General features: G+C 52.9%; 4 protein-coding genes across 7 annotated transcripts in view; 2 read left to right on the top strand and 2 right to left on the bottom strand.

The window, feature by feature from the left end:
- Positions 1 to 10,703, top strand: part of NBL1 (NBL1, DAN family BMP antagonist) — a 23,257-nt gene extending 12,554 nt beyond the window's left edge. For both annotated transcript variants that reach the window (XM_081306005.1, XM_081306006.1), the window contains exons 2-4: positions 7,630 to 7,818; positions 7,910 to 8,021; positions 9,204 to 10,703. In XM_081306005.1, coding sequence (XP_081162131.1) covers positions 7,652 to 7,818; positions 7,910 to 8,021; positions 9,204 to 9,467 — 543 coding nt within the window. In that variant the 5' untranslated portion in view covers positions 7,630 to 7,651 and the 3' untranslated portion in view covers positions 9,468 to 10,703. The remainder of the gene's footprint in view (positions 1 to 7,629; positions 7,819 to 7,909; positions 8,022 to 9,203) is intronic.
- A 5,519-nt stretch (positions 10,704 to 16,222) lies between these two features.
- On the top strand, positions 16,223 to 27,126 carry HTR6 (5-hydroxytryptamine receptor 6; the record flags this gene model as incomplete). The annotated part of the gene is made up of 3 exons (XM_081308502.1): positions 16,223 to 16,936; positions 25,126 to 25,284; positions 25,411 to 27,126. The coding sequence occupies 3 exons, from the start codon at positions 16,223 to 16,225 to the stop codon at positions 25,852 to 25,854; spliced, it is 1,317 nt and encodes a 438-aa protein (XP_081164628.1). The 3' UTR covers positions 25,855 to 27,126.
- Positions 27,127 to 27,957: 831 nt separating this feature from the next.
- On the bottom strand, positions 27,958 to 105,159 carry TMCO4 (transmembrane and coiled-coil domains 4). Of its 3 annotated transcripts, none has more exons than XM_081305435.1 (15): positions 104,919 to 105,158; positions 93,217 to 93,377; positions 89,557 to 89,731; positions 84,418 to 84,592; positions 83,507 to 83,534; positions 70,598 to 70,730; positions 62,888 to 62,985; positions 62,623 to 62,766; positions 62,030 to 62,149; positions 58,410 to 58,574; positions 57,993 to 58,129; positions 55,057 to 55,141; positions 37,905 to 38,022; positions 33,322 to 33,439; positions 27,958 to 28,986 (listed from the first exon to the last, which is right to left on the bottom strand). In XM_081305435.1, exons 3-15 carry the CDS (start codon positions 89,721 to 89,723, stop codon positions 28,597 to 28,599), a joined length of 1,878 nt encoding a protein of 625 aa, XP_081161561.1. In that variant the 5' UTR covers positions 89,724 to 89,731; positions 93,217 to 93,377; positions 104,919 to 105,158; the 3' UTR covers positions 27,958 to 28,596. The 3 variants fall into 3 exon arrangements, with proteins under 3 accessions (XP_081161561.1, XP_081161562.1, XP_081161563.1); XM_081305436.1 differs by having other exon boundaries at positions 93,217 to 93,314; XM_081305437.1 differs by lacking the exon at positions 27,958 to 28,986 and adding an exon at positions 31,736 to 31,884 and having other exon boundaries at positions 104,919 to 105,159.
- Positions 105,160 to 115,926: 10,767 nt separating this feature from the next.
- Positions 115,927 to 116,616, bottom strand: RNF186 (ring finger protein 186; the record flags this gene model as incomplete). Its single annotated transcript, XM_081305482.1, has 1 exon — positions 115,927 to 116,616. One exon carries the CDS (start codon positions 116,614 to 116,616, stop codon positions 115,927 to 115,929), a length of 690 nt encoding a protein of 229 aa, XP_081161608.1.
- Between the last annotated feature and the right edge of the window lie 24,133 nt (positions 116,617 to 140,749).

Raw genomic sequence — 140,749 nt, 5'->3', positions numbered from 1 at the left:
GCTGCATTTCCGCCCCTACGCGCCGGTTCTGCCCCTCGGTCTGCTTCCCCTCCGCCTTCGTTTTCAGTTTCCCTGGGTTTCTGTCTCTGCCTTCATGTCCTCTCCTTTTCTCTGTCCGCGCAGCCCTCTGTGGGAGTCTGCTCAGAATACGCGCCTCCCTGACCCCCACCCTCCGGTTCCTGGTCTCCCAGCATCGGAGGCTCGGTGGGTCCCCCCAGGTGGGTTCGTGGATAGTTTCTTAGACCTGGTAAAAGACGCCAAACCCTCCCGCCTTCCTTCCCCAGGGCCTGGCCTGGGTCATCCCCTCGGAATTGAGACTGGGGCAGGGAGAGCCAGCCTTCCCGGGGGCTCAGTTCTCCTAAGAATTCCACCCCTGAGAGGCCGTGTGCGCTACAGGATCCTGCTGCCGGCCACCTGCCCCCTGGCCCGCTCCCAGGCCCGGCGATTCTGATCTTTTACAAGCCTCGGTAAAGGGGACAAGCTGCTGGCCTTGGTGTGGCCAGAGCCTTTGCGGGCATCAGGGGAGAAGGACACACTTCCAGACTTTCTGAGGTCCTTACCCAGCGGGAGGCCACCAGTCTGTACCGGGGAGCACTCCCGGAAAACAACCCGCTGGCAGAGAATGGGGGTGGGGAAGTAACTTGTCAACAAGGATCCCCTTGCCCTTTGTTACCATCTAAACCGCCAGCCTGCTGAGACTCCCCCAGATGCTGGGGCTGCTTGGGCGTGGTTTGCCTTGAGTTGGGGCCAAAGAAGAGGCCAGGCTGGAGCGTTTCCTTGGTGACCCCCACCCCTCTCCACCCACCCCTGCATGCCAGACCTCTCTCCTGGGCCTGTGTGTTGGAGGGGTGGACAGGGAAGTAAGTGCTCTTCATTAGCTGGGGATATGGCCTCATCATTTTAAAGTGAAATTTCAGACTGAGTTTAGCTCCTTCCTCCCCCCCCCCCCCCCCCCCCCGCAACCCCAAGGGTCGGAGGCTGCTGGAGCGGGCAGGGTTGTTGGTGAGGTCTGCGGGGACTTCTGCTTAGCAGATGTGCAGGCCCAGCAGCAGCTTATTAGCATGAATGTGTTTGCAAGGCTGTTTGGGTCTGCAGGAGGAGGGTCTGTGGGTAGGAGGGCTGGTAGCTGGGGTTGGAGGCCAGCAGAGGTAGCCAGGGCTGGAAGGTGGAGCTGCCTGGCAAAGGCAGGCAGGCAGGCCTGGATGGCATGGGCTTGGCCTGTGTGCCTGCCTGCTGGACAGTTGGTCCATGCTCAACCAGCCCCAGCCTCCCCAGCACTGAAGGACGGAGGAAAGCCACCCTGTGGTGAGACTGGGGTCATGTAATTGGAATCACAGTGGCCTTAAGCAACTCTCCAGAGCCAGATCCTCCCCTAGGGAATCTGCTAAGATAGTTGTTCCCAGGCCATGCTGCCAGGTTCACTGGTGGCAAATGTGAGGCAAATGGCCAGTGACTTTGCCTATGACCATTGGACTGTCCTGCCTTCAGGCACACAATGAGCCATGGAAACTTTGGCTGAGACAGCCTGGAGGATCCCAGAGTGCTCAGGGATTCCTGCTGGGCTGACCAGGGCCCATGTCTGACTCTAGGGCATCACAGGCCCACCGGACCCTGCCTGTCCCCCCCACACCCTGCCTGTCCCCCCCTCCCAAGCAGCATTTTCAGTTGCACCATCCTAGGAAGTCCCTGTATTCCTTCCAAGACCTGGAGGGCTGCCCCACCCTGCTGATCCCCAAGCCTAGGGCTGGCCACCAGCGCCACACCCTCTGGGCCAGCCGCATGCGCAGCCTGGCACCGGGCAGAGTCTGTTTTCTAAAACTGATCTGGAGGGGGCTGCTCTCTCCAGGGCCTTTCTATTATCAGTGGCTCACTGGGAGAGTCTGCAGGAGAGCTTTGCTCAGCTGCTGCCCTGGCAAGGGGGCATGTTGGGTGGCACCTGGCAGCTTATAAAACTCTTCACAGCTGTCCTCTGTTTTTAGTTTCACCTCAAGGAGTCCCCTTCATCCAGATGCACCCCCAGATTGAGATATTCTCAGGACCCATTCAGGATCTGGAAGGAGAGGCAGAGGCCAGGACAGATAAGGGGACCCCTTGGCCACACCAAGGCCAGTAGCTGCCCCCTTTATCAAGGCTTGTATTGTGGGCATTCTCTCTAGAGGGTTCCACGTACACTTCAACTTAATTCTCCTGGCTTCCCTGTGGGGTGGGTTTAGCCATGACTCCCACTTTGCAGATGAGGAAACCAAGGCACAGAAAGGTTCAAGTGGCTGAGCTTGAGTGTGTGTGTGTGTGTGTGTGTGTGTGTGTGTGTGTGTGTTGGGGAGTGCAGGTAAAGGAGGAGAGGAGGGGTGGGGAGCACTGGGTTTGAATGAGCCACCACCCGACAGACATGCTCATTGTGTGTATTTCCATGTCACCCGACTGCTGAGTCCACAGGTAGAAGCATCGGGAGCAGCTGGGGCAGATGTGAGGGAATTTCCTTCAGGAGCTGAAGTTGCAGGGAGAAGTTGGCCTTTCCACCAGAGATGTGCCCAGTGTGGGCGTGGGCGCGTGTGCATGTGTGTGTGCGTGTGTGTGTGCCTGCACATGTGTGCACATTGTCAGGGAAGGAAGGGAGACAGGTGAGTAGTCACCGTCTACCCTGGGAATCCTAGTGAGCTGGACCTCAGCTGACCCTGAATAGTCAACTTACCAAAAGAGGAAATGGGGAGGGGGGGACTGTTCATCTGTTACACAAAGTCACCTCTTTACTACACAAAGGATTGTGTGGTGGGTAGAAGCTGGAGGAGGTGTTCCTTGAAATCTAGGCCCCTCTGGTGCATTTAGGACGCTACTGCAGGCCCTAGGACCCAGGCAGTGGGCTGAGGGGCCCCTGTCCTGGGGAGCTGGGGGGCTGTGGCTCCTGACCTGGCTGGGCCTCAACATCATGTGGGGAGCACATGTACAGAGGCCTGCGCCACAGCCCAGGCTGGGGGTTCAGACTACCCAGGCTGGGCCCAGGCCTCTGCGTCTCTGACCATCACCTGGGGGAAGCCGTCAGTGCTGGGAGGTGTGGCTCTCGGGGCCTGCTCTGTTTGGGACGTTCCTGCTGCCCACCTCCCTGCCTTCCTGAGTGACCTTCTGAACCAGGCCCTCCCCCACCCCTGCACCAGCAGCCCTAGTCTTCTGTTTGCTCAGAGAGGGAGGTATGCTGGCCGCTTTCCTGAGCTGTGCTCAGTGTCCACAGTGCTGAAATGGGTCAGCCGGTGTCACCCCCTTGGGGGCCTCCTGTCTGTGTGATGGCTGCTCAGAACCAGTGGCAGGAGGCTCCTGAGGAATCAGAAGACTTGGATTTGAGAGGTGGCTGGGTGAGTGCGTGGGCTTGGTCAGACACCCACCTATGCTAAGGCGCCTCCTTCAGCCCATGCAGCCCTGTGGAGAAGGACGGTCCCTTCCCTTCACCAAGGCCTCAAGGAGCCGGGGTCTGCCATGGCCACTTGCTTATCTGCAGGGATCGAGGAATGAGATTTGAACTCGGGTATGTGGGGAGCCCCCAGGTCCCAGCCTGGGCAGTGGCTGGACACCAAAGTGCACAGGAGCAGGAGGGCAGCCACAGGGCCCGGGCTTCATCCAGCGGGGGCCCATTCCCTCCATGCTGGGCGCTGCGCCTCGATTCCGATTCCTGTTTCTTGCTTCTCTCTTTGGTGACCTTCATCTGCAAGGGCAGCTGGGGGCCCACCTGGTACTGGCTGGGGCGAAGTCTCAGTTCTGCTTACTGATGGTGTGAGCTCCTGCCAGTCTCAGCTTCTCTGTGCCTCCATCTCTGGAGTGGGAAGAGGGGCATCTGCCTGTGGGTACTGTAAGGACCAAGTCCCTTGGCTCAGGTGAAAGCCTTGGACCAGTGCCTCGCCAGCCCTCTCTGAGGCAGGAGAGGGCGCGCAGTGGCTGTGAGTGCCCTCCCGCCTTTGCATAGGCCATGCCCTCCTGGGAGCTCCCTCCTTGCCCACCACGTCAGCCCTGTGCAGTGCTCTCTCCGTCCACAGTTAAGGACCTCTGTTCCCCTCTCACTGCCATCTCTGGCTGTCCTTGCTCAAACTGTTTCCCCTTGACCCTGAGCTCCTGAGTGAGTGGGGGGCTGGGCCCCGCACCCCCTCCTTTTGGCCACCCTGCCTCTCCCTCCATCCTGGAAAGAAAGCTCTTGGTAAGGAAGAGGAGAGCCTCGGAGAGGAACCCTAGGGAACAGAATGACCCAGGGAAAGACACGGTTCAGGTGACCTGCCGGGCCCTAGGGCTCTGAAAAGCCTGGGGCGGTGGCCTGTTAGCTCGCAACTCCTCTTCCCGCCCTGGGCACTGGGGAGTCCCATGACTTGCTGCGTGATCTCCAGGGCGGGGAGGAAGAGCTGAGAACCTGGGTGAGGCCGGAGGCTCAGGAAGCAAGGTCTGACTGCTGCTTAAAAAAAGTTGGCCGAGTCCCTGCTGAAAAAACAAAAATGTATAAACCAACAATAAAACCTGCTAGCAAAAAGCCCACCCACTGATGGGGGCAGCGTGGGCTCTCCCTGGCACGGCAGGGCAGGGCTGGGCAGGGCAGGGCTGGGCAGGGGGGCAGGAGAGTGGCTGGGAGGAGGTGGGTGTGTCCAGGCTCCCCAGCCTGGGCTCTGGAGCCGCCCCCTTTCCCATGAGCCCCCTGGGGAACAGAGCTGGCCTCACTGGTGCTTGCTGAGTGCTGGGTGCTTTCATGGGGTCTTCTCGGTTCTTCTGCAAGGAAAACGCTCTGTTCCCCATTTAGGATGGGAAGGTGGGTTCCCAGAAGTGAACTTTATTTCTGGATGCCACAGGTCCTAGGTGGGAGGTCCGGGATTCCAGCATTGGAGACTCGAGGGGCCTCATGTCTGGTGGGAGGCAGGCAGTCTGCTGGAGCTCAGGGCTGCTGCCCCAGGGAGGCTGAGGGTGGCCCCAGTACCCTGAGCAGGCCAGGGTACCAGGGTACAGCAGGTTGGGTTGCAGCACCTCTCTGTGGGCATGGCTGGCCCTCATGAATAACCCTCTCTCCACTGGGCACTGGAGCGGGAGAAGGAGAAGCGGGTGGATGCCTCAGTGTGCCCCACTTCTCCTTGGCTTCTGCCATACTGATCCTAATGGACAGAGCCTGATCTCTGGGCCAGTGACTGTTCCCCAAACTCCCCGTTATTCTGTGCCCTGCAGCCTCAGCTCCACTGTGCTCTAGCCTGGGCCTGGCCTGTAGTGATTCAGCACATGCCCCCGCACAGGCCGTATAGCCATCCACCCCAGGTCCTGCAGAGACCCTGGATCTTCCCTGCCCCAGTCACCTCTGGCCTTTTGAGAAGACCATGTTCAGATGCTGGCTCAGGCTGATACCCTAGAGATGGCAGGGGATCTACTGGGGACCAGGAAGCCTCCTGGAGGCTTGTCACACATCGGCTAGGTGGCCAGTTAGGAGCAGGTCCACTCTGTCTTGACTGTGCTGAAAGCCTGTGGATCTTCTGAGCGAGCCAGATACGTGTGGATGAGACCCTGCGTCCAGGCAGGAGCTCCTTTGGGGTGGGGGCAGACTCTCCCACCTTACCTCCAGCTGCTCTTCTCCCTGCCGGACTGGGGTCAGAGGTCATCTCCCGTGAGCCAGGGCCAATGCAAGGAGAAGGGCAGGAGCAGAGGGGGATGCTGGTTGGACAGTAGAGTGCTGTGGAGTGTCATGCCTGCAGGCCGCCTGTGCCCTAACGACACGACCCCGCTCAGCCAGCCCACCCAGATTTCCACTGTGGGGGCAGGCCACCCCCACCCGTCCCTGGACACTTTACCAAGTACCTGCCTCTGCCAGCCCCACTTGCTTTCTGAAGAAGGAGGGTCCAGGCTAGGGCCGTTCTGAGTGGGATGCCTGGTCCTGAGCCATCCCCAGCCCTGGGCCTGGGCTTCTGTGGGACATGCCCCTGTCCTCCCATTCAGTCTCATCCAGGACCCTTGAGGACGATCCAAAGACCCGGAGCCCCAGACTGTTTGATCTGGAAGCTTGCCCCGTCTGGCTCCGCAGCAGAACCACTCCCTGGAAGCTTTCTGAAGGGGCTGAACCCCAGCCCACCCTAGAGCTGTCACCCCACAGGTCTCCAGGGCATTCTGATGGGTTGGGCCTGGCCTGGGCCAACTCACTCATTTTACAGGTGGAGAATTTTACAGGTGGAGAAACTGAGGCCTGAGTGTGCAGGCTCACATAGCACGTGTGTACCCTTCCAGGTGCCCTGTCTAGAGGGTTGGGGACCCAACTCAGGCACTGCCCTCACTTCCAAATTTCTCTGGAATTTCCCATACCACTCTTTTTGTGTGTGTGTGTGTGGTGCTGGGGATTGAACCCAGGGCCTTGTGCATGCAAGGCAAGCACTCCACCAACTGAGCTACATCCCCAGCCTTCCATACCACATTCTCTTTGAGGTGGGGGTAGGGGAGGTTGGGGGGCAGTGGGTGAAGTGTGAAGCCAAGAACGTGGGAGGGTGAAGTTGGGGCGCGTAATCCTTTAGACACAGACTGTCCTGCAGCGCCATCTTCTGGCAGGCTCTGGTATTGTCTTGGTGTCCGCTCCTTCCTCCTATTTCAGGGGATTAGCAGATGTTCAAACTGGGCTTTGTCTCCTGCTCCACTCAGGGGTTAGGATGGAGCTAGCCTTGACGTTATATGTAGGGCCCGGTGGTCTTAAGGCTCAGGAGGGGCATCTGAGAAAGAAATATGTCTGACTGGGGTGCCATAAGAACTCACTGTGACATGAAGTTCGAGTTTATCTTCCCCAGAAGGAATCCTGATGGCTGTGGCAGTGGTGTCCAGGATAATGCGTGGTGGGTGGCTGGCCCCTCCAGGGCTGTGTGGACAAGTTTTTCATGTGTGTGGTGCTGGGGATCGAATCCAGGGTCTTGCACATGCTAAACACTTGCTCTGCCAATGACCTACACTCCAGTACAATGGATTTTTCTCCTGCAGGATTCACAGCATAAAAGAGAGGGAGCTCACTGCTGGACGTGGACTTGAACACTTGGTGTCTTGTTCAGCAACTGCAACAATTATTTTTCTTCTCCTTTATTATTCATTCACCTATTTATTATTATTTTTTGGTACAGGGGATTGAATCCAGGGGCACTCTGCCACTGAGCCACATCCCCAGCCCTTTTTCATTTTTGAGACAGGGTCTCACTAAGTTGACCAGTCTGTCCTTGAACTTGTGATCCTTCTGCCTCAGCCTCCTGAATAGCTGGGATTACAGGCATGTCCACCAGGTTGGGGGCAATTGCCATATAGCAGCTCCACTTTTTAGATGAAGAAACTGAGACACAGAGATAAAAAGTAACTTTATCAAGTCTACATAGTAAGTTATAAAAATAACGAACACATATGGAGTGTGAATTGCCTGTGAGGCTCATTTCATAGCTCATTTAATCTTCCTGACACATCTGATGCAGTACAATTTCTGGACGGGTTTTCGAGATTCAGAGAAGCGAAATAACTAGTCCAAGGCTGTACTTGGCTAGTGAGTGGAAGAGTGGAAGAACCCAGGGGTCAAGTTCCCGGGTCCTGCTTGTAACCACCAAACCCTACTGCCTGGCCTCTGGGCCTTGCTGAGCCTCACCTGCCACCTGTGATCCGTTCCAGGACTCTGGAGGTTGCAGGCACGATGCTGCAGGTCCTGGTGGGGGCTGTCTTCCCTGCCATGCTATTGGCCGCCCCCCCGCCCATCAACAAGCTGGCCCTGTTCCCAGACAAGAGTGCCTGGTGCGAAGCCAAGAACATCACCCAGATTGTGGGCCACAGCGGCTGTGAGGCCAAGTCCATCCAGAACAGGTGGGCCCCAGGGGGCAGGTGGGAGGGGAGGACCAGGGCTGCCCCCCTTCTCCCCCATGGTGACACGGCACGGTGACCTCTCCTCCCACAGGGCGTGCCTAGGACAGTGCTTCAGCTACAGCGTCCCCAACACCTTCCCGCAGTCCACAGAGTCCCTGGTGCACTGTGACTCCTGCATGCCAGCCCAGTCCATGTGGGAGATTGTGAGTAAGGCCCACCCGCCCTGCTCGGGCTCTCCCATCCAGCTGGTGGCCACAGTTACCCTGTGCAGGGTGCAGGGCTTGTACTGGGGATGTACCCTGGTCCTTGCCACAGGATGGGCTCACAAGCCTTACACCAACCTGCACACAGGATCTTTCTGAAGCCTCATTCTGATGTGCTGAAAAATTTCTGGGGCCTCCCATTGTTATAGGCTGAGACCAAAATCTGCCATGCCTCGTAAGACCCTCCCCCCACCCTTCCTTAAGAGATGGACATTGGATATCAGCCTACCTCCTTTAGTCTCTTCTTACCTGCTCTGCTCCCTTCTACCACAGGGCCTTTGCACATGTTGTCTGAAAACCTCCTCCTCCTCCCCCTCCATCCTCCTCCTCCTTTCCCTTCTTTCTTGCTCCTCCCCTCCAGTTAATTTCTGTTCATTTTTCTGCTCTTGGCTTAAGCATCATTTTCTTGGGGCCTCTTTCCAGACACTTGGACTGGGTCAAATCCCTGTTCCTTTGGCTCCCAGAGACCTTTGGGCCTCTGCTTTGAGCACCTGTCACATGTGAAGACTCCCCCACCCCCACGTCTGGCTGGTTGTGGCAAGTCCGTTTCCCTAGTTAGATTCTGATTCCTTGAGGGCCCGTGTCTGTGCTTGTGCCCTGGGAGCTGGCTTGGGGTAGGAGCTGTATGGAAGGAAGGAGAGAAAAGAGGAGGAAGGAAGGGAGGAAGGGCAATAGGAAGGTGACCACGGGGACAGGCAGGGAACTCATGGGGTTCCTACAGGGTGAACCTCCTTTGAGGAAGGGAGGTGTGGACTCAGACGCAGAGGTGTCCAGGAGTTAACTGGCAGAGTTTAGGGCAGGTGGTGGGGGATGGGTGGGGCCTCTGGAGCAGGTCAGGTAGCAGCGTGGACGGGAGTGGGGTCAGCCAGGGGCAGCCTGAAGACCTTGGGTGGCTGGAGGGGTGAGGGTTTTCTCCCCAGAGTACCCTGGGGAGTGGGTGGGAAGGGGGCAGGACAGGTGTGAGGAGAGGAGTCAGGTGGCTCCTGCAGGGTCTGGTCCCCATCTGCTGGTGGCCTGCAGACCTAACGGGTGCCAAGGGAGGCTGTGGGGTCGCGGTCCTCACAGGTTGTGCTGCTCTCGGGCTGCAGGAACTATCCCTTCCTTTCCTCCTGCTCTCTGCAGGTGACCTTGGAGTGCCCCGGCCATGAGGTGGTGCCCCGGGTGGACAAGCTGGTGGAGAAGATCCTGCACTGCAGCTGCCAGGCCTGCGGCAAGGAGCCCAGCCACGAGGGGCTGAGCGTCTATGTGCAGGGCGAGGACGCGCCCGGCGCCCAGCCTGGCTCCCACCCCCACCCGCACCCTCACCCCCACCCTGGTGGGCAGACCCCGGAGCCCGAGGAGCCTCCAGGTGCCCCTCATGCTGAGGAAGAGGGGGCTGAGGACTGAGGCCTCCGGCTCCGCTCCCCTCCCAGCCCCCTGTGGAATGCCGGGTCTCAGCCTCCGGGGAAGAGGGAGCGGAGAGGCGGAAGCCCCCAGCTTTGGCACTGGACGGACTTGGATTCAGACTTGGACTTGGAATGCTGCCCATTGCCATGGAGACCTGAAGGGGCGGGGCTGGAGCCATGCTGCACAATTTAATATATTCAAGTGTCAGGGGCAGAAGCAGAGGTCTGCAGGGCTCTTTTTGGAAAGTGTTGGGGGGGGGGGTCTTCCTTTCTGCCTTCTAGTGATGTGCCCTTGGGAGGGGGAGGAATTTGGCTAAGCTGCTGAGGAGGGGGTGAGGCCTCCGAGATAGCAGGCCCAGGCCGAGGTCCTCAAAGCCCCTGGTGGGTCAGGATCCCCGGGGGTGGGCACATGTTGCAGCCAGAGCCCTGGGCTGAGCGTGGGGGAGGGGCGGCTGGGCCAGGGAGATGGCTGGCAGAAGCCGGAAGCTGCAGCCCCGAAGGTTTCCCCAGAGGCCTCCCCTGCACCCCCATCCCCAGGAAAGCAGCTCTCCCAGGGCCGGAAGTGGCTCCCTCAGTGGAGTGGTTTGGGAGTCAGGCCAGGGCAGGCCCCTCCTGACTCGGGGCCCCAGAGCCAGCAGCCAGGCTCTCTGGGCCTTGCATGGGCTTCCTTGGGTGCCTGGGTGTGGGGAGAAGTGGGGGGGAGGGGGGGAAGGAAGAATCTTCCCGGGCCAGGGGGAGGGCAAGCCCCAGGCCACCCCTGAAGAAGACCCCCCTCCCTCCTCTCCCCCAAGTCCTAGGCCCTTCACAAAGCTGATGGGAGCCAGCCCTACGGTCCTGGGGAAGGTCCTTCTAAATATCTGTTTGGATGTCCCTCCCCCAGAGGCTTAGAGGAGGCCCTGCGTGGACACTGTGGCGCCTCTAGGAAGCAGGACAAGGAGGCCTGAGGGCAGCCATGCCGGCCTCACCCTCCAGCTCCAGTCCCGCCCCTCCTCCCAGCTGCACTTTAACCCTAGAGGGGTATGGGACCAAGGGGCGCAGTGGGGGGGGGGTGGAGAAGACCCTCCCAGGCTCCGGAACTGCCTGTGCTGCTCTTGTGTCCGGGCCGCTGCCTGCCCTCGACCCCTGCCTGGGGTGCCTGCTCCATGGCTGTCCCTGTCCTGACCAGAGCTTCTAGAGCTTGTAACCAGTAGTGGTCCCCCTACGGACCCGACTTATGAATAAACGCCTTCCAGCCTGCGCTCTCTGCCCTGTGCTTCATCCAGGGGCCCAGGAGAGGGGAGCCCTCACCCAGCGGCCTGGTGTAGGGTGGGCAGGTCTGCAGGCACCGCCCGCGACTCCTCCCTGCATCCTGGGACCCGTTCACCCACCTGCCATGTGCCTCCTGGGCAACAGCCCAGCCCAGCTCCGCTCCTCCCAGGGCCCACCTCTTCCCTCAGGAGTCCACTCTGGCCTTGCCTGTGCCCTGGGTGGGCCTCTAGACTGGAGTTTTACCAGGGCCTTGGTCTCGCCTCCTGCCGTCCCTTCCTAGTGACCCAGCATCAGCCCTTGCAGGGCCACAGAGCTAAGTTCCTCGCATCAGTCAAGCCCCTTGGCGCCCACAGATACTGCCCTCATTTTGTGGGTGAGTCCTCTGAGGTGTTCAGGACTAAGCAGTCTCCCAGGATCAGGCAGTTAAGACATGGCAACAGCTCGGGGCAGGCTGGCCGGCAGCTTGCCAGGCTGGGGGACGCCAGCACCCAGAGCCCACGCGTGGATTGCCACAGCTGTTTTATAGAATGGGAAACGAGGCTCTGGAAACAGGAGGACTCGCGCAGGCTCACAGGCCGCCCTGACCTCACGTCTGCATACCCGCCTGCACACTCGGGCACGGAGGTCAAAATACTGGCAGTAAATGTGCCCCTCGAGGTCCTTGGTGCAGATCTCTGAGCCCCAGTGGGCTTGGGTCTGAGCACTCCCGGTGACAGAAGTAGTCTTGGTCCTCCATCCTGTGTTTGGAACAAGGAAGGGTCTCAGTGGATAGATACTTTAATTAATTAGAAGCTGGTGGAGAAAGGGCGGGAAGGTGGGTGGGTGGGTGGCTGGTAGCGGGCCTGGAAGGCTGGCCAGAGGGCAGGCCGCCCGTGGGCAGCCAGGCTCCACGCAGAGCTGGGCTTCAGCCAGACCTAATGGTGGGAAGAGGCGTGAGGGCCAGTCCAGGCGGAGATGCTGGAGGCCAGAGTTGGGTGGGGAGGCTGGGCTCCCCGGGAAGGTCGTTGCTGATTCTATGTGGGGACCAGAGAGGGGGAGGGGAGATAGATAGACAGACAGACAGATAGATGGGGACAGACAGACACATGTGGGATAGTGACTTCTGATATTTCTCTCCACCTAGTTCCAATGGAACAACTCAATGAGCCCAGGAATAAAATCGCAGCCCCTGCCCCTCCCCACAAGGGCGGAGGGATTTGAAGTCTTCACTAGGGGTTAACAGTGGCATCAGCACCGTCAGTACTGGCCCTCTCTGGACGGCTGGGCATTGGGATAATTGGTTCTGGCTTCCCTCCCTTGTTTGCCTATGTGGAGCTACTGTCCTTGTCCCAAGCCCCCGGGGAAGGGGAATTCGGGATGCCTGGGCTCAGATCTTCTCTACTTCCTAACTGGAACCTTGAGCAACTCACAGAAGATCTCTGAAACACAGTTATCCTGAGTGTAAATGGAGCCTACCCACCACACTAACTTCACTCCCAGGGTCAAGGTGAGCATTCCCCCTGTCAGGGCACGTGAGAGCTTGCAAAATCCCCTGGCAATTGGTAAGAACTCAACAAATGCCAGGTTATTGTTATTGAGAGCGAATAACTGCAGGTGGTTGGGCTGACGATGTGTCTATCCATTCATTGGGCAGATATTTTTTTTTTATTTTTTAAATTTATTATTATTATTATTTTTTAGTTTCCGGCGGACACAACATCTTTGTATGTAGTGCTGAGGATCGAACCCCGGGCCGCACGCATGCCAGGCGAGCGCGCTACCGCTTGAGCCACATCACCAGCCCCTGGGCAGATATTTATTGAGAACCTACTATGTGCCACAACAGACAGAACCTGCCTGCAGGGAGTTTGTGCACTTGATCCATACTTTCTCTGAGAGCAGCTTCTAGCAGGACTTGGCAACCTCCCTGGACCCCAGTTTCTCCATCTCTGCAATGAGGACCTTCACTTGTCCTTGATGTCCTGCCAGGTGTGAAGCTCTGGGCAGAGGCTTCCTAAGGCTCAGCTGTCCCATTGAGGCCCCAGCTGTCTCCAGAGAGGAAACTCGCCAGGACTAGAAGTAATCAAGCAAAGTCTGATCTTTTTTTGTTGTTGTTTTGGTGCCAGGGATTGAACCAGGGGTACTTAACCACTGAGCTACAGCCCCAGCCCTTTTTCTTATTTTTATTCAGAGACAGGGGCTCGCTGAGTTGCTTAGGGCCTCGCTGAGTTGCCGAGGCTGGCTTTGAACTCATGATCCTCTTGCCTCAGCCTCCTGAGCCGCTGGGACTACAGGTGTGTGCCACTGCACCCGGCATCACTGATCATTCTTAAAAGTCCCTCTCTGCAATGTTAAGTAAGTCTGAGATTGGATTGTTCTGTAACTGAAATGAATGACAAGAGCTGGAGCCTCTGCAAAGGTCTCAAGTTCAACATAATAACAATGTAGCCACAAGGTGGCATCACCACCACGGCCCAATCCTTACAAAAATGATTTTCTAAAATTATAGCAAAGTATAAACCATAGATAACTAATTCCCAGGTATCTATCGCCCAGAATGAACTCATATTAAAATGATCATCATGTTGGGTGTGGTAGTGCTTGCCTGTAGTTCTAGCTACTCCAGAGGCTGAAGCAGGAGGATCACAAGCTGGAGGCTAGCCTCAGTAACATAGCGAGGCCCTAAGAAATTTAGTGAGACTGTGTCTTTAAAAAATAAATAAATAAATAAAAGGGTTGGGGATGGAACTCAGTGGTACAGCACCCCTGAGTTCAACCCTCAGTATCCATCAAGCAATAATAAATAAAATGATCATTGTGTTTTCTTTACAAAAAATAAAAGCTATAGCACATTATAGAAAAATCTAAAACAAAGGATACATTCTTTCCCATTATATACTGATTTTTACAAAGCTAAAAATTGTTTGGCACCTCTTCTGTTCCAGAGGTTTAAATATTCACCCTATTTGCATCTTTGGTATCCTAATATCAGAAAAGCAGAGAATTTAAGAGGCTTCGCCAACCTCACAGAGTAAGTAGCAGAACCATGACGAGGAACCCATTTCACAGGCTCTGAAATCCATTCTACGGAGTGTCCGAAGAGATAGCGGTCCCTGACATCCTTTGGCTGGAGTAGATACCACAGGGATGGACGCTTTCCTACTACATAGCTGGGGACCCCGAGGCCAATGGCACCATCATGTTGACAGATTACACCAGTGCCATTGAATCTCCTCAGTGACCCTGGGTGGCGGATACTGAATTGTTATGCAGTGACCCAAGGAGACAGAGTGGCCCCAGGACCTCAGAGTTGCTAAGCAGTGGATCTAGGATCTCAAGGCAGCTTCCTGAGCCGGGGTCCAGCTCCTGTGTTAGTACATTCTGTTCCCCGGAGACGGAGACGTGCAGTGCGGTGTAGAGGCGGGAGGACAGGCCTCCTCCACCGCTGCCTAGATTCACCTGGGGCTTAGGGGTGGGTGGAGGCGCTGCAGGGTCTGAAGTTTTTGTTAGAAGGTACCTTCACCACCAGAGCGGGCTCCCTCTGTCCTAAACCTACAGCAGATCTGAGTTTCAGTTTCTACTTGATTGGTTGCTGCTCGGGACCTTGGGAGGAGCCCTTGACTTCTCTGAGCCCCACTTAAATACATTCTTCTTGCCTTTATTTTTGGGGTAGGAATATTAAGAATAGGAATAATATAAGGAACACAGCAGGGCCTTATACATGGGAAATATTACTTTTTTTTTTTTTTTTTTTTTTGGTACCTGGGATTGAACTCAGGGGCACTCGGCCACTGAACCATATCCGCAGCCCTATTTTGTATTTTATTTAGAGGCAGCTCCCTTTTGCGGAGGCTGGCTTTGAACTGGCAATCCTCCTGCCTTAGCCTCCCGAGCGGTGGGATTACACGCGTGCGCCACCACGCCCGGCTTATTTTTCTTTTTCTGAAAAAGATGCTCCAGATCCTCTTTATACTGCTGTGCCTTTTCCTTTTTTCTATAGCAATGATCACCTTATGATCACTCTGTATGTTTACTATGTTTATTGTTTATTCCACTGTAAGGTAAGTTCCACGGAGGCGGGGATCTTTGTTTTGGTCACTGCAGTGTCCTGAGTAGTCACAGCAATGTCTGATGCCTACTATGTTCTGAAGAAGTTGTTTGTCAAATGAGAATGGAATCTGCAATATGAATCTGCACAGCAGCCTTAGGTAACGGAGGGTCACAGCCAGGGGGCGCCACACCCCTCTGCCTACCGCCCTGGAGGATTCCCACCTCGGTTCGCTCGCCGTTATACTGGGGACACCAACAGGTCAGGGACTTCCTCCGCAGTACCTGGTGCGGTGTTGGTTCTTGCTCAAAAGACCAGAGGAGTCAGCTCACTGCTCAAGCTAAAGGGGAAAGATGCCGGGAATTATTAGCCCATTTTGTAGGTTCAGCAATCGAGGCCCAGAGGGGCGATAAAGACACTTGCCCAGTATTCCGCAGCTGGTTCCCCTCGAAAGCGCGGCGACCCACGCCGGGAGGGACCAGAGCTTACTGTGGAGGGATCCCTGGGTACCGGCAGGTCACAGCCCTCTTCTTTGAGTTCCGCCTGCGCCATCACCACGTGTGGGCTGGGGAGGGGGGTGCGGGGGTGCGGGGACTGCCATCTCCCTGGAGGCGACTCGGTGCGGCTCGGGCGCTCGGAGCGTGCCTCCACCGCCTGGGGTACTGGGACCCTCTGCGGCGAGGCTGGGGCCCGTCTCCCCGCCCACCGCGGGGCGGGGCGCACGCTCGGCGGCCCCGGGACCGCGCGCTCCCGAAGCAGCCCCGGCTCCTCGCCGCGCCTCCCGTGCTCCCGAGTCCCCGGCCCACGGCCGCGTCTCCTCCAGCCCCGCGGGCCTGCGGCAATCGCCGGCAGCCGAGCGCCCCAGGTACGGAGCGCGGGCGGGCAGGGGCGGAGGGCGGCGCTGCCCTCTGCCGCCCGCGGGGCCTGTCCGGCACGGCCCGGGGCCTCCCGCGTGCCGCAGGGCTGCCTCTGCGTCGGCGGGCTTTGCTACGGTCCCTGGGCCACCAAACCGTGACCCCAAGCGCGACGGCTTCGAGCTAGCGTTCCAACACGCCCACCCTCGCAGGGCAGCCTGCGCCGCCGGACAGCGCCCTCGGCCCCGGGTCTCGCCTTCCTGGTGCCCCCGCCCCGACCCTAGGCCCGCCCCCTCAGGGGACTGTCCCACTCGGGGGAGCCCAGCCGACCTCCGCCTAACTTTCCGCGGCTCCCTTCAGGGGAACTCGCTCATCAGGTGCCCCCCCCCCCAAACTTCCTGCCCGTGGCCTCGAGGGGTCCCTGCCGCATCCCGGGGCGCGGGAGATATAACCCCAGTGCCTCCACTTCTGGTCGCTGCCCCTTGACTTAGCGCCCCGCCCCTCTCTTGTCGCCTACCCGTCTGGGGACGGAGTTGCTCTTCTATCGGACAACAACCTCGGCTCCTCCAGGCTGCTCACCGTCTCCCCGCCCATCCTATCACGTCTCTGTACGCATCCCCAGCCTCCATGGTCCCAGATCCAGGCCCTGCCAACAACAGCACCCCGGCCTGGGGCCCCGGACCCCCGGCGGCCCCCGGGGGCAGCGGCTGGGTGGCGGCCGTGCTGTGTGTGGTCATAGCGCTGACCGCGGCGGCCAACTCGCTGCTCATCGCGCTCATCTGCACGCAGCCAGCGCTGCGCAACACGTCCAACTTCTTCTTGGTGTCGCTCTTCACGTCGGACCTGATGGTGGGGCTGGTGGTGATGCCACCGGCCATGTTGAACGCGCTGTACGGACGCTGGGTGCTGGCGCGTGGCCTCTGCCTGCTCTGGGCGGCTTTCGACGTGATGTGCTGCAGCGCCTCCATCCTTAACCTCTGCCTCATCAGCCTGGACCGCTACCTGCTCATCCTGTCGCCGCTGCGCTACAAGCTGCGCATGACGCCCCCGCGCGCCCTGGCGCTGGTCCTGGGCGCCTGGAGCCTGGCTGCGCTCGCCTCCTTCCTGCCTCTGCTGCTGGGCTGGCACGAGCTGGGCCACGTGCGGGCACCTGCTCCCGGCCAGTGCCAACTGCTGGCCAGTCTGCCCTTCGTCCTCGTGGCGTCAGGCCTCACCTTCTTTCTGCCCTCTGGTGCCATCTGCTTCACCTATTGCAGGATCCTCCTGGCTGCCCGCAGGCAGGCCGTGCAGGTGGCCTCGCTCACCACCGGCGTGGCCAGCCAGGCCTTGGAGACACTGCAGGTACTGGGGATGCTCCCGCAGATCTGGGCTTGTGGGAGGGACAGGAATGAGTGGCCCTTGTGGCCCACCACTTAGTAGAGACTTGCCGATGACCTCCTCTGGGCCTTCCTGGTGCCCACCTTTCCTCTCAGCTCAGGACAGTGCCATTGGGATGCAGGGCAGGCAGCTGACTGTGTGCAGGGAATCTAGGGTGGCCACCCTTCCCCCATCTGCTCCTCCCTCCTCTTCCTCATCATGGCACCATGGTGGTCTCATGTCGGAAACTCAGGGAGAATCTCTCTCTCGCACTCATGCCATTCTTGATCCAGGCCCGTTGGGTCTGCTTCCTGAATAGGTGCTGTCTCCACTGGCACCTCCTGAATCCAAGCCACATTGCTTCTCACCTGGGAGCCTTGGGAGGCCTCTGCTGGCTGCCTGCTTCCAGGGCAGGTGAGCGGCTACCTCCTCTGCTCAGGAGCCAGAGCAACTTACAAAGGAAGTAACCAGTTGCTCCCCTGCTCAAACCCCCACTGCACTCAAGATATCTCAGGATGTGCCTCAGGATGTGGACCTGCGGCCTTCCTCCCTGTCTCCCCTCTGCCTCTCTCTTAGGCTGCACCCAGCAACCTTGGCGCCCTCATGCAGCCCTTAGCAGGCACCAGGCTCCAATCTGTGCTAATGTCTTTGCACTTGCTGCCCCCTCCGCCTGGCATGCTCTTCCCTGGGCCTGCTCCTGTCTGACCCTTTCCAGCTCACCTGTTCCCAGAATGGTCTTGACCGTCCTGTCTGCAGAGCCATCACCCTGCCCCATCTGTTCTCCGTCAAACCCCAGCTTACTCGTGGTCTGGGTCATCCTGGCTTAAATATTAGCCCTGTTGGGGGGTTGCATGGATCTAGCTCAGTTTTGGTCCCCAGGGCACATAATAGATGCTCGATAACTGCTTGTGAATGGGGAAGGCACTCTGAGCTCCACGCTCTGTGAGCCCTACAAGTGGCCTGACTGCTCACATTGTGCCCAAGCCCTGTGGTTCGTCTTGAGAGGTGGGGTGTAGGCTGATGAGGCCTGAGCCTCTAAGACGTGGGTCACTAAGTCTAAGGCCCTGGGGGAGGTAGCAGCTGGGCTGCCCAGGGTCATCTTGGCTTGGGGCCTGACTGTGGAGTAAAGGGCTCGCAGCCTCCTGGTGGCCTTCCAGAGCAGCTACTCTGTGGCACTCAGCAGTGAGGCTCAGAGCTGGACCCAGCCCTCCACCTTATGTTAATAAAGATTTGCTTTCTTCTGGGGCCCGCAGACGGCTCAATTGATCAGGCCTTCCCAACTGGGTGCAGTGTCCCCTCCTAAGTCCTTTGGTTTTTCTGTCACTTGACTTGAGGATGAAAGGTGAGAACGCAGGTTTCTCTCCTTTGGGAACTTTCTCAGTTAAAAGGAAGGTAACTCTGGAAGGAAGTGGACAGTCGGCAGCCCTTGCCCTAGGTAGAGGGGGGTCACAGGCGGCATCCACTGACTACCTAGAAGCAGCTCTACCTTCACAGCATGTCCAGGTTCTAAGCGGGTCTTTCCTCTCTCCTGCTGCCCACCAGGGCGGGGCCCCTTCACTGACGCCCGGGTTATTGGCAGTCATCTCCAAACGGACTCCCCAATTCTGACCTTGCTCCCTTTCAACCTTATATAGTAGCTGAGTGATCCCTGTCCCTTCAAGTCATTTGTCTTCTCTGGTTACCTTGCATCTCATGTCCCCAGACCCTCTGTTCCTCATCTGGCTTTCCTCTCCTTTCACCAGCCAACTTGTTCTTTCTCTTTGAGCCACCCTGCTCTCCTGCTGTTCCTCGAACACACGGAGCCCATTCTGTCTCAGGACCTTTGCACTTGCTGTCCCCTCTGTCTGAGTATTCTTCCTTCACACCTACATAGGTTTTCCCATTTCTTCCTTCTGGCCTCCATTCACTTCCTTCCCTAATCTGTCTCTCAAGGGTACTAACTTGCAGCCAGACGTGGTGGGGCACACCTGTAATCCCAGCAACTCAGGAGGCTAAAGCAGGAGGATTGCAAGTTTAAGGCCAACCTCAGCAACTTAGTGAGACACTATCTCAAAAAATAAGTAAATAAATAAAAAAGGACTGGGGGTGTAACTTAGAGGTAAAGCACCCCTGGGTTCAATTCTCCCTCCTCCAGCACCTGCCCTGGGGCCTCTCCAGCCCTAATTTCCCAAGCTATTTCTCTTGGCAGCATCAAGGATAACCTGAAATATTTTATACTCACCATTTATTTGTTGATTACTTACTTCCTCCAGGAGGATGAAGCCTGTGAGGGTGGGGACTGGTCTTTTTGTTTACTGTGTGTTTCTAGCACCTCACAGGGCACCCAGCACGTCCTGGGTGCTCAGCACGTGTTCACAGGGGGATGGAGTGAGCACAGCACCCCAGGGAGCTGGGCTCCAGGCTGCCCACGTCGCTGCCTAGTCTCTCTCTGGGCAAGATCCTAAATCGCTTTTTTTTTTTTTTTTTTGGTACTGTGGATTGATTGAACACAGGGGCGCTTTACCACTGAGCTACACCCCCAGCTCTTTTTATTTTTTAATTTTGAGACAGGGTCTCACTGAGTTGCTGAGGCTGGCCTTAAAATTGTGATCCTCCTGCCTCAGCCTCCTGAGTGCTGGGATGACAGGTGTGTACCACCACCCATAATAATAAGCCTAGTTATAAGCTTTTTATCATGTGAATTCATTTCTTTGATAGCATGTATTGAGTACCTACTGTGTACAGGAGCTGCTGTGGGCTGCAGATGTGGTGTGAGCAGGACTGGCGAGGCCCTGCCCTCTTGGAATCTGGGTTCTGGCTGGAGAGAGAGATTTGGAGAGGCAGACGCTGATCATGAAGCGCTCTCAGGAGGGCGGTGGAGCCTAGGGAAGGGGCGCCTCTCTCAGCCAGTGTTCTGCATCTACTCACTGTGTGTGTGTTGGGAAACTACACAGGTCACAGTGAGTCTTAAAACCAGGTGCCATGCCCTGGGCACTGGGGCCAGCACCCTACCTCCAGGACAGAATGACCCACAGCCCTTGAGCTGTGCACAGCCCCCATCCTCAGCGAGCCCTGTGTTTCCATCGTCTCTGGAAATGGCCTGCTTTGGGGGAATTTGTGTCTGGGCTGCTGCTCTATCCTGAGCCCTGTGTGGTGACTCTTTTCCTCCTCCAGGGCCGCCTGTCACAGAGGCCAGCAGTGTCCAGCCTGGACATGGGGCCTCTCTCCGTGCCAGGACCTTAAGGCACCTCAGGGACCCTGTCCTCCGGCGCTCTGCCCACTCTGCCTTTGCCCCCTCCCCCTCCAGCTTCTAGTTTCCCCACAGAGGGGACAAGCCGAGCACAGGTCTCCGAAGTCCCCCCCCCCCCGGGGGTTGAGAACCTTCTAGCTGGTCAGCATCAGTGTCCCCCCCACATACGCCTGTGTGTGCCATGGGCTTTCAGAAGCCTCTGGTTGGTCCAGTGGTTTCCCAGGCCTTCCTGGCAGCCCAGGGCCCGGGAGAGAGGCCCTGCTGGGCTGCGGGGGATGGGCTGGGGTGTGGGGCTCAGATGCTGCGGGGCAGGGGTGGTGCGAATGAGTGTGTGCACATGAGTGTGCATGTGTGAGAGGTGGGTGCCTGGGTAGGAGTGGTGCTCAGCCTTGGGCGATTCTGGAGGCTGAGGGCATGGCCAGGCAGCCTTGGGCAGCACCCAGGCAGTGTGGGTGCTCAGCCTGATAGAGAGGAACAGGAGGGAGCCAACTGGGAGTTCCCTGCAGCCTCCTCCGCTGCATCTCCCACCCTCCCCCTCCTTTCCCACCCAAGCCTCCTTTCTCTGCACCCCCTCGCTTGCTCGCTCTCCCTCACCCAGCTGTGCCTGTGCTGTCTCAGTGATCCATCTCCCTCCACCTCTGTCCTTCCTCCTCCTCCTCCTCCCTGGAGGAGGCTGTGATCACAGGAATATCTGTGTGGGGGAGGAGGGGGTCGAGCTGGGAGAGGCTGGCCCAGGGGCTGTGTGCGGCTGCTCCAAGCCAGGCAGCTGGTGTAGGCAGGGCCCTGGCAGGAGCCTGGTGTCTGTCCTGTCTCTGCCATCACAGCTGGATGACCTTGGAGAAGTCACTTCACCACCCCGTACCCCCCTGGGACTAATAAAACTTATCCTGTGGCCCAGGGCTGAGCTCAGTAGCCTAGACTGTGTGAGGCTTCAGGTTCAATCCCCAGCACTGAAAAAAATCCCGTCTTCCTATCGATGCCACTAGATCAATGTCGCCATGAGGACCCGCTAGGCTGGACACTGACAATAAACAGCAGTAATGACAGCTGGCACTTACATGACCCTATGTGCCAGGAGCTGTCCTGATCACTTTTGTGTATTATCTCACTTAATCCCTAATCCAGTCCTATGAGGTCGATGGTCTTATAATTGCCATTTTACAGAAGAGGAAACACAGGCACAGAGAGGTGGAGGAACTTGCCTGAGTCACTCAGCTGGGTAGTAACAGCCAGAAGCGGCACAGGAAGGCGGGCTCCAGAGCCTGTCTGTGGCCTTCGCACTGAGATCAGATGAGTGTACAAGGTGGGAAGGCACAAGGGAATACATAAGTCCACTCTATTTGATTGTTTTGCAGTGTTGGGGACCCAACCCAGAGACTGGCCCTTGCCAAACGTGTGCCCGACCACCGAGCTGCACCCCTGCTTTCAAGTAAAAAGTCAACAATAAAGTAAAAGATCCCCCAGATCCTTCCCTTCCATCCCCAGGGGCACTCAGTCTTTTGGGCATGTCCTCCGGGTCCTCATTCCGTGTTTACATCTCTGTACACTAGCCAAGGAGTCTTGGTGTTTTGGGGCGTGGGTACTGTGGCACAGGCTTGTAATCCCAGCAACTTGGGAGTCTGAGGCAGGAGGATGGCATGTTCAGGTCAGTCTGGGCAACTTAGTGAGACCCTGTCTCAAAAAATGAAAAGGTCTCAGTGGTAAAGTGCCCCCGGATTTCATCCCCAGGGCCAGCACCCCCGGGGGCCCTGCCTGCCTGCGTCCAACGCTGCCCTCCAAGACGGGAGAAATCCAGGGCTTTCCTGAATGTGTCCTTGACACCCGCAAAGCCAAGTTTCCGTCTTTGTACAAACACACGGAGGGACGGAGTTACGGTGTGCTTTCTCTCCCCGCCGCCCCTCGGCTCCCTTCCAGAATGAGAACCCCTGGTCCTGGGGAAGAGCAGGGCGCAGGCTGTGGCCGGGTTTCAGTACCTCGGACAAGGCTCCGCCTCTGGAAAGGGGAGGGCGCAGGGGGAAGGAGCTCTGCAGAGGGGCAGGGGGATGAGGCAGTGACACATCTTGGCTTTGCCGCCTCCGCCCCCTTCCCATCTGCCAGGGTTGCCTGGGAATCTGGCTCCCTCCTGCCTCTTTCTGATCTTTCCATCTCCCCACAACCAGCCCACCACTGGCTGTCGCAGGAACAAGCGGGTTCTCAGTGAAATTTAGGAAACACTGGCCACTCCCTGGTTTCAAAGCCCAAGTGTGCTTCCCGGTGGCCCAGGCGACCATTCTGTAAATGGTGCACGCTGGGACGTCCTTAAATTGGAAAGATAGGTGGGTCTCACTTTGTGAAAATCTTATATAGGAAAAGCCAGGTTGGTCACAGCACATGGTCTACAGGGGGCTTCCCTCCCCAGCTTTCTGGGCTGTAGAGGCCGCACGATGGAGGCTAGAGCCTTCCAAGTGCCTCTGAACCTTCTGGAAGTGTGGGACTTTGTGTGTGTGTGTGTGTGTGTGTGTGTGTGTGTGTGTGTACAAATTGATGAGCTTTTTTATTTTCTGGGGAGAGGTTTTTGTAGATTAATTAGATTTTTATTTGTTTGGGTGCAGGGGATGGAACACAGGGCCTTGCCATGCTCAACCAGTGCTCTACCACTGAGCTACGCCCACAGCCCTTTTAATTTATGTTGTGACAAGGTCTCACTGTATTGCCAAGTCCCCAAACTTGTGATCCTCCTGCCTCTGCCTCCGGAGGAGCTGGGATTATAGGCGTGAGCCACCACACTCAGCTTACTTCCAAGTTCTACTCAATGACATGAGCACTCACCCAAGCTCTAACTTTGGAATTATCTTTGTAAGAAATGAAGGTGGAGGCTGGGGTCGTGGCTCAGAGGTAGAGCGCTCGCCTAGCATGCGTGAGGCCCTGGGTTCGATCCTCAGCACCACATAAAGTAAAATAAAGGCATTGTGTCCACCTAGAACTAAAAAATAAATATTAAAAACAGAAATGAAGGTGGGACAAAGTTAATCAGTGAGAGAGAAGGAAAAGAAAATAGCTTTTATTGAGCTCCTACTGTGTACCTGGCACTATCTGGCCCAGGAGGTGGGTACTGCCATTTCCATATTATGAATGGTGGGGGGATTAGATGTTTCTCAAGTGTACTCATTCCATTCCTGTCTAACAATTCAGAATTTTCTCACTTCATGTTCCTGGTAGGGCTGGCTCCCTCTGATCCAAACCCATTCTGTATAGAGCACTGCCAGAATAATCACATGAAAGTTTCATTTATAGCGCCTGAGTTCCCTACTGAGAATAGTGAAATGCCTTATGCTTCTGTATTTGCCCACTGACTTGGCCCTAACTAACTAACTAAATATGTGTGGCTTAAAACCTTCCCATGCAGCCAGGCATGGTAGCATCTGCCTGTAATCCCAGGGACTTGGGAGGCTGAGGCAGGAGGATCACAATTTGGAGGCCAGCCTCAGCAACTTATCAAGACCCTCTCTCAAAATAAAAAATATAAAGGGCAGGGGATGTAGCTCGGTGGTTCAATTCCTAGCTTCAATCCTTAGTACTGCAAACGAAACAACCACCCAACAACAAAACAAAAAAAGAAAAACAACCAACCAACCAAGTCCCCTGAGTCCCCCCAGGCCTATTTGGAGTAGAAGCAAAGTTTTAGGACATCAGTGTTTAATATGCCGAATGCACGTGGAAAAGTCAAGGCAACTTAAATGCCCTTGAGAGAAAATGGAATTTAGACCCTTCACCATCTCCACACCACCTAGACCAGCCCTCTTTAGAGAAAGGAGATTAGGATGCTTGGGGACAGGAAAACACCCTCAACTAGTCACTTCAGCTTCTTAAAAATTCATGAAGTCAAAAAGGAGAACTTCTGGGCTATGGCACCAGCCCTGCAGAGCCATCTGAGCTTTGGGGTCTGCTGGTTTCCTGAAGTTCTAACGGCCCCCGGCCTGGTCCTCCTTCTGGTGGCTGCTGGGGAACAGCTTCTCCCCCCCACTTTCTTAAGTACCAGGAATTGAACTCAGGGGCACTCAACCCCTGAGCCCCACCCCCAGCCTATTTTGTACTTTGTTTAGAGGCAGGGACTCACTGAGTGGCTTAGGGCCTCACCATTGCTGAGGCTGGCTTTGAACTTGTGATCCTCCTGCCTCAGCCTCCTGAGCCGCTGGGATTACAGGTGTGCACCACCGCACCCGGCTGCTCTCCTGCTCTTGATGTCTGCTGTCGAGACGGGAGATGCCTGCCAGTCCTGGCATAAGTGACTTGGAGGATTCCAAGGTCACTAGCATCCCTAGCAATCTATAAAAGATTCAACGGCGATCGTTTGCTTTGTGCACACGTTCTCCAAAAACTACAACAAACGCTTCTGTTTTACGGAGCACAAGAGTCATCACACAGGCACACGCATTGTTCCCAAATAGGAAGAGACTCCATACGCTAAGGCGGTGCCCGGCGGCTGCACACACTCTTTCCCTCTTCCTTCAAGTGCTGTTCAAATGTATTCGATTCTTGAACTGCGAAAGGCTCTGGAAAGTTCTGTGTGCTGAAGGTTGACTTGGGGGGATGACTCTGTCCCACTGCGCTGCCTGGAGCTCCTTTGTGGAACACAGGGTCAGGGTCAGGGTCAAGGTCAGGGCTCGTCCAGGTCCATGCCTGGCTCAGTTTGAAACGTTGGTGTCAAGATTTGGTCTAGGACTGAGGTCAGTACTTAGCATTTTGCCCAAATCAGGCTTGGTTGGGTGCCGTAGTCAGCGTGCAGTTTGGAGTCGGGGTCAGGCCTCAGTCTGGGGCCGCAGCTGGGCCAGTCCAGGGTGAGGACTCAGTTAGCTGCTGGCTCTAGAGTTCAGCCTGCAGTTGGGATTGAGGTTCAGTCGATGGCCAGGAGCAGGACCAAACTGGGCTCTTGCTCACCTGACTGCTGTGACCTTCCTTTGCACAGGTGCCCAGGACCCCACGGACAGGCGGGGAGTCGGCTGACAGCCGGCGTCTGGCCACCAAGCACAGCAGGAAGGCCTTGAAGGCCAGCCTGACGCTGGGCATCCTGCTGGGCCTGTTCTTCGTAACGTGGCTGCCCTTCTTTGTGGCCAATGTGGCCCAGGTAAGGCCGTGCCTGGGGGTGGGGCAAGGGGGAGGGTGGGCACCTCCCATGGTGTTTGCCAAATCTGGGCTGGTACCGGGATCCGGTTCCTGCTCTGGGCGGAGGGTGACCCACCTGTGTCCCCAGGCTGTGTGCGACTGCATTTCCCCGGGCCTCTTCGATGTCCTCACGTGGCTGGGGTACTGCAACAGCACCATGAACCCCATCATCTACCCACTCTTCATGCGGGACTTCAAGCGGGCCCTGGCCAGGCTCCTGCCCTGCCCCCACTGTCCTCAGCAGCGCCGGGCCAGCCTGGCGTCCCCCTCCATGCGCACCTCTCACAGTGGCGCCAGGCCAGGCCTCAGCCTGCAGCAGGTGCTGCCACTGCCGCTGCCCCCAGACTCGGGCTCCGACTCCGACTCGGGCTCCAGAGGCTCCTCAGGCCTTCAGCTCACGGCCCAGCTACTGCTGCCCGGCGAGGCCACCCGGGACCCTGCGCTGCCCGCCAGGACCCAGATGGTCAACTTTGACATCGATCCCGCGGACAGGGAGCTGCGTCTGCACCCGCTGGGTACCCCCACGAGCTGACCGAGTTTGGAGCCGGCCGGCGGGGAGATGGGTCAGACGGGCCGGGCCCCCAAGGTCTCAGGCCAACTCCTGCCTGATGCCTGGAAGCCACAGGTCTACAGGGAGCCCCTGAGCTCCAGGCCACCAGAGCTGGCTGGGATGTCGTTGTCTGCAAGATCGTCCCTTCCTGAGTGTGACTCGGGGTTCGTGGGGGATGGTTGGAGGACTCCGGGAGTCAGGAGCAGGACTTCTTGGTTCAGAGGAGGATGAGAAAAATTCCTGCCCTTTGCCCCTTCTCTCAGGTTGGTGGGAGGGGACGCATCCATCTGTCGACGCGGGTCCTGGCTTGGCCCGATCCCTTGTTCCTCAACGCCCGGTCAGCATTCTCATGGCCTTTGGGAGTCTGCTCAGAATGCCCATCTCTGCCCACCCCAGACCGCCGAGTCAGAGTGTGTGTTAAAAGACCCAGGTTGGCCATGGGCCACTGTGGCTGGAGGGGGCTGGCAGAGGGGATCTTTAACCCCGAGAATGCTGTGCAGGACACCGGTTGGACCTGCCAGTCCCCCAGATGTGTGTGGCAGCACAGGAAAGCCCCTGGCCTTCCCAGGCGCAGGCTGCTGGACCTGAACCTTTGCTTTTCTGCTTCTCCCTCGGGGGCCTGGCACGGGCCGCTTGGCCTTTGAGAGCACCGGTTTTCCCCTGTGTAAAGTGGGGTAGTCGTGACACCAGCTCTCGGGTCATTGTGAGCATGAACATGATTCGTACTATGTTTCCAGCCTCAGCGGGGGTCCGCGTATGGTCTACCCTGTTGGTACCACCCTGGCCACCCAGCCCAGGGGTCCTGGCTTTGGCTGGAAAGGGCTATTTGTTCGTATAGTTCTTTTCGGGGGTGGAGGCCAGAGCTGGGCACCTGCTAACCAAGCGCTCCCTCTCTGAGCTGCCCCCCGCCTGGCCCCTCCATTCTCTTAACAGTTCGCTCCCTCTTTTCCGTCCCAGCCCAGATTCCCAGGGGCTAACTCAGTTCCCCAGCTCCCCGTTCTGGGTGCTGGGTGGGGCCCCCGTTGCTCAGGGACCCTCCTGGCCTCCGTCCTGTCCCTCCTGGCGCCAAGGGCGGACAGCACTTTCCCGTTCAGCCTGGGTCATGCGTCTCCCTTGGCCTTGGGCTTCCCCGGACCTGGAAGGGAACAGCCGATGGGAGAAGCCCCACCCCCATCCCACCTCCTTCTAGCTTTCTCTGGGGTCAGTGAGGGCCAGGGGCCTCCAGGGTCAGCAGAGCAGAGCTGAGGAGAGCTCTCCCTGGTGGGGGGCTGCAGGCAGGGGCCTTGCTTTCCGGTCGGGGAACCGGGTGGGGGACTCCTGGCTCCTGCCCACCTGCCCGAGGCTCCTTCCCAGCCGCAGGTTTTCCTTAAAGCCCTGAAGACCCACCAACCAGACTTTCAGGGGTCCCCTGCGCATGGCCTGGCGCTCTCCTTGGTGCTGATCAGACTCAAGCCGGCCCGGGCCACTGGCCACAGAGGGGCCATGGTGCTTGCTGGGACTTCCTCGTGCCTCCAGGCCTGCCCGAGGGGACTCTCAATAAACTCTCGCTGAAGGACGTGACCGTGGTGTGCACTGGATTCTGTCGCGGCAATGCTGAGGGCTTGCAAAACACTGGGACAATGGGAAGTGACCCTGGCCCAAGAGTCCTGGGTTCTGGCCCTGACTCTGCCCCTAATGTGCTTTGGGACCCCAGGATCATGTGCCCTCTGGACCTTGGCTTCCCACATGTGGTGTGAGCAGTGTGGACTCGAATCAGCAGGAGTTGTGTAAATGTCTGCAGGATGAATAAACGCCCGCACCGAGCGCCACCCGGCGCCACTTGGCGCCTACATTCTGTGACTCACTTCTGCCCTCCCCCACCTCCCTCAAAGCTGTCCGCACAGCCTGTCCCGTCCAGCTTGGCACTGACGAGGGCTCCATCACTGATGGGCTGTGTGACCTTCAGCAGGTTACCTAATCCCTCTGAGCCTCATTTTCCTCAAGTATGAAAAGAAGATGGTCATAGTACCTGCTCCACAGGGTGAAGGTGGGTGGAAACAACCCAGGTGAGTGCTTGGTATGGGGTAAATAATACGCGGTGGCCGCTCATATTATTTTTTTATTAATTTCCTCCCTGTTCCTGCTGTAGGAAACCCTTCCCCTGAGATCCATTCTTGTCGCTGGGCCCAGTTCCCACCACTCCACGTGCTGATTCGACATTTATTGCTCCAGCCCATGAAATGGCGCAGCCCTGGGGGCTGCTTACAACGTCACAGCTACGAGACCCGTTGCTCCTAAAGTTGTGCTGTGCCCAGCCCGCAGGACTACGCGGGACAGAGCTGCTCCGTCTACTGAGTGGAGAGAGGGAGCTGCCCCCTGGGCACCTGCGCCCCTGTGGGTGCCGGTGGGTGGGCCTGGGGAGGCAGGTGGCTGGGAGTCCCAGCCCCACACATCTCTCGGGACCTCCCGGACAGCCAGACCCCACAGCTGGGACCTGGGGTGCAGGCAGCCCCCACTGCCTGGGAGTCCTGGGCTCCCGCTGGGCTGGGCTGGCCCTGCAGCCTCTGCTCCCCAGGGAAGGACTGTCCCCCACTGTCCTTCCTTCTGGTCCCTTTTCAAGTCTGACCCCTGCATCTCAGAAGCGATCTCTGCAGGGATTTGCCCACCTCAGCCCTCACCTGGGGGCTCAGCGGAACCAAAGCTGCGTATAGAAACCCGAGAGATGGCCCAGGTCCCCCGCTGGGGTCAGTCCAGCCCCGGGCAGGGGCCCTGGGTCTCGCGGGCACAGTCAGGGCAGCCCAGTGGGTTGGGGTCCACACCATGGCTGCACATAGGGGGGCTCCCAGCTAGGCCTTCAGCAGCAGGAAGCGAGGCCCCTTCAGGTGGATCCGGCCCCACCGGCTCCTGGGCTTGGCTGGGGTCAATGGACGCTCTGGTGGTGTCTCTGGGTGCGGGCCCCTGGGTCTGCCCATCCTGGCGGCTGGTCTTGTCGGCTGCTGCCTGCCGAGGCTCCTCCTGGGGCGGGCCACCTGGGGCCAGCAAGAGCCCCTTCTCGCCCCAGCCTGGTTTGGTGCGGACGCCCACGGCCTTGAGGATGACATCCATCTGCTTGGCATAGTCCAGGTGGCCGCTGACCTGCAGGAGGACAGTGAGTGAGGGCCACGGTGGTGCAGCCCAGCCCTCCCTGGGTCTCCCAGTGAAGCCTCTGGACCTTGTCCTCGTCCCCTGCCAACCAGTCACCAATCCCACGCCTCCATCTCAGAGTCTCTCAGATCCAGAGTGGGGTGGGAGGGCCCCGCAGGTCTAGAACTTAGGAAGTCAAGATGGAGGACGTTTCTCTACGCGGCCTGCATCCTCTGGGACTGGACGGCTGGGTAGAGGCTCTCCTCTGCCTGCAGCTAGTTGCCCGGCTGCTCCTAGCTGTGGGCTTGGGACAAGTCCCTACCCCACCCTCACTGTCTCAGCTGTACTACAGGGACAGTAAGGCCAGCTACACCAGGGGGTAAAATAAAGCCCAGATGCAGACCACGAGATCTGTCTGCAGGGCGCCGACCCCTCCTGCCTCAGCCCGACAGCACCCACACAGGGTCCCCAGCTGCCCACGCAGTGAGGTGCAGCGCTGAGATGCTTTGGCCAACGAGATGACGTAGTTTGAACGTGACCCCCTGAGTTCATGCATTGGAACCCAGCCCTGGTGCCACAGTGTTGGAGGTGACTAGGTCACCTGAGGTGCCTCGAGAAGGGCTAGTGGGCTCGGGGGCTGTGGCTCAGTGGGAGTGCACTTGCCTAGTGTGGTGGGGCCCCGGGTCCTGTCCCCAGCACTGCGCAGACACAGAGGGGAGCGATGACGTCATTGCAGACTGGTCCTTACAAGTGGGTTTGTTATAAAAGTAACCGTGCCTCTCCCTTTCCCTCCCGCCTTCCTCCAGGGGCTGACATAGCAAGAAGGCCCCACCAGACCAGGTGCCATGCTATGCCCTGGGACTTCCCAGATTCCAGAAACGAGAGCCAACCCAACTCCATTTCCATTCATTGTGGATCACCTAGTTTCAGGAACTCTCACAGAGCAGCACAAACCCACTAAGACAGAGAGGAAGCAATGGTGTTATGTGGTGCTCCCTGAGGAGCTGTGCTCTTCTCGACTCATTTCCTCTTTCCTGCTGCCTGGAAATCAGATGTGATGGCCAGAGCTTGAGCATCCATTTGGGGCCATGAACTGGACCACTACAGTGGCCCAGCAAGCAGCCAGACAGAGGGGACTCTGGCCCCTGAATACTGTGGAGCCAACAAGTCAGCCGGAAAGTGCCTAACCTGGCTTCTTTCATGGGACAGAATCAACCCTGGTGTGTTTAAGACACTCCTTCAGGGATCCATTATAGGGCTTGAATCCCAACTAGGACCAGGGCCGAGAACTCAGAAGTGCCCATCCCCCTTCCTCAGGAAAGAAGACCCCGTTTTTGTGCTTGGCTGTGTCTGCAGGAAAAGGAGGCCGAGGAGGGAGCACGCGATGCCGGGCTGTGGCCACCGACGATGCCCGACACAGAGTAGGTCTGCACACCACTCAGCACCTACGTGAGTGGACACAGGCCCTCGGCAGGTGCTGGCTGCTAGTTGTGGCTGAGACTGAGCCAGAGAGAGGGTCGGGGTTGCCCCAGAGCATCCAGCCGGGCGCCTTGGAGCAGGGACCTGGCCCCGGCCTGTTCCTAAGGCCCACACTCTGCACAGAGAGGGCCGCCCCTGGCTTCTCAGGCCTCAGGTCCAGGGGGAGGCCAAGGAGGCCAGCGCCCTTCCACAGGAGGGGGCTTACTCCGGGCTGCCTTGCTGTCTTCTGCCAGGAGCAGGCCCCTGCCATGTCCTGACCGCAGCTTCCCCACTGGGAAAATGGGGTAAGACCCTGATGGCTGCAGGAGCTGGAGGGCCTGGTGCTTTGTGAGAACGGAGTCCATGCGACCTTCTACTGTTATGTTTTTATAGAGACATTGCTCCATTTGAGTTAGTGATACCCAGCCTCGGCGGGGGGGGGGGTGGGGGGGGTGGGCTGGCAGGCGGTCACAAAGCACCGTGTCTGGCAGGCAGCGGATGCTCCATGAATGTGGTTCCCTTACGTTAGTTTTCTTAGAAGGGGGAATCCATTGAGGAACCCAAAATGGCTGCTTAAGCTCCAGCCATCATGTCTGAATTTCAGCCAATAGAAACTTCAGACCCACAGGAGACAAACGATAATGGCTTCTCTAAGGACAAACCCAGCTGCCTCCCTCTATCTTTTTAGTGCTTGTGAAAGGCTGGTCGAGGGGTGGGGAAGAAAGGCCAGTCAGGAAGAAAGGGACGTGTCTGTGGTCGCTTGTACAACTGACTCTGGGTGGAAATGCTACTGCACAGCTGTCCCAGGACCCGCAGCTGGGGCCCTCCTTGGCTACAGGTGGGCCCAGGTCTCAGCCAAGCCTCCTTCTGAGCTGCATTCCACCCAGGCGGGGCACGGGGGCGGGAGTCACTCAGCGCTCCAGCCCAGCGGGTGCTGGAGGAAGACTTCCGCGCCCACCAGCTCCCCGGCTGTCCTAGTTGATCTGCAGCTGCCCAGATACACGCGGGGCAGTGCCACCGTGGCAAAGCCCTCTCTGACGGTCCCTGCTGGGGAGGGCCTTCCTGCGGGCCTCGGTGGGGCCCAGACCCCCCAGGGCCCCTCCTGTTTCCTGCCTCACAAGACACCCCCCCAGGCGGACCCACCCACTTCTGCCTGCCCAGCCACTCCTTCCGGCCTCTTGAGCCCCTCTGGACTGCCTCCCCTCTCGGCCTCCGTCTCCTCAGATGACACTGATGCGGATACCTGCACCACAAGGCCACCAGAGGTAGCTCAGGCTTCTTGGCGGGTCCCAGGGCCCTGCCTGAAGCCTCACCTGCGCAGTGGGACCACCATGTGAACAGGTGACAAACTTCTGTGGCCACTGGGCAGTGTCAGGTGCCTGCCGGCTGTCGGGTTTGGTGTCCACGTGGTGCCAGGCCCTTTGCTAACTTCTGGAGGCCAGCAGGCATCTCCTATGGGACATGAAGGGTCTTGCCTTGGTGGGGACGCTGGGGATGGGCGTTCTTCTGCTGGCTGAACCCCGTCCCCAGGCCCCCTCACTTATGGGCCCTGGAGATTCAGCCCCGGCTGGTCCACAGAAGTCAGCGGAGCCCAGGTCTGCAGGGCTCTGCAGCAGGGACCCTCCTCCACCCACCTGCCCCAGCAGCCTCCCGGGGGGAAACACGGAGGCAGCCTAATGACTTTAATTACCCGGAGGAGGAGAGCCCTGGGCGGTTCCTAATGTGATAAAGAGCTATTATTAGGCAGAGCTGGGGAGCTGCCAGGGAGGCAGTCTGAGGAGGGAAAGAAGACTGGGAGCCGACAGTCCCACAGGCAAAGACCAGAAGGTGCTGGCAGGGCCTGAGCCGAGGGAACCACTATGAAATGAGGGCCTGCCCTGCACCAAGCGGCTTTCATGTGCTGCCTGGGAAGTTAGGTGGTTTCCACCATTTCATAGATAAGGAGACTGAGGCTCAGAGAGGTCCCCTTCCCACTCACTATGATAAGCAGGTCTCAGTGGACAAGGGCTCTCCAAGCCTTAAAGATCATCTAGACACTCGAGTTGTTTGCGTGACTGCCCAGACAGGCCCTCTTCCACCCGTCCCCGCAAGAATTCTCGCCAGCAGGACCCCCCCCCAGAGACGGAGTTGGAAGGTCTGGCGGTGGTACCCGGGCTGTCCCCGATGAGGGCTCAGCTCTGGGTTCTGCCTCTGCTTCTGGTCTGGCCGGAGCCCTCTACCTGATCCTTTGCTTGACCTGGTGGTTTCCGGGAGGGGCAGGCAGGCCTGACTAGAGAGCTACGGGGGGGGGGGGGGACCTGGGAATGGGGGTGGTGCGCAGTCATGTGGGGGCCAGTGTAGGCTCCGGGGGATCAAGTCCAGCCCTGGTAATTGCAACTTGCGAGACAGGAACTTCTCTTTCTTTTCTTTTCTTTCCCCCTTGCTGTGCTGGGGATGAACCTGGGACCTCACAAACACACTAGGCAAGTGCTCTACCACTGAACAAGGTCCCAGCCCTTTTTCTTTTACTTTGAGACACGGTCTCACTACATTGCTGAGGTTGGCCTTGAACTTGTAATCCTCTTGTCTTGGCCTCCTGAGTGACAGATTACCGATCTGTGCCACCATGTCCTGCAAGGCAGGAATTTTTCTAAACTTTGATTTCCTAATCCATGAAACGGGGACAGCAGTGCCTGTCCAGCGAGGATTAGCACTGGAGTGGAAGGGCAGGGGACAGAGCCCTGTGGGAGGAAGGAGTCTGGTCAGTAGCCCCTGTCCCCGCCCAGCAGATTCTCAGTCTCTCTCTGCTCCAGCGCAGAGCCGGCCGGGGCCACTGTCTCCAGGGTCTAGGCTGCTGGGCTGGGTGGCCAGACACCTCCTCACACACAGGCAAACGCAGGTGACACTCACCACCGAGGACAGGTCCACGTTCTCCACCCTGCGGTCCTGCAGCTGCACAGGCTGAAGGCCGGCGACGTGGAACTGCACAGAGGACGTGCGGTACACGAAGCTGAGCAGCCAGTCTCCCCTGTGGGCAGAGACGGGGCGACCGTCAGCCTCGGGAGACGCCAGGCTGGGCCTGCCTGTCTCCTGGGAGGTCTGGGGGACCGAGCTTCTGTGGGGAGCAGGGCCCAGCCCTGCTCAGAGACACCCGGGGCCAGGCCTGGTGCCGAGGGCTTTGCACAAGGCCGTGGTGGCTCCAGGAAGGCTGTCTGGTTGGGTCCCTTCTGGGTCCCCAGAGGCAAGAAGAGTGTCTGGCATGTCATAGATGCATATCTATTGATGAGCACCTCATTAATTCTTGTGGCCCTGGGGCTAGACCCTGGGCCTCACCGTGATCAATGAACCCTCCATCAGGAGCCACCCCAGCCCTGCCGGCTGACCCAGGGCTGTGGGAATAAAGAGGGACCTGACCCGTTCCCCACAGTCAGCAGGCCCCTGGGGACTGTGCCCAGCTGGGCAGGTGGCTGGCCCAGGGCTCCCTGAGGGGTCAAGGGGGAGGGGCCTATGGAGTCAGGGGACCAGCTCTGCCTTTTGAGGACAGGCCTGGCCCTCAGTCTCCTGGCCGAGGCCTGGTGGTTGTCCAGGGGGTCAATGCCTGGGGACACTCGTCCCTTCATGGCTGCTGCGAACCCCACTTCCTCCCCCTCCCCAGCCAGACACCCCGACCCCATCCACAGAGAGCCTCCTGGGACTCTGCTGCCCAGCTCTTTAGTGCCACAAGCACTGTCCACGGAGGACGGGTCTGAGGGTCCCATGATGTGGCCTTCCTGGAACGCTGAGCTCTGTCCCGGGGCGCTGGGCCAGCCGAGCCACGCGGTACCCAGGGGGCAGGCCTGACCGTGCACACCTGGCTTCTTCCATGGGCACCAGCTCCTTGGTTGGCCTGGTCCATTATTTTTGGAAGCTTGAAAGACGGGCTCCCTCACTGCCGCCCGGGAGGGGGCCGAGAGGCAGGAGAAGGCGAGTCCCCCACACCCCACACCCCACACCGGGCGTGCCCGTCTCCGGCCTCCCAGCTCCCCCTCGGGGTCTCCACCACAGGGGTGCACGTGTGGGCGCCAGCGGGGAAGGCCCCAGAAGGACTGGAGTCCAGTGTCCAGGGCCCTCTAAAGACCCCTCCAAAGGGGGCTCCTCGGCCCCCCACTCCTTCCCGGCTATCATCTGCTCAGTCCCTCAAGCAGAATCCAATCTCAGGTGCCCCCACCTGTGGCTGGCCTGCCCCTGCCCTGCTGGTCCCTACTCCGCCCCCTCTTCAATGTCCACTCTCCTCCCAGCCGGAGGACTGGCAGGGCCTCCCCTGCCCCTAGGGACCAATGCTAGGTCTCCTCGCCCCTCCCTGCCCCTGGCTCTCCCCTCTGGGGCCCCGTGGCCTTACTAAAGCACCCCTCTTCTCTCAGGAACTGACCGTGGCTCGCTCCCCTCTGTCTATGAGCTTTCACTTCTAGAAAATTCCATAACTCTCCAGAGAGCAACGCTTCCAAGTCCCAGTGTCTACCTTACGGCCGAGGGTCCCAGAGGCACCCAGAATGGCTAGGGGAGAAGGAGATGATCCAGGTCGTCTCAGTGAGGAATTATGAGACGCAGATGCATCAAACACTGGATTTGGGGATGGCCCACAGACACTATTGCTGTAGTTACCCAGAAGCAAAGAAAAGCGTTGCTTCTACGTTATTTCTGTTGTGATTGTGACAACACTTTACTGAGAACTGTTAACTGCCCTTCCTTATGCACATTTAGGGACAGAACAGGAACATGTTGAAGGTCCTATGTCCTCTTTGGAGTCCTGAGTGAGCCACGGGTCCCTCACTGGCACTCAAGACCCTTCTCCAGGGCCGGCCTTGTCCATTATGAGCTGTGTGACCTTGGGGGAAGGTGCTTGCCCTCTCTGAGCCTCGGTGGATCTAAGCTCCCAGAGTCGGTGGGAATTTAAATGAGGTGGTGCAGGGATACACGGATGCTCAAGAAGTCTTGGGGATGATTATCACCTCCCCGTCTGGGCCTTGTGGGTGTGTGGCTCCTCTTCAGCTGGGCCTGTGCTTCCGGCCTCTGACGGGCTCCTCTGTACCCTTCCCGAGTGCCCTGAGCCCTCACCTGGTACTGTCCACCCTCCAGCCCTCCTGTGCTGGGACTTGCTCCTTTGGGGACGGTCCCCACACGTCCTCCTGTGTGTTCCTGGTCTTTCCCCTCTTCCAGACAGAGAGCTCCCTGAGGTCAGGACTGTCCCTTAGTCACAGGACTCCCGGGGGTTGGGGGTGGCCCAGCTGGGATCAGCCATCGTAAAGACCGGCTAAAGGGGCACCTGGCTCACTCTCCAGGCTCTCCCACCGTGGTGGGGCCTTCCTGTCCTCCTGTCACCCTTCCATATGGCAGCTGGAGCAGAGACGCCGGGTGGCCTCTGACCTCTGGGCTAAGGGAAGTCACCCTGGCGACCAGAACTCAGCCCTCTAGCACCCGGGCTCTGCCTGGTGGACCCTGGGCAAGTCACCTCTCCCTCCCAAGTTCCCTAACTCAGGGGGGGGGGACAGGGAACAGTATGACCCAGCCCAAGGGGTCAAGAGAAGCCCAAGAAAGTGAAAGGATTAGCCAAGAGTTACTAACGCAAGTCACACGTTGATAAATGCATGCAGCTGGTGCTGACCTGCGCCCTCCCTCCCCGCCCTCAAGTTTAAGTTCACAGCCACGGAAGACCGAGGGGGCTGAGAGCGGAAACTCCTAGTGGATGCTTAATTGGACCACGGAGCTCCAGCCCTGGGCTTGGTCGGTGGGCCCCGGCTCCCCTCCCTCTCTCTACAGAGACACGGCCGAGGGTCTCTAACATAATTGAAAACCAGGCCTTTTAGCCTCCAGTTCTCAACAGAACAGATGTTTAATAAGACCGCGCTGCCTCCACACCGCACACTTGCAATTTTAATGCTTTCCCTTGGCTGTTGTACAAAAATAACAAAAACCAAGAATCAAAAACCTCACCACGTGAAGATGCCCACTAACAGATACCACCCACCACTGCTGCCATTTATGGGGCACCTACTACGTGCAGCCTGTTCCTTCAAAATCTCCCCAGGACCCCTGTGCAGGAGGCCCTGTTAGTCCAGCTTTGCAGGTGGGGATACTGAGATTCAGGGATGCCACCCCAAAGTGAGCGGCAGAGCCAAGCCTTTAACCCAGCCGCGTCTGACACCCTAAAAACGTCACTCTTGCGTTACCTCTTCACTATGCCTTGTTTGTGCTCATTTAGGTTCTTTAAAACTTTTAATTATAAGTGAAGCTGTGATAGCCCGTTTTATAGCCTGTATTCATTTAATGAATGATGAGGTTGGGTATCTTTTAAATTTATTGACTATTTGTAGCTGTTCTATGAGTTTGTATGACGGTATCCTTTGGCGATTTTTTTTTTTTTTTTAAGTACAGGCTTGAACCCAGGGATGTTTTACCACTGAGCTCCATCTCCAGTCTTTTTAATTTTTTAAAATTTTGAGACAGGGTCTTGCTAAGTTGCTGAGGCTGGCCTTGAACTTGGAATCCTGCCTCAGCCTCCCGAGCAGCTGGGGTTACAGGTGTGCACACCACGCCTGGCTCTCCTTACTAATTTGTAAAGCTGTTAATTGGAAGGGAGTCAGTCAGCTCCCATGCAAGCTCTGAAGTCGTGTTTTCCTTCCTTTCTCGTCCCCTACAATGAATCACCTGTCCCACTGTTTCTTGAACTCCACACGGCCCTCTATTTGGAGCTCAGAGTGTCACCTTCCTTGGGTGACCTGGTCAGCATTCTGCACTCCAGCTGAGTGGCCCCCCAGTCCTGAGGGTCCTGTTGTGTTTTAGAATTCCAAATGTTTTGGAGTCTGTAAAGGTCCTCTGGCCTGTTCTCCCACGAGGTCTGGGTGGTGGCTCTTCCCGAGCCTGGGTCCCAGCCTTGACTGAAAGCCCTGAGCTCCCCTCCCCCAGCCCCAGGCCGGGGCTGCTCTCCTTCCAGGCTGGCCCTGCCTCTTGTCAGAGGGTCTGTCACTCTCTGGCCATGGGCGACCTGCGGGCCATCAGCTTCCTGTCCTGTCTCCCTGCCCTAAAACAGCATTCTGCTGACTTAATCCAGACCCCTCGCTCATTCCTTCCACAATGATGAACCCAGAGCCCCTCGGTCTCGTCCACAGCCCTCCATCTGGGGACCCGCTCTGTTTAAACAGTCAGTGTCACGTCCACTCTCCTGTGGCCCCTCCCAGCTCCAATGCTGGGCCATTGCCGGGCTCCTGTCAGCATGCAAGTGGCCTCAGGCCCGACCCAGGGACATCCTCTGCTCTTCCGGATCTTCCCCTGTTGTCATCCACCCTGGAAGGATGGACGCTTAGCGGATCAGAGCACCTGGCCTGGGCCTCGCTGCCAACAGGGCCGGGGCCTGAACTGGGACAGGAGTATCAAATGCACCTCCCCAGCATGAGGCCTGAGACCCTAGGTGCTTGGGAAGCCGTGTCACCTCCCCGCTGGAGAGAGGGTGCACAGACCTGCTGTAGCCATTGACGATCCTCCCGGACACCACCTTCCGGAAAGGCTCCCAGTGCTTGGGGTCTCCTTCCACGGGTGCACCCAGCAGGATGACGTCCTCGATGATACCTTGGCAATCTGGCGAGAGACCCCAGAAAAAGGCCATCAGTGTCCCTGGCCACAGTGGTTCCTGGGAGGGATACCCCAACAGCACTGAAGGAGATACATGTCACACACACGTGCACACACACACACACACACACGTGCACACACACATGTGCACACACAGGCACATTATGGGGTCTCTCTTTACTGGGTTCCAGGGCCTGGGTGGAGCCCTTATGTCCCTGATCTATTCCTGCAAAGCCCCAATTGTCACTATTTTAGAGTTAAGGAAAACACAAGGCATGTGGTCAGCAAGTGTCGTGGTCCGAGTTGGAACCTGGGTCTCTTTCCACCACTCATGAAACTCACGCCTGCTGTGGACCCGGATGGCCTGCAAGTTGGAAGGTGGTGGTGGGGGGGACAGTGCCCCCTTCCTTTGCAGCAGGTCCTGGAAGGAAGAGGGCAGTGGAGAGGCGGGGGGGTGTCCTGGTCGGCTGACCAGGGATATTTTAGCCAGGGCCACTTGAGGTGGGTCTCTGTGTCCTTTTTCTTCTTGTCACACATCATTTGTTCACCTTCTGTCCCCTCCTCTAACAGTGAGGTCCCATGAGGGCAGAGGCTCTAGCTGCCTTATCACAGCCACGTGAGGGCCACGGAACACACCAGGCCCCTGCGTGGCACGCAGTGAAGAGCTGAATGAGTGAAGGAGGACTGAACTCTGTCCTCAGGAAAGCTAGTGCAGGGACCGCGACGTCTGTTCAAGTCCCAGCAGAGTCACTTCTGAGCTCTGCGACGGGAGTCAAGTCACTTAACTTCTCTGAGCCTAAACGAGAGTGATGATATGATACTGGGCTTGCGGGTCTTTTGAGGATCCAGTCATGGTGCAGGGAAGCCAGCGTCGTGGGCACACACGGGCCATCAGTGCCCTGCACCGCGGCTCCCCACCCTTATGAATCTGAGTTGCTGCACCTCCCGGGGTGACTCTGCCTGGGTGGGGCAGCTTTGGCCAGCTCTGCCGCCCTCTTGCTCAGTGACACAGGACAGGAGGCTTTGTCTCTCCGGGCCCTGGCTCTGACCAGACGGTTCTGTTTTCTGTCTGGGCTTCCATTACAGTCTATCTGAGTGGACAGTTCCAGGCTAACAAGACTTTGGGAACCTGTTATGGCTTGGCTCTGGACTGACCCTCGGGTGCCACGTGTGGAAGGCCTGGTCCCTAGTGCAGCCAGAGCCAGAGGTGGGGCTCTTGGGAGTGACTGGATCCTGTGGGCTGGGACTCATCAGTGGATTAATCTATTCACAGCTGAGTGGACGACTGGGGGGGGGCTATGGAACCGCAGCAGGTGGGGTGTGGAAGGACTGGGTCAGGGAGTGTCCTTGGCCTCTCCCTCCCTCTCTCTGCTTCCCTGAGGTGACAGGTCCCTCTGCTCGCCCTTCCTCTATGATGTTTGGCCTTCAACCCGGGCCCAGGGCAACGGAGCTGGCCGACCTCGGACTGAAACTTCGCAAACAGTGAGTCGAAATAAACCTTCCTCCTTTAGGTTATTCTCGTCATGTATTTTGGTCACAGTGACGAAAATCTGACTAATGCAGAACCCCCTGCTCTGATGTGAACAGATTCTATGACACAGACTCCCTCTCGCTCCTCTGCTTCCAGGCAGGTGATGATGTGGCAGAAGGCCTCAAACTTCGGTCTGCTGGACAGAGTCTAGTCCCTCCTTCATTCATTCAGGTCTGGGCTGACCTGCAGGGTGGTCGTGGCGCCCCTCCCCACAAGGGATCTTCAGTGCTGAGTTGCTGGTAACACTGTTGCTGAAGGGACCCTTACAGATCAAGGAGATTTCATTCCAACCACTTCCCTTGGCAGATGAGGAAATGGGCTCAGAGAGGGGATGCGACTTGCCCAAGGTCACACAGCCAGAGAGAATACAGCTGGGGCTGCAACCCAGAACACAAGAGAGCTCTAAGGTCCCTGGGCCATTCTCTCTGCTGATGCAGAAACCACTCACATAGTGATCACAGTCAAGTTACTGTTGCTGCCAGAGGGCTAAACAGTGTGGACCCTCTGGGCCAGCAGGTCTCTTTGGGGACCAGCCGCAGGGTGGGGTGCCTGCTGTTCCTGTGGAATCTGTCTCGGGGCTGGAGAGGGACCCTAGCCATAGCGCTGCAGAGGGAGGGCTGCGCCCCCTAGTGGCCAGCATCCGCCATAGCAGGTGCCTGAACAACAACTATGATCAACTCAAAGCTGCTGGGAAAAGCAAAAAAAGTTACTTTGTCTGAGACCTTAAGTGGAGTCAAGTGGTGAACCTCATAAACCAGCCTAGAGTGCAGGCAAACCACGTCTGGGCGGGCGGAGACCTGGAAACACATTTTCCCACATCTGAAGCCGGACTGACAGCTGCCAACTGAACCCCTTCCCTTCTATCCTCAGACCTCTGTTCCCTGCTCAGTGCGCTGGGTTTTAAAGAGGATTATGCTCTCTGCGTGGCTGCAAACCTGAGGAGAAGCTGTGCAGCAGGCTCTCAGTAATGCCCAGGTGTTAGCTAAGGGGCGTGGGCAAGAATCACGCCAGGTAGGACTGGTGGCAGGAGGCCAAGAGCCTCCCAGGATGGAAGCACAGAGGGGAAACCTGGGGTGCAGCTCACCAGTAGGACACTTGTCTAGCACGATGCCCTGGGTTCAATCCCCAGCACCAAAAAACAAAACAAAACAAAAAAACAAAAAACAAAAACAAAACAAAACAGAACACCAAATCCCAAACCAACCAAGCAAAAAACACAGACAGCTGTGTAGCTGATAGAAAGGAAAAAAAAAAAAATCCAGATCCCACTGTTTGATCCCAAACCTTACACTACCAGAACCTTTCAGCCTCCTAGGTGGAATACAGAAAACCCTTGCTCAGGTGCCACTTAGAGTGCCCATCAGACCTCTTCCACTGGGGCAGAGATGATCTCTGGATCCTGTCATGGATTGAGTACAGAATGGTCCTCACTTTTCAAGACCAACAGAAGAAACTGGAATTTAACATTTAACAGTAACTAATGAAGCCGGGCATGGTGGCACACACCTATAATACAAGCGGCTCGGGAGGCCAAGGCAGGAGGATCGCGAGTTCAAAGCCAGCCTCAGAAATGGCGAGGCACTAAGCGACTCAGTGAGACCCTGTCTCTAAATAAAATACAAAAAGGATGTGGATGTGGCTCAGTAAGTGCTCCTGGGTTCAATCCGGGTACCAAACAAACACCCTGTGCACTCTCCTGGACAGAAGATCCAACCACCTTTGCTGGCTCAGGAACACAGAGTTTGAAACACATTTGGATTTTTTCTTCCTGCTGTTACCATCTTCTGTTCTTGGGAGTTTTTAAGGTTTAGCATAGACCCTTTTATACATCTTCAGATGTTTATGTAAAAGAGGGCGGGGATCATCAAGTTTAGAAGTAATACACAAATGGCTTTTGTGCCCATAATTTCCATTTTTAAAGCAGTTCTCTGGATCTTATTAATATTCTGCAGTTACTGCTGCAGCTGGGAGCCCTTTATCCTGTTATAACTTTAGCATTAAGGAGGCGTCAAACCTCCAGCAGTTAAAAGAGAAGCTCCTGCCAGCCGCGCCCACCCCTCCACTCGCAGAGTTTGTCATTCGCACGTGCAGCGAGACACATTTCTTTCCAAAACTTACTTTTGCTTTTGCCTCTTAGTTTGACTCTTTCACTCAGGAACCAAAGAGATCCATTACATCGCAAGTCGTAGCACGGGGTGTCTTTCCGGGGTGATGGGAAGGTACTAAACTCAGGTTGCGGTGATGGTCACACAACTCAGTATATTTACTAAAAATCTCCGACTCTGGGGTTGGTGCCTCTTGCACTTGCCACCCCCAGCAAACTGGAGATGATTTCAGTTTTTCAAAAAACATCCAGGGCTGAGAAGGGACAGCTTCTTCCTAGTAGCAAACTTCATGGGATAGCTTTGGCCTGGGAAACTATGTAAATTGAGTTTTTGTAAATTCTTCAAATGCATCAAGTGGAGCCCCCATGGAGAACCCTTTGGCGTGGTGGGGGGTGCTCTGCCAGGATTACCCTCTGTCTGCTGTCTGACCCTTTCCCTGCGGTGGCCTTCCTTAAAGCCAGGCACCTGCTCCACATGCCCGTCACGTTGTCAATAATGAGATTCTCCTGGCTGCAAACACCAAAGCATCTCAAGTTCAAGAAGCAAAAAGGGACGGATTTTCCCCTCCTGGCAGGGGTGCGTGTGTGCAGCCAGCGATAAGGCCGAAAGGAAGGAGGAAATTAACTCCCGACTCCGGGTCCAAGAAACAGACCTTGAGGGAAGGGATGCAGACTGCGCCTAAGGCAAAGGAAATCCGCCGCAGAGACACAGACCCAGGACTGAGCAGCAAGGAAGGAGCGAGAAAGGAACAGGGGTTCCATTGTCCCCAGCCCCAGCCCCTCAGGGAAGCAGGTTCACACTGGGGAAATGCTTAGCAGAGCCAGTGTGGACATCCTACCAGGATCTGGGGTGAATTAAGGGAAGGACTCCAGTCTTCATTTCTCGTCTTTGATTCCCATCTCTTCCATTTCGCCCTGGGAGGGTAAGGCAAGGTTGCTGCAACAGGGGTCCCCCAAACTCAGAATCTGTCATAAAAGCCCGAAGCCCGGGAGGCACCCTGACCTGCAGGCAGGAAGCTTTTCATCTTCCGTTCTTCAAAACAGGCCAGGCTGGTCCCCCAAAGACAGCAGTTAGACAGTACTGGCGCACGGGCCTGAGGAGCACGGAAATGTTAGACACAGGAGGAAAAAAACTCAATCTCCATTACACAATGCTGTGAACTGAGATGATTAATTAATACGTAAATTAACGGGGCTGTGTGTGTGTGTGTGTGTGTGTGTGTGTGTGTGCGCGCGCGCGTTTGCTCCTCCCACAGAGGAACGCTCCTTGCTGCAGAGGGTCTGGATGCTCACGTGATTATTATTATTGACTGAGACTCTCGAATTGTTTGCCGAAGTTCTGAGTGAGGGGAGGCCCCAGAGGCAAGGGAGGAGTGGTCACTGGGAGGGGCCTGTCCATGAGGCTAGAAGGGATGGCCATAGGGGCTCCAGGTGGCCAGGGAGAGATCTGCTCCTGGAGACCATCCCCTCCAGGGGTGCTGGACACCACAACTCTGATGGAGAATCAGTTTCCCCAGAACTGGGGCAGTGAGCACGGGCAGCCACTCCATCTGCATGACCGTGACGGTGACAGGTGGACCTGAAGGATGCAGCATTTGGCTCTCAGCATTGTCTCTTGGGAGTTTGCATAATAGAGACATCATGGTTAAGATCATGTTTTAGAAAAGCCCAGAGCCAGACTGGGGACATGCTGGTCAACGTCTCTCCTCTCACGGCACATTTGAGCAACACCAACGGCTGGATAGCACACTCTGGGCAGTGCCTGACGTCCCCTGATCTACAAGTGATGGACTCCTATTGAACTGCAGTTCCTAAATTCCTAACCTACTGCCCCTAGCCAGGTAGGATGTTTCCGGTCTCTAGAAGCAATCAAGCAGAGGCTAGTGGACATCTCTGCTGTGCAATGTCAGAGGGATCCTGTATAGTGCGGAGGTTTGAATCCAATGATCTCAACTGTCCCCAGGAGCCCTGAGTCCGTGTGACAGTCTGGACTGATATTCGTGGGATGAAGGAATGAAGCCAGGCCCATTGTACTGACCCTGAGATAATGGTCAGGGCCTCCTGGAGCACCTCATTAGGATTAGACAGAGCACTAGGTGCCCTTCACCTCGTTCTAAGGCTCAGGCCTGCTAACCAGCCTGTGAGCTCAGCCAATCTCTGAGCATTACTGTGCGCAGGCTGTGTGCTGGGTGCTTCATATGAGCTATTTTATTTTTCCTTGTGAAGTACATGTCCTTTTGTCGGCTGCGTGAATAGGAAGGATCAAAGAGCTTACAGACTCTGCAGGGGCTGTGGAGTAGGTTGTGTGGAGCCAGGTTTTGAAGGTAGGGTTTGCTGACCTGAGCCCATGATCCTGAGACCCTGTGGCATGGAGAACTGCAGCCTTCTGGGTCACTGTTAGCAAACTTTCCACTTAATCCACTTATTCTGCATGCACTTTACAGTTAGGAGTGGGAAGTGGGTCTTCCAATGGCTAGATAGGGTCTTAAGACAGGCTGGGGGGGGGGAAGTCCTGGAATAACGAGGCCCTGGGGGTGTTTGCATAAAGGGTTCGCTGGCTCTGGGCTGCAGGAACAGTAGAGTTCTCAGCCTTCCTTCCTTCCAGCCCAGCGTCCCTGCCCACCTTCTTCCCAGGCCTCCCACTACTGCCCCTAAGACAAGAGGGTGAATGGTCTGGTGATCAAGTGTTAAGAATGCTCTGGGAGGACATGTGTTGGTGGGCAGGTCACTGTGTAATAGGAAGTCAGATGGCAGGGTCTGCTTCCTCTCCTGAGCTAGTCAAGCCCCTCAGGACAGGTGGGGCCACCTTCTCTATGCCTGACCCTGTATTTAGGGCTGATGATGTAGCCCACCCTTGCCAAAAAAAAAAAAAAAAAAAAGGGCAGGAATCCGGCTCTATATTCATCCCAATGGCGGGTGGTCTGTCTCTGTCTCTCCCCTTTGCCTGCCTTCTTCTGTGTCTGGCCAGCAGGCTACAGGTCCCTGTCCAGGACCTGGTGCTCCTGGGGGCTACGCCTGCCTTGCGATCCAGCACAGTTTTCCTGGGGTCGCAGGTTTCAGTGCCTCTGTTAAAGTCATGGATGCCCTGGCACGCATGGAGCTGGGACCTGCGTGCTCGTTTCTCCCGGGGACCTGGTGGGCGAAGGGCAAGGACTTGGGCATCCCCGGGTCTGGCATCACGGTCGCATCAAACTCCCTACAGACACCAGTTGCCTCTGCCGTTTGGGCGCATTCTCTCCTGGCTCCTTTTCCTTGCTGTGCCATGAAGGTGTTGGGCAAGGAGGTTCCTGGAGGCTCCTCTGGGCCCTGGAAGTTAAGTGGATTTATTTAGGAGGACACTTGGTGGCCAATCTGAGGGAGGCTGGTGAGGCAGCTCCACTGGCCACAGTGTCCTGGTGGAGCAGGGAGGCCAGGCCCCAGGGGTGAGGCCAGGGAGAGCCCCGCATTCAGGGTGCAATCAAATGCCTTCTAGCAGGTGGTGACTGCTAAGGTCAAGGGTGTCTGTGTCCCCTCTAGGACCCCAGGGGCTGCTCAGGCTCTAGGTTGAACCCAGGGAACCCCACGTTCTGTCCCGAGAGCAGAGCTGTTATATTCTGGAGCTCGGAGGCACTGGGTACTGCAGCCTTGAAAAGTCCACCTGGAGAAACTGGTGTTGAGGGGAGAGGGGGAGACCTGACTGATGGCATGCTGGTCACCAAGCACCCTGTAGTCACACCTGCCCCCCACAGGCCAGCTTTGAGTGACCTAGGACCACGAAGAATGTCAATTACTGTACTTTATCCCTGTCCAGACCCAGGCCAGGTGCTCGTGATAGAAGGGAACACAGAGACAGACCTTCGACCTCCTCACATCAACAGCTGCCTCTTAGTGAGGCAGGAGAGAAAGATTGAAAAGAGGGAGAGAAAAGACTTAAAGGAAAGATAAGGAAATCATATTTGAATTCAGAAGTCACACATACTTTCCCCTTTATCATTCCTAAGCCAGTCTCTCTTCCAGTCTCTCTTCTCTGCTACTCACAAATTACTAAGAAATCTGTAAATCCACCTGGGCACTCTTCAATAAACCTCCGATAAACAGATTAAGAAAGAGACAGGGCGTCTTGGGGAAGCTGTAATTTAGAGGATTTCCCGGCACTACTGACTGGTCAGATGATGAAGACCACTTCAGCCTGGGATCCTGAGACTGACCAGGCCACCAGAAACCGTCTTGAGATCACCAGACTGGTGTCATTCCCACACACCTTCCCACACCGCCCCTCGCCAAGTTCCCGCTAAAGAAGAGCTGGGGACCCCAGAACCGCACCTCTCACTCTTGTGATGCTCACGCTCTCCCTTGCTTTACCCCCAAGGCGTCTCTCTCTTGAGATGACCCACAGTCTCCCTTGAATGTGCACCCACTTTCCTTCAACAAACAAACTGCTTTCTGCCCCTGGCTGGCATGCACTGAAATTCTTTGCCATCGCTGCAAGCCAAGGACCCTGCTGGTCCTGAACCTGTCCTCCTTCTCTCTGGGAACTCCTAGATCCTTTTTCCTGAGACATCGATTCTTTTGTGACATTAGGGCTGTTGGTATATTAAATAAGAGAAAATAGGCAAAGCTCTCAGCACTTTGCCTGGCCCAAAGGAAGTGTTCAGTAAGTGGCAGGTATTAAATCCCAGAATGAGACCCAAAGGCATCTGTATCCCTGTTACACTAATCACCATGAGGCTCAGAGAGGTGAAGTGACTTGCCCGAGGACGTTCAGACAGAAACTAGCAGAGTCTGGATTTAAACTCTGGTTTCTAGGCTCTTTATCCAGTGTGCCCTTGTTTGTGACATTTTCAGCAGGTTGCCAGGCTTCCCTGCACCCTGGAGATACTAAGAAAAGTGATGGAATTGCAGAGGAGAAGGGGTGGGGAGCCCGGGCTGGAGAACTGAAGTGGGCCATGCAGACTCCTGTTTGCTGGGTGAGCACGGGCTCAGGCGAGCGGCTTAGTCCTGAGGTCTCCCAACCAGTCAACACAGCTGCCCGGCACAACAGTATGTAATGCTTTTAATTAATTCTCTTCAAACGCTTTTGGAACAAAGAGGAGAATAAATGCATAAATAACGGAAGCAATTCTTGGTTCATGTGGCCATTTGGCCGAGCCAGGAGTAGGAGGCAGATTGAGTTCCCTTTCAACCACTTAATGTTTGAAATTATTTTAAAGCAAATACATGGAGAAGATGCACCAGGCATTGTGATGTGGGGCCCAGTCTTTCAGTGAGGACTCAGATGATGGCTCCTCCTGGCAGCAGACACTGCCCCCTGCCACCTGCGGGGGTCAGAGGGCTGTTCACTCCCAAAGCAAGTGCATGCCCTTGGCGGGGAGATAGACCACCCCAAGGGATGGGTTTATCTCTGGGAATTCTGGTTATGCCCATTTCCTGCCCAAGGCACAGCCATCTGGCAGGGGCGCATCCTGTCTTGGTTTTGAGCGGGTGGGAGCAGCGGATTTGGTGTGCACAAGCTGGCAGACTGTGCCAGTCTGGAACAGATCAGCCTGCATGCTGGGAGGTCACTGGGAGGCCTGGACAACAGGTCAACCAGCTGGCCCTGGTCTTGTAGGCTGCGGTGTTCTCCTGGCCAGGGCAGCTCCTGGAACCCCTCCCTAGAGGCCTGGGGCAGGGTTCTCTGCAGGCTGTGCTCACCGACAGCTCCCTGGCTGCTTCGTGTCTCATTAATAACTCAGCTACTGAGGTGCATGGGCACCTCCTCTGTGTCAAAGCCTGAGTCAGGAGCTGGTGACACAAAGGTGACAAAATAGCCCTGAAGGTGACCTTCGTCCAGCAGGGAGAGACTTGGGAGCTGGTGCTTGGTAACACACAGGGTGAGTGAGTGTGGGCAAAAGTGGGTAAGCACGAGGGAGGGAGAGGGTGGAAGCAAGACCCGGAGGTGACCAGGAAGGGGATGGCACGCTCAACCACCCACTCTGTCTCAGTCTCTGCGTCCTCATGAGGATGCTGTGAAGGACAGAGTTAGGAGAATCATTGCCTCGGACGTCAGCACATACACCTGGCCCTGCTGAGGCAAACAGCCCCCAAAACAGGAGCCCTCAGTGAGACAGCAGGGAGGACAGGATCATCCTGCCACCTAGCCTCTAAATAACCGAGCATTTGCCGCAGCTGCTGATACTAATGACAACAGCGCTGTCCTTAGCATCTGAAGACTGATATCTCAGGTACTGAATGTCCCGGGCGGCTTCCAATCCTAAGTGTGTGTGTGTGTGTGTGTGTGCACGTGCTGTCCCTTTAAGAACAGTCCCTTGGTACCTGAGAGGCTTGGTTCAGGGACCCCTGGGGAACCAGATCTGAGGGGTTCAAGTCCCTTCTGTGACACAGTGCAGTGTTTGTGTTTAAACCCACGCACACCTCCCAGATACTTCACACCAGCTCTAGAGACTTCTAACACCCAGTGCAATGGAAATGCGGTGGTGGTTGTGCCGTGTTGTTTAGGGGACGATGAAAGGTCAAGTCTGTGCACGTTCAGTGTGAACCCACGTTCCCCCCCCCCCTTTTGCTGCTAGTTGAATTCCAAGACCCAGAACCCACGGATACGAGGGCCGACTGCCTGGCGTGTGTGTGTCTGTGTGTGGCTGGACCCAGAACCCAGGTCCTCGGGCCTGTCCAGCACATGCGCTACCCCTGAGTGGCTAACCCAGCCCTGCAGGAATCTGGGCCTATTCCTGTCTGCTCGGAGGATCTGAATACCAAATGGAGAAGCTCCGAAGAGACTTCTGGATCGCTGGGATCTCTCTGTGAGGGCCCCATGGGTTTCCATGAACCTGGCTCCATCCCCTGGGGCTGTGGGAAGAGCAGAGGGGGCTGGCCCTGACTGCGACTTGCGTCCTGCATCCTGCGGGCTGGCCTCTGGGACTGCTGCTGTTTCCTCAGTGGGTAGGGGCAGCGGAGGTAACTGGTAACGGTCCCCAGGACGCACAGGCCGAGCAATGTCAGCCCCAGCCGGGCGGTCTGGAGAACCTGGTGCCGAAGAACAGGAGAAGCGCCCTTTCCCAAGTGCCACCCAGGGGCCTGTTGCTCTGTTGGGCGATGGCCAGGTTGTCATCGCTAACCCCCACACCCACTCTGCAGGACCCCGACTCTGTTCTCGGGAGGGCAGCTTGTTCCCACAGACTGTGAGCTCCGAGAGGCCGAGCCCAGCACAGGGCGCCTCGGGTGCTTACTAAGCACGAGTCCATAGGGTGAGTGGGTGGGAACTTCCCGGCTGTCTGTGAGGTCTGGTGTGGAGGCTGCTTTGAGTGACAACACCCAATGGGGCGGGGCTGAAATACAATCACAAGACAAAAGCGGAGCCCTGGGGGCTGGGAAAACGTCAAAATCCTAAGCGACTCACTTTCTCTAAATCTCACTCTTCTTCTCTGAAAAATGAGGGGTGGGCAGGACTCCCTGCCTGGGGGGCTGGGTCTTTGCAGGCGGAGCCACTCCAGTCTCTGCTGAAGCTATTCCCATACCCATAACAGTCACCGCCACAGGCAGCTCTACGAGTCACACATGTCACCAGACCACCTCCGTGAGTCTCTGGGAACTGCTGCTGTCAGAGGTACCCTGAGCTTTGGCTGGATCTGCCTGACCCTGTTCCTTGTCAGGGTGGCTTCAGAGCCTGGCTTTGGCCTGGGCTCTGTGTCTTTGGAGGGTGGCATATTGAGTCCCACTCCTGCCTGTCAACATGGAGGCCCCTCGGGAGTTCCTGGCTCCCTGGATTATCAGTCCCTGGGGCTCTTATGGACACTCAGCCTTCCCCTGAGCGTCCTGCCACCCTCCAAGGTGGAAGGGCTGTACCTGTCAGTCAAGAAGAGGAGGAAAAGAAAGCCCCCATTTTGCAGATAAAGAAACTGAGGCTCAGTGACAATGTTGTCTTTTTAGCTGAGAATTTATGGTGCAGGCCAGAACCCACCAAGGGCTCCTGGCTGCTCTAAGTATGAATTTTTAGCACACTCAGGAAATGGGATCTCTGCTTAGTGTACTTTTGTGGAACCAGTGTATTCTGAGGCCCCATGGACACAGGACCCTTGAAGTTATCACCAGTGCTGATCACCAGAGGGCTCTACCTCTGACTTCTGAGCACATGGGAGGAACACACTGGCCTTTACTGATGTTAGGAATGAACATCCATGTTCCTTGCTTTGGTCAATGAAAGTGACATATGTAAAAGTTTTGGTTTTTTGGTTTTTTTTTTTTTTTGGACTGGGGATTGAACCCAAGGGATGCTCTAGCACTAAGCTGTACCCCCAGCACTTTTTAATTTTATTTTGAGACAGGATCTTGCTAAGTTGCCCAGGCTACCCTCAAACTTGCAATCCTCCTTCCTCAGCCTCCTTTGTAGCCAGGATTACAGGCATGTGTGTGGAGTTTTTAAGAGCCAGCACATAACCCACATTCTTTGACCCATGCCTGATAAGGCTCATACGAAGGTGATGCCCCTCCTTGTTCTGGCAGTCTGAGTGACTGTGCTCAATGCTCCCTGCCTACCCACAATAGACAGGCAGCACAAATGAGAAATGAACCTTTGTTATGTGAAACCTGTAAGAGTTGGGGAATGCTTGTCACTGCAGCATAACCTAGCCTACCCTGACTGATACACTGTGAAAGACCGTAGTGGCAGACTTTAAGTTTGGTTCACTCATAGAGCATGCACTCTCTGTTGGCTTTATTTCAGGTACAGGAGGTACAGAGGTCAGACAGCTCCTTGCCCTCAAGTGGCTTGCAGCTGACACATAGTTGAAAAGAAGCTGATCACGCTGAGCCTAAGGGAAGAGCAGGACTGGCTGTGAGGAGCCCTGTTACCGGTGACAGAGTCTGAGGGCAGCACCCTGAAGACCTGTGGCATCCCCCAAAAGGGAGGCACAGTGTGAAGACAGATAATTAATTCTATAGGCAGGTCTTTTTGTTAAGAGGAAGCGGGGAGAGCCAGGCTGGCTGAAGTATTGCAGGCTCTGTGCGATTCTGGGATTTATTGTTACATTTCGTTATTGGCTCTCAAGGGGCTCCAGAAAACAATTAGTGGATTCAAATGTATTCGAGTAATTCCCCCTTTACACCCCCTAACTCAGATAATGACAGCTTTCTTGCAATTAGGAGAGGGTCTCCTCCGAGTGCAGATTAATTGGGTGTTAAATCATCAGGGCTGCCTGAGACCAGACAGAGAGCTGGAGTGACTCAGATGTGGGATGGCAGCCCTGAGCCAAGGATGCAGCAGCCATTCAAGTTCACAGGCAGCTGGAGCCTTGAAGAGGCCCTCACCAGCAACACAGGCTGGGCTCTGTGAGAGGGTAGCTGAGGAGGGAACAGGCGGGGGTGGCGATAGGAAGGAACAGGAACTGCAGGTCCTGACTTTGTGGGAGGCCGAGTGTTTTTCAACAGGGCCTGCCCAGGTGCCAGCCCCCGTTTATGACGCTTTGGAAGGTTCCCAACATAATAGGAATGCACAGTACGTGCTATCATGTGCCCACATTTCCACTCTCACTGTATGATTGGGATAAGTGTCTCCCAAAGGCCCAAGTGTTGGAGGCTTGGTCTCTAGCCTCTGGAGCTATTGGGAGGTGGTGGAACCTTTAAAAGGCGGGACCTAGTTGGAGGAAGTTAGGTTATTGGGTGGGGGTGTGGCCTTGGAGGAGATCTGGGACCTGGGCCTCTTCCTCTTTCTCTTTGTTCTGGCTACACACTCCCACCATGATGTGCTGTCTCGCCACAGACCCCAAAACAACAGGCCAACCGGCCGTGGGCTGGCACGTCCCACCCTGTGAGCCAAGATAAACCCTTCCTCCTAGACGTTGATTATCTCAGGTGTTTTGTCACAGTGACGGACGCTAACACCATCACAGACGATGTAGCCCTTTCCCAACCTCAGTGTAGACACGGTTAGGTTCTGTGCCTCAAACAAGTCAGCTAGCGTTCAGGAGGTCAAGGACCGGCCTAGTTTGGAATTGAAACCAGATTCCCAAGTCCAGGGCCTGCACACTGGCAGCAGCAATGCGGGTGGCTTCTAGGTGGGGAGGAGCTATGCGTCCCATCATCTGAGGACCACAGACACCTGCATCTTGCTACTGTCCTGCCACTGCCCGGCACAGGGCCAGGCCCGAGTGTGCGAGTGTATGTTTGTGAGTGTGAGTAGGTGTGTGTCCATGTTCCTATTCACTCTGCTTCTGGGTGGGTTCAAGCAGTTCAGTGAGAAAGGTTCTGCTCTAGTCCCCAGAAGCCTCCTTGGTGCCAGCCCCCAGGGGACTGCCGGGGAGGCCGTGCCCACAGGCTTGGCTCTGGGGATCCAGGACCCCTCATTTCCCCACGGACTCACCCAGGGTCCCAAAGCTCGTCAAAGATAAAACTGGTAGAAAAATCCCAGTCTATCTAATTCAGAAGCCCAAATTCTTCATGGTGGGCAGGGAAGAGCTAGGGGTGGGGGCAGTTCAAAGATGCCAGGGGAAAGATGCTCTGGGAGCCCACCATCCCAGTGTCATGCTACCCGACCTTGTCACCACGAGGCCACCTGCCTGCCTCTTCCCTCTCGCAAGCTTCCAGACACTCTGGAGGCAGCTGAAGGGCAGCTTCACTTCCACTGACCGTGGCCAAGTGGCCAATGTCATTCATTCAACTTGCTCCGCAGGGGAACGGGGGCCTGGCTTCCAGTGGCATCTGGAGGCAGCCCGTGATCGATGCAGCTGGAGGCGGAGCTGCACGGATTCCTCTCAGTGAGGAACATCTCTGTTCCCAAGACCCCCGTCTCTGTTCCTAAGATCCCCGTCTCTCTAAGTAATAAACTGGGCAGGTGGTTTGTAGAGGGGTTGGAGACAGGTGACCAGGAAGGGAGCAAAATGACAACAGCTCAGTGGATGGCAGCTTTTCAAGGCCTCCCTGGGAGGAGTGGATTTAGAGGGCAGGGAGGAGCAAGCAAAGATGGCCAGACACACAAGGGGTTCCAGCTCTGACAGCCACCACAGGGGTGAGGCTGATGGAGAAAAGGGAAGTGCTTGACTCCCCAGGAAATCAAAAGGGTCCCAGGCACTGCTGTTTTAAGCCACTGGGTTGGAGAGGTGGCTTTACAGCAATCCAGAAGAGACAGGGTGTTAGTGAATGTGATACAAGCAGAGGTCTTAAGTTTGCACACCTGGTTTGCTTGGCTCTGGCACACTTCTGCCATGAACAGAGCACTCCCTGGGTAGCTGCTGCCCTTTAACCTCCCCAGAACTGAGCCTGGAGCCAAGCCTGCCAGCTTTACAGAGGCCATCTCAGGGTCAACAGCACACAGCCCACGGGTAGATCCTAAGTGTGATCTGTACCCTTCTGAGTTATGGTGTTCTTTGTTACACAGCATCACTACAGCAAGAACTGACTGAGACACCTACCCTGCCTCTTTACAAAACCACACGTCTTTATGGCATAGAGGATTCTATGTTCTCCTGTTGAGAAGTCCTGCCCCCCATTTCCCCTGAGAGATTCTGACATTGCAGTCCTCATCTGCACAGAGTAGTAGACTGTAAAATGGCACTGTGCAGTCGGGGTCAATGGTGAGGCTGTCACTTCAAGAGAGCCATTTACGGAAGTGGTAAAGAGCTGGGAACGGGGAGACACTGTGGGTCTGTGGCGGGTTCCTCCCAGCAGGCCAGTGTCCCAATGGACTCCTTGTAGTAGGTGGAGGGGGGAGGAAGGTAGAAGATGGCTTATTGATGCGCTGTACCCCCGGTGATGCCTGGGACAGGGAGGGATGTCTACGGAAAGGGAAGGCCCAATGTCCTCTACCTTTACCCACGTTCACCCTGCTTCCTTGCCGGTTATTGCTGACTTCTGACCCCAGCCTGGAGCTTCCTGGTGAGCACGGCCCAGGCTGGCTCCCCAGGCCTGCTGCATGCTGGTCCCAGGCTACCCAAAGCTCCTGGGAGTAGGACGGTGGTGCTGGTTGTTTCCCAGGCAGGAAGAAAACCAGGGAAGGGGGAGGCTGCGGAAAGCTTGGAGGGGGTGGGGGAGGGCAGCAGGGCAGCTGAAGGGACCCAGGGCAGAGCACAGATCCAGCAGTGTGGCCCTTCTACTGTCAACGCCGTGCACGGCATGTCCACCCTGCCTTGTAGCCAGGAAAAGAGCACCTGTCCAGTCCCCTTAGCACTGGGGGCACGTTTTGTCAAACTTAAACAGCGAGATGAGCCATGCCCCTGAGCCGTGCCCCCGAGCTCCAGGCCGCTGCCCGCCCTCTGGAAGTGAAAACAAGGAGACGACACCTGGCTGAGGCTTCTTCAGTCCAGCCAACTGCAGGCCTCCCGTCCCCTGCCCCTGCTTGTGGGAAGTCCAGCAGCAATTGTACTGCCACTCAGGGTGACAAGGACGGGGTTGGCTGTGACTTTGGCAGGCTGAAGCTCTGCAATGACGTCATGACACTCTGGTCAACCAAAGGCTGGAGGATTGGGGCACCTCACTTGCTTCTCAGAAAAACCCTTGGGGGGGTCACTGAGTGTACAAGAAGGGAAACGGAGGGCAGAGAGGCGCCCCGTGAAGGCCTGGGTAGGCCTGGGCCCTGTCTCCCCAGCCCTCTCTTGCTCCTCTGTCCCCTCTCAGTTCTTCTGCTCATCTTAAGAGTCCTGCTGCTGCGAGTGCCACCAGGAGGAAGGACAGCCCACACCCCAGGGGCGGTGGGCCACAAGTGCTCCGAGCTCTGGGGCTCACTCCCCAGCCACCGGCCTCCCGCAGCCTCTGCTGACAGATGTGACCAAAGCCAGCATTTGGTCCTGGAGCCCTCGGCCACCTGAGGCCAGCTGCAGGGCCCTCAGGGTTCCTGCTGCCTTGACACAGGATGGAGGACACGGGGCAAGGGAGGACCCCTCCACAGGGGTCTGTGTGGGTGGATGGTGAGGGAGGTTCGTCCACCCAGAACGTGTGAACGAGCCCTTTTCTGGAAGAAGGGTCTTTACAGGTGTAACTAAGTTAGAAGTCTTGAGATGAGGTCATCCTGGAGTCTAGTGGCCCTCAAGCCAATGACACTCTTCTTACAAGAAAGAGAGGAAGGAGACGCCATGGAAAGACAGAGGCAGAGACCTGAGTGAGGAACACCACGGAATACTGGTGGCCAGAGGCCAGAAGAGACCAGGAGGGATCCTCCTCTAGCGCCCACGGAAGGAATGCATCCTGCCAACGAGCTTCCGAACAGAAGGATCCATGTCACCACAGGGCTGACCACCATCCACCCTCTCCAGTTTATGTGCAGAAAGAATGAATCATTTGACAAATGGCGTTAACTACTTCCCCCTATTTTTAAACTATTAACTAGTATTTCTGAGAACTAGGAACACGTTTTCAAAGCTGGTGACCCTGGGGCTCAGAACCTCTTTGGCCTGGGTGACCAACCTGGGAAGGGTTTCTGTGTGTGACGATGAGCCAGACTCACCTTTCTCCCGAGCCATCTCTTGCAGACAGAAGTAGATAACTCTGGCTCCCAGGCTGAACCCAATCAAGGTGACAGGTCGCTGGCCCTGGGGAGAAAGGAAGGGCACAGGTGTCTGGTACAGCCAGTTCTAGCACAGCGCCAAGGTAGCTTTAGTGTCTGCTTGTCCTTGAATGAGTCACTCCTGTGCCATTCAGGGTCCCCGAGCTGTGAGGTCTTCATGCAGAATTGCCCCTCATTTAGGCAAGAGTGTCCCTGCTGGTGGGCAGCCTCTGGCGGGATTCATTCCCTGTCATCTCAAGCCATTATCAGCCACTGTCTCTTCTTCCTCGGGAGACACGACTGGTCAATGGCCAGGGCTCCTTCCCTCGGACTCATCTGCCTGTGGCAATGATGCAGTGAGACCCTCTGGGGCTGGGGAGGTCAGGCAGAAGGCACCCCAGGCGTGATGGGTAAAAAGCAAAGAGGGACGCAGGAGAGATGGCTGCTTCATTTCTAGATAGGAAGGTGGGACACAAAGCACTGGCTTCAAATGACAGGATTAGGAAGCAAGTCAGATCAAAGAGGATTCTTGGGGCTCACGCACCTGTAGGAAAGGCAAGTTATTTTGGAAAGTCTCTAAAGAAAAAGAAATCTGTCTGGGGAACCTGGGTACGTTCACAGGGAGGGAGGGGGCAGGTGAGCTCCAGAGGCCCACCGTGGCTTCCCCACTATTCCTTGTCCTCCCAGCACCTGCTCTGTGCCCTGGTCGATTCACCACCACAGAAAAACCTCCATTAAACAGTATTTGAAACCCGCAGGAGCTTTGTAGCAAAAACTGCCTCATCTCTCAATATCCCTTCTCCCCTCTGTTCTTCGGTCCTGGAGCAGAGTTTTCCCGGGCCACAGCCACCCAGCCAGAGACCAAGTTTCCCTGCCTCCCGTGTAGCTGGGGTGGCCTAGGAACTGGAGATGAGGGGCAGCTGTGACTTCTGCTTTTCTTTTTTTTTTTCTGTGAGGTCTGGAAGGGGGTGCGAGGCTGGGAGATCCTTTCCTGACCACAGAGAGGAGCCGGGTGCTCCAGGTGAGCAGCCAGGAGACCCAAGGAGCCCGGGGTCCCTACACTGTGAAGTCACCACGAGGGAGATACATCCCCATCCCTGCAACCTGGGGACACCCCCTTCAGTGGAAGAGGGACTCTGCAGCTGTGATCAGCTTAAGGATCCTGACCGAGACGGGGAGATGATCCTCGATTGTCTGGGTGGCCGAGGTCATCGAGGGAGTCCGCATAGAGGGAGGCAGAATGTGTCACTTGGACAGAGGCAATGAGATCACGGAAGCAGGAGAAGAGAGAGGAGCTCTAAGGTGCCACATGCACTGCTGGGTTTGAGGGTGGGGGAGGTACCACTAGCCAACAGAGGCCCAGGTGGGTGCCACCCGGGAACCTCCCTGGGATGCAGCTCTGTGGATACATTGGCCTTTGCTCTCCAGAGCTGTGAGATAATAAATTTGCAGAAGAGACTTCATTTGGGTGAAGCCAGTCAGTTTGGGGGGATCTGTCATTTTAATAGGAAATGAACACACCCTGCCTTGGCCACTGAGACGAGACTGTCACGTGGCAGAGAATAAACTTCCCTCTCCTGTAGCCGATGCTGCTTTGGTCTTTGCATTGCAGTCAAAGCTGCCAAAGGACTTTTGGTGTTTTGTTTGTTTGTTTGTTTTTGCACAAAGCCTCAGGGATTGGATGGAGCTCTCAGTTTCCCGGCGGAAACGTAAGCACAGTGTCAGGAACCGCTAGGCATCCCTCCAACTCCCCCTCCCCTGCGTCCACAGTAACTGAGTTTCAGCTGGCTTCATTGTCACTCAGAATAAAGACCATTTCCCGGCCTCGGTGGCAGCTTGGTGTGGTCCTGTGACTGGGCTCTGGCCAGCGAGGCCTCAGCTGCACGCTGGAAGGCCCGGGCTCCTCCACTAACTCCTCCTTTCTCCGGCTGGCTGGAGCTCTGATGTGGCCATCGTGGACCAGGAGGTCCAGGTCAGCTACAGCAGAGACGAGCCAACCCAGAGGGGGTGGAAGGAACCCGGGCTCTGCTCCCTGGCACACCACCTGAGAATCTCAGGGTCTCTTCAGGTTTTTCTAGGAAAAATAAACTACTACCTCATTTAAGCCACGGGTATTGGTTTTCACCCACTTGCAGCCAAAACAAATCCTAACAATATGGCCACCCCTGTGCTGTTTCTCAAATGTTTGTGTCTGTTTACTCCATCTTATTTCAAAGGGGACAGTTTAACTTCCCTGGTAAACACATCTTTACTGGATTCAAATTCGGCGGGAGTGGAGGGTGTACTGGGGATCAAACTCAGGGGCACTCGGCCCCTGGGCCACATCCCCAGCCCTATTTTATATTTCATTTAGAGACAGGGTCTCACTGAGTGGCTTAGGGCCTCAATTTTGCTGAGTCTGGCTTTGAACTCACGATCCTCCTGCCTCAGCCTCCCGAGTTGATTCAAATTTTAAATGTACTGTGATGATTTCTCTTCCTAACCATTTCCCAGGGTATTTAGACCAGTAGAGATTTCCTCTGACCATCACTTGATAATTCTAGGAAGAAGCCCATGGCCACTGGACATGTGAGTTTCACTGGCTTGTGGACTTGATCAACTTCTCTGCAAATCGAGTCAGAGGTTTTCAATGAAATATCACCCAACGAGCCCAACCATATTGCTAAACTCCCTAATTACAGCTGATACAGAGGGGCCTCATTTTGCTTCTGCGTGTGTGTGTGTGTGTGTGTGTGTGTGTGTGTGTGTGTCCCTGCTCCTGGCTGCAGACGCCCCTGTATTCAGTCCTCACCTGATTACCTCTAAAGTAGACTTGTTGCCAGAGCTGACATCTGTATACAAGCCACCCCCACCCCCACCTCCCATTTTGCCCCCACCCAGAGCCCCTGCCAGGTTACCTGCTGCCGGGAGAGCAGGATGTGGGCCAGGTGCTTGCCAACCTCTGCCGATCGGTGGAGACACACCCCCCAGGGGTTGTCGATGACGTTGGCGACACTGAGGAGTGAAGCCGGCCAGGTCAAGGCGGCCATGATGCCTGGGGGTGGGGAGGATAGCAGTGATGAAGCTGGGGAGTCTTTCTAGAGAAGCGATTGGCCCTGGGTGCTGGAGGGACCGCCTGCGGGGCCCAACTGGAACCTGCAGGTTTCCCCAGTGCTGCCAAATGCGGTGGTCAACACGTCTTTACTGGACAGGCACATTCTGTGGTGGCTGCTCTCCTGTCTCTTCCCATAAAGACCATGAACTCCTCATGAAGGAATGCAGCCTTCACCTCCAGCACCTGGGGGCGGCCATGGCTGGTGGAGCGGGGAACTTACCAGACAGCACAGTGTACTTGAGGGCCTCCTGGGCCACCATGTTGGCAAGACCACTGAGGATGGTTTCCAGAGCGTTGCCCAGCTCCATCAGGTACTTGGCCTCCCAGGCCAAGCAGTACTGCTCCTGGCTTCGAGCCAGGGCCGCCCAGGGGGCGCTGAAGGTACCTGGGGACAACACAGCTAGGTGGCGACTCTCCTGTCGCAGTAGTGGATGCCCCACAGGATCCACTAAACCAGACGGGCAGCGACCAGGGACTGCTCACCCCCGGGGAGCAGACAGGAGGCCCATCCTGGCCACCGTTAGCTGAGCAGAGAGGCACTGAGCCGCCCTGTGAGGCAGCCCCAGGAGCGCGTTCAACTCCTGCACACACTAGTGGGTAGGTGACCTTGGGAATATGACTCTCTGACCTTGAGCCTCACTTTGCGCACTGTGAAGTGAGGAGATAGATATTAGTTATGTCCCTTCACAGGGTGGTTGTAAGGAGGAAGTGTCTGCTGTCTATGTCAAGCGTCATTTGATCCCACCCTGGGGAATTAGTTCGGGGACTGAGCTACCAACAAACAGTGGGACCAACAGTTGTCTGTGTGTCTGCGGCATCTTGTTCAACAAACAAATAGCTGGAGACTGGGGAAGAGGGGCTTGGGCCCAGCTTGGCTGGGGAGTCCCATTTTTCTGGGCCTTGATTTCCTTACCTGAGAAATAGAAATGGAAGACAATCGTGGGTGGGCAAGGAGGCAGCGGGGCCCTGGTGGCCTGTGTCAAGCAGGGGCACGACCAGGGCTGCTGGCCTCCCTTCCTCCTGCCCCACCACAGAGGGGCACCCGATCTGCTCCCCCTGCGGCCACGGGACCTCCTCCCAACCCCACCTCAAACCCGCCTTCAGCTCCCAGGTCTGACGTGGGCCTCCCTAGCTCGCTCTCCCTGGCCCTGCAGAGCCCAGTCGCCACCGGGCAGCCTTCCTATCCCCTTCCCTGCACCCGCCACCTTCCCTGGACGGTACTCATGACCGTCTCAAGTCACAGCTCATTTTTGCATCCTAGGGTTGGAGCGGCCTCTCCTGCAGTCTGGCTCACGCTGCGCTCTCTAAGCCAAGTAATCACTGAGAGGAAACAGGAAGGATGAAGGCAGAAGGAGCCTGGTCACAGACCTTCAGGCTGGACGTGAACCTCTGCTTGCCCGGCCCGGAGGCCCCGCTGTCCCTCGCAGGCTGCTGCATTGGGACATCTCCCATCTGCAGGGCCCTGCCTCAGCTCTGCACCACTTCAGGGATCGATGGCCTCTAGTTAAGGATGCAGTGACAGGCAGTGACAGGTGGCAGGTGAAGCCAGGAGAGCCGGGCCTTGCTGCTGGCCCGGGCTCTGCCTCAGCACAGCGGCTGTCTGCCCTTGTGACTCACAGTGAGGTGCGATGCCCTTTGGAACCTGGTTTCTTTTTTTTTTTCCTAAATATGTTTTCTAGTTGTAGTTCGACACAATACCTTTACTCTATTTATTTTAATGTGCTGCTGAGGATCGAACCCAGGGCCTCGCACGTGCTAGGCGAGTGCTCTACCACTGAACCCCAGCCCCATTTCTACATCTATAAGGATGGGATCATCGTCGGACTCACGCCGATGTCCACAGGATCACAGGAAAGGCTGCGTGGGCTGTGTTATATAAACTGTGAAGTGCAGTCCTGCATTGTGATGCCCTGTGGCCAAGAATATGGGCTGAGGAGTGACATGAAGTGGGGAATCTTGCCCCTTCCTGACTAGCTGGGTGGCCCTGGTGGCTTTTATGAGTTTCCTCAACTACAAAATGGGGTTGTGGTGATGCTCGACTCCGGGGCTTGGATAAGGTGGTCAGTGCCTGGTTTGTGGCTGGTGGTCAGCTACAAAGCTATTATTGTTATGATATGCAATTATGATTACTAAAGACGTGAGCAGAGGGAAGCCCAGTTATTCTCATCCCGAATCCGAGCAGGTCTGAGATAGCACTAAGGTTTCCGGAAGACAGAGAAGCTGTTTATTTTCTCCTCCCTGCACTTTGTCTAACTTGGTCATATTTTGTACAATCGCCTCTCTGTGTCCCACACTGCACTCGAACAACTAGAAGAGAACAACGAAGATGCTTTTCTTCCCCAAAAGTGAACTTGACCTTTGGCCTGGGGTCAGGTCAGTAAAATAAAACCCAGATTTGCTTTCCATCCTGGTCAGAGTTGTAAACTCCTTTACTCAGACACTTGTTCGTGTTCCCTCCTTCCTGCCGGAGAGTGAAAAACAGGTGAACGGAAACCCTGAACAACGGTCGGTCGGGAGAACTGGGTTCCAGCGCTTCCCCTGCCACATACCCCCTCTAGGCTTCCTCTTCCCACAGATCAAGACAGGAACAGCCTCTTCCTCCCTGAGCAGAGCGGGGACCACGTGACGTCACACACATCCTGGTCCCACTCTGCAGGTGCAATGCCTGACTCAGGGCAGGCAGGAGCCCAGTGCCCAGGCAATGTGGAGACCCTCTGGGGGGGGGGTGGGTCTAGAGGTCACAGGTCACAAGCCGGGGCCTCCAACACCTCCAAATGATACCTCACTTGCTTTCTTCCATGTTGTCTAGGAGAGCTGTGGCTGTCCCCACTGGGATCTCAGAGGCCTGGGAACCCGGGGCTCTCAGCACGCATGCCTGGGTGTGTGTGTAGGTGTGGCTGGGAGTCCCGGGCTCCCCTGTCCTCTCTCTAACAGAGGACTCGCTGCTGAGCCTCCAGCTGGACAACTGCAAAGGGGAGCCAGGCAGCCAATGGACGGAGGCTGGCAAGTCCTCCAAGCCACCCTGGTCGATTGCCCAAGGCACGCACACCCAGATGCAGATGTCTGTGGGATGCCCCCTAGAAACCAGCCGCGCGTTATCTAGCTCAGCCTCATCTTCGTAGCAACCCTAAAAGACAGGAATTTGCTTCCTTTGACAAGTGAAGTCAGGGGAAGTCAAATAACTTGCTTGAAGTCAATGGCCAAGTCATACTGACCTCTCCCCAGGTGACTGAAACCCTTGACCACCTTCTACTTGCTCAAGGACAAATTCAAGTTCCTTCGTGGTGTGGCCCCAGCACACTCCTGCCTGCTGGACCCAGCTAACTCCAGCCAGCTCTTAGCTTAAACGTCACTTCTTCCAAGGACCTATCCCCAAAGCACCTCATACTTCCCCTTTTGTACCACCCACAAAGTTTCCCTATAATCACTTGGTCTTATGTGTTCTGCAGGAACAGAGGCCGTGACTGGCCACCCACCACTGAATTCCTAGGGCCTGGCTTTGCTCACGGTACGTGGTCATTACGATACGTTATAAATACTGCTGGTGGGTGAATAGACGGATGGTGGATGGTTAGAGGTGGGTAAGTGATTGCTCAGTGGGTGGGTGGATACTCTGGAATGCTGCTGGATGGATGATGGATGGATGGGTGGAAGGATGTGGGACAAAGTTATGTCACCTCTCTGGGCCTCAGTTTCCTCCTCTGCAAAAATGGAGCTCTCCTTACCCACCCCTAGAGACACATGCAGGTAAGAACCTAGCCCAGGTCTGGCCAGCAGCTGCAGGCCCAGCTCCACTACCACCCGCCTCCCTCGGAGTCCTTCTCCAGTCCTGGTCCTTACGGTATTTGCCGGACGCGAGCCACCCAGTGATGGCGATGGTGATGTGCAGCTGCCTGCCCTCCGTCAGGGGCAGGAACGTGAACTCCTCAATGGCTCCCACCCGCTTCTTCATCTTGTATCCTGAAGAGCAAATGGAGGTGAGTGGGACCTGGGGTTGTTGGTCAGAGGGGCTGTCTGTGCTCAGACGGTGGGCACCCAGGGTTTACCCTGCTCCTGCCCGGTCCTGGTTTTGCCGTCCACCTGTTCAGGTACTCTTGGTGAGAGTGACTGTCAGCAGGGAGTGATGCTCACTTGGGGACCTGGGTGGGGATCTGTGTGACTGAGGGCCATCGACACAGGTGAGGCAGGTACAGGAAGGGCGGCTGTGTGCTCTCTGAACATGAGGGAGCCCATGTGTCTCACTGAGGGGGGACACCAGCTTGTCAAACCTGGCCTCACTCTGGCCCTTGCCGAGTTCCCTCTCACCCTGGGCCAGTTCTCTCTGAAGCCTGCTGCAGGTGTGGGCAGGGCCGGGCCCAGAATGACAAACCCAGGCTGCCCCTGCCTCCCCAGGAGCCATCCCTGGGGCCAACTGCCACCCCAGCGAACCTCACCCGTCAGGCCAGCTCCCGCTGCACCGAACAGAGAGGTCATGACGGCGATGCCAGCTGCTGAGCCCAGCGCTGCTGCCCCAGCGCTGCCGATGATCGTCGCAGCTCCAGCAGCAACGAGGGGGGCAGCCAGACCGCCGGTCACACCTGCAAGGAACGCAGCCGGGAGGCCAAGGTGGGCATGACCGCTGGGGCCGCTCCCCAGCAGACACTGGGGCCGCCCCCTCGGAGCCCAGCACATCCCTGGCGCTTCTCCAGCAAGCCTTACCCATCAGGGTCCCTCCTCCTACGGTGGCCAGGCCTATCAGAAGGTACCGCTTCCATTTCCTCCGTTTTTCTCTCTTCTTCCGGGATGCCTCAGCCGTCCTGGGAGAGAAGAGGTTGGGCTTCTGGGTCACCGATGCCCAGGATCCCGTGGGACCTCCCACCGTGCCAACCCCCCAGCCTTGGTCAGTGGCGGGTAGGTCAGTGCCATACAGAGTAAGAACCAGAGTCGCCCTGGGCCCATCGGTGGTTTTAAAAAGCTGAAAACTTTGTAAAACCCAACTGGGGAATCTCAGCGTATATATGGGGTGCACACTTACCCAACAGATCCATCCTAATAGGTTTGCAACTTGAATAATGAAAAGACAAAAAAAAATAATAATAATAATAGCAAGAGAAGCACAAAAATATACCATTCAACAGATGGACCCTCGATGAGTACGAAACAGCACCCCAGACTCCACCGTGTCCGGCCTCCCTTCCTCTCTCCCCACGCTGACACGGGATTCCACCTCCCTCTGGGACGGGTGGAAACCAGTTTTGTTCAGAAGAACCACTTCACAAGGGAGTGCTTGACTTTGAAGCAGTAACTAGACTCGCTGAGACTCAAAATGTAAACCCTACACAATCTGGCAAAAGGAAAGTCTCCGGAGTGAATGAGTGTCCCCCAAACAGCCCTGGTTAGTGCCTGGGTACCAGATGTCCCATCTCTTGGTTGGACATTCAGCCCTCGGGTGCTGAGGCCGCCGGGAGCCAGAGGGGAGGCGGAGGGCGGGACAGAGTGGTCATGATGTGGGAACTCTGCACTGAAGCTGGAGTTTGGACAACGACTCAATGTGGAGTGAGAGCAAATGACAGTGATGATAAGTGATAAAAAAAAAAAAGGTTAATATTTAGTGAGGGCTTCTCCCTCCAGCTACTGTGCTAAGCACGTCCCACACTTTATCTGATTCCAAGCAGTTTTATTATCACACACACATTAGAGATGTGTTTGGATTTAACCGCAGCTGCTTCCCAGGGGCTGCGGGGTCCATTAAGAGGTCCCCTGGGAAGCTTGTGGCCCGAGGGCTGGTGCTCTCAGAGTGCTGGGCGAAACAGCGGCTGCCTGGGTCTAACGCCCCAGGGCCCTGCGCCTCTGTCTCCTGTTGTGTACAATGGTGACAATAAGGTGGCCCTCACTGTTGCTTAGTGGAACCTGAGCTCCTTCCTGCTGTGCCTATTGGGTCGACTGCGCTTAGTGTGACTAGGCACAGAGCGGAAACCCACGCGCTCAAACCCGCAGTTGTTTCCTTCCTGGGCTTCCTTGTGCAAGTGGAGTCAGCTGCGCACCCTGAGCTGCCACCTCTGTGGCTTTCTGCCAGCTCCCAGGGGTAAAGCCCGGCCCTGCCTGCAGAGCCGCGGAAGCCATCGCTTCTCAGCCTGGGTGGCCCTGGTGACCAAGTGCAGGGTAAAGGGAACCAGCGGCCCACATCTGGGCACACCAGGGGCTGCTTTCCCATGGTGGAGACTTTCCTTTTGCAGGCGAGGCAAGCGCTCTGCCTCTGAGCCGTGTCCCCAGTCTCCTTAGTTGAACTTTATGTTGTCAGCGGAGTGGGATGACGTGGAACCACAGTCATCTGGCAGAGACGACTGAGGGGAACCTGATGTCAGGATTGACTGGCAAACACAGGGGTGACTTCTACCTCCACTGCGGTGGTGGCTGGGCCACCAGGGTCCCTCCCTGTGGGAAGATTGTCCAATCACGACTCAGTGTCCTGGGGGATGGGTTTTAGGACCCCCGGATGCCCCAATCCACAGGCGCTCAAGTCCCTTATATGAAATGGTGCGGTATTTTCTTAGAACCTACACACATCCTACTGTATACTTAAACTATCTCTAGATTTCTTATAATATCATGCAAAGGCTATGGGAATAGGTGTTAGACTTACAGTTTGGGGGATAAGGACAAGGGGAAAATGTCCCTGCATTTTCACGAGACCCAATCCCCCCCCCCATTTTTTTGGTACTGGGGATTGAATCCAGCAGGGCTTTACCACTGAGCTACATTTTCAGTCCTTTTTTACTTTATTTTAGAGACAGGGCCTCTCTATATTGTGGAAGCTGGCTTCCAACTTGCGATCCTCCTGCCTCAGCCTCCCAAGTTGTTGTGATTACAGGCATGTACCATTGCGCCTGGTGAATTTTTTGTTTTTAAGGTTATAGATGGACACTATACCTTTATTTATTTTTTATGTGGTGCTGACGATTGAACCCAGTGCCTCATATGTGTTAGGCAAGCGCTCTGTCACTGAGCTACAACCCCAGTCTCAGCGCCTGGTGAATTTAAAAATAATAATAATAATTTTCATCCATGGTTGGTTGAATCTGAGGATATGGAACCTGCTGGCCGACTGCACGTCCCTGCCCTGGGTGGTCATGTGACCTACTCTAACAGCTGAAATGCAGGCAGAAGTAATGGTTGCTAATGGTGGAGCCTTTAAGACTGCAGGAGCCGGCTGGGCCTATAATCCCAGTGACTTGGGAGGCTGAGACAGGAGGATTGGGAGTTCAAAGCCAGCCTCAGCAACTTGGTGAGGCCCTCAGCAACTTCACGAGACCCTGTCTCTAAATAAAATATAAAAAAAATCTCTGGGGATATGACTCAGTGATTAAGTGCCCCTGGGGTTCAATCCCCGGTGCCAAAGAAAACAAAAACTGCCGGAGGTGGCTATGTCTCCTTTGGCTCTGAACTGGGACCAGCATCATTCCAGGCAAACTGGAACTCAGAACCAAGCCAATGTGGATGACAGTCACAGCCAACCTGCAGTGGACACATGGTATAGGCCAGACCCGAGTCTTCAACGCTGGCTGTTGGGATCGGGGCCTTGTTCATTACAGCAACCAAGTCTACCTCTCCTGATGGCCACAACTCCACTTTCTCTGTGCCTTTGCGCAAATTGCTTGTTCCTCCTGAGTTTCTTCATTGAATGAGTGAGCATAACAACAGTGTGTAATTCCCAGGGGTGGGGGAGGCCAAAATGAGGTGAGCCATGTGGTCACTGGCATATGTAACCATCTAGTACATACACCTGTTGCTATTATCATCCTTTTTATTATCACAATAATTTCCTCCTAAACAGGGGCTGGTGATATACTTTGCCCTTTGATTGCTTTGCCCCTTAATTGGATAATCCTTCATTCAGTTCAAAGAGGAAGGTTGGAAATTATTGATTTTTTTTTGGCCGAGCTCAAGACCTGATGGAAAAAAAAGGCCAGCTGGTGACAACGTTCAACAGGGGCACGTACCAGGACCTGCACGTGGCTCTGAGTCAGCAGTGCCTGCTTTCAACAATCACTGGCTGGGGAGTGGGCAGAAACTGGGGATGGGTGTCTTGAGCCCAGGTCTGCTGGGGCACTCAATTTTTTTTTCCAGTATTGGGGATTGAACCCTGAGGTGCCCCATCCCCAGACTTTTTTTTTTTTTTTTTTTTTTGAGACAGGGTCTCACTAAGTTGCAGAGGCTGGCCTCAAACTTTCAATCCTCCTTCCTCAGCCTCCTGAGTCGCTGGGATTACAAGTAATCACCACTGCATCTGGTTACTGAGTTGGCCAATTTTTCTGAGCCGTGTTTTTCTCACTTAGGAAAAGAACATGGGAAATGACCCCGTGGGGGTGAGGAGAGCGCAGCGCGGCGGTTGCCAATGTCAGGTAGCAAAGTATGACCAGGTGCTGGCTCCCTGTTTCCCTCTAGGCTGTTAAGACTTCAAGATAGTGTCACCTCCTCAGTGTGCCACTCAGGACCTCTGCGTCCCGCCCCTTCACCTTCATCACTTCCTAACTCACGCTCTCCTCTGCAGAACTGGAACCACTTGCAGGTTCGTGGCCTGTACCCGAGCTCCATCAGACCCTGGGAGCGCAAGGACCTTCTCTCCTTCCCGCGTCCAGCTTGACATCACTCATCCTCCAAAAGTCAGCTGGTGCGTGACGCCTCCTCCAGGAAGCCTCCTTTGAGCCCCAAGGTTGCTAAAATCTGTGAGTCTGAGTCCCCTGAACCGTCTGTAGCATATTTATCGAGAACTCTAGGCCAGTGTTTGCAAAGGTCCCTGCTAAGAGAATCTCTGGGCATGAGGATGAGGAAGCTCACCGGTAACACCCCTCCAGGGATTCTGCTCTATCCCAACTTTGAAGGTTGTTGGGCTCAGTCTTCAGGGCACAGTCCAAGCCATCTCTGGCTCTCTATCCTCTGCAGCTTGCCCTGGGCCTGGGGCAGGGGATGCTCAGAAAATGTTTCTTGAATAGAATGCAATTATTCCAACAAAGATTGGAGGTGACCACCTTGCTGTGGCGACACAGTCTGCTATTTGTTATGAAAACCAGAGGGGCACTGGGTGCTGTGGTGCACACCTGTAATCCTAGTGACCTGGGAGGCTGAGGCAGGAGGATCAAAAGTTTGAGGCCAGTCTGGGCAATCTAGTGAGACCCTGTCTCAAAATAAAAAAATAAAAAGGGCTGGGGATGTGGCTCAGTGGTAAAGTGCCCCTGGATTCAAACCCCAGTACAAAAAAAAAAAAAAAAAAAAAAAGGAAAACAGAGGGGCACAGATCAGGTGTAATGGCTAAATAAAAATGTGCAGTCAGAGCGTAGATCAATCACAGTCTGAAAACTTTTGTGATTACTTCCCATTTGTTATTTTTATTTTATTTTTTGGGTGACGGGGATTGAACTCAGGGACACTCGACCACTGAGCCACATCCTCAGCCCTATTTTGTATTTTATTTAGACACAGGGTCTCACTGAGTTGCTTAGGGCCTTGCCATTGCTGAGGCTGGCTTTGAACTCGTGATCCTCTTGCCTCAGCCTCCCGAGCGGCTGGGATTACCTGCGTGCACTACCGCACCTGGCCCATTTGTTGCTAAGAAGCTCATTCAGACTAGACATGGTGGCTCTGAACCCTAGCTGCAAAGCTCCTGAGTTATTCCTGGCACTGTCTGCTTCTAGATTCCTCCTAGGGTGACATCTACACGTCCCTGGTGCCTGACAGTCATCACTTTAATCTGAGTTGATGGAGGAGAGCACATGGCCTGATTGGAATCAAACACTGAGCAGTGTCCGCGGGCCTGGGCGGCTGTGTGATTCAAACGCCTGGCTCCAGCACAGCGAGTCCACTTCACAAAGACGACGGGGTGGGTGACAGGCCTCCTCCTGCTTTGTGTGATTATTTAAATGTTTATCAGAGTTTGTTGATTGGAAAAGAAGGTATTTTTCCTAGAGTTACTTCGCTGAGTTATTCTGGCCTGACAATCAGCCGACTGGCCACTCTCCCTTTTAGTATGTGCACGTTCTTAGCAATCCTTTGCTACATAAAATGAACAGACTTCCTGGTCATTGTTAATTATCCCAGATTTCACCCCCCACTCCCCCCAGGTACTTCTGCTGGGGGGACTTTCAGCGGCTAACGCTCAGGAGGTGACGTCTGCGCTAAGTCACATCTAGAACGCATCCTCCCTTTTCCTTGGAAGCACAGATTCAGATGACTCCAAATCCAGGTGACAGCTCTGTCCCTCTTATAGACTTTGCCCTGTGCTTAGACACGAGGGCAGCCCGTACCAGCATATGATCGCTGGCCACCCTCACGTCTGTCTGGATCACTAGAAAGGATCTCGGGTTGGCTTTCCCTGTCACCAGAGCAGAGCCAAGGCCACGAGGAGGCTTGTGGGTCAGATCCCCAGCTGATGTCAGAGACACCCAAGAAGGGCACGACACCAACGCTGCCCGTCTCATAGGGCCACGAATAAACCTTACTCCTAGGAGGGCTGCTCCCCACCCTGAGGTCCTCCCCTCCTCTGGGCCTCTGAGCGCCCCAGCCCACCACCTGCTTTGTTGTCCTCACCTTCTCGGGTTCACAGACAGGGGGTGCTCTCTCTCCCAGGGGCCCAGGGGTCCTTTCCTAGTAAAAGCTCAGACAGCCCCACAAAGAATTCTCTTCACTTCCTTCTTCAGCATTCAGGAGGGAACCTGGGATTGCCAACCAGATCTTGAGGGATACAGTAAATGACATTCAGACTGGACATGGTGGCTCTGAACACTAGCTGCAAAGAAGCACCTCCCAGAAACACGCAGCTTTGGAATTAATAGGAATCTACCTGCCATTCGATCCCCTAATCGCAAAAAAAAGAGTGTTGGTACCCAGAGAGGACAAGCAGCCTGCCCAATGTCACACAGAGAGCTAGTAGCAGAATTGAACTGAAATCCAGGCCCCTTGGTAGACAGATGCTGTGTCTCCGCTGGGCCTCAGATCTTCCTGGAGACCACAGACAGAATCTGAGAGGTCTTCATAGTCCCTAAAACTACATTTTCCCCCCTGGGGAAAGGGTGCATATGCAATAATAACACAATTATAATAGCTTCATTGAAAACAGCAAATCATGAGCTTTATGGACCCGTTACTCCTTCCCAGGCTCATGTGAAGCACTTTACACGTATGAACTCATTTCAGACCCACAAGAATCTGATGAGGAAAGTCCCACTGTTATCCCCATTTTGCACATGAGGACACGGAGGCCCAGGGAATTTAAAACTTGCTCAAGGTCACGTGGCTGGTAGAGTTGGGGCCGTGTTAGAGTCTGGTTCCCATCTTCCCTGATCTAGTGTTACTGATATCATCAGAACAAATCCCCCTGGGTAAACACTCCTTCCTGTCAATAAGATTCCTAAGTAGGAGCAGAGAAGTTCCTTAATTTCAAGGCTCCAAGACCCTGCTAATTTCTCATACAGCCAAAGAGCCGGGCAGCCCTGTTGATTGTCTGGCCCAGGCCTCTCCTTCCAGACACAGCGCTGGGAGTCAAGCAGGGACGATGGTTTTAGGTTAATTCCACAAATCACCTTTGCTCCTTTCTCAAGGTCCTTTGCCCCATAAACCCTGGTGGAGGCGGCTCTGGCTCTGAACTTGACTTCAGGGCTAAACTTCCAACTGGGCTGAGCTGGTGTGACCGGGCTGCTCAAAGACAGACACAGTGGATGAAGGGGACCAGGGCTGGGCGGACGTGCCTGGTGCCAGCCGCCCTCAATTAGGCTGCGACAAGGGGATTGATTTATTGCCCTGGGGTTCGATTCCCTTTTACAAAGAGCTGGTCAGGTCACCAGGGTCATTTCCCTTCGCTTCTGCTCTAGAGCTGATGGGCTCGGGACATGGGGGACGGGGGAAGGGAAGGATGGGATACTGTGAGCATCTGCCGTGTGCCAGCTTGGGGCCAGGCACTTCGTGTGGTCACGGTCTTCTTTCCCAGTGACTCTGGGAGGCTGTTTGTCCTTCCTGATTTATAGGTAGGACTGTTTCAGTCTAGAGAAAGGAGGCCACCTGCTCGAGATCCCATGGCACTGGGTGTCAGAAGTGGGATTTGAAGCCGGGTCACCTGGGCCCATGGACAAGCTGTCACAAGAGTGTGAGTGGAGCAGGGTGTTAGGGACGTGGGGTGTTGAAGTCATAGATTCCAGGCCTTAACATTCATTCGTCTGATTCTCTCTTCTTACAAATGAAGACTGAGGCCCAGAGAGGGCATGCGGCTTGCTTAGGTCACACAGGGAATTGGGCTACCACTGGGACTCTGTCCAGTGCTCCTTCCACGCACAGCACCATTTCTCAATTGGCAGAGGGGGCTCTGATATCTGCAAAGTGCAGATTTCCTCAGGTGGACATCTGTGCTCCCTGCCGGGGTGGGGGGGAGGGCTTTCTTACTCAGATTCCTCCTCCTTGGTTTCTGTCAGACTCTCAAGGAAGGTCTCTTCAAGGACGTCCAACTCCTCCAAGGACACCTGGAGCAGGGAGGTCACGTGGCAAACGAGTACTCTGGCCCGGGCATCATAGCGCCCTCAAAAGAGAGAACATGGGGAAAAATCAACAGTTTAGGTTTTAAACACTGAGATGCCAACCATGGTGTAATTAACAAAGGCCAAACCTAGAAACATCCTACCTACGAGGCTCTGTGAGTTATAAAACAGCACCGCTTCTAGGATGGTGTACTACGCAACCATCAAAATGTTAACCAAAAGCTGGGTGGTTCTTCTCACCAGTCCAATGGACGAAGATCAGTTATTTAAATCCCAAGGTTGGGGGGCTGGAGATGTGGCTCAGTGGTAGAGTGCTTGCCTAGCGTTCATGAGGCTTTGGGTTCAATCCCCAGTAACACACACACACACACACACACACACAAACACAATCCCCAGGTTGGTAAGAAAATGATAAAAACTAGTGCTCAAAGACACTGCTACCGGGAGTGTACCATGGTACCAACTTTGTGACAGGAAATTTGGCAACTATGTATCCACTTTTTAAAAAAGGGTAGATCCTCTTTGTCCCACAAGTTCCATTTCTGAAATTCTAAACTTAAAAGAAAACAATTCTTAGTACAGAAAATATTTAGCAAACAAAAGCACACTAATGAAAGTGAAGTCCGGGTTTAGGACATGAAATTGGAAATAATCTGGAGATTTCTAACATCAGGGAGTTAAATAAACAATGTACACCCCTCCAGGGGGCGCTGTGGGGTCCTCACGAAATGAGTTCCAAGGAAACTCCGTAATAACGTTTGAAACGAAATTGTTCAGACTATAAGACAAATTTTAAAGGTGGATGGAAGACTGATTCCCTGATGTGTCCTAGGGTCCCAATTAGGAAACAGGACACAACAGAAAATGGACCCATCGTGAACCTGGGTGGACTTTATAACTGGAAAAAATAATCTCTCAAAATTCAGCCACGAGTGTCCATTTGAACTCTAACTACACAGTCCGGGAATCTGAAAGACGATCCGAATACCCGGTCAGTAAGGGACGAGGGGTCAGAAAGAGGTAAAGTGAGCTGATTCTCCTGAGAACACCAGGACAGCACTGTCCACGCAAGGTGGCCCTCGTCCACCCAGCTCTGATTCCACACTGGCCTCAGCTGCCACCCCCTCCACTGGCCAGGTGATGGGTGGCCCCTGTGTGACCTCCTCTTGGGGGGCTCAGAACACACCACCTAACCACCAAGCCAGGCATGGGGGTCTCTGCATCCTCCTGTCCCTCACCCTCACGCGCAATGTCCCTAGCAACTTGTGTCCCACATCCAGCTCTTTCCATCCTGCAGCACCCACCCGGCTCAGGCCAACGGCACCTGCCAAGCAATTCCACAGTGGGTCCTCTGCTCTGTCCCATCTCGGCCCACAGAGCCCAGCCCCTGCTGGCAGCCTGCATGTGGGGACCAGCCTCCCCCAGCTCCCTCCCTTCCTCGACTCCCAGCCCCGGGCACACGTCACCCAGGTGCCTGTCAATTGGACAGTCTTGGTTTAACCCCTCCCCCCGCCATTTTCTATCTAAGGGGCCTTGGATCTCTTCATCCCTCTGATCCCGAGATAAGAAGCATAAATCGCAGAAGTTGGTGGTGCCTAGAGACAGTGGAATTTCAATAAACTTTTCTTTACAATAAAAAAAAGTATAAATCGCCACTTTGTACGAAGCGAGCTGTATTAGTTTCCCGTGGCTGCTGTAACAAAAACCAGGCTGAGGACAATACAAATGGGTCACCGCACAGTCCTACGGCCAAATATCTTAAAATCAAGGCTGTGTTCCTTTGGAGGTGCCAGGACAGAATGCCCCCCTTGTCCTGCCCTGTTTTCCCTCTTAGAAGGACCCGGGGATTCTGTGAGCCCCGGATGGCCTGGGATCGTCTCCCCACCCCAAGATGCCTCCAGCTTCAAAATCCTTTTGCCACAAAAGGTCTGTTAAGGGTTCCGGGGATTTGGAGGTGGACACCTTTGGGGACATTATTCTGCCTGTCACTTTAAGCCTTGAACTTCTATTTCCCCCAAGATGCGGCTCAGCCCCCAGCTCCTCTTGGAACCTCCTGTGGATCTCTCCTTGCACCAAGGGTCTGTGGTCCCCACCCAGGGCTCTCTTGAAGCGTCGTCCCGCAGTGACTGAACTGGTCTGCGCTCTCCTAGGCCCAGGCCGGCTGTCGGGATGTCCACCCCAGCACCCACCTCGGGCGAGGCACACGGGTTTCCCGAGTCCTGACTTAGAGCACCCTCCTTTCCCTGGCCTCGGGTTTCCGAGGGAGGGACTAGTCAATGTCACAGCCCCCAAGGTTGTGAAGTTGGAGGTTTTGGCTTTTGCAGAAATCAGGTTCTTCCTGGCCTGGGGTCTTTGGAGCCAGGCATGGTGCCCGGGGTCCCGTGGCTGCCTCCTGGGCGAGGAGCTGTCTACGTGTCAGGGGACAGACAAGAGCCCGGCTCGAGGTTACTGGGCTAATGACGGCTCCGCAGACACAGCAGCTCCCTGAGGGAGGGAAACTGCTGCCCCCAGGTGATGAGGACAGCAAGGCTTGGCCTGATGATTAATGGGCAGCCTGATAATCAGAGCTCACTCAGGCTCCATGGGTCAAGGCTGCAGTGATTCAGCCTTCAGCAGACGGCCGCCAGGTGCAGGGTGATTAATGTTCCCTAGAAATGTCAGACCGGGGCTCAGTTCTGTGGAAGGGTCACTCCCAGCGTCTGGGCGAGTGGCTGCTGGTCTGAGGCAGGTGGGTGGGGTCCCGAGCCCCAGGCTACCAGGAACGCTGGGGTTCTCCAGTCTTGGTACCACTGCCCGCTGCCAGGTGCCAACTCCCCAATGCAGGGCCTGTCCACCCCTCCACTCTGGGGCTGGGGCCAAAGGCCCAGGCACCCTTCTCGACTCCTCTGTCCTGATCCCGATGTCCAACCTCCCAGGTATATTCTGGGCTCATGCATTCAGCCGCATCTCCACTGCCACCACCTGCCACCTCACAGTAAAATCCACACTTCTTCCCATGGTCTGCAAGACCCCTTCCTGCTGCCCTCTCCCATCCCATCTTCCATCCAGTATCTGTATCTGTCCTTTTGAGAAGCCAAGCTCCTGCCTGCCTCAGGACCTTTGCACGAGTGGTTCTGGGTACCTGGGAAGTTCCTTCCTCAGAGCTCTGCCAGGCTGGTGCAGAGCTCAAATATCAACTTCTTTCCACTGGTGAAGGCTCAAATATCAACTTCTTGGAGAGGCCAGTGGCTCCTGAATGGGAGTAGCCCCTCTCTTGGTCACCGTGTCCCCATTACCCTGTTTCCTACCATTGTTCTATCTGGGAACGGATGGTTATGTACATGGTTATTGTCTGGCTCAACCCATCAGAATGTCAGTCATACAAGGACAGAACCTTTGCCTGGTTCCTTGCTCTCCCTGGGCCTGGGACAATGTCTGAGTTAGTAGGCTCAATGTCTGAGTTAGTATGCGTTGGCTCATTAACTGAAGTTCTCCCTGGCCGGCCAGGTCCTCTGCTGTGCCCACTCACCCCAAGCAGCAAACACAAAAAAAACCTCTCCGCTTCCCACGACCTCTGGAGACTTACTGTTTCCAGAACTGTCCAAGTCCTGCTCCCCCAGGGCACACGGGGGAGAGAGGGGACTCAGTGGCTGAGGCCTCTCCTCCTCCGAGTGGGATCTTCTCTCACGGTGGTGAATTCCCCTAAGTGCCCGAGCTTGAGTGTCCAGAGTCCTCTTTCTGAGACCTGCTTGTGGCTCAGTTTCCTTCCTCAAAGGCCACCTCCTCCAGGAAGCCCTCCCTGGCCCACTGCACTGCTTTCTGCTTCCTTACTGTGAATGACTTCTTCGCCTCACCACCTGACACCTCCGTCTTTGCTTGCCTGTCTTTCTCTCCAGAATCTAAGTTCCAGATTCACTGGGCGTCCCTTGCACGTGGGCCCCTGTCCCTGACACTCGGGCCCCTGCCTAAAACAAAACAGCTTTGATCATCTTCCCTCTCTGTTGGGAGAGGTCTAAAACATGGCGGGTGGTGATGCTGGGGGGGGGTCTCTGTGTCCCCTTCGGGCAGAAGTGTCCCATGGCTCGTGAGCGACTGATCTGGAAGCTTCATTCAGCCGCTGGTTGCTCTGAGTCTGAGCCTCATGCTCGGCGGGCACAGGTCTCCCAGGTCCTCGACCACCCAGGAGGCAGGTGGTGACTCCATCTTATCAAAGTGGAGACAGGCGCAGCGCGCTCTGGCCACCGCCCAGGTTCACCTGCCAGCAAGCTGCAAAGTGGGCAGTCTAGGCCACAGAAGCCGTGCCCTTGAGCCCCCTGATCACCTGGGAACCAAGGTCAGGAGCCAGTAGGACAAGGTCTTCCACACTCGCCGGTCCCTCCCAAAGCAGCCTCTGATGTACATGTGTGGCAGTGGGTGCTCCGTCCCTGGGGGGCGGCCCTCACCAGCAGCAGCACCCTGGGCTCCTGAGGTCCCCTCTAGATTGGAGATCTAAGGGCAGGGTGCCTGCGTGTCCTTCCAGCCAGGGACCTTCAGAAGTCCTTAGCCCAACAGTGACGTGGTGATGTGGCATTTTAACCCCATGTTGGGGGACGGGGGCGTCTTGAACTTCAGTGAGCATGAAGGTCACCAGGGAGCCCATGAACACTCAGTCTCTTGCTGGACATGCGGAGGTCTGGGGAGGGGCTCTGGAATTTGCTTCGGAAGCAGGTGTTTCCTACTCCAAGAGACAGAGCAGGGGGCTCTCCTGCCGCAGAGACCAGCTCTTCCAGGTCGGAGGTGGCCCGGATCACTCCTGCCCAGAGTCAGGAGTGTGACCAAGAGACCCTCCTGCACCTCGGCAGGGAAGGAAACCAGCACCTGGGCCTGACTAAGTGCCGGAGCTTGCGTCTGTGACTGCTGAGTCCCCTCCTTCTTAGGAAGCATTACGATGCCCCATTTTGCCAACTGAGGGAAGAACACACGCAGAGAGGTTAAGGAACTCTCCCAAAGCCACACAGCTGAGAGAGCGATGGATTGTGATCCAGGGTCATCTGACAACGACGTTTCTCCTCATCCCACTGTGGCTGTCTTCTAAAGGCAAATCCCCGGCTCTTGAACAAGGGGCTCTAGGACAAGCCCACACGGCCAGCTGCGAATCCGATCCCCTGTGCACGTGGGTCACAGTCATACTCAGGGATAACCCTAGGCCATGGGCCACAGGCACACTTAAAGTTGACAGATGACCCAGGAGACCAGTTCTGTGGAAAGGGAGAGTTGGGTGGTTGGAGGCTGGAGGGCAAACCAGGCATCGGCCCTGCCACCAGTGGGCAGGAGTGTGCCATCCATGCCCAGCTGCCCACCGGACACGCAAGCACACACTGGGGGGAGTCCGGGCAGCCCAGCTGGTCCCCTGGGTGGGGAAGCTGGGAACACTGCCAGAGCCGGGGCTGGAATGCCCATTCCTGGGCCCTGGCCCAGCGGCACCTCTCAGCACAGCTACTGCACGATGCCCCTCATTGTCTGGTGTGGTTTTACGCATCGAGGATGAGCGGCGCCTCTGGAGCTTGGCACTAAGGCACCTACTGGGAGAGGTGCAGGGACCACTTGTGGCTTCCTTTGGGAAGAGACTGCAGTCAATCCCAGCCCTTGGGGGGCTGCCCTCCAGACCAAATTAAAGGAACCCAGAGGCAGAAACTTCACCCCTTGTTCCAGAGACCGGGGTTGGAGTGTTCATCTGACTACCTACTGGCCGAATGGCTTCGGGTGAGTCTCTTGACCTCTCCGAGCCTCAGTTTCTTCATCTGTGAAACAGGAACAAGAACGCGTCCTCTTTTCTTCTTCTGGTGCTCAGGATGGAACCCAGGGCCTCCTGTGTGCTGGGCAGGTGCCCTGCCACTGTTCCACACGCCTGCTCCAAAAGTACTTTAAAAACTGACTTGGCTGTGGTTTGCAGTGCGTCTGGCCAGCACCTGGCACACAATAAGTGCACAGTAAATAGTAGCGAATACCCGCCGCGGTGTGGTGAACTGTCACGTCTCCATCCTGTCTGGTAAGCCTGTGGTCCTGCTGCTGTATCAGGGTGGGGCTCTTGGTCTCTTTGCTCCCTGGGGTCCAAGACCCCCTGTGGGGAGCCATTCTGACACGTGATTGGGTGACTCCCGTTAAGGGCCTGAGGCACTCTGGCTGTGTCGGAGTTATCCCGACCCTTTCCTGATGAGAGAGCCCATCCGTGTGGGGGTGTGCGTGACCACTGACCCCGGAGACCCAATCACTGACCCTGACCTTGGAGTGCAGCCCCCCCCTCAACCTTCATTGGATGGAATTCTCCCCTGAATCTCTTGTCCCCCCAAATAAAAGGCTACTCCCTGGCGTGTTCGCTCTCTCTCTCTCCTGCTAGCCCAGAGTAATCCTCGCTGCCCTGCTGGGCGGCTGGAGGCAGGGAAACAGGGAGGCGAGCCGTCTCGGACCTAGCATTAAATTAAGGTACTGTCTGTGTGTTTTATTTTGATCTCTTCTAACTAACTTAATGCCAGAACCTCATTAATGAAACCACTGCGCAGGCCGCGTGGTAGAACCCCCCTCCCGGGCCACACATATAACTGCCAGCCCTGCCCGCTCTGCGGCCATCCCTTGATTCACCAGCTTCTCTTAGCACATTGCTTCTGGAGAGTTGGTTATGGATCCCATTCTTCCCTGATGTGGCTTTTTTCCCATGAGGGAGAGACCACACTGTGTTCCAACCCCACGTCGCCCTGCCCGAGCAGGGGTCTGAGCTTCTGCGTGGGCCCAGGGTCTCCACTTTGGGAGAGAGAGCCTGGCTGGGGGACTCTCTCAGGGCAGCGGTTTCATACTTGGGCACTGATTCCTGCCCTGGACAGTCAATGACGCTAAGGAGGTTGACAAGCTGACTTCGAGATTGGCCGGGGTGGGGGCAGAGGGCAGAGAGGAGGGGCCCTTCCTGAGGCTCCTCCAGCTCCGCCGTCTCTGATACAAATCAGCAAGATGGACGGTGCTCCGGTGGCGCCAGGCCTGGCACCCGCCCCTCATTCTCTGGCCTCTTAAACCAGCTATAGGGAGGAGGTCTCCCCGCATTGCCAGGTTGATGAGATCGAATTAAAAGCTGGATCCCCCACCACCTGGGTCAGACAGTTTTCCCTTTTGTAAAATGGGTACAGTCACAGCAACTACCTCCGAGGCTCTTTGTGAAGCTTAAACAATTAGTACCTGTGAGGAAAGCACCTGGCTCAGAGCCAGGCATACCGTAGGTGCTCAATCAGTATCTGCTGTCAGAATTACTCCCGGGGCCTTGCACAAGGTGGGTACACACAGCAGGTGTGCAGCCCTTATTTGCTAAGTGGATGAACCACGCTGTTTTGATATTGATGGTAAATCAAGGACCCCAACGGACTAAAAAGGGACTGAGGATGTGGCTCAGTGGTTAAGAGCCCTGGCTTCGATCCCTGATATCAATCAATCAGTAGATTTAAAAAAAAATCCTGTAGCACACAGGCTCCCCACCCTGCCCAAGCTCTGTCCAGCGGTCGAGTGGCCTGTACTTCCATCTCGGGGCTGCTGACCTTCATCACAGAAGACCTGCTCTTACCGTCACGTGGGCCGAGAGCGGGCAGGACACACTCCATGAGAAGAAAATGATTTCCACTTGCAAAACATCCCACCAACCGCCAGCACGCAGCCTCCGTGGCCAGGATCCCTGAGCTGTCAGCTAAGCTTCCAGGAGTTCTGAGCTACGCAGCTTTCATGTTGACTTCCTGGGCCGATTCCATGATCACTCACCCGCTCACACCCGCGCCCAGGGAGGGAGCCTCCTCTGCCCGCGCCTGCTGCGGGTGTAAGACACTTCTGTGTCCCTCTGTCTGTCCTGACTTCTTCCTTCCCTTCTTCTCCCCATTCTTGTATCCATCCATCCATCCACCCACCCACCCATTCTTCCTTTGTCTCTCCCTCACTCCAGCAATTACCAAATGCCCACCATGTACCCCTCAATGTCACAGAGGCCGAGACACCATGGCCAACCAGCCAGACAGGGGCTCTGCCCTCAGGGAGCCTGTGGGGAAGGACGTGGGCAGCTGGCTCAACTAGGACAGTGACTTTCTCCTTGGAAGATCCTTGACTGTTCTTAGAACAAAAGATCTTAGAAGCAAAAAACAAAGTCCTTTTGGATGGAACATCTGGCTCTGGCTCTCGCCCCTTATTTGTATTTGAGATTGCAATCCAGAGAGATTAAGTGGCTTGATCAAGGTCACACAGAACAGGAGTCTTAGAGACAGCATGTGAATCTGCAGTTATTCCCACAGGTCACCTGAGGAAACTGGGCAGAGACGTTCAGTCATTTGCCAAAGGGAGCTTGGATTTTTAACCCGGGGGCAGGTTGACTTCCCGGGTTAAAATTCAAGTGACTCGGTCATACCTCTGCCCCAGCAGAGAAGGAGGCGGGTTAAAATTCAAGTGCTCCTTCTGCCCTGTCCTTCACAGGTGGCTCAGCAAGGGTGGCTGTTCTCAGTAGAAATGGACAAAGCAGAGCTGGTGTAAGAGCTGCCCAAGAGAACACCGCTGGGCAGGTGGGAAGGGGGCAAGATGGGCTCTCTAGACCCACTCAAGCCACTGTGTGTCTACTCTGCCACTGTGTGTCTCTGGGAAAGCCAGTTTCCCTCTCTGGGCTTCCTCCATCTTGCCCCCTGTCAATAAGAGCAGATCATCCAGGTTGGCTTGAGGGGCGAGTCCCAGGTCTGCAAAGTGGGAGCAGCAGCCTCGACCCCCTCATGGGGTAGAGGGTTATATGTCCGCACGAGTCCCTAGGACCCTGCCTGGTGTCCATGAGAGGTGGCTTTGTTGTGACAATGACTACCCTATTAGGCTCTGCGTGGTGAGGTGCTGCCCTGCTCCCTGGCAACCTGAGCCTCGGCCACTTGCAAACTCAGCCTCTCTCCAAGGCAGCCCACGGGGCCGGCCGGAGCCGTTCTTCCTCACTCCTGATTTTAAAAAAAGAAAGACGCGATCCTCGTTATGAAGTCTCTGAGGGACAGCTCTGGCGACCTCGGGGGTCAAGGGCAGGAGACGCTCCAAACCTGGGGTCCAAGGACTCAGCAGGGTTCCAAGGCCACCTCCTCTGCCCGCTCAGGGGCCGCCCGCCTCCTTCTCTGTTGGGCAGAGGTATGACTGAGCACTTTGCCTGCCTGAAGGTGGCGGCTGGCCTTGTCACCCTGTGAGGTCCCACCTGGCTGGAAGATATGGGGTGAAAATGCTTCTTTTGGATAGAAATTTGAATGTTCCCCCAAAACCCACGTCAAAAACTGAATCCCCAAGGCGCCAGTGTTAGGAGGCAGGACCCCAAAAGCTAACGAGCCATCGGGGATGGGATGCCATCACCATGGGGGGGGGGTGTCACCACTAGAATGGGCTCATTGTCACTGAGGGATTCACTACCACGGGGCGCGTTCCTGAGAAGAGGACTAGTTTGGAACCCTCGTGCCCTCCCACCTTCTGCTATGGGGTGACACAGCATGAAGGCTCTTGTCCCATGCCCTTGACCTTGGACTTAGCTTCTAGAACTGTAAGAAATTAAACTCTGCTCTTTACAAATAGCCCCACCTCAGGCATTCTGTTACAGCAGCACCGTCACAAAGACAAGGACCGAAAACTAGCGGTGGGGGTGAAGTCCTAGAGCAGCACAGGAAGATCCGAGCCCAGCGGGTCTGAGTGGCCCTGAAACCGCGTGTTTCCGCCTCAGCTCCGGGTGCTGAAGCTGCTGGTCCGTGGACCACGCTGGAAGGAGCAAGGGCTTAGGGGTGTTTTTCTTTTTCTTTCTTTTTTCTTTTTATCTCTAGGATAGATAAAGAACAGTAAAAAACCAAATAACCCAATCAACAAATGGGCCAAGGGACTGAAGACACTTCTCAGAAGGTGATATACAATCAATCAACAAATATAGGAAACAATGTTCAACCTCTTTAGCAATTAGAGAAATGCAAATCAAAACTACTCTCAGATTTCACCTCACTCCAGTGAGAACGGCAGTTATCAAGAATACAGACGACAACAAGTGCTGGCGAGGATGAGGGGAAAGGCACACTCAGACACTGCGGACAGGACTGCAAATTGGTGCAGCCAATCTGGAAAGCAGTGTGGAGACTCCTTGGAAAACTGGGAAAGGAACCACCCTTTGACCCAGCTGTCCCACTCCGCCATCTATACCCAAAGGACTTAAAAACGGCATACTACAGGGACACAGCCACGTCAATGTTTATCGCAACTCAATCCATAATAGCTAAACTGTGGAACCAACTTAGATGCCCTTCAGTAGATGAATGGATAAAGAAAATGTGGCATTTACACACAATGGAATATTACTCAGCAATAAAAGAGAATAAAACCATGGCACTTGCAGGTAAATGGATGGAGTTGGAGAAGATAATGCTACGTGAAGTTAGCCAATCTCAAAAAACCAAATGCTACATGATTTCTCTGATATAAGGAGGCTGATTCATGAAGTGGGGTTGGGAGGGGGAGCATGGGAGGAATAGACTAACTCTAGATAGGGCAAAAGGGAGGGAGAGGGAGGCCGGGGGCAAGGGGGTAAAAAAAGAAAGACGGTGAAACGAGATGGACATCACTACCCTAAGTTCATGTGTGAAGAAGACATGGTGGTGTGAATGTACTCTGTTAGGGTTAGGGTTAGGGTTAGAGCAGAGCTCTATATGTGTAATATGTAATGTGAATTGTAATGCGTTCGCTGTCACAGATAACAAATTAGAATAAAAAATTACAAAAGGAATAAAGAAAACTTATGATCTTCTTCCCTGAAGCCTTCAAGCCAGTGACCTACACATGCCACCTGGCAGTGACTGCACTACACAGAGGTTAGTTGGAAAGCAACGTGAGGAAATAGTCCGCAGGACCTGCGGGTGGCCTGAGGAAGTCCCCGATCCCTATATCTTTAGGATCTCTGACCCTCACTTTACAAACAAAAGGGTCACCAGAGAAACACAGGACCCTGAGGCAGGACCCCAACACCCTTGCAGCTGGCGCAAGGCAGCGGGGACTTCAGAGCGGAGCTGCTGCTCCTGGGTCCCCCGCTCCTCGGCCCCCACACCTGGTGTCTCTGCCCCAGAAGGACCTTTGGGGGCAGCCCCTCACCGGCTCTCTGCTGCTGGCCTCAAGGAAGCCCTGCTCCTCACCCGGCCAGCTAAAACCCACCTGGCTGCCCAGCGTGCTCCCCCAGGCCCTCAGAGCCGGCCACCTGCTGCTCACCGCCCTCCCTGCAGTCCCTCCACCTGCCACCTGCTCCCCCCCCCCACACTGCAGCCTGGGTGGGGAGCTGTGGGGAGCCGTGGGGAGCCGGCAAGGTTTCCCCATCACCTGGCGAGGCGGCGGCTGGGGACTTCCTTTCCATCCCCTGTGCCCTCTCCCTGCTGGCTACCTGAAAACCCAGAGGACTTGGAGGCCAACCTCGCTTTAGGGGACAGAAGGGGCCGCACTTGACTCACAGCAGAGCCCAGGGTGGGGGAGGGGAGCAAAGAGGACGGGCGCCATGGGGAGGGGAGGCGCTTGGCAGGCAGCCTGGGTGGCCAGGGTTGAATGGCGGCCCCCCCCAAAAGATAAGCCCGTGTCCCAGAGCCTGTGAAACTGACTGACCTTGCTCGGAAACAGGGTCTTTGCAGATGTAATCAAATTCAAGGTCTTGAGGTGATGTGTGTGTGGTACCGGGGATCGAACTTGGGGCACTCTGCCACAGGGCCACATCCCAGCCCTTTTTAAATTTTTTTTGGAGACAGGGTCTCACTAAGTTGTTGAGGCTGGCCTCCAACTTGTGATCCTCCTGCCTCAGTCTCCTAGCAGCTGGGAGTACAGGTGTGTGCCCTCTTGCCCAGCACAAGTGTCCTTTCAAGAGATGCAGAGAGGAGAGGAGAAGCCACAGGAAGACGGGGCAGAGATGGGGTGAAGCAGCCTCAGGGTGAGGTACGATGCCTGGAGCCAGCGGAAGCTGAAAGAGACACAAAGGACCCTCCCCTGTCTTCTGAGAGATGGGGCTGACACCTTCATTTTGGACTTCAACAGATGGTGAAAGACTACATTTCTATTATTTCAAGCCACACAATCTGCCCTAACTTGCTATGGGAGCCCTAAGAAATAGTGCAGGTGGAGTCCCACAATGTCACTTGCTGAGCAACTCTGGATAAATTGCCTAACCTCTCTGAGCTCATTTATGGATGACTTTCTCACCCATAAAATGGGGCAGTAGGATCCATTTAATTAATTCCTTCAATGGACATTTACCAAGTATGAGCCACATGCCAGGTGCTGAGAGCTCAAGGTACAGAGAACGCAATACACTCTGGGAGCTGCCAGGAGGCGGAGGCTGAAGCCACACTGGGGGTGGTTGAGCTGCAAGGGCAGGTGGGGACAGGGACCAGGGACGAGAGCCACCGTGGAGGGGCAGGTCTTCCTCCCAAGTAGTGGGGAGGCCCCGGGCAGGTGGAAGCAGGGAGGCCAGCCTGGTCAGAGGGCTGGAAGGTTATTTGAGACGCAGGGTGGACAGCAGGCTACCAGCCAGAGTGACCAGTGAGGAGACTCCAGTGGTCACCTGGGAGGATGTGAGGTGGCTAGCACGGGACCGGCGGGTGTCGGGAATGGGGCTGGATCTGAGTTACTCGGAGGGAATGGCCCAGGAAGGAGCTTAATAAGCCCCAAGGAGCAGGGCAGGGTGCGGCAGGGTGTGCAGCTCACCCGGGTGGCCTCCCTGCGCCAGGAGGCCTCGGGGGCCGGGACACCCACACTGAGGCTGCCAGGGCTCCCCTGGCCGGTGGCCACCCACACTCACCAACTTAGCACATCCACTTACCGTCCTGGAGTGAGAAGCTCAGAAGGTCCTGGGGGAAAAGAAAGCAGGTGTCACTGGCGAGCTGACGGGCAGCTGAGCCACAGGTGTTCGTTTCATCCTGTCTAGGGGAGGACAGTGGGCCCACCCCATCCCCAGGGAGCAGAGAAGGAGGGGAGGGCTGCTGATCCGTAGGCCTGTGGCCCCACAGCGGGGAGCATGTTACCAGCTTCTGCCTGTCCTAACTGCACACAGAGCAGGTGAGTGACGTGCCCAAGGGCACACAGCAGAGCTGCTCCTTCAGGAGAGAGGCAGCTCCAGCAGCTCCAAGATTCAAATCCTGCCTCAGCTACTTATGGCTGTGTGATCTTGGGCAAGTTACTTAACCTCTCTCTGTCTTGGTTTTCTTAACTATAACCTGGGGATGGCCATACAGGTTGAGCATCCTTCATCCAAAAAAAATCCAAAATCTGAAACTTTTTGAGCAACTACATGATACCACCGTGGAAAATTCCAGGTCAGGAAACTTTGTTTCGTGTACTAAATTTTTAAAAATGTTGTATAAAATGACCTTATGTTAGACTCGAGTCCCGTCACCACGAGATCTCATCCTATGTGTGCAAATATCCTAAAACCCATAAAAACCTGAAATCTGAGACAGTTCTGGTCCCAAGCATGGATGGCGGCTCCCGTATTACCATCTCAGAAAGCTGTCTGGGAATTCAGTGCCTTCGTTTCTGCAGGGGATCAGCACCTATTAAGTGCCACGTGATTACAGCATCTGGGGTGGATCTTCACAGTGCTGATCCAACGCTGGCTATGACCATGGGCTACTTTATCTTGAACCACCCGCCCCACTAAGAGCGATTTTCAGACTGACGTGGAGGGGGAATATTGTTGCACTGTCCCCCGGGAGTGGCCAGGTGCCAGCCTACCTGCGTGATGGCCCCCAGGCTGCCCTGCAGGGCGGGGTCCTTTGATATACTCTGAGCGAACAGTTCTGCCCCTTCGCTCCCCAGGCCGCTGGTGAAAGCAGTCATGGTTGGCAGGACGGCTTCGGACAGCGCCAGCCACCTCACCAGGCCTGTCACAAACTCGGTGCAGAAGGAGCTGCAAGACAGGCACCGCTTAGACCCTGGGCTCGCGGGGACCGCCTGGCCAGCCAGAGGCCGGGTCCCGGGAGCCAGATGTGGTCTCTGGTGAGGTTCGGGGCCAGGGAGACGCTGGAGTAAAGAGGCCACCCAGGGCCACCGGACTGTGAGGACAGAGCGGGGACAGGTCCTGGGTAGTCCAACGAGGGAGCCCCCAGGCCCCTGCGGAGGAGGAGCCCTCCACCAGGTGTGCTCAGGTGAGCCCCCAGCACCGGCTCTGCCTGGGGGGGGGAACTGTGGGCATTGGGGTGACTCGGCCCCCCAGAGACCAGTAGGTCGCCCCCCCTTGCACCCGCCCAGCCCACTCCTCGGTGCTGCTGCTGGCCAGGAGAGACGCCTCAGGCCAGCGCTGCGCTGGAGCGGCTGAGAGCCTGAGTTCAAATCCTGGTCTCCCCCTGCCATGGAGGGTACGAGAAGAAGCCGGTCTGAAAGGAAGACCATCAGGGCTGCCCCCGGATCAAGGCCTGGTGAGGGAGGCAGGGAGCTGGGTGGGCAGAGCTGCCATGTGTCTCCAGGGGAGACCCAGCTGACCCCCCGGGGAGTTCTCAAGGTGGGACGGCCCCCAGGGAAGCGCGAGGGTGGGCCTTCATACCCCGCGTCTGCCAGTCATGGACACGGGAACCCCAGGGAGGGGGCAGGATCCTGGGCAAGGTGGCTCCCTGAGCAGGCAGACCCAAAGGGGACAGACAGCTGAGGGCTCTGCTGGCCACCTTCCCTGGAGCCTGGAAGGGGAGCTGAACAGCATAGCCCCTGGGAAAGTAACTTGACCTCTCTGTGCCTCAGTGTTCTTGAAGGTGCAATGGAGCAGGTGGAACAGGAGAGAGTCAGACCCCGACGCTCTCGGTTTCTCCCCTCTGCTGTAAAATGCAGATGATAACAGCACCTGCCTCGGAGATAAGCCGGGGAGAGGAAGGACACAAGCAGGGCCTGGCTCCTGCAGAGCCGCAGCCAACGGCAGCCCCGGCTACTGCCTACTGCGGCGATAGCACGGGCCCAGCCCCTGCCCGCTCCTGGGATCACCCGGGTGGCTGTGGCCTGTGCAGGCCTGACTTAGGGAATGACCGAGCCAAGTGAGCATTGCTTAGGGTCAATGTATATCAGGGATGGCCCAGGGCCAAGGGCAGGGGCTTGGCCTGGCCTTGTTCACAGAGGAAGTCTTGGATGAAGAGAAGCCTCTGAGAACAGGAGCAAAGGATAAAGAGCACGGATCTGGGTCCAGCCCCATCTGCCCCCGGCCGTGGATCCTGGGTCAGTGACTCCACTGATCTGTGCCTTGGGCGCTTTTTTTTTTAAATTTATTTTTAATCTGTAAAACTCTGGCGATAACGAGGAAACCTATTTCATGGGGTGGTTGGAATGATTAAGTGAGCGTTTGTCATGTGCTTAGGACAACACGTGGCACACAAAAGCCACCATAAACATACTGTATTCACTGAGTAACCATCGCAGATTTTAAGCCACATTTTTTGCAAAGAAAAGTGGGGCGTGACCATTATATGAAGGTTTTTTGGTTTGTGCTGGTGTGACTTAAAGATCATCTATTACTTAAACGGTCTTTGGGGCAAGATTAGGACGCTGGGATACTCGTGAACATTCATTATGCGATGAAATTCATTATTTCTTTATCACCCAAGTGAATTAATACATATCTATGTAAAGTGTCAGGACAGCAATTTATCAAATGACAAACAGCAGGCTGGTGGGGCCCCGGTCACTGCTGCTGGCAGGGTCGGCGTCCGGTTGGAGTACATGAAAATCAAGCAGCAACGGCAGATGGCAGAGTGACAGCTGCAGTCCCTGTGCCAAGTGCTTCACACGTGATGCCCTGTTCCATTCTCACCCAAACCCCTCGGGGCAGGAGGCACCCTGGCGCCCATTTAGAGACAAGGAAACCCAGACCTGGAGACTAAGTGACAGCTCCAGGTTCAGACCTCCATCTCTTGGAGCTGGTGGCCACACTCACCTATCACAGAGGCTGACCCTGCCTAGTGACAACTGAGCTCCACCAGGTACTGGTCACTCCCTGGGCAGGGGCATGGACCTGCCACTTTGCCCTCCCTGACGTTATGGGTGAGCGCCTGGGCTGCAGAGGCTCTCACGTCGCCTCCTGGGAAGGGGCAGTGCCCCACTGGAATCTGGGCCTCCCCACTCCTTGTCCAGAGCTCCTTCCCCTCAGCAGAGGTCAGCAAACCCTACGCAGGACAACTCTGGCACATAACTTGATCTTATAAATAAAGTCTTAATGGCACACAGCCACACACACTCCATTACAGACTACGCACGGTGGCTCTGGGGCCCCAGCAGCAAAGCCGAGTACTGCAACCCAGGCCCTTGGACACCAGGAGCCTAAAGCATCCGACCCTTGGCAGAGGAGTTGCTGACCCCCACTCTGGCCCACCCATTTCTACATTTTTTTAAAAATAAATAGAATTATTGTAAGGAAGAGCATCCATGACACCTGCAGCACAGATCAGAAATAAATATCATAGAGGTTTGTTATGCTCCACATGGACCAAACCCACCACGGGGTGTTTCCTGAAGATAACCCAAACCAACAGCCCATCTGGACTTTAAAAAGATGGAAGTTTTTAAAACACGCGCTGTGTGCCTCAGAAGACAGATCAACCCCTGGCAGCAACGGCTTCCTGAACGCCCTAAGGCAGGGCCACAGCCCCTCAGCCTCCTGAGCCCAGAACGGTCCCTGAATGAGGGTGACGGGGGACTGGGGACGGCAGCTCACTGCTTGGTGCCCTCCTGGGTGGTGCCTGGGACAGGGCTGGCACACAGTCCAGGTTCACAAGCATCTGTTTCTGGCAGGAAGGTTCGCAGAGCTCTCTCTGGCCACGAGCTGGTCTATGAGGAGGGGGTTTATCAGGAAGGGTTCTCAGGCTAGGGAAGCTTCCAGAAAGAGGGAGTCTTCCAGTCTGGCACAGGTATGGGCCACGGCTGGGAACGCATTGGCCTTTTGCAGGGGATGGAGACAGGCTTGCTTGGGAACAGAACGTCTGAGATATTTTCTAACCTGTAGACAGAGGAGGGGGCTGCCTTATTAATTATTGCTATTTTTGCAAAGCTGGGGGCCAACCCAGGGCCTGGGCATGTACTTCATTACCAATGAGAACACCTGAGACTCACTGGGCAGCGGCTCTGAGATGGGTAGCAGGGGCCATCGACTCATCTCACCTCCCATGGTAGAACCCATGGTAGCAGAACCCACCTCCCATGATGGCAGACACCTTTATTTGTTCCCAGGTCCCTTGGTAGCTGAGGCTTGTGACTGAATCTAGCCAATGACACAAAAGGAAACCTTCTTGAGGTATTCTAGGAAAGAGTTCTTCCCGCCCTCCTTCTTCCTGCCTTGAACCTTGTCCTTTGAAGGTGTGATTATGGAGCTGCAGCAGCTATTTTATGATCAGGGGAGGAAGGCCAAGAGAACTATAGAGAAGTCAACCCCAAAGACCTTTTGAGGTACCATGTCAATCCTGGAACTACCTATTTTTTGACTTCTTGCTAAGTGAGAAGAATAAAACTCCTACTCTTTATTTAAATTTATTTTAGTACTGCACCCTATTACTTGCAGCCAAAATACCCTGACTGGTAGGAATAAGTTCCAGGAAACTGGGGCAACAAAAATAAGATCAGAGGTAGCAAGCAACCATTGCCATTTATCGAGCACTTACTATGTGTTAGGCATTGTGTTGTCTGTTCTACCTGTAGTATCTCATTTAATCCTTGTAATCACCCTGCAGGATGGGTATGACCATTCCACTTTGACTGCGGTTCAGGAAGGTTAAAAAACCTGTTCCAGGTCACGTGCAACTGGCAGTGGCAGAGTCAAGATTTGAACCAGATTTGAGTCAAACACCCGCAGAATGCCTCCTCGCTTATGAAGCTGTCAGTTACTTGCTTTCCTCTTCACCAGCCTTTACTAGATGTCTTGGCCACACCAAGCAGAGTGCAGAGTCCAGGGACTCAGAGATGGGCAAGGTGGCACCTGACCTCCAGGAGCTCTGACCGGAGGGTAGAGGGTCTAGAAGAGTTCTAGGGCTATGTGTGGTGGCCGCAAAGGGTCACAGCCTGAGCAGGTGGGGGCAGGTTGGGAGGGCTTCCTGGAGGTGACCCCCAGGGAGACGAATGTGGTCAAATGCTCAGTCCAGTGGAGAGACAAAGAAGAAAGACCAAAGTCCTCAGACGGCTCAGGCCCCGAGCAGCCTACTCCTGAGGGCCACCAAGTGTGGGGGGTGTCAGATGCAAGAACTTGTCCCTGTGTCCCCAAAAGTCTGCTCCCTGTCCTGTAACGATGTTTCTGGCCTCCTACACTCTCCCCTGGCCTGGGCCTTCCTTTAAGGCACAGTTAACCTCCTGTTTCTGCCTCCCCCTGACCTCTACCAGCTCCCACCTCCACTCCTGCCTCCCTGTGTCCCTCTGCCCTCCCGCTGACATTAAATACAACACCTTCTCCAAGCTGAGATTCTGCTCCTGCGACACCCTGACTGAGCCTGTCACGGCACTTCTCATGTCTGTCTGCCACGGCCACACCGGCCAGGTGGTCGCCCCACTGTGTGTAAGCACCTTGGGGGCAGCAGCCAGGCCTTGTGCTCCCGTTTCCCGCTCGGAGATGGCGCTCACCAAATGCACAGGTTATGAGGGAATAGATCTGTTCCCCATGGACTGTGACCTCCTCAGGGAAGACCCTGCAGGTGCCATTCATTCGATTTGCATATGTCTTCCAAGTAGCCGGCGCACAGTAGGTGCTTAAAAATGGTTGGGGAAGTTGCGGGTGAGTGGATAACTGAGGGGTGTGACCGTGGGTCCCTTCGAGGCGAGGACACTAGCTCCCCGTAGGGCCCCCAGGACCTGCCGGGCTGCTCGCTGTCAATCATGGGAAGCAGCGAGGCCTTCCCTTGGTGACACTGAACTCACCTCTGCTCAGGTTCTGGGAAGAGCTGGGACAGGGAGATGCCACAGAGGGCGGCATAGGCGAAGCGGTTGGCCTCAGTCAGCTCCCGGCCCAGGGGCGGATGCGGCTCCTCGGCAGCGGGCTCGGCCTCCGGGGGCTGCCTGGGGCCTGGCCTGGTCCAGGCGGCCATTCCCAGCCCTGCAGGAGAAGAGCCTGTGAGGAGTGCTTCCAGGGGGCAAGGGCCACCGGGAGGGGACACAAAAATCATAAGCCAGAAAGGAAAAGATTGATCATCAGACTTTGTCAGAGCAGAGGATTCTGTTCGTCACCTTCAAGAGGGTGACTCTGCCTCCCCTCACCGTGGGGGATCTTCAACAGGCGCATTGACAGGGATTTGTGTCCGTGGGGTGCAAACAAGGCCTGGAAGTGATTAGGAAAAAGAAAGCATGCGAACTCAAAAGTGGGCCTCCCGGGAGCACTGACGGGCAGGCAGAGGCTTCTGGGTGAGGGGCGGTTCTCTACCTCGACCGGGTGGTGGTACCGTGAGTGTAATTCTATTTAACAATCACTGAGCTTCAAGGGAAGGCACAGGCTAGGCCAGACAGCCCTGGGTGTGAATGCAGCACCTTCCCTTGGTAGACAGGGACCCTGGCAGCCCATCTGTCTCACTTAGATTTATTTGCCTTCAAATGGAACCAGGCACAGCTCCCTGGAGGAGCTATGAGCAGCAGACGACAACCCACGTGCGCTGGCGCTCGCAGAATGCTTGGAACACAGCCGGGCATGGGGCTCCTGTTTCATGAGTGAAGCAATGTGGGCTGGGCGCGGTGGTGCACGCCTATAGTCCCAGTGGCTCGGGAGGCTGAGGCAGGAGGGTCATGAGTTCAAAGCCAGCCTTAGCAGCTTAGCAAGGCCCTAAGCAACTCAGGGAGACCCTGACTCTAATAAAATATAAAAAAGGGCTGGAGATGTGGCTCAGTGGTCAAGTGCCCCTGAGTTCAATCCCTGGTACCAATTAAAAAAAAAAAAAAAGAACCAAACAAATAAATGAACTGTTCAGTTGGTGCCTAACACAAGGAATAATAACCGAAGCTGTGGTTTTGTTTCTTTCTGCAGCCATTGCACACCGAGCTCACCCCAGCCCGGGGCTGTGATGTCACACACATTTGTCCAGTGTGCTGAGGCCAGCTGCCAAGGGAGGAAACAGGGGCAGAGGAGAAATAACTGGACCCAGGTCACACAGCCAGCAAATGGTGGCCTGACAGAGCCACGCCAGAGCTCCTGGCCCGCCACCTCCTGTTTTGAATGGTTGTCCCAATGACAAGAGCTTTCTTGTCTAACAACCACACCCCACGCCCTTCTTGGTCCGTAACTTTGTTGCCGCCCAGCTGAGCAATGGCATTTTTTGTTTTTTGTTCTCAAAATATTACTTGTGTAGAGGACTTATTTAGACAAATAACTAATATTTCTTTGGTTTTCAAAATAATTCAGAGGTGACTAAAAGCAACAAATCAACATTCCTTTTTACAGCAAGTTTGTTTGCCAAGCACTTTCCAATCCATTTAATTCTCACTAGTGCCAGGCAAGGGTAAGCAGGGCACAGACGAACATGATTTCCTCCTTCGAGTGAGGAACAGGCCCAGAGAGGCCAAGCCATTTTCCCAAAGTAACACAGTGAATAATTGATGAGATCCAAATCAGCCTTCTGACTTTAGACCTCAGTTCCTCTACGTGAACACAGGGATCTTTCCTTTCTAGTTTCCGGTGGAGACACTGGAAGTCAACCTGCAAAACTGATTTCCAATGGCGTGGTCCAGGAAACTCAAGCCTGGGATAAAGTGTGGATCTCCCTGATTGGAAGATCAGCCCACAGCATGGTGGTGGAGAAAGGGGCCACTATGAGCCACGTGCTGAGGCCACACCGAGTGTGACAGCAGCATAATGTCAGCACACTCAGCAATTTGCACTCCCCTGAGCCACACCCCTGCACCATCTGAGGGCTGTGGTAATTGCACCAATTACCCAGAGGAGCCCGGGCTGGTGTTTTCTCGGGCTGGTGTCTGGGGAGCCCCATGTCAGTTCTTGATTCAAGAAAAAAAAAACAGCCTTCCATTGGAGAAGCATGACCTGGCTTGCATTCCCCCACTGCAGCCCAAGCGACCTTTCTGTCATATCTATTAGTCTAGCCACGCCCCTGCTTAGAGGTTACCAAAGTCTTCCCAGCAGGGCAGGCCTAGGAAACCTGCTCTGTCTGGCCCCAGCTGCCCAGGCCTCCACCTCGCCCGCCTGTCTGGCTCACTCTGCTGTGGCCACACTGGTGGTCTTTCTGCTCGTCAGTGTGCAAGCTGGTCTCCTCCCCTGAGCCTCTGGCCTGCTGTTCCCTGACCTCCACATCTGGGCTCAGCCTGAAAGCTGCCTCCCCTGACAGGCCCTTCCTGACCCCCCAGCTGAAGCATCTCTGCCCCTCTGTGCCATCGCCCTGTTCTATGTGTTCCCCCAGCTTCCCGGGCAGCCTGGGGCACCGCAGGCGTCTGCCAGAGGCCTGTTGGAGGAATGGAGGGGAGAGCAGGCCACGTGCAAGGCCTGGCCTGGCCTTGGACGGGTCAAGGGACCACTAACGCTGTCCAGTCCCTCCTCTCTGAGGGCTTCTCTGGTGGGAGACAGGCAACAGCACACCAACACCTAGTGGAACAGGAAAATTAGTCACTCGGTCACGGGTCACCGACACAGAGGTGGTAAGTGGTGGAGGTGTGGCTGCAGGATCGGGGTCTCCACAGCCCCTGTGGACAAGGGAATATCAGGCAGGAAGAATCAGGGTGGGCGGGGCGGGGGGAACTGAAGTGCAGCCACAGGAGGCGGTGACCCCTATCTGCAGGGGCAGGGTGGCATTCCTTTCTGCCCAGGCCTGCAGGGGGCTGGGGAGGCCGTCCTGGGTGGACAGAGGGAGGAGGGGGCTCCAGGGGAGATGACAGAACAGTGGGATAAACGCTGTGACCCAGGAGGTGGAGGGGCCCAGAGGGGCGCTCAGGCCCCACATTGACTCCTGGGGAAGGGGACAGACAGGAGCGAGCCCGACAGGGCCGGAGGAGCAGAAGGTATGTTCTGGGCAGAGGGGAAGCAGGACCCAGAGGTGGAAGGAGCCATGCTCTTGAAGAACCAAAAAGATGTCCAGCACAGCCAGGGCGTGGACAGTGGGTAGGCATGAGGGGACAGGGAAGAAGGGCGTGCCCAGGGTCACGCCCTGGGAGCCCAGACACCCAGGCAAAGTGTTCAGAATTATCTGTGAAGGTGACAAGTTATGCTGGGGACACAGGCAGGGTAGGTGGGCCCTCCGGGTCCTATTTCTACAACTTCCTGAGTCGATACTAATTTAAAAATAAAAGTTTAAAAAAATAGTAGGATGTCCGTGCAGAATTTTACACACATTTTCTGAAGGTCTAAGTAAATCACCAATAAATACTTACCGCCACGGCGAATTAACACATTATTAATTTAATAAACATGGCCTGGCGCCAGGCACCTTGCTACATGCTGGGGACGAAGACCAGAAGGACAGAGGACTTCCCTCTGGGAGCCCCCGAGCCAGCGAGGGACAGCACAGAGCAAACCCCCAAGCTCTGAAATAAGACACTTAAACAATGGCCAGGGGTCTGAAGGAGAAAGAAACCTTAAGAGTTACTTACTGAGGTTTCGAGAAACAACCGTGGGCCTCCCCTCTCTCCGAGTCCAAAGGCAGGCTGTTCAGCTTCTGGATGGTTCTTCAGAGAAAGGTGCAAATCGCCTTGGGGGAGCAAACCAGAAAAACCAGCCTGTGGGTCCATAGGGCGTGGGGCCTGGAGGAAACCTGCAGGGAGGGAGCCAGTTAGCCTGGAGCCTGCCCTGCCGGTCACCCCTCTGGGCCTCTGTCCCTGCGGGTCCCTCCGTGGGGACTTTCTCGGCAGGAAGCAGGCAGCCCCCACCCACGGACCATTCACCAAGTGCCAGAGCTGGGCCTCAACAGCGCACCTGGCTTAGCCTGGGCGCACAGATGTCATCTACACCTGTGTTCTGGTGCCCAGCTACGTGCCTACGGAGAGGGTGCTCAGAAAACGCTGGTCATAGGAGCGAAGGCCCAGGGTGGCTCTCAGGTTTAAGCGAGGGTTAGATTTCCATGGCTCTCTCCCTGCAGGAACCCATTCCCAAGGCCAAACTTCTGATGGGAAGGTTAGGGGACCGACAGATGAGGATGTGGGAACACGCAGTTAGGAGATTAATTCCATACGATGGCCCCGCTGTGCTGACCCCATGTGCACTCTTTTCCAAGAAGCAAATGACCTGCAGCCCTGACTGGCCTAAGCGGGCAGGATGTATGGCCCGTTTCTCAGCAAACTATGCGCTCACCGCAGGAGAAATGCAGCCCCAAGGCCAGGCTGATCCTGAAGGAGACGGCTGTGACCGGTTCCTGAAACTCTGGGAGACACAGGTGGTTCCTCCTAATCTTAAAATCTGTAGGAATGTATGGGTCCGAATCCAATTAGAGATAGGAAGGGCGGCAGAATAGAATAGACATTATGATTGCTGTATGTATATAGGTGACTCTATGACCAGTGTGATTCTGCAATCCGTACAACCAGAAAAATGAGAACTTATACCCCAATTGTTTCAAATGTATGAATTGCCAAGATCATTGGAATGTCATGTGTAGCTGATAAAAAATAAATAAAATTAAAAAAAGAGAGCTGCAAAAAAAAGAAAAAAGAAAAGAAAAAAAAAAAAGAATCCAATTAGAGGTGGGCACGGTGGCACAGGCCTGTGATCCCAGCGGCTCAGGAGGCGGAGGCAGGAGGACCGTGAATTCAAACCCAGCCTCAGCAATTTAGAGAGGCTGGCTATCAACTCAGTGACACCCTGTCTCTAATTAAAAAACGGGCTGGGGATGTGGCTTGGTGGTCCAGTGCCCCTGAGTTCAATCCCTCCGGTACCCCAAAAAAGAAAAAGAAAGAATCCAGTTAGAAACAGTCAGCATGGGCCAAGGTGACCTACAGTTGCCATGATAGTGGGGACTTGAAAGCCTGATGTCACCCTGCTGTCCGTCAAGTCAGAAGGTGGACCTGGACGGGACTCTCTGGAAACTTCTCTGGGATTCCCAATAAAAGTGGAGTGAGTGCAGGAGACGCATGTTGTCCCTCTCCTTTACGAGAGGAGCCACTCTGTCTTGTCCCCACTCAGGCACTGTGAGTGTCCCCTTTACCCTGTCCCTTTATAAACTCATTCCCGCTAATCTGAGGGACATGTCTGCAATCATTCTGACTTGATTGCAAGAATCAGGATTTGAAGAAGGGGTCTTCACGGTACCTCAGTGTCTTGGAAGGTTCTATCTCCGTGACGGGAAGGGACATGCAACAAGGGCCAAGAGTCTGGAATTACCCAAGGGTGGCTCCAGGGCCCCAAACCAGGACACCTCAAAACGACTACAACATCCTCCCAAATCATCTCTGAAAGGTAATATCAGAGATATTTCTGTGTTTCTCACATTTTCTGCCATAAATACATATCGCTTCTGAAGTTTTCTGGAATATCTTTATCTGCAGGAACAGACATGTTCCAGGAAGCTGGCAGAGGAGGGAGGGAGGCTGGATTCTGGATTATTATTTTTTTTTTCTGTATGTGTTTTTTATGTTTTGTGAATTTTCAAAAATTGAGTAATTATCAATTTTAAGATCAGAAAAAAAAATTTTAAGTGACAAAATTGTGTGCTGGACTGTCCCACAGTGGCTGGCAAGAGTCAGCCCTGTGCCTCTCTTCCCAGCTGTGCCCGGTGACGGTGGTAGTCTGAAATCGGCACAGCGGGCGCACACCACGGGACAGGGCTTGCTTTTATCCTAGAGAGGTGGCTTACCAGCATGCCAGTATAATGCCTGTTTTACAGAGCCAAGAGGCCAGAGGGTGGTACTTCCAAATGTTCACAATCATTGTCTCTTGGTGGCAGGGGCCGAGGGACTAGAGGTGATTAGTTTTTGTTTAATTTTTTCTGTATTTTTTGCATTTTCTGTCAAGCATTTAGTGGTGGCTTTTATAATGGAAAAAGATAATGAATTAAAAATAACCCTGCTTTTCCAAACCCTGAGGGGAGTGTTTTAGAAGGTCCCGGCCCACGTGGCCAGCCAAGCCAGGCCACTGAGGTCATGACACATGACCTGCTGTTAGTAACAAGAGGTTGGAGGGAAAGATGGAGGCAACTCTCAGCCGTCCATCATGGTGGATGGGGACAAGGGCACCAGCTCTATGGACTGTCTGGGTGGATGGGCTGAGCTGTGGGGGAGGGATGTGTCACCTGTACCATGTGTACTGATCCGATCCAGGGGCCAGCCCAAAGTTAAGATGGCGTTCTCAAATGGGTCTGACAGGCCACACTGATTTGAGACTCTACTGGGTTCCTGTGGCTAGAAAAAGATCCCGCCGGTCTGGCCAGCAGGACCCCTGCAAGTCCAATGTGCACAGGCTGGTCCAGCAGCACCGGGGAGGAAGTCACTGATGGAAGGAGTGGACCCTCCCAGGGGTCTTGTCCCCACCCAGGCACTGTGAGGCCACCCAGGAACTCCACGAGGCCCACACTGGACCCGGGAGAGCCCTGACTACAGGGAAACAATCGATCCGGAATGAGAGCGGCCGTGCCCACGGTTGGACGGCACAGCCCAGACTGGGGTGGACAGGGAATGTTCTGGAACAGGACAGCCTCATTCTGTAGCTGTACAGTTACAACCTGTGTTTAGTGAGTCACATCCACCACCAAAGAAAATGATGACTGAATCTTTTGTCAGTCCCGGGGGTGACATTCCACAACCCCTGACCTCACTCCAAAGCTCCTGTGGAGGAGGTCAGGGACAGATGCTGCGCTGTGGGCAACCAGCGGGATCTCTTCGCAGCAGATGAAAAACACTCAACTCAGTGTGGAGGAGGAAACCAAATAAAGTCAATATTGTCCTTGAAAAAATCACTGAAATTATGCTTAAGTCTGCCTGACCTAGGTCTTCAGAGGATTGCAGGCAAGAATGAACTTGTTTTTCCAGCTGTGGCCTCCTCCACACCCCCCAGCAGTTGGTGCAGATTCAGGTCAAATGTGAATGGTCTGTGTGTGGCGGGGTAATGTTCCTCCTTCTCCTATTTCTGGTCACAGTTGAATTTTAACACGATTCTGTAGTGCAGTCAAATAACTAAGAGAGAGATGGCTCCCGTGTCTTGGGCAGGTAGAAGATCAGTTGTTTCAAGGTAAGGATAAGGAAAAGCATTTAGCTAAAGAAATCTCAGCTGAAAATTGAAAAGAAAAATAACAAAACAAAAAGTTGGTTGTTTGAAAAAAAATTAAAATTGATAAACCCTTAGCCATTGATAAACCCTTAACCTTCCTTGCTAACAAAGAGGAGCAAGGAAACTCAAATTACTAACATCCATGATGAAAAAGGAAATATCACAACAGACACCACAGAAATACAGAACATAATTAGAAATTATTTTGAAAATTTGTACTCCAATAAAATAAAAAATATTGAAAGCATCGACAAATTTCTACAGTCATATGATTTGCCCAAATGGAATCAGGATGATATACACAAGTTAAACAGACCAATATCAAGCAATGAAATAGAAGACGCCATCAGAAGCCTACCAACCAAGAAAAGCCCAGGACCAGATGGATACACAGCTGAGTTCTGCAAGACCTTCAAAGAAGAACTAACACCAATACTCCTCAAATTATTCCATGAAATAGAAAAAGAGGGAGCACTTCCAAACTCATTCTATGAAGCCAATGTTACCGTGATTCCAAAATCAGACAAAGACACATCAAAGAAAGAAAACTTCGGACCAATATCTCTAATGAACATAGATGCAAAAATCTCAATAAAATTCTGGCAAATCAAATACAAAAACATTAAAAACCTAGTGTGCCACGGTCAGGCGAGTTTTATCCCAGGGATGCAAGATTGATTCAACAATCAATAAATGTAATTCATCACATCAATAGACTTAAAGATAAGAATCATATGATCACCTCAATAGATGCAAGAAAAAGCATTTGACAAAATACAGCACCTCTTTATGTTCAAAACACTAGAAAAACTAGGGATATCTCAATATTGTAACAGCTATCTATGCTAAGCCCCAGGCCAACATCATTCTAAGTGGAGAAAAATTGGAAGCATTCCTTCTAAAAACTGGAACAAGATAGGGATGCCCTCTTTCACCACTGCTATTTAACGTAGTTCTTGAAACTCTAGCTAGAGCCATTGGACAGACAAAAGAAGTTAAAGGGATATGGATAGGAAAAGAAGAACCCAAATCATCACTATTTGCTAACAACATGATCCTACACATAGAGGATGCAAAAAAACTCCACCAGAAAACTTGTAGAACTAGTAAATGAATTCAGCAAAGTAGCAGGATATACAATCAACATCCTATTTACAATAGCCTCAAAAAAAAAAAAAAAACACTTGGGAATCAACTTTAATGAAAGAGGTGAAAGACCTCTACAATGAAAACCTCAGAACGCTAGAGAAAGAAATGAAAGGAAACCTTAGAAGATGGAAAGATCTCCCTTGCTCTTGCATAGGCAGAATTAATATTGTCAAAATGACCATACTACCAAAAGCATTATACAGATTTAATGTAATTCCAGTCAAAATCCCAATGGCATTCCCTATAGAAACAGAAAAAGCAATCATGAAATTCATCTGGAAAAATAAGAGACCCAGAATAGTCAAAGCAATCCTCAGCAAAAAGAGTGAAGCAGGTGGCATCACTATACCAGACCTTAAACTTTATACTACAGAGCAATAGTAACAAAAACAGCATGGTATTGGCACCAAAATAGACTTGTAGACCAATGGTACAGAATAGAGGACACAGAGACTAACCCACATAAATAGTTATCTCATACTAGGCAAAGGCACCAAAAACATACATTGGAGAAAAGATAGCCTCTTCAACAAATGGTGCTGGGAAAACTGGAAATACTCATGCAGCAAAATGAAATTAAGCCCCTGTCTCTAACCATGCACAGAACTCAACTCAAAGTGGATCAAGGACCTAGAAATTAGACCAGAGACTTAACAGAAGACAAAGTAGGCCCAAATCTTCATCATGTTGAATTAGGCCCTAACTTCCTTAACAAGACACCTATAGCAAAAGAAATAAAATCAACAATCAATAAATGAGATGGATTCAAACTGAAAAGCTTCTTCTCAGTAAAAGAAACCATCAGTGAGGTGAAGAGAGAGCCTACAGAATGGGAGCAAATCTTTACCACACGCACATCAGATAGAGCACTGTTCTCTAGGGTATTTAAAGAACTCAAAAAAACACCAAATGATCCAATCAATAAATGGGCCAAGAAGCTGAACAAAAACTTCTCAGAAGAAGATATACAATCCATCAACAATATATGAAAAAACGTTCATCATCTCTAGCACTTAGAGAAATGCAAATCAAAACTACTAAGATTTCATCTCACTCCAGTCAGAAGGCAGTTATCAAGAATACAGATGACAATAAGCGTTGGCGAGGATGTGGGGGAAAAGGCACACTCACACGTTGCTGTTAGGACTGCAAATTTGTGCCACCAATATGGAAAGTAGTATGAGGATTCCTTGGAAAACTGGGAATGGAACCACCATTTGACCCAGCTATTCCACTCCTTGGTCTATACCCAAAGGACGTAAGAACAACATACTGCAGTGACACAGCCACATCAATGTTTATAGCAGCACAGTTCACGAGAGCTAAATTGTGGATCCAACCTAGATGGCCTTCAATAGATGAAAAGATAAAAAAAAAACCTATGGTATATATATATATATACATATACATACACAATGGAAAATTACTCAGCATTAACAGAGAATAAAATCATGGCATTTTCAGGTAAATGAATGGAGCTGGAGAATATAATGCTAAATGAAGTAAACCAATCCCCAAAAACCAAAGGCCCAATGTTTTCTCTGATATGTGGGTGCTGATCCATAATGGGGATGGGGGCAGGGAGCATGGGATGAATGGAGGAACTCTGGATAGGGCGAAGGCGAAGGAGGGGAAGGGAGGGGGCATGGGGGTAGAAAGGTTGGTAGAATGGCATGGACGTCATTACCCTAGGTACATGTATGAGGACACGAATGGTGTGACTCTGCTTTGTGTACAACCAGAGAAATGAAAAATGGTGCTTTCTATGTGTACTATGAACTGAAATGCATTCTGCTGTCATGCATAACAAATTAGAATAAATTAATAAATTAAAAAAAAGAAATCCCAGTTGAGGTGTTGAGCTACAGTGCCGTCCTCAGGCCAGAAACTCTAGATGGGAGTTGGAAGGTAAAATACACACAGCACCGTAGGAGAGAAACCTGTTCATCCCGCACTTCTATCTGGAAGTCAGCCGGGAAGCCAGATGTCAGTCAGCCAGGCATCTCTGGAGGTCTCCATGGCAACGGTTCCGGTACAGAAGAACCCAGAGTTTTGGACAATCACATGGTACAAGCAGGAAAAGAGATGCTGACCCAGAAGGAGGGTTGTCACCCCACCCTCACTTCAGCAGCCTGCGGGGTGGGCAGGAGGGTAGCACGGGACAGCGACCTGGCTGCTGCCATCAGGGTGGACACCCAGGCTGCCTTCTTCCCTAGGGTGCACCCTGGCACAGGCCACTGCATCACTCCTGTGGGTCACACGGGGCCCCTCTCCAGTCCCCTGCCCCCAGCCTTTGTCATTCATCATGTCACATCAGGGGAGTGCTATGTCAGACCACATCGGGCCACGCCCCTCTTCTGCTGCAAACCCTCCAGCAACCCTCTCACCCAGCTGAAGCCCTCGCCAAGGCAGCGAGGCCACGGCTGACCCCGTATGCGCTGGCCCTCTCATGCCTGTTCCAGCCACCGCACCCTGACCCCACTAGGCACGGGTATCACGGCCTGTGCACTGGCTGCTCCCAGGTTACATGGAGAGTCCCTGCAGGACTTCACTAAGCCACTGTGACCCCAGCTTCCTGTCCCACCCCTTGCCCATGGCTTTGCTGTGTCCCCAGTACCTGTCACAGTCTGACCCATGAAACCATTTACTGGTCTTTGCTCATGGCTTATTACCTCTGCCCACTTACGTGTTCAGGGACAGCGGGCACTTAGGAACATTTGCTGAATGAAGGGTGGTTTCCACTTGAGATAACCGAAAAATTATCTAAGAGGCACATTTGCTTGGGGAAGAAGCGAGGGACTGATAAACTGTGATGATTGCTGGACCTATTGGTTTTCAAACTGCTCTGTAGAGCCCCGGGGTCTTCTCTGATCCTGGGGGACGAGAGGGGGTGTAGAGCCCCCAGCACCCACCCCCCTACCAATTACGACAGTCAGTGATCCTGCAACACCACTTCTGAATTCACTTTCAAAAGGACTGAAGGCAGGTGATCAAGAGGTATTCACCTACCACGATCAGGCGGCAGGTACCAGGGCCGAGAGGCAGAGGCAGCCAGGTGCCCGTGGCTGTGAATGGATACATAAAACGTGGCACAGACACAATGGAACATCATTCAACCCTGAAAAAGGCAGGGAATTCCAACCTGGTATAATATGAATGAGGACCTTATGAAATACGCCAATGGAAAAAGACAGAACTGGCATGGTCGCATGAGAAAGGCAGCTATGGGGGGCAGGGATGGGGAGCCGGGGGCTGTCACTTAATGGGTTTGGAGTTTCAGGTCTGAAAGTCCAAGAGTTCTGGAGACCTGGAGCACAACGGGGTGAATATCCTTAACACTGGGGAACTGCACAAAGAAAACCCTTGTCCAGGTAAATTGTTATCCCCATTAAAAAATCTTGGTGGCCGTTAGTCACCTGCTGTGTCTTTGAAGTTTTACCTCCTTTCCTTTCAGCAATCATTTGAGGGCAGGTGCTACTATCCCCATTTTACAGGTGGGGACAGAGAGGTCTTGAGGCCAAGGTCACCGGACAGGTAATGTGGTATTTAAATCTGAGCCTGGGTCTTAGCCTGAGGCAGCCACCTTGAGTCCCCTGGCACCTGCTTTATTTTGGTCAAGTTTACATTCTGGGGTAGCCCCCAAAGACTTCAAACACCATTTGAAAACCAGTAAATTTGATGAATCTCCCTGGTCCCAGCTGTCCCCTGGCTCACACGCCTCTTCTTGGCCAGCCCAGCATGGTAGTGATGGCCTTGTGGGTGTCCTTCCAGCTACCCTCAGCCCAAGGGTACTCCTTGGCTCCAGCCCTGGGGTGGGGGGTTCCCACCTAGGCCTCAGCTCTTTTCTTCTCTAGCTCTGGGTCCCCATGTCCAAGTGGCACCTATTCTCATGATCCTATTTGGAAGAAACAGCTGTCCCCATTGTGTATGGGACAAAACTGAAGCTCACCAAAGTGGAGGTCCCACCGCTGACAAGTGGCAGTCCCCCCATGCGTGTGCTAGGCCTGTGTGACTCAGACCTCAAGTTCTTCCTCACTTCACTGAGGGGGCTGTGGTGCCTTGGATTGTCCAGCTGGCCCTGGGGCAGCACTGGCAGAGAAGGGCTCAATCCCTGGGTGCTGAGAGAATCAATGCTGCACCATCACGGCTGAGAAATGGCTCCCCGTAGTTTTTTGAAGGGCAGTAATTTTACATAAAGACAGGTCCCGGCTCCCCGAAGGTGGGTTTCATCACTGAGCACCTACTTAGCAAACTCAAACCCATTCCTGGAAGTCACACGGGCTGGTGTCCAGGGGACAGCCAGACATCAATCCCAGCAATGAATGTAAAATTCCACCCTGGGTTCAACCTCTTCAGATCTTCCTGCACTAGGGGCCTGGGTCATTTGCACTGTAAATTTGGGTTGAGCTAAAATCTAAGGAACGGAGGTGTTTATTGGGAAAAGAGATAAGGAGCCCCTGCGAAGGCCCAGAGGAGGCAGGACAGAGAGTGCTGTTGGTAAGAGCTCAGAGGTGGGCTGGAGGCGGAGGCCAGGTGAGAGTGCAGGCCTTATGGTCCCTGTTACAGGATTTTGCTCTTTTCTTCTAAGTAATCAGGAAGCCAAGGGGGGGGGGCGGGGTTAGGCACAGGTCTGGCTTCCAGGTACGGAGCAGCTAAGGGGTGGGGGGGTTGGATTCCCATTGCAGCCCCTGCTGTCTGTGGTGACACATTCAAGACAGGAAGACCCACCCCCATCTGCAGTTTACAACACAGCAGTGTTTACAAAACACTCAGGAGGAATGAAAGGCCTTGATAATCCACCACCAAATGACATTCCTCAGGTCCCATATCTGCCATATCTGTAGCCCTGTGGTACCTGTGTCTGTGACCAGAGAGATGGTTTCAGGCTTAAAATAAATTCTCCAGGTTCCAACCGTCATGGGAAGCACTGAATGAGCTCTGGCAACCCAAGTGGTCAACTGCGCTCACCCCACCACTCGGGGACCTTGGGTCTAAAGTCAAGAGGTTCCCAGAGCACCAGACACTGCCCTGTGCCTTTGGTGCGTTTAGGTCCTTTGATCCTCAGGACAACCTTGCAGATGGGTATTTTACAAATGAGGTTCCTGAGGCTCTCCAGAGACGTGTCTTGCTTAAGACCCCTCAGGAAGTCCCAGGCCAGGAGCTGAGCCCAACTGTCCCCAGCTGTACCAGGCGGCAGGGTGGCCCTGCTGAAATGCGGGTGGAGTGGGGGGGGATGGGTGTCCGGTTCTGGAGCCAGGAGGGAGCTCCGCCTCCTCACCTGGAACTCAGCCACCCCCACCTCTGCCTCTAACGTTTCTTTCCTGGGAGCAGCAACAGGTAATGGAGTCATCCGAGCCTCTAAAGAAATACATCCTTGCTTAGAGCCTCTAAAGAAATACACCCTTGCTTAGACCAGAGGTGTCGCTCAGAGGCAGGGCACCTGCTGAGGGTGCACACGGCCCTGGGCTCCATCCCCATCACAAGAAAGAAAGAAGGGAAGAAAGGAATATGCCACACACCTTGCTTACATCTGACAGAGGCCACACTTTGCCCTGAGTGCCGTCATTTACAAAGCATCTTGATGTTAGGAAGTATTATGATCCCCATGATATAAGAAAACAGAGATCCAGAGAGGTATAGGAAGATACCCAAGATCACACAGCTAGGAGGTGGCAGCACCAGATTTGCAGCTCAAGTCTCCAGGCCCTGTAGTGCTCCCTTGGGACCACTCTCCACTCACTCCCCCACCCTCCAAATCTCTGGGGAGGGGGAAAGCTCAGGCTGGTAGAAGCAGCTGGAAAGAGACCTTTGAAGGCCTAAGGCTCAGAGGGCTTAATGCTGTTCTACCACCCCTGAGGGAGGCTCCATCTCCTGCCCTCTTTTTATAACCCTCTTTAGTTGGGAAGGTTCCCATGGTCTCTCCTCTCTGCCCAGCTGTCCCTCCCCAGAATGAAGGGAGGTGTTTTATCTCACCCTCTGGAGTGTGCTCCTGAGCACAGGACTGGTTTTGATCACTCCCATATCCTAAGTGCCTAAGCAGTGCACAAACTGATACACAGTAGGTACTCAATAAATATCTGGTGAATGAATGAAGGAATGGATGTCCTGGAAGTTTAAAGCGTTTTCCTGTTTTCTGCAGTGTAATGAACACTTCAGGCAAAGAGAAGCAAACCATTCCCTAGAGACAGTAGTCTCTAGACGGAGACCGGGCTAGCCAGGCTCTACCAACTAGTGTGCCTTCAGGGAAGGGCACTGACTGGACACTGGACAGACCAGTTCTGTGCCCAACCGTGGCTCAAGCTCTGGAGCAGGTAAGCCGGGTTCTTATCCTCGTCTCTATCTTAGTCGTGTGGTCCTGGAGAAATCGCTTTTCTTTCCCTGACTCAGTTTACCCAGCTATAAAATGCAAAGTCAGTAACAGTCATTTCCCTCATATAACTGCAGGCCACGGGGCGAGAAGCCACGCCCCCTGGGGATACTGGGGATCTGGGCAATTCTCCAGGCTCCCGGGACCCTCTTGGAATTCTCGGTTTGGGGTCCGCTGTGGGCCCAGGGGCTGCACCAGCGGCCTCGCTCCCCAGTGCGCCGAGGGGCTGGCGAGGTCAGAGAAGCCCAGCAACGGCGTGACCTTGGGTGGGCCCCTTCCTCCCGCGCCCAGCCCAGCCACGTGCATTCATCCAGGGGGCGGTTGGGTGACCCCTAAAGGATCGGCAGGGCGCTGGGTCGCCAGGGGACGCCTGGGTGTTTGGCCGGGCTCAGTTTCCCCACCTGCCACCCGCCAGATTTCTAAGGGCACTTCCGGCTCCGAAAGCCAAGCGGCCCCGGCAGCAGCGTCCTCGGGGGGCGGTCAGGGCGCTGGAGCGCGGCCGCGGGCTGCGGGTCCGGTGCCGGGAAGGGCGCGGGGCAGAGGCCGGGCCGGGCGGGCGGGTGGCGGCTCGGATGCGCTTACCTGGGGGCGGCGGCGGCGGCGGCGGCAGCAAAGGCCGCAGGCTCCTCCTGGCTCCTCCTCGGCCCGCCCTCGCTCGTCCCAGCCGCCCCGCGCCGGCCGGTCCCGTCCGATCCCGTCCTGTCGCCTGCGCAGCCACCCGGGTCGGCAGCGGGGACGCGCGTCGGGAGCGCGGCCTCCGGGCTCGGTTTGCCCAAGACGGTCCCCATCCGCCACCCGCCGCGACAGGGGTGCTGCCCCAGGAAGTGACGGGCCAACCCGCCGTGCGCGGTCTGTGCGCTGGGCGTTCGCCCTGCAGGAAGCGGGACGGCGGGCTCCGGAGAAGGGCTTCAGGGGTGCGCCCCGCGGAAACTGCTGCACAGGGGCTCGGGGCGAGGGAGACGGGAGGGCCCCGGAGCGACTCGGATGGAAAACTTGAGCAGGGCATTGGGTGAAATGTCAGACTCAGCCGTCCCACCCGTGTAGACCGCACTGTGAGTTTGCAAAGTAGTGAGACACCCGCGATCGCCCTGACTCTACTTTCGGTTTCTCCAACGCTAGTTTGGTCCAGTCTCAAGGCCTTTGCACCCGGAGCTCCTGTGCCTGGGACTCTGCCCCCAGACCTCTTCTCCCGGTTTGTTTCTGACTTTCCAGTCCTTCAAGCATTTCCTTGACTACTGCAGGACAGTCACTGAACAAATGTTTACTAAGCACCTACTATGTGCCAGGCACTGTTGTAAAGACAGTGAAATCACACACCAGGTAGTCCTGATGTCTTTTAATCATACCATTTATCCTCTATGAAATTATTTTGTTCATTTTCCTGTTGGCTAGTTTATGGTCTGCCATAAATTCTAGAATTTAAAGGCCCCAGGCTGGAGGTCTCCACTGCCCCCTCCCTTGTTCTGTGCCCAGCCCCAGGGATTATGCTGGGCACTTGGTAGAGGGACTGGTGGCCCTAGCAGTCTTGTGAATTTTCATCAACCAGTTCTACAAGAGGGGAAACTGAGGCTCAGGTCCAGACAGAGCAGACGCCACAGAGCTAATGAGGACCAGAGAAGGAACATGAGTCATTGTGGCCTCAAGTCTGTTGATCTCTCTCCTGGTGAAGACAGACTGGGATTGTGAGTGGGAAGGATTCGAGTGGATGGGGTCGGAGACCAGCAGGCTTCCATCTCCTTATCCACACTGGCCATTCAGAACCAAGAGGGACAGCTAGACAGTTATTGTGAGGGCCAAATGACCAGTGATCTGTAGGCTTCAAGGGCATGATGCTTTGGGCCTTGTTAAAATTGAATAATCAGGTGGTGTCATGGTGCACGCCTGTAATCCCAGCTACATGGGAGGCTGAGGCAGTAGGATCACAAGTTTCAACCTGCTGAGCAACATAGTGAGGCCCTGTCTCCAAACGAACAAACAGATAAAATAACACTAGAGCTGGGGATGTAGCTCAGTGGTGGAGTACCCTGGGTTCCACCCCAGTGCCACACACACAAAAGATGAAATAATAACCATATTGATGTGGGTTACAGCAGAACGAATTCTAGCCAGCGAATTCTTGGCTCGGTCTGGTGGCCCCTCACAGCAAATTGGCTTTGTGGGACCAGGTACTTTGCCCTGCTCCTAATTGGTTAGAGACCTCGTGTCAAACAAACTTGCCTTTGGACACTGGATCTAGTTAGATCCATTTTCCGCACCTGCCCCTCATCCCCGTCACCCCCATTGGACATAATTCCATAATCAAGGCTATGGGTGGGAAGGATGAAAAAAGGCATGATTAGCCCTTTTGGTTATGCCTTTGAGGGATTTTTTTTGTTGTTGTTATCAGGATTTAGTTTCCTCCTCAACCTTTAAGTGTCGTGGTGAGGACTCATGAGTGTGCTTGAACAGTGTGTGGTGTGTTGGAAGCACAATAAACATTAGCTGCAATTTCTCTCTGTAAAAGATACTTCTACTAAGATGTTTTCTTATCAACTCCACCTAAAGGAATAGGAAGGGGGTTGTGTTGGAACGGGAAGCCTTTTCATTTTTTTAAAGAACTATTTATTTATTTATGGTACTGGGAATTGATTCCAGGGGTGCTTTACTGGAGAGCTACAGCCCAGTCCTTTCTGTGTTACTCTTGAAACAGGGTCTTGCTAAATTGCCAAGGCTGGTCTTGAACTTGCAATCCTCCTGCCTCCATTTCTGGGTCTCTGGGATTACGGGCATGTGCCACCAAGCACAGCAAGGGAAACCTTTGAATTAACCATTGACTAATTCTACCAGGATTTATTGAGTTGCTGGCAGGGTTCTAGGCACGGAGCATACAGTACAGGAAGGAATCAAAGCTCTTGTGTTTTTTTTTTTTTTTCTTTTTGCGGGCGGGGGGCACTGGGGATTGAACTCAGGGGCATTCAACCACTGAGCCACATTTCCAACCCTATTTGTATTTTATTTAGAGATGGGGTCTTACAGAGTTGTTTAGCACTTCAACATTGCTGAGGCTGGCTTTGAACTCGTGATCCTCCTACCTCAGCTTCCTTAGCCACTGGGATTATGGGTGTGCACCACTACGCCCGGCTTGAGGCTGGCTTTGAACTTGAGCTCCTCCTGTCAGCCTCCCAAGCTGCTGGGATTCCTGGCACGCACCACTGTGCCTGGCTTCAAAGCTCTTTTTTTTTTTTTTTTTTTTCCAGTAAAATCATGGAGCTTACCTTCTGGTTTAGGAGATGGGGAGAGGAGAGATGGGTGATGGGACAGAAATTAATTTAGCAGGTAGTGATCAGGGTTATAAAGCAAAGCAGCGAGGAGTGGCCAGGGAAGGGTGACCCAGAGTTGAGGGGTAACACATGGGTTATGGGGGCAGAACTTCCTAGGGGGACCCGGCAACTGCAGAGGCGTTGAACTGGGAGTATGGTGGAGTGCAGAATGAGAGCAGACTGGAGAGGTAGCTGGGGCCGAATCCCTGTATGTTATTCAGCTCTCCGTCACTGTGACAACATTCCTGAGAAATTCAGGTTATAAGAAGGAAAGGTTTATTTTGGCTCACAGGTGTTGAGGTTTTAGTTCATGGCAACTTGGCCCTGCTGCTTTGGACCTGAGGAGGCGGGAAGAGAGGAAGAGAAAGAGGGAGGGGGGAAGAAGAGGAGAAACAGAGCAACATCCTCTTTGGAGTGCCCAGCCACACGAGTGACCTCACTTGTTTCCGTTATGCCCCATCTGCCAATAGTTCCAAAGACTGAGGACCAAGCCTTCATCAACTCATGGGCCTCTTGGGGACATTCAAGATGCAAGCTGGGGGCTGAGGATGTGGCTCAAGCGGTAGCGCGCTCGCCTGGCATGCGTGCGGCCCGGGTTCGATCCTCAGCACCACATACCAACAAAGATGTTGTGTCCGCCGAGAACTAAAAAATAAATATTAAAAATTCTCTCTCTCTCTCTCCCCCCACTCACTCTCTCTTTAAAAAAAAAAAAAGATGCAAGCTGGTAGCGTGAGCTTTTTAAAAATGCTGATGTTTGGGTTTAGGGGTGCCAGATGTAGCAAATAAAAATATGGGGCAGTGTTATTCTTGAATTTCAGTTATACATGAATGCTTTTTAATATGCATATGTTTCAAAATTGTATGTGATACACTAAAAAATTTTCTCATTGTGTTTCTGAAATTCAAATACATTTCATCTGGTGGCCCTACATGGGCCCCATCCAAAGAAATTCTGATTCCATTGGTCTGGGATCAAGCCAGGCATAAGTCCTGGTTTTATGCCCCCTGGGTATTCTAATTTTTGACCTTGGGTTAGGAACTATGGGTGTAGCATTTTATCTAATCTGAGAGGCTGTGGTTGCAGAATTGTAGGGGGCTTGGGCAGTGAAATGACATGATCTCACCTTTTTTTTTTTTTTTTTTTGTACTGGGAATTGAACCCAGGGGAGCTTTACCACTGAGCCACATCCCCAGTCCTTTTTATTTTTATTTTTTAATTTTGAGACAGGGTCTCACTAAGTTGCTTAGGGCCTCACTAAATCGCTGAGGCTAGCTTTGAATTTGAGATCCTCCTGTTTTAGCCTCCTGAGCTGCTGGGATTATTTGGCTGTCCATAGGGGAGTCAGAGGGACAAAAGTGGACTGTGGCAGCTGGTTGGGAAGGTGTTGCGATAGTCCAGGCTAGGGAAGGGCCTGTATTTGTTGGGGACCTACTCTGTATGGGCTAGGCCCAATAAAAGTCTATAACCGAGTCATAGGCTACTGGGCCCTCTCCCACCAGACCCACCAATTTAGAGTTTCTTAAAAGTGTGGAGGCCTAGGAATTTTTGCTTTTCAACAAAGACTACTAGTGAGTCTGATGATCCATCGGGTTTGGAACGACTAAGTGATTGGATTTAATTCTCCTAGAATTAAATTATAGGAATAACCATGAATACTGTTGAGGAGCACTGCCTTTGGGACTGGCTATATGTGCTTTCCGGACATACTTTGTTTACATCACTTAATTCGATGCAGTACCTGCTGTCATTAGCCCCGGTTCTTAGGAAGGAACTGAGGCATGGAGGAGTTAAATAATGTGGTTGGGATCACTGAGCTTCAGGGTGGCAGAGCTGAGATTTGAACCCAGGCCTGGCTCATTCTGCAATCCTGCCTTCCTGCAGACCTAAATACCAACACAAGTTTAAAGACAGTTTAGTGGCAGATAATGGATCCCCGGTGGAAGACGCTTCCTTCGCTGCGTCCTGTTGATGTCTGTCCTGGGGCTTGGGCTGACCTGAATATTTGTTGAATGGTACTGAATTTGTGGTGACGTCACCGAAGGTAGCCCTATATCCCTTCCCAAAGAGTGTCCCCAGGACGCTGTTGTGCTAAACCTCAGGTTGAATGGTCCAGAAGTATGTTTATAGTCACTTCTTTTCTCATCACATCCAGAAAAAAAACAGGGCTCCCCGGGGGGGGGGGGGGACTGGACATTCCTGTGGATGAAGGCCAGGTAGAGGGTGTCGCAGGCGCGTAGGGTTACCATGGATGTTGCGTTGCTGAGCAACCTCTAGTTTGTGTCTCTAAGGCATCTGTGATCCAAAGAACTGAGCAGCTCTTTGTTAATTGAACCATCAACTGGAGTGGGCAGAGGTAGTGGCAGAGGTCGGGAGTCAAAGTCATTTGGTTCATATTCCCCCCATAATTCTCATGCGTGAGGCAGGCATTTGTAGTTTGCTGCCTTATCTCTTTAGATAGAGGTATGGAAGATGACCTCTACCTGCTCCTTATTTAAGAGCGCTTTGCGCTTGTCCCCGATCTGATATTTTGTAATGTGTAGGACCCATATCTCTGGGGCATAGAGATACTTTTGGCTGGCGTGTGCACGTGTGTCAAATCACCTTGAAGAAAGTTAAGAGAAAGTTATATATCCTTGAATGCTTATGCTGTTGAGAATAACCAAATCTTTAATGCTTTTTCAACATTTGTTAATCTTTTTACTGAAATGGAAACTGGTCTTAACCCTGAACCTTCAGCCATCTAGAATAGGGACTTGTTAATGGTATTTGTTGACTTAGCAAATTTTGTCGTGGGGAAGGATTTTAGGTTGACAGGAAAGTTGCAAAGACAATCCAGACAGTTCTTGTCTGAGAATTGTTTGTCCTTCACCCTATTTCCCACAATTTAGCATCTTATATAACCTTAACTATGATACAGGTGGCACCTGGTACAGGACTGTCGGTTAAAGCACATACTAACTTACCAGTTTCCCCACTCCTGTGTTCATGGTCCGGAATCCAATGTAGGATCTGCCTTGCATTCAGTGTTATTTATTACCAGCATTGGTTTCATTTTATATATTTTGATTACTTTCTATAGTAGCAAATGATCCCAGTTTTTTATTTATGGCAATGATGTCAATGATGCATCTCCTTTGAAAACATTAAGCCAAATAAAATGACATGCTTTTAAAAAAAGAAAAGAAAAACAAAACAAAATAAGGAGAAGAAAATCAAAAGTAAAAGTGGTATACAAATGTGGTCAAACATTCCCAATTTCCTCCGGGTTGGCTTTGCTTGTAGGAAAAACCCTCCCATGAGGGAGAAGATGGTCACCAGTCAGAATTCTCTCCCCAGCCATTAGAATGGACATTTCCAGTGGAATGGTCAGTGGCTGCCTATGAAATGCTGACTACATTTGAATGACTGATGTTTTACCAAACATAAAACCCAGAGGTGACGGGTTCTGGAATCAGTCAACACCTCGAGGACGTCAGGGGGACCTCTCACCTTTCGGTATCCTCAGCACGTCAGCTATTGTCCTTCACTGGATCATGCTGGGGCTCCAAGATGGCGCCCTCAGCTCTAAGCCTCAGATCCTTCAGCAGTTGTATGCAAAAACAGGAAGGAAGAAAGAAAAGGAGGCTTTCCCTTGAGCATTTGCCCATGGGTTTCTCTCCCATGGTCAGGGAAAAAATATTTCCCAGAAACTCCCTTGCTGAGATCCCATGACTGGGTCCCATGGCCACCCTTGGCTGCAAAGGAGTCTGGGAAAGCAAAGACCTGGGCACGGGGATTGGTGAGACCCTGGTGGGTGGGTACAGGCCAGTTTTAAGCTCTGTGAAACTCCAGGAGAGTACAAATTGACCAATTAGATATATCCTAACCCCCCTCCCTGAAAAATATACCTCAGAACCACTTGGAAGACCAGGCTTAAATTAAGACTCCTTCGATGATTGGCAGTACGGTGGCAGGGTGTGGCCCCCTTCTTTCTCTCCCCATCCTCAGCTCCACGTGGAGTCTCACACTGACAGGCGGATGCTCCAGCCTCCAAACACTTGCCTCTTGGCCACTCCAGGACCCCGGAGGAGAGTGAGTTAGGCCGCAGGTGGGCTTGGGGATGACTGCACAGGAATTTGGGGGTTCCAGGTACCCAGAGCTCTCCTTTGTCATAACGAATGAATTGTTTTAAGCAAAGGCTGAAACACTTCCTCCGGCCATTTGAGAAGAGGTTCCAACAATGAATCAGGGCCACAAGGTGAGTTGAGAAAGTGGCCATGGGGGATGGGGCAAGTCGGCTCCCACGGCCTTCTGTCCCAGACACCCAGTCAGCCAGGAAGCGACAGCCCAACTGGACAGCCCCTTTTCCTAACTCTTCATTCTTCTAGGGCCCTAGGTTTCAATAGCGACTCTGTTCTCATCCTTTCTGCAAGAGCTTTCTAGAACTCAGCCCCATCTCTCTGTCTCTGTCTTCCCCCTCCTGTCTTGACGTCCTGTGATCTCAGTGCTCCAACATGGATGCTCTCCTGAACTCCCCCAGCAGCCCTGTGACATGCTCACTGGATCCTGCTTCACGGTGAAGAACGTGAGGCCCAGATGGGCTAACTGGTGAGTGGTGAGGCTGAACTTCAAGCCAAGCTGGGAGGAGGGAGACACATGTGATGGAGCTGGAGTTTGTCTCCTGTGCCCTGAACTCCTCCCCATCCTTAGGACCTTGCCCGAGGAGCTGAGCAGAGTCGTCTCCATCTGTGGACCTGCCCTGAAAGTCAGCTCTCCCCCACCATCAAGGCTGGGATCCTGCTGGTTGTCACGATGAACAGCCCCAAGAAACCATGCCCCCCAGGGTCAAGGATCGATGATGAAAGCGGTTCATTTGTCAGGACTTGGATTCTCATCGGCAGTATCTTGAACCCTCACGGAGGCCCCAGGAGGTGACTGCTACCCTCTCCACTTTAAAGACCAGGGACAAAGGCTCTGAGGGAGTTCCTCAACTTCCTCCTCTCCCTGGACCACTTCTTTGGTTTCTTCCTCTCATATCCTCTTGGAGCACTGCCCACTTCCTAGGTGGATACCGGCCTCCAGTGCCCTCTGTCCTCCAGGGGCCAGAAGATGGTTGGAACCAGCTGGGCTTTGAAGGGGGTGCCCTGGTTGTCGACTTACCATGTGCAGGAAGTCTGGCAGGAGATTGGCTATTCTAGGGCCCTTCTGATCCTTGCAAAGTGAGGCCCAGGGCAGTAAAGTAGCTTGCTTAGGGCAAAGATGGGGCAGGTGGGGTGTCAGGCCTGGGACTTCAATGTTCCTGCCAGCTGGCTCCCTGCCAGGGAGGTGGGGGCCTGCTGTAAATGTGTACAGGAGGGCTGTCCTCCTTTTATCAGTCTCCTTCCTTTTCGTTAGCACAGACAACAGATTCTGGAATTCTCTAGCCTCTCTGAGCATCTGACACCAGGAACTTGGAGGTTCCTGAGTTCTCCATGGAATCAGTCTCTCCCAAGCTCTCAAATGGGGCCCAGGATCTCAGTTGTTCTGGAGCTTCCTGCCAAGGAGACCAGGCAACGAGGCAAAAAGAGCCCTGGGTTAATTTCTGAAAGAGCTCTGGTACTGACTGTGTAACCTTAGGGAGGGGAATTGCCCTCTCCGGTCCTCAGAGTGGGATAATAATGACCCCTATTTCATAAGCTTTGGTGGAGGTTTTGTTGCTGCGCCCCTTCCCTGACTCAGGCAATGGCAAGGCCCTACTGAGGTGGATGGCTCAAGGCGTCCATCCTCTGGAGGAGCGAAGTATGTTTCTGGGAATGGGCTGGGTTTTGTTTTTTTTTTTTTTTTTGTATTCCTTTAATAAGTAGAGTTGCGGCTTCTCATATGACCATTAAGTATGCAGGAAAAATCATGACTTTCCCAATTAATGCAATTACTTCTAAAGAATAAATCTGTTTGCTCTAAATGCAATGATTCAGCTGTGGAACGTAAACTGTTAATGTTTAATGAAAAACTCCCTGCATTCCTGTCAAGGAAGTCTTTGAGAAATTAAATTAAAATCTAGAGAAGAAGAATTAATGTTAAGAAGACAAATTAGTGCTTAGTACTGGGCAACTTGTTCCTGTGCACAATGGTTTGTGCTCTTACTCTTGTTTGATTAAAATTAATAGCCTCTTTTTTCAAGTTAACCACTTGCTGTAACCATGGCACCTGTTCTAGTCAGTAAGTCAAGAAAGAATAGTCAAGGTATAGGCCAATAGTCTGGGACATTTCTAACTATTATTAAAAGTTAACTAAGCAGAAACAGCTCAAAGCAAAACGTGAACTGAAAGGAAAAATGCTTGCTTATGCATAAGCCAAAATACATTCTTCTATTCTAATTGTAGCTACGTAATACTTTGTTTCTTTGAATAATGATTCCTGTTTTGTAACCACAAAGTACCTGTGAGCCTGCCAAAATGAAAAGTGTATATGATTAACTTCACAATTAAAGATTGGGATTCAGCACCTTCACTTTGGTGTCTGTGTTGTTTCTTCACCCCCCTTTCGCCAAATCTTACCATCTGTTCGTCTCCTGAGACCCCCTGTTGGAGCTGGACTCCAACATTTTGTCTTGGTGAAGGACTCAAGAACTGGAGAGAATAGGAGTGGAGGAGGAGTGGGGAGAGATGTTCTTTCCCTGTCCAACTGGCTGCCATCCCAAACTGCACATGCCCGAGGCCAGCTCGGGAGGTGGTCTGGTCATCTACTTATCCTTTGGAGACAGGGTGTTCTCAGCCCACGTGGTCCAGCTTACAAGCGTGGGTCCACCTGGGCCCACACTCTCTTCCTTAGTACCTGAAGTTGCTTAGCAAGTACTTTATAAGAAAACATTTAACATTTTGAAGAACTAAAGAATAATGGATTGCATACACACGTATAGACTTCTCTTTGCATGTGTCCTCGGGGAATATGACCCATGTCTGTTGTTCTGGGGCCCAGTGGGGTTCTCTGCTCTTGAGATTTCCAGGACTTTTAGTAATAATTCAGACCAACTAGCTCAGTTGGGGGAAAAGGAAGCTTCGAGAATAAAAGCCCTTGCTCAGCAGCACATGAGCACGGAGCCAGGCTCAGGCCCCCCTCCCCACTCCTGACACCATGAACTGTGCTCAGCTGGGGACTCTCATCCTTCCAGGAGGAAAGAGACAGGAGAAGATAGTGCACGGTGCCTGGAGAGCCTCTCTGAGTTTCCAAGTCTGTTCCCAATTATGTGGCCTTTGGAAGAAAATAATGTGTCGCTTCCACTGTCTGTTCCCCTGCACTCCCACGTCCAGCCCCAGCTGAGCCCCGGTGGACCCCCACAGGAGGTCCTTCCCTCCAGCAGATGCCTTCTTTCTGTGGAGCAGCAAAAGTGGTCACAAAGAAGACACTGTGACTCTCGGGGCGAGGCTGGATTATTGGTGGGGACCGTTGTGTTTATGAGGCCTCTTATCTGTATGACAGAGCTCAAACAGGGACACGAGATGCATTAACAAATACAACACCGTCCATAAAGACTGGGTTCTGCTGTGAGGGACTGCGCACCTGCTGTGCAGATGCACAGGGACAATCCTGTAGCCTCAAGGTTCTCCCTTAAGTCAGGGGCTGATGAGTCAGAGCAGAGAGTCCCTGTGGCAATGCTGAGAGCAGTGCCCAGTCCCCTGCCTCTCCTGCCTCCCCAGGTCTTGCTTGCTAAACATGGACCCCTGCAGCCTCAGAAGGAGCATCCCTCCCTGCAGCATCCCTTCCTGGGGCTGACTCAGTGGGAGATCCCAGCAACAGAGCCTTTGGTGAGTGGGGATGGGCGCAATGACATTGGAGGAAGACAGAGGGTCTTGCGGGGGTTCCTGCTTCCCAGAAGGGGAATGTGGAAGAGTCAGGAATGTGTGCAGACTGCCCCCCAAACAAAGCACCAAACAAACCAAGAAAATAAAACCAGCCACATTAACTGCAAAAAAAAAGAGCCATGGTTCTGTTTGTTCTGCACTGAGGTCAATACTGCAGTACTTGCATCAAGTGACACAGGAAACCAGGCGCCATGGAGTAAGAGCAACAGGAAGCTCCGCTTTGTGGCATCCAAGCAGTTGGTGCCTCCTCCCCACCCACCAACAGTTTAGCCACGCTACACCAAGGGCAGGTGTGAGCCCACTGTCCCAGCACAGAGTTCTTGACCTGAGTCGGCCATCCTAGCTTTGACATGCAAGTCCGGCTGGCAGTCATCTCCCAGGGTTCATAGCCTCTTACCCTGCTGGCAGTGAACGTCAGGGGGCCCAAGAGGCAGAGGGGCTGCCAGGGCTGCCAGGGCCCGGGCCTCTCAGGCGATGGAGGCAATCTGGCTATGTTTCTGCTCTCTGCAGAGGAGAGCCCTGGGGCAGGGCCAGTGGCTGCCCTGGCTGTGGGGGTAACAGCAGAACAGGGTGGACATCAGCAAGGCCAGGGCCATAATAATGGCCAGCACCCACCGGATGACACCTGGGTAGATGAAGGGCAGGATGAGGATGATGAGCAGGACCAGCAGGAGCAGGTGCACTGCCAGGCGTCGGGCTGCCACGCGGTTGGCACTTGCCGCGTCTTGCTCGTCTTCTCCTGCCAAGCTGGGGTGATGCCCTGCCTCTGAAGTTGTGGCACCCGCCAGCCCCTGGGGACAGAGCCGCACTTCCAGGCATGGCTGGGCCAACCGCCCCACCACCGTCTCCTGGTCACGCAGGCTGCAGATGAGACCTCCAGGGACAGTGGTGGGCTTTCGACACAGCGGGCAGGTGACCACCCAGCTGTCGTCCTGCACGCACAGCAGGAGCTTCAGGCAGACGGCACAGAAGGTGTGCTGGCAGCTCAGCACCTTGGGGCACCGGGCGCAGCTGTAGGGCTCCCGACACACCAGGCACTCCAGGTCGCCTTCTGTGGAGCCACGGTGACATCCGGTGGACCCCGAAGTCACGGTGGCGGTTGCAGTAGCTCCTGCAGAGATGGGTGGCGGCTGTTGCTGGGCCTCCGTGCAGGACATCGTGGGCACAGAGCCGGTGGCAAATGCCTGCTGGGCACCTGGGCATGGACGGGAAGTGTCAGCCAGCGCCTCCCTGACTTGGGTGGATCCTGACCCCGTGCCGGATGCCTCCAGCCTCCCCGGCCTGTGACAGCAGCTGTGTCCCTTTTCTCCCAGGACTGCCCGGCTTGTTTCCGGCTGTTCAGTGTCTCCTCTGTTATTATTATTTCTTTACTCGAAACCGAGGGTTAATCAGTAACTCGTGGGCCTGGAGACTTTGAATTGACTGATAGGAAGGCCAAAAGGGGCAGGGCCTAATGAATCAGGACTTTCCTGTTGGGGCCAGGTGGCTGGTGAGTACTTACATGACCGTGTGGCTGGTAAGCTTTGGGATGCATCAGCAACCCCCTTCAAACCCTCTCTCAACCCTTTAAAATACAGATGCCTAAGCCTCAGATGCAGAGATGAAGATTTGGCAGGTCGGGATGGGCACCTAAAAGTCCACACCGTGAGCCAATGTCTGATGTGGGTAGCCGGGGAACCCCACTTTGAGAAACACTGCCGAGAATCGCTGGGGACAGAGCCGCACTTCCAGGCATGGCTGGGCCAACCCGCCCCACCACCGTCTCCTGGTCATGCAGGCTGCAGATGAGACCTCCAGGGACTGGGCTGCCACAGACCTTTTGGGTGTCAGGATCAGTGGGAAGAAGTTTGTGCTCTGAGCACATTTGCGATCAGTTGGCCTTGTTAAAAGAAAGAGAGAAAGAAGTGGTAAGAAAAGAAAACCAAACCAGGCCCCGCCCCCAGGTGCTCACACTCAGTTCCCTTTGGGCCCTTAGAGTCACAACAACTGTTATCAACGGTTATTGATTCCTGAGCATCTCATTGGTGCCTTCTAGGCACAAGCACCTAATAATAGGTGTCATTAGTCTTGTGCATGGCCTTCAGGCCTGCACCCAACTGTCACAAGCGCACCTGCCCTTTATTTGAGCCTGCTCCGGGCCAATCCTGTGCCCTGGGTCCTCTGTGCACTTGGATCCTGACCCCATAAGGAAGGCTTGGAAGCAGGGGCAGGGTGTGGGCAGGGTAGGCCTGCTGGACATCTGCCAAGGGGCCTTCCACAGGGGCAGGACCTACCAGCGTCCAAGGTATGGTCCCCAGTCTCATGGAACCAACCCCATCGATTCGCACAGGTGCAATTGGCCTCCGGGCAGCTGACTCAAGCTGGCAGGCCTCACGTGGGCTGGCAGATAGAAGCAGCATGCAATTAGGAAAATGTCTGGACGCCAGAAGGGTGGGGTGGCACACCCTCTCCCTCAGCATGCAGGCCGCACTGAATCCAGAAAGATGTGCTGAGTGGTCCCTTGCTGCTCATGTCACCTAGCACTGGTCACATGGTGTCCACCGCTTTTGATTCAGCCCTTCCCTTCACCCCAAGGGGCCCGCACTGCAGCGCTGTGTTGCCAGAGCCCAGGCGGGCGAGGGCTCCTCTTGCTCCTCCTCCCCGTCTGGGCCCTCTGTCTCTGAAATCCCACCCTCCATCATCCCATCCCGCTTCTCCTCAGCCTTCAGCTCCACAGTCAGTTACTCCTCTCTAACATTTTCCCCCACCTGAATGGGGTCTTGGATGTAGCCCTGGGCATCTGTGCCCAGCATTCATTTTCCACTTTGGTGGCAACAGTGGCCCCTTTCACCTCAGGCAATCACCGCCCCCCACCACCCTCCAGTTGTGGCTCCACTAGGGCCAGTGCCCTCCTCCACCTCTGCAGGGGCTGATGTGATGGGATTCAGGCCAGCCAATCAGCGGAGTCCCTCCTGCTGGATGCAGCCATTGGTTCAGGCACAGACAAGTGAGCGAAGCCCAGCCAATGAGATTCAATTCTGGGACTTCTGTTGGAACTTTGGGGGAAGTTTGCTTTTCTGCGGGGTTTCCAAGCTTGAGGGTGGAACCCGAGAGCTGCCGGGAGCGCTGTGTGCACAGACTCAGTCCAAGATTAAGGTCAGGGCCAAAGAAAGATGAGAGAAGAGTCAGACAAAGGCCAATGATATTATTTGAACAGTGGGAACCAGCCATGTCCAGAGCCAGCTAGCTACCTTTGGATTTTTCAATTGTGTTAACTCAAAATCGACTCCAATGTTAATTCATGTGTGTGTGTGTGTGTGTGTGTGTGTGTGTGTGTGTGATGTGTGATGTGTGCTGGGGACTGAACCCAGGGCCTTGCACCTAACAGACAAGTTTCCTGCCCTTAGAGCTAGACTCTTAGCCCCAACTTTTATGTTTAAGTCAGTTCAAATTGGATTTCTGTTCTTTAGGAATGAAAGACTTTGAGCAACACAACGGTACCTGAAGAAAAGAAAACTTTACTTGCCCTCAGACAGGGTCAAGTATTGACAGGACAATCAGACTTTGTGCACAACCAAGAGTGACCTGAGACCTACTGTGCCACAAGAGACCATATTATTCCCCTGCTTTAACTTGCATTATATAATGTTCTTTTAGTTTTCTAGACCCTCAGAAGGGTTGGGGATGGGGGCCGCATTGATCGATAATGAAAAATTGGAAAGCAGGTAAACAATAGCTAGATGTCAGCTTGGCTAGTATCCCTCCCCCCATTCTAGCTCAACAGGAAGCCACATCATCAAAAGATAGATGGAGGAGGTGGAGATCAAACCAAGGGAAGTCATCTGGGGTTAGCATCTGAAGAGCACCTTCCGATGTTAACCTCCATCAAGTAAACATATTGGTTGCTACGCCCCAAATATCACAGAAATATACAAGGTAGAACTTGAAAGTCCTTTTTACCACTGCTGCTGTGAAATGATCTGTTAACAGCATGTTCCTTCATGTTCTCCTCCTACCATCCTGGCTTGGGAACAACTTTGTTTTTAAAGGCGCCTTGCCTAATTATTATCCATACCAGCTTTATTGTTGGAAATCTGGCTCCTGTCACTTTACTAACCACATGATCTTGGGCCAGAATTTCAACTGCAAGGAAGTTCAGTTTTTTAATTCGATAAAAGGCAGATAATAACACTTCAAGGAAATCATGGAAGATTATCTAACCTCCCTTAACCCCACTAATACCTGCTCAGTAATTTATGCCCCGGTAGGTTGAAACTGACCTGAGTGTAATCGATCTTTCCCAGGAATGTGATAAGAAGCTTTGGTGATGGCTTAGCCAGGGCTTCTTAAAGATAAGTGATGTGGGTGGGCTCTGGGCATACCTAAAGCAGATCCATCCCAGGGAAAGGACAAAATGACTCTTGGAGACTGAAATTGTCACATGCACCCAGATTTCACATTCTACTCTGTTACATTTGTGCTTGCTGTGATATTTGAGACCTGAAACATATGCATCCTTCCACATCTCCAAACAGAACATATTTGTTTATTTTAATTGCTGTACAAATATGAACTCATTTTGTTTTCAGTAAAACTATTTTTTTCCCCTTTGAAATGCAGTTTCTTCCATCCTGAGTCTTCTCACAGCCTGAAGTGGGGTGGAATTTCACACCTAGCTGCAAGTGTAGAAGTTGAGAGGGGTGGATCTCCTCAGAAGTCACAGGCGCAGGTAACCGCAGACCCTCTCCCTGCCCAAGATATTTCTGATCTGGTTGGGCTTCAGTCTTGCGTTGAATTTATTGGCGAAGAGTCAGACAGCAGCAGTGTCATGAGATTAAAGTGGCTGACCCATTCCCTGCCTCTGGGTCTGCCCTTGCCCTATGCTCGGTTGGCTGCAGAGAGTTGGTGCTCTGCCAAACTCCCATTGCCTGCCAGCTCCCCGCTCCTCTGTACCGGGAGCTCATGTTGCTAACTGAAAAGCCTCTGTGCTCCTCCAAAGTCAACCACAGTTGAAAATCCTCCTTAACTTTGTCGAATCCCAATTTTGTCTTTAATTTATTTGCCTGTGGAGCCCTTCCCTGCTTTTAATGGTGGTGCTGGAGGTTGAATCCAGGGCCTTGCACATGCTAAGCATGTGCTCTGTGACTGAGCTACACCCCCAGCCCTTGAACCTTTTCCTTTACAACACTCAGGGACACTGTGTGTTTCGCTGGGGTTCTGAGAGACATGGTTGGGGAAATGCTGTTGAGAGAGCTAAGCCATTAAGAAGTTGCATTTGATTCTTCTTTCTAACGGCTCTCATTGAGTGGTATTCTGGAGTTGTTCTGGTATTCTTCAAAGGATACTAAAAAAAAAAATAGGGTTTTAAAACCTGTTATTACGTTTCAATTCAGAGATGTGGCCAGGAACACTATACATGACAGTACTCAGCATCACCTGTGTAGCGATAGTTTTCTGTAGGGTCTGAGAGTAGGAAAAAGCTTTTTGCTTCCTTGGATGGCAGATTATGTCTGTCCGCACTCCTCAAATATTCTGGATTATATAATTGACTATTTTCCATCTTCGCTTTGGCCAACAGGAAGCTCAACCATCGCAACTGTGAAACACCACATTTGGTATGTGCCACTGCATTCCACCCCCCTCCCCTTAGTCCATGCCTCCAATTCTAGTTTGTGGTTTACCTGGAACTGACGTCCAATATTTGACTTTTTATTTATATTTCAGTTGTATAAACTCATTTTAAATAATTCCAATTGTGGAAAGAGGAAAGGAAGAAGAAAGAAAAGTAGCGGGGGAGTTGGCCCACACAGGGCAGAAGGCAGAGGTGATGGGGAGAGTGTGGGCGTGTCCTGTGGCTTTTTCAAGATTAAATCCTGGGCTTCTGCCTCCTTCCACTCAAGCTGTCCTGGATACGGAAACTTGCAGATGACATGTGCCCATCTGGGGACATTTCTCCCCCTTCTCTCTGTCACCACCTCCAGGGAGCATGGGTCTGGACCTGGACCGCTGGACCATGTGGATATGATCCTCCCCATCATCGCCTATGACCCATGCAGCTTTTCTCCAGGGTGATCAGCTTGAGGTCAGGAGGCTGCCAAACCGGCTTCTCTTTGCTCCCCAGATGTTCAGCCCTGGCCTTTACGGAGCCCCTTGGAAGGAAAACGTTGGACTAGAAATAACTGAAGTTCTTGAGCACATGGGCTTTGATTGGAGGGTAGGAGGCTGTCTTTGAGTGGACCACTAGGTTGATTGAATGGAAACTACCCAGCAGGACTTGGAACTCCTCAGTCGTGATGCATTTTCTATATAATTTGGGGTCAATTAGGGGTCCTTGGACATGGGCCTCACCTGCCTGTCCATGTCCAGGTCTTCTACCCCTGCCACCTGGGTTGAAGAGGGGGGTCATGGTTGGTTTCCCAGAACCAGACCAGGATTCAAGTCTTAGCTGTGCATCTTTGGGCAATCATTCTAACCCCTCTGGTTTTCAATTTCCTTATTTATCCAATGGAGGTCAAAATAGCATTTGTGTCAGGAATTTGGGGGTCTTAAAAGTTGAAAAATTCAACTCAAGCTGGCCTAACCCACAAAGAAAGGGCAGTTCTTGGCTCATGTGACTGAGAAGTCCAGAGATGTTCTGCTTTTAGTGTCTTTTGACTGTGTGGTTCTGCCAAGGGCTTATGTTAAGTGTGTGTTTTCAGGGATTAGTCATTTGCTCCTTCCAACACACCTAAGAAGTAAATATCATTGTGGGTGAGAAAACTGGGTCACCGAGGAATTATGTTGAATTATATGGCTAGCAAACGTCAGCTGGGAGCCAATCCAGGGAGCCCGGCTGCTGGGTGGCTCTCTAACCACCACGCACAGTGCCTCGTCTGTGTTCCCTCCTGACCCCAGTTTCTTCATCTGTCAGAAGGGGCAACATTTTCTTCTCTAGGTATTGTTCACAGTTCTTAGGGTAGAACTGCATGCATGTGGCTGGAGGTCATGTGTGGAAAGCCAGGGGTCATTTTCAAGGAAGCCTTGAATGGGGGCTGGGCCTCATTCGGAAGGCAGGTCTTCCGCCCTGGCTCCCTAGGGTGAAGAGGGGGCCATTGGTCGGTGGGACCCTGCCTCCCAGAAGCAGTTCCCCACCAGGGGTCAGCCTGAACACACCTCTCAGATAGAGATCCTCCTTTGGCCACTAGGTACAAGAGTGACCCTGGGTCCTCCCAGACCCCCAGCCCTGGTCCTTTACCAGATGTTCCCAACACTCCCATCTCAGTGTCACCATCTGCCCTAGTGCTCAGGACTCACCTCCTTGGACCTTTTTTCCTGGTCATTGGCAATAACCTCAACGATCCCAGACTTCCAGGTCCCTCCTCACGTTTGGCTGGCAGATCTCCAAGTGGCTCTATTATGTCCTAGTCTGTCCCTCTTCCTCTTCCCTCCCTGACTACCTTCAGCTTACACTGTGCCCTCTGGCCGTCACAGTTGATCATCACCAAAATTCTCCAATTTCACCTCATTCCATCACCCCCACCATCACTGTCTTCTGGCTCATTCTCAGTCTTGGTGGTCTGGGTTCCTAGCTCACGGTAGGCTCCCTCCCTGTCTCCAGCCTTAATTCGTCATGATGTCATGCACGGGTGATCTTTCCAAGCTCCACCTCTCCACTCCTTGGCTACCCCTCCTCCAATGATCCTGACCTTCACTCAACCCCAGTCCTTAGCTCCCATCATCCTATTTTGTTTGTAACCATAGGCCATAATATCAGTTGCATGCATCCAGCTCTCTACCTACTGATCTGATCTTTGTAGTTCATTCTCTTCTGGATCATTTCCAGTACCTTGAAACATCTATTAGTGTTTTTTTTTTTTCATTTCTTTTTTGCACCAAATAATATTCCCCTGTGTGGATTTATCAGCTCATTTATCCATTGACTTACTGAGGCACATTTTGGTTGCTTCTAAGTTTAGATCACTATTTATAAAGCTGCAAAAACACCTGTGTGCAGGGTTTTATGTGGACATAGTTTTCAACTCCTTTGGGTAAATACCAAGGAGCATGACTGCTGAATCGTGCTTCATTTTGTAAGAAGCCACCAAGATGTCTTCCACAGCGGCTGTGCCATCTTGCATTCCTGCCGGCTATGGGTGGGAGTTCCCGTTGCTCCACATCCTCACCAACACTTGCTATTGTCAATGCTCCAGATAGGAAAGGTTTGCAGCAGTACCTCATTGTTGCTTTAATTTGCATTCACTTGATGACATGGGATGTGAGTATCTTTTTATATGCTTATTTTCCACATATATATCTTCTTTGGTGAGTTCGCACGTCTTTGGCCCAGTTTTAGGTCAAGTGGTTTTATTTTGTTAAGTTGTAAGGGTTCTTTGTACAGTTGGAAGAACAGTCCTTTACCAGATGTGTCCTTTGTAAGTTTTTTTTTTCTCCCAGCCTATGACTTACTTCTCATTCTCTTGACAAGTGTCTTTCACAGAGCAGAGATTTAAAATTTTAATGAAGTCCAGTTTATCAGTTATTTGTTTTATGGATTGTGCCTTGGGTGTTTTGTCTGAAAAGCCCTGGCCACCCCGAGGTCACTGAGGTGTTCTACTGTGTTACCTTCTAGGGGTTTGATAGTTTGTGTGCCCATTTGGGTCTGTGATCCAGAGTTCGTTTTTGGGAAGGGTGTAAGGTGAGTGTCTCCATTCCTAACAGCCTTCTTCTTTTCACTCGATGGCCTCTCCATCCTTCAGGTTTCTCAGGTGACCCACCTTGGCGTTGTCCTTGACTCTGTGTTTCACACTCCTTCACTCCTGTGGTCAGAATCTTCCTGGCTCCATCTTCCAAGTCTATCTTGACTTTAACCACTTCTGCTCTCACCCTGTTGCCGCCCTTGGCACCCGAATGATTGGCCATAGCACCCTGGAGGTCCTCGGCCCCCACCCTTGTCCTCAACCCAGTAATCAAAGGCAGCAATCCTTTACAGATGGAAGTCATCGCATGTCACATCTTGACTCAAAACCCTGCAGTGACTCCGAGCCCAGGTCCTCGGGATGTCCTGTGAGACCCTGCTGAGCCTGGCCTGTTTTCTCTGCACTCATGTCCAGCTGTCCTCTCCCTCCTTCCTGAACCTTCCCAGGCTGGCTCCCCGGTTCCAATGCAAGGCCTTTCTTCTAGCTCCTCCTCTGCCTGGAACACACCTTCCCCACTCACCCAACTTCCTCACATCTATCTTTGTTTCAGTGTCACCTACTCGGTGATGCCTACCCTGGCACCCTATTCAATACAACTACCTTTCTCCGCCACCTGTCCGCCCTACCCCATTTCACCCCCTCTCCGTCCCCCCTCCCACACAGTTCTGGCCTTCAGCATATTGTATGCTTTGTGTATTTAAGATGCTTATTGCCGATTCTCTAGTCTTCCCACCACTTGGAGGTCTGGTTGACATCCCAAACTCAGCACATTCCACACCAAACTCTTGTTCTCCTTCTGTCCTCATGAAGACTCGACCTCCCTGCAGCCCACCCAGAGCAGAGGCATCTTGGATTCACTCATAGATCTTCAATGCCGAGCCAGAGCTGGGAGCCTCCTAGGCACTTAGTAAACATTGGATGATGGACAAATGTCTGTAGGGGGCTGTGTGTGTCTCCATGGTAGCCCATGTTTTCCTTGGGTTATTGAATGACCATCAGCCTCCTTGTTCTTTTAGACAAGGAAAAATGCTAAAGTACAAGGAAGTAGAGAAGATAGAAGCTGTTAGTCTGCTGGCGGCTGCAGCAAAGTACCACAAACTGGGTTTCTTAAGCTGTGGTAATTGGTTTTCTCACGGGAAGCTTAAGTTCAGGTGCTTCTCAGGTTGGTTGCTGGTGAGGCCTGTCTTCCTAGCTTGCAGACGGCCAATGGGACTCCACATAATTGATGGGTGCCCAGAGCCACCTTCTCTCTGGGACCTCCTTGGCCTTTCCTCTGTGTGCCTGGAGACAGAGGGCTCTGGTTTCTTTTTCTCTTCTTAGGAGGACACCCGTCTTACAGGATTATGAGTCCACCCACCTGATTTTATTTAACCTTAATTACTTCCTTGAAGGCTGTGTGACCAGATAGTCAGGGCTCTGGGGATTAAATACCTATGGATTTGCAGGTGGGCCACAATTCCCTCATAGGAGATGTTTATTTTTCACTTTCTTGGCTGGGTTGGGTGTGGTGGCTCAGCTTCTACTCCCAGCAACTCAGGAGGCTGGGGCAGGAGGATTACAAGTTCAAGGCCAGCCTGGGAAATTTAGAGAAGCCCTGCCTCAAAATAAAAATAAAAGAGCTGGGGATGTCGCTCAGTGGCAGAGCACCCCTGAGTACCTCATTACCCTGTCACACACAAAAGATGCAGCTGGTGATCAGGGCTGTATGGCACTCCTCTGTGTCAGGGATCTAGGCCTCTAGCTTGTTTACCGTGAGTGGCCACCGTTCCCAAGTTCTCCTCACACTCCAAGATGGCTGTTGAGGCCCATGTTCCAGCCTGCAGAAAGGGAGGGGAAATGGAAAAACACCAACCCCAATTTCAAGGACACTCTCAGAACTGCACTCATCAGTCATATACAAGCCCTGGCCCAAGCTTAATCACAGGACTACGCTTAGCTGCAAAGGAGGGAGGGAAACGTAGTCTTCATCTAGGATCCCCAGAGCCCTGTTGAAATCTGGGGTACCATTACGATCACTTACACATAGCCGTTGCTAGCAGTAACTGAGAAATTATTTAAACTGAGACTGTTATGATAACTAGAGATGAGAAACTAGTCTGTCCCTGGCACATGGCTCATTCACTTACCCAAGGAATAGATTTTGAGGACAATCTGTGAAACAGCCATTAAGATGGGTATTGAGGACTCAGTGGTGAACAGGACAGACACAGCCCCCACTCTGAGAGATAAATAAGCCATCAACAACAGCACCAGCAGCAACAAAAGAAGTGTCTGTGAGGGATGACAACAGTAAAGATAATGACAAAGGGGTCAAAAGAGAATGGGTGACTGTTTAGATTGGGTGTCTGGGAATTAACAGGGAGGTTGAGATCTGGATGATGGGAAAGTGTTTAGTGAATAACAGCTGATGTTTTTAGCTATTATAAAGGGAAAGAAACCAAATAGCTGGGAGTCAGATGGCCTGGGAGTGTTCTTGACTTTGCTCTCCTAGGTTGAGCGTCCTTAAACAGCTCATGTAACTGCTCCAATTCTTAGTTTTCTTATCTAAAAAAGAAAGCTGTTCTTGGTTCCCTTATTTTCCTTGAATAATTTACTCCTAAAACCATTAGGTGGGGAAAAGATGTCTTCACGGGCAGGGAGTGGGGTGCCAAGACACTGTCACCTGGAGTCCGGCATGGAGGGCATTCACACCCAGGCAGCCTGGCACACAGGGCCCAGAAGGGCAGAGGAGTCTGTCTGAGGTATGACTGACATGTGAGGTCAGAGCCCAAGCAGGGTGGGGAGGATGTCCATGTGGGGGTGACCCAGAGCATGGTGTCACAGTGCAGGCAGGGTGAGTGGGACACTCCTACATGGGTATCCAAGCCTGAGTGGGGTGGGTGGGAGATGTGCCCAGGGCTGAGGGGGTGGCATATATGGAAGATATGATGGGACTTGATCAAATGAATTAATTATTAAAAATTACAAGGTCAAGAAGTCAGTACAAATGTCAGTGTAAGGACCTGTGAAAATTTTATCCTCTAGGAAAGCAAGAAGAATAGAGCGGGGGAAAAATCCAGAACCAACTTTTCAAACTCTGGAAATTAACCAAAGGCTTGCATCAATATGGGGAGCACTTATTCAAGAAAAATGGCTGAATCTGAGCGAGAAGAGTGACTTTTGTCACCCTCTCTCCAGCTCTGTGGCATCCAGGATAACGGACAGTCACAGTGAAAACCAGCCACCAGACAGCCACTGGGGGGACACAATGGGGTTGGCGCTCCTTCCAAGTGTCATTCTCAAGCTTGTCCTTACTTTCCTTGCCTGGTGGTTCACTGGGAGAGCCTGCTTTCGGCTGTTTTTGTTTATCCCGACTTGGAGCTGATCCAGTGTGAAAAGCCTTTTGCTGAAAGTGTTTGTGAGAAGCATTGGGCATCATCTACCTCTGAGGTTGCCCGTGATAGTGGGTAACAGTTGATGCACCCTCTGGGCTCACCAAAAAGCTTCAAAGGAAAACCTGGAGAATGTGACAGTCACAGCTTCTGAAGAACTCTTGAGATAAGCCTGGGAATCTAGGAAACCACATGGATGTGGAGGACCATGGGAATGTCCAGGGCTGTGTATGTGTGCGGGGGGGGGGGGGATGGTAAAAAAAAAAAGTGTGACCTCTGTCTGGCTTTAAGTCTCTGCACAAACAGGAAGAGAAGACGAAGGTGAGCTGTCAGCTGTTTGGTTGAAAGTCAAAGGCATACGTCAGAGCTCTTGGGTAAAGACTGGGAAACTTGTAAGAACCTGTCATTTAAGTGAATCCTTGTGCAATTGCTGGTTGACCACTAAGAGACCAAGGAAAGACTTGAGTGACTCCACTGAGGTTCAAGAATCTAAACTTTACACAGTTGGTTCATGAAAGTCCTGAAGTAAATAATAACAGCAACAAGAGTAAACAACAAACCCTGTGGAGGAAGAAGAGCTCTGATATCCAGAGGATACATATGATATTACTAAAAATGTCCAATTTTCAACAAAATTTATGGGCCATACAAAAAACCAAATCAAACCAAACCAAAATCAGGAAACAAAAACCCCAAGACCTGTACTCAGGAAAAAAAGTGATCAATATATTTCTTTCCTGGGGAAAAACTGCAGATGTTGGATTTAATAGAGACTTTAAATAAGATATTTAAAATCTATTCAAAGAACTAAAAGAAAGTAGAAGAATGATGTCTCACTGTGTAGAAAATATTAAATAAAGATAGAAATTATCAATAAAGGAAACAAATTAATATCATGGAGTTGAAAATTAAAACAAGTGAAAAATTCATGAGCAATAATTTACCAGGCATGGTGGCAGATGTCTGTAATCCCAGTTACTTGGGATGCTAAGGCAGGAGGATCGCAAGTTCAAGTCCAGGCCGGGCAACTGAGTGAGACCTTATGTCAAAATAAAAAATTAAAAGGGCTGTGGATGTAGCTCAGGGAGAGAGCACCCCTGGATAGAATCCCCAGTACCAAAATAAATAAACCAACAAAGAAATAAATAAAATAAAAGAAGTAAATGAAAAATAAAATCAGAGAATTCCTCACTGGCAGAACTACCCCACCAAGATATTAAAGGGAATTCCTAAGACTTGTATGAAAACACACACGATATAGACAGCATGAGAGTAACTTGAATCCTCTTGAGGAAAAAAGAAATAAAGAACACCAGTAAGGGTAGGTATATAAAGGAAAATAATTTTTGGTCAACAATTGTATAAAAACAATTATAAATAAGTATTGATGGGCTTACGTGTATACATCTATGCTGTGTAGGGTAATAGCATCGAAAGGAGAGAAAAGACAATTGAGCTACATAGAAGGGAATTTTTGTATATTATTGAAATTTTGTATTAATCTAACCTAGATGTTCATACATTAAGAAGTTAATTACAAGCTCTAGGGAAGTCACTATGAAAATAGCTAGAAATATATTTAGTTATAAAAGGGACAAAGGAATTAAAATAGCAGACTAGAAAGCGTTTATTCAACACTAAAGAAGGTAGAAAGATGAAAAAAGAGACATATAGAAAACAGCAAAATGGCAGAGGTAAATTCAACATCATTGTTATTATTATTTTATTATATAATTTTATATTTATATAATTATATATACATGTATATATTTATATATATAATTTTATTATATATAATTGATTAAATACTCCAATGAAAAAGCAGATACTGGAAGACTAAACTTAAAAATATGATACCATTAAATTTTGTCTACAAGAAACATAATTTCTATTCAAGGGCGGAAACAGAAGGAAAAGTAAAAGTGTTGAGATTGGAGGTTTGACTGTGAACTCTTGGCTTTTGATATATGTAGATAGAGGTATATGGAATAAACTTACTAGGGTGAATGTTCCTTATCTCTGTCCCCTGTGGTCTGGGAGTAGTGACTTCCCCAGGGCCACAAGCAAAACTATCCAACCCAGACCATGGGTTTCTGAATACCATTCTCCACCTTGGATTCTACTAAGGGGTTCAGAGAACCAGGACATCTTGCAAACATGGCTGATTTTCCAAGACGGGAGTGGAGACAATACTCGATGAATTTGAAGCAGGTGGCAGAAAGCAAAGGAACAGCATCAATAATGAGACACGCCTACAGATTGGTCCATGTAAGAAGATGTAATGAGAAGAATCCCACATCCCTTCTATGGTGTATAGAATCATGAGGAAGTGTTAATCAAAGCCAAATTGAGAGGCATTCTGTAAATAAATATCCCTCAAGGACACCACAAGACAAGTCACTGATGGTCCAGTCCCTTATAAAGAATAGAACAGTGTTTGCATAGAACCTGTGCATATCTTCCTGCGCATAGAACTAGCTCCATAAAGCACCCCCAGATTCCTCCTAATGCCTGATACAGTGTAAATGTTTTGGAAACAGTTGTTGCACTGCATTGTTTAGGGAATAACAAGGAAGAGTGTACATGTTCAAAACAGACACGATTCTTTTTTTTTTTTTCCCTAAATATTTCAATCCACAAATTCAGCAGAACCCACAGAGGCAGAGGGCCAACTGTGTTTGCACCACAGAAATTGGCAGATGTCGGGCTGGGGTTGTGGCTCAGCAGTAGAGCACTCGCCTGGCACGCGTGAGGCACTGGGTTTGATCCTCAGCAGCACATAAAAATAAAATAAAGGTATAAAGAAGAAACTGACAGATGTCACAACCCAGAACCCAGCCCTGACTGTTAAATGTTTACCAGCACATGGGTCTTTGTATCATCTTTCCGACATTTTTGTAAATTTGTGATTGTTTCAAAAGTTATTAGATAAAAAGAGAGAGATTCTTTTGAGTAAGGCTAGCAATAAATGCATCACATGCATTTGCACAAGTGTTTTACAGTTAACAGGACCAGTTCTCTTTACTTTCACTTCATGTTCTTGATAATCCTGTGACATGGAAATTATAATACCTATTATAGAAACAAGTAAATTGAGATCTAAGTAAGTTATGATCTTAAATGTGAGGACAGTGATTCTTTTATTCATTTTTCTCCTCTTGGAGACTGATATTCTCCTCAGCATATATAGTTGCTCAATAAATAATGACTGAATATCTCAAGTGAAAAATTCAAACTCATGTCTAATCTCACATATCTGCTTTTCTTTTCTTTTCTGGCACTAGGGATTGACCCCGGGGGTGTTTTACCAATGAGCTATGTTCCCAGCACTGTTTTTTTTTTTTTTTTTCAGACGGGGGTCTTACTGAGTTGCCAGGGCTGGCCTCAAAATTGTATCCTCCTGCCTCAGCCTCCTGAGTAGTTTGAGTTACAGGTGTGCACCACTGTACCTGATGCATATTTCTTTTTTTAAGTAAACTTTTAGTTTTATTTATTTATTCTGTAGTGCTGGGGATCGAATTTAGGCCCTTGAACTTGCTAGGCAAGCACTCTACCACTGAGCCATATCCCAGCCCTTAAAATAACTTCTAAATGTTAATTTTAATTATTACACAAGAACTACATGAATACTTATTTGTCCCAAAATTTAGTACAGTATGGGCAAAACGACCTGTCCATGGCCCCCTCACCAGACTATGCATTTGTGTTTCCCTTGGTACCACACTGGGCAGCAAGTATGAATGAGGCCGGCTTTGGCAAATCCAGGGAATTAGGGTTTCCCCTGGGAATGAGCACTGTCCACCTTCTCCCTCTCTTCAGTATAACGTGGAAAAGAAATGAGATTCATAGGGGACACGGGTTTTATTGGACTCCCATAAACAATTAAATAGAAAACACCCATACAGATAAAATGTGAAAGTTAAAGAATATAAAGATTGCTCTGTGGCTCCAGGTTGGGGTTTATGTAAGGGGTGTGCACTGAACTCCCTAGCGCTCAGGTGTAAGAAAACTCCTTCTCTTAATCAGCTAATGGGCCCCACCATACTATCTCTGAAGGATCCCTCAGATCCTTCTTAGATCCTTGATTTTTCTTCCCTTCACTGGGTGAGGGGGCTCACACCCGTAGTCCCATCAGCTTGGGAGGCTGAGGCAGGAGGATTGCAAATTGGAGGCCAGCCTTAGAAACTTAGCAAGACCTTAAATAACTTAGTGAGGCCCTGTCTCAAAATAAAATATAAAAAAGGGCTGGGGAGGATGGTTCAGTGGTTAAGCACCTCTGGGCTCAATCCCTGGTAACAAAAAAAGCATAAAGTCACCTCAATAGCTGCTGAGCCATGCTCCTCTCCAGAGGCCTCAGTGAGACCACTTTAAAAGTCCTGGTTCGTAGCCCTGGTCCTGCATCACAGAACATATCACGGGTGTTGTTGGGTTTTCCCTTGCTGCTGACCTTGTGCTCTTAAATAAACAGCTAAGCAAGACAAGGCAGGAGAGACAGAACATTCTCCACGTTAGAGCAAGTGCAGGGGTGAGGAGGGGTGAGGGTGGGTGGCTCTCAGAACACCATCCTGTTGTTAACTTACTGCGGGGCTAGTCTTTACCCGACAAGGTCAATATCACCCATTCGCCTTCAAGAAATTCATTTGCTTCCTTGGAAGACCAGGCCAGCACCTGGGGAGACCTTGATCTGGTTGGTGTTGGAACCAGGTCAGAGCGAGTGGCCAGGAGCGCCAGCCTGCTGACAGAGGCACTATCTGCTTGATTAAAAACCAAATGAAGGACTGGGGTCGTGGCTCAGTGGCAGAGCGCTTGTCTGGCCTGTGCGATGCATTGGGTTCGATCCTTGGCACCACATATAAATAAATAAAAAATAAAGGTACATCAACAACTAAAAAATATTTTTAAAAATGGACTTCTTTTTTTAAAAATTATTTTTTAGTTGTAGCTGGACACAATACCTTTCTTTTATTTATTTTTATGTGGTGCTGAGGATCGAACCCAGGGCCTCGCACATGCTAGGCAAGCGCTCTACCACTGAGCCACGACCCCAGTCCCCAAATGGACTTCTTACTAAAAATAAGAACATAGAACTAATGTAAAATGGAACTCTATTTTAAAAATAAGTTAGAGCTCAATCCAAACTCACCTTAAAGCACACTTTGCTTAAGAAGCGTGCAGTAATACTACTTGGGTATTCGTGATCATTTACTGAGATATCGATTTGTATTTTTATTTGGTGGGGTCTCCCCTCCCTCAGGAAGGGAGCCAGAAGCAGGAGTTACCAGGACTCCTTAATCCAGAGGTTCCTTTACCCCTGCCTAGGACTTGGTGACCAGAGTGGGATTGTGTGAATGGGGACAGGGTAGGAGAGAGGAGGGATCTGGGCAAGCTTCCCAGAGAACAGGAAGCACAGGACAGAGATTTTGTGGGATCCAGAAAAGCAGAACCTGCCGAAGCTCCTCAGATTGAGCTGAGGGAGCTGTGACCCCAGGCACGGAGACCCCTGGCCTGGGCAAAGACCCCCTGTGCTCTGAGGCAACAAAGATGTCATCTTCAAGTTCAGTGTGGGCTAATGGTCCAGCCCGACTCTTCTAGAGGGCACAAGCTCCGAGGACTTCTTCCTACAGAATGAAGGGCCTCTCCAAAACATGACCGAGATGGAATATTCCAGTAGCCGGGCAGGTGGGGCCCATTAGCTGATTAAGAGAGAGAGTTTTCTTACACCTGAGTGCCAGGGAGTTCAGTGCACACCCCTTACATAAACGCCAACCTGGAGCCACAGAACCATCTTTATATTCTTTAACTTTCACATTTTATCCGTGTGGGTGTTTTCTATTTAATTCTTTACGGGTGTCCAATAAAACCCGTGTCCTCTATGAATTTCATTTCTTTCCCACATTAGACTTTGATGGTGAGGAAGGCAGATGGTGTTTCATTTACTGAAGGTCAGAGAGAAACCTGATCCACGAATGGGTCTTTCATGGCTCTTTGCTGGGTCCTGGGAGGTCCTGATTGGCTATCATGCTGCCCACTTGACCTCAGGATTGGTGACCAGCACTTTGGCTTTAGGATTTACCAAAGTTTTTCTTGTTTAACCCTCATTTTTGTGATCTGCCTTGCCCTGAGCATACGAGGACACCCCATGTCTGTCCCTCATCATTATTCCATGTCTGGCGGTGAGTCTGGTCAATCGTTGCCCTTCTTAATGTGGGGACACTTCTGTTTCTTTGTTTCAACTTGTTCAGATGGACAGACAGACAGACTACCTCTTGCATGTGTGTCCGAGGTGTGCCAGACATTCTCCTGAGGTCCCTCATTTACTCTAACGGGGGAAGTATCACTGCCTGATTTTGAGATGTGGAACCTGAGGTTCAGGAAGGTTAAGGGATGTCCTAGGAAGGTCACTCAAGGTCACCCAGCCAGGAACTGGTGGAACAGGGGTTCATATCTTCCTTCTCTGAGTCTCTGCTCAGAGCCTGACTCCATTTGGTGGCCTTCACCATTCCCAGGTTCTTCATCATTATGCTCTGGACCTGGAATGTCCCCATGTGTCCGGGGCTCAGTCCCAAGTCCAGCAGTGCTCAGGAGTGGGGCTTCTGAGAAGTGGTTGGGTCATGAGGGAGCTAATCTCTTTGGAGATTAATCCATCAATGGAGTCATAACTGGTGGTATTATTGGGAGGTGGGGGAAACTGTAGAAGGCAAGATCTAGTTGAAGGTCATGGGTCCTTGAGGGAGTTCCCTTAGGGACAATATCTTGTCCCTGGTGCCTTTTTCCCTCTCTTTTCCCACTTCCTGGCTGCCATGAAACGAGCAGCTTTCCTTGGCCACAGGTTTCTGCCATGAAGTTTCTGCCTTGCCTCAGGCCTGAAAGATGTAGGGTCAGCTGACCAGGCCAAAATAAACCATGAGCCCAAATAAACCTTTCCTCCTCTAAGTTCTTTTCCTCAGGTGTTTTGTCACAGTAACGGAAAGCTGACTAGCAGACCCTCTGTTCCAAAAACAGAAAGCAAGATCAATGTGAAAAGAAGACTATGCTATATTCTCTGAATCCCAAGTTGCTTGCTGCTGCTCTACAGTTACCCCAGGAACTCAGGGTTGACCATTGTCTTCAACACACTATTACAGAGTAGCCCTAGTATGGGCAGCCATGTCCCAAAATGAATCCCACAGAACAATTACTGCCCACATGGGGTGTTTTTGAAAACATTAGAGCCCTTTGGAAAAGCCTGGAAAGTGGGTGGTGAATCTTGTTAAAAAGGATTCCCTGCCACCTTGCTCCACACACGAGCATGCATCTGAATTGCTGAGGGATGTGTGGGACACATAGATGTATCTGACCATGGAATCTCCTCTTCCCTTTATGGATGGAGTATCCTCTAGAGCAAAATGGAAGCTGAATAGTTTTCAGACTCAACTGGGTCTTCATTTCAGCTTGTCACAGTGTAGTCCCCAGCCAAGGAGAAAACTGGGCTCGTGTGCCACCCTAGCAGGAAGAGTCCCTTTCTTCCCAGGTGAAGATGCTGGAGTCCATAGGCTGCATGGGAAGCTGTATCTTCAGGATGCTTCTTGTAGAAGGGGAGGCTGTGCCTCAAGAAAGTGACTTGTCCTGGTCACTAGACCCTAGACTTCTTGATGCCCAGCACCGAGGTCCCGAAGTTTTGCATAAGGTTTATCTGGTTTAGTTTTTAAGAGCTGGATATACAGACCTTATCTACTCCTCATTTAAGAAAAGTTTTGATTTTAAGTAACCAGCCTAAATTTGGCCACTTACAGACTATATGAATTTGGACAGGGATAGATCCAGGCTTTGAAGTTTAGGTAATCAGGGGGAGGGTTAAGAAAAAGAATATAAAACTAGGGCTGGGGATGTGGCTCAAGCGGTAGCGCGCTCGCCTGGCATGTGTGCGACCCGGGTTCGATCCTCAGCACCACATACCAACAAAGATGTTGTGTCCGCCGAGAACTAAAAATAAATAAATAAATATTAAAAATTCTCTCTCTCTCTCTCTCTCTCTCTCTCTCTCTCTCTCTCCCCCTCTCTCACTCTCTCTTTAAAAAAAAAAAAAAAAAAGAATATAAAACTACATATATAAAATTGGACATAGGGTATTAGAAAGGCCTGATAGAAAACATACCCTGAAGTTCAATCAGTGAACCTAGTCGATGCCTGTCTAATATCCTTTTTTTTAAAAAAAAAATATTTATTTACTTGAAGATGAAAACACAGTATCTTTATTTATTTTTGCAGGGCGCTGAGGATCAAACCCAGTGCCTCACACAAGCAAGGCAAGCGTTTTACCACTGAGCCCCAGCCCCTCTTCACTTAATATTTAACTAAACCCTAATTTTCTTTTGGTGGTAATATTTCCAGCTTAAAAAGTAATAAACGGTCTGCTCTTGCAGTTAGGCATGGCCACATGACCTAGTTCTCGCCAAAGAGATGTTGGTGGCCGTCTATTCTCTGCAACTTATAGAAAGACAAGTGTTTCCCTGATTAAAAGATGCACTCCTTTGCCTTTGGTCTTTCCTTTTTTTCTTGAAATGAATACAGGTTCTAAGAGGTGTGGTAGCCATCTTGCCACCAAGAGGATAAAAGCCTTACGTTAATATAACTGGTCAGAAAGGTAGAAGGCACACGGGGTACCATGAAGCTGCCATACCTTCACTAGATACATACAGAAAACATACCCATACTTCACTAGATGGTCCACCTCCACGGTTCTTGTTATGTGAAGAAAATAAACTCCTTTGTTCCAGACCCTATAATCTGGTTTCTGTTACGTGAAGCCAACACACTTCTAACTTTTATACCTGAGTTCAGACCAAGACTCTGAAAGTATTTGGGTGACTTTGATCAAGTTATCCAAATTCTCTGCCATTTAATTAATATAAAATAAGGATTACTGTGATGGTTAAACATGAGAATACAGAACTCAGAAATAGACTCAGGTATGTATGATAGAAATGGCCTCACAAATACGTAGGGAAAGGAAAAGTTATTTAGCAGAGGGTAACTCACTCTATAAGAGATATAAGAGAAAAAAACAGAATTGGACCCCTATTTCCTACAACATGGAGAAATAAAAATAGGATGATGATCTAGCTAAGAAAGATAAATGCTATAAAGGTGATATAAGAAAAACATAAGACTATATCTCAAACTTATTGAAATTGATATGCATTTAAAAAACAATAATCTGAAACACAAATTTTAGAGGAAAAATAATACACTCAGCTACATAACATGAACATATTATTTAAACAAAGGATGCCATAAATAAAATTAACAGATAAGTGGACAGGAGAAGATATTTTTAACCTAAAACCAACAAGAAACTAGTATCTAGAGTGTGGATTCTAGGCCTGCACTGTCCAATTTAGTTACCCCGAGCCACATGTGGGTACTGAGCACTTCATATGTGACCTAGCCCCAATCGAGATGGGCTGTAAGTGTGAAGTATTTACAGGACTTCAAAGTCTTGCATTTGCAAAGAAATGCATTTGTAACTTCATAATTTTTTTTTTTACCAATCACATATTGAGATGATATTTTAGATACATTGGGGTAAATGAAATATATTGCTAAAAATATGTCACCTGCCTCTTTTTACTTTTTAAACGTGGCAATTTGAAAAATTTAAACTATAAGTCTCACGTTACATTTCTATTAGACCGCGCTGTTCTAGATTCTCCAATAAAAATCTATGTATTTGCAGGATGAAAGAATGGAAACTCAAATAGAAAAGTGGATGAAAGGAACACACAGGAATTCACAGAAGGGGAAATACAAACAGATAATAAGTGTAGGAAGAAATGCTCAGCCTTTCTAATAGCCAAAGAAGTATACATGAGCATACTGATAAGATTCACTTGACCTCCATCAAAGGTGCACACCACTTAGCCCAGAGTTATTTGTAGAGCCAGAAAACGGAAGCTACCAAGGTGTCTGTCTCTGGGGGACTGTTAGGTAAAACCTGGTTTATGCATTCAATGAACTGTCATACAAAATCTGAACAATCCAGACTTTAGACCTCAAGAAGCAAGTGTTGAAGGGAAAAGCCAGGCAGCCATAGACGTGATAGCCATCAGTTATAGTTCTTGGTGACTTCATCTCTGCTGTCCACCGCGGCATCTTGGATGGACAGAAAGAGATGCACAGTACTATTGCATTTGCATAAATTTAAAAAAACACACAGAAATCAATAGGATGCCATTGTCAAATATACACATCTATCATGATAACCAAATGGAAGGTAAATTAGATGGGTTAATATGAAATAGCATGAACTCTGGTTATGGTGGGAAGGAAGAACAGAAGGGGACTCAGAGGATGAAGGGAAAGGGGAAAACGAAAACAATAACAGAATAAACAAAGGTCTATTACTCAAGTTGCCATATTTAGCAAATAAAAATACGGTGACACCCAATTAACTTTCAATTTCAAATAAAGACCATAGTACTTAAGTATAGTCATGCTGCTATATAAAGGGGTGTAAACATAACTATTATACTGATGGTGGTTAAATAAATAACTAGATTTCGATTTAACTGGGCATCCTGGATTTTGTCTGGAGACATTAGACTCTTGACCTGGGTAAGTTCTATCCTCTACCATACTGAAATGTCCAGGCCGCCATAGCAGTGATGGCCCTCAGGTTACAGTTCTGGTGACTTGGTGCCCGCAGCCCACAGTGGCATCTCAGGTGGACCCTGGCACTGCCTACAGCTTTGTGAATGTGTGCTGGCTCTCCCCAGGCTCTCTCTCCTCATCCCATCTCCGGATGGCCAGTTACAGGAAATCACCACCCCTTACACATGCTCAGCCCTCGAGCTGCTAGGAGGCCCTGGGAACAATCGGCTCAGCCTCCCCATTCTGCACTGAAGAACCCCTGGGAAGCAGGGGTGCGATCACAGTCGCTACAGCCTGTCTAACCTTGGTTCAAATCCAATGATCAGCCGTGTGACCTTAGGCAATTGACCTCTGAGTCCCTGGGATTCCATCTGTAAGATGGAATTTGAAAAAGCCTGCTATCTCCAGAGTTTGTTGTGATGATAAGGAAAAATGGCAAGAAGAAAAAAACACATGGATCATGTTTAGGTAACAAGATGGAAAAAAGTAAGACATAGCAACGTGGTGGATAAATAATAAATAAGGTAGACCATGCTAAGTGCTTGGCATGTGATAATTATTCAATACATGTTGATTATTTTCTCTTGCTGTTTCCTGGAGTGAGATGGTGAAAAATGGTTATTTTCTCTTTGTTCTTAATTTGAGTCTGCTTCCATTCAGCCGTTTTCAGAGAAACCCTCTCCTCCTCCTGGTTCAAGTCCTCACACACTAGTAATACCAGCTGCAATTTATTCTGGGCTTACTCCAAGCTGTGTGCCAAACCCTCTGATGACGCTTTCTTAAGCCGATGTCCCAGAAATATGCTTGAAGAAAAGAGTCCGAAAGAGCTGTGTTCCGAGGATGCATCCCTAGGCTATTTCATTATGGTGAGAACAACACAGAGGGCTGTTGAGAGCCACAGCCCAAGGGGCCCCAGCAAACTTCCAGCTGATTGGCTCACCATGGCCCCAGCAAACTTCCAGCTGCCAGCTGATTGGCTGTTTCCCCGCCCTTTCAGACCACGGAGCTGCTCATTGGGGGACTCTTTTGGCTCCGCCCACACGACCCAGCCAATCGGCCTCAAGAGCAGGAGCAGTTGGGGTGGGGGGTGAGAGGATCGTGGGAAGCCGGTGGTGGCAGTTGGGCGCTGAGGGAATTCCTAAAGAGCTCCTGAGATGCTGCGTGTGTTCTAAAAATAAAGTTCGTTGGTGCTTGACAAGTGGCTCCTGAATTGTGCCCAGCCAGACTTCGGCAGAGGGCATGCAGGGATGGGACAGCCTCCCACACACAAGGCCAGGAGGCATGGCCTACAGCTCCCAGGCCACACGGGTTAGTGCACACAGTGGTATGCATTTGTGAATCTAAACATATCTTCATGTAGAAAAGGTTCAGTAAAAATATGAGATAAAAAATGGTTTCATTGTATAGAGCACCCTGTGAATGGAGCTTGCAGTCTGGAAGTTGCTGTGGTGGGTGGGGGACCGTGAAGGCCGGGGACATTACTGTACAGCCCTATGGACCTTATAGACATTCCGCACTTCAGCTACCTTTAGTTTATTAAACATTTCTTTAATAATAAATGAACCTTAGCTTACTGTAACTTTTTTTTTTAATATTTATTTTTTGGTTGTAACTGGTCACGATATCTTTATTTTATTTATTTATTTTTATGTGCTGCTGAGGATCGAACCCAGGGCCTTCCACGTGCTAGGTGAGCACTCTACTGCTGAGCCACAATCCCAGCCTCAGCTTACTGTAACTTTTAAAAATGACTTTTTAGTTTAAAATTTTTTTGAGCCCTTTATACTAATACTTTGCTTCAAACAGAAAACATTGTACAGACTTACACGTATTTTCTTTCTTTTCATCCTATTCTATACCATTTTTAAAATAAAAATTTTTAAACTTTTACAACTTTGTTGTTGCTGTTGTTAAAATCCAAGACACAATCACACACATTAGCCCAGGCCTTCACAGGATCAGGGTCACCGATGCCACCCTCCTCCGCCTCTGCATCTTGCCCCATTGGAAGGTCTTTCAGGACAATAACCTGTGTGGAGCTGTCATCCTTTGCCTATGGATGATAATGCTTTCTTCTGGAATACTGAAGGACCTGCCTGAGGAAGGGGTTAGTGCACACAGTGGTACGTATTTGTGAATCTAAACATATTGGTCACTTTGGGGCATTCATCAGACAGTAAAGTTAGAATTAATTTTTAAAAAATAAGTAGAAGAAAGGGCTGAGGAGGTCACTCAGTGTTAGAGAACTGGACTGGTAGGTGCAAGGCCCCGAATTCAATCCCTGGAATCAAAAAAAAAATAAAATAAAAAAAAAAGGAAGAGAGCACTCTAAAATAGCAATAAAAGTGGAGTGTAGTAAATACATAAGGCAGTAACAGTTGTTGGTTCTCATTATCAAGGATTAGGTACTGGACATAATTCCACGTGCTGTAACTTCTATACCCCGGCCTTGCGGCAGGTTTGTTCACGCCAGCATCACCACACACGCGTGAATCATGCTTGTGCTCGCGACAATATCACTGCAAGAGGAACTTTCCAGCTTCACGATAACCTCACGGGACCACTTTAGTATAGATGGTCCATCTGGGACATGACTGTAGTTAACTCAAATGTATAAATGGCTCCAGGAGGCCCAT

Source organism: Spermophilus citellus, assembly GCF_964194105.1.
Source record: "Spermophilus citellus genome assembly, chromosome: 9".
Classification (NCBI taxonomy): Eukaryota; Metazoa; Chordata; class Mammalia; order Rodentia; family Sciuridae; genus Spermophilus; species Spermophilus citellus.
This window is presented reverse-complemented; position numbering and strand designations above follow the sequence as displayed.

Excerpts from the sequence above, each read along its gene's own strand:
- TMCO4 (XM_081305435.1), bottom strand. The coding sequence starts at position 89,723 with ATGGCCGCCTGGACCAGGCCAGGCCCCAGGCAGCCCCCGGAGGCCGAG. Across the intron at positions 62,150-62,622 it reads AGCGGGAGCTGGCCTGACGG|GATACAAGATGAAGAAGCGG; the intron begins GTGAGGTTCGCT and ends TTTGCTCTTCAG. Across the intron at positions 28,987-33,321 it reads ACGTGGACCTGTCCTCGGTG|GTCAGCGGCCACCTGGACTA; the intron begins GTGAGTGTCACC and ends GTCCTCCTGCAG.